We start from the raw sequence: 144179 nt of genomic DNA, 5'->3' as shown, positions 1-144179 counted from the left end.
CACAGAGCAGGGGGCCGTAACGTATCCCTAATTTTAACAATTTGAAACAATAAAATTAAAAAATTAAAACATTTACAGCCATTAAAAACAATGTACTTAAAACAAATTGCATATCCCATATTGTTCAGAGTGAACAGTGGGGGACAGAGCCAAATACCTTAATTGTATTTGAGATAACTATTAAGTAGAATGATGGCAGAAAGGATTTCCTATCCATAGTGAAATGGAGCTGGAGATCTAATGACACAACAAACATGATTATGGGACAATTCTACAAGGAAATAGTTTCCATTATTTATGTCATGGTTTGGCAAAGGGCGGATTCGAGCCGTGGTGACCATCGTAGAGCTCTACACCTACACACGGCTGGCCTGCGGGTCCCAGTCATGTACCTTAACCACTACACTACAGGCCGCCCTGCAATAAAAATCTTTCATTAGAAAAATGGTTGTTCAATCACAGCTCTCCATTGAGAAAAGCTGTAGTCCCACTAAGTAAACATTTACTTATTGGGACTAAAATTTAAAAAATATATAAATACTCAATGTAACAGTGAAATTGAATTAGGCCTCTAGTTTACCAGTCATTTTAATCAGAATTGGGGGAATCATTATCTTTGTAGTCAACAGCAAGGGGGAGGGGCTCATTTGGATTCTGACTAAAACAGTGAGCCCATGTAACTAAAGGGAACACCTCAACAAAATACATTATAACACTGCTTACAGGTGAATTTGTAATTTCACCATAAGACTTGGCAAATGGTAATTGAGAAAAGTAAAGCTCTGAGGATAAACAAATATCCCCACACATGATTTCATATCATTGGAGATACCACAAAACATTTCAGAATGATTTCTATAGATAAGATGGGATAACCCATAAGTAGTTATTTAAAACTACTGCTAATTTATCATAGTCTCCATCAACTGGTATTTTCTCATATTGCTCATTTTGTTCACTATATTTGTTCACGTCGCGGCAACGCGGACTGTAAGAACTGTGATTGGTCCGCTTCATAGCATTGCATTATGCATTTCCAGCAGCTCCGGCATTAATCAGTTTCAGTCACCTGTGATGTGTCCAAAACCGAAATCAGTTGATTTGATGCCTCGTTGCCAGATTAGTAATCTGTCCTTCAAAAAAAGGCGATTTCGCAGGTGTGTTCGCAGCACGCGATTGAAACGCACTTGAAGGCAGAAAGTTGTCAGAGTGAAAGTAAAGTGATTACGTGATGCGTAAATTACAAGCAATTTAGCTGCCTAGCTCACGGAGGCTTAAAATGTTACATACGTTATTTCAGTGTGTTAAGCAATTAAAATGTTGTTTATAAAGTATAACTAAAACAAAATATCGAGCTCGTTGTGTACTTGTACTTGTGGACAAGCTCTTTTACAGTTACTTTGTGAACTCCGCCGCTGTTTTCAGTCGCCATTAATTTAACGGAAATAAGATCTATACACTTAATCACAAATGATTATGGGATATAATGACAACGAAAACTAGCGTTTTGGCGGTGTAATTGCAGGCGACGCAGTATAAGTATAAATGCTCTCAACGGCGTAGGGGCTACGCGCAGGGTACTCCATAGCCTCTGCGTAGACTCGACGCAGAAGTATAAATCAGGCTTTAGCCATACCATATCGAATGTCAGGTCACTCCACTAGTGGCCACCACTGTTAGGACTGCAAGCCTCTGAAATCAGCTGTTGCTCTTACACTGCTCAAAATAATTAAGGGAACACTTAATCATCACAGTGTAGCACCAAGTCAGTTAGACTTCAGGGATATCAATCGGTCCATTGAGGAAGCACAAGTGATTGTGAATCAATTTCACTTGCTTTGGTGCAAATGAAAGTGACAACAGGTGCAATGGAGATGCAAAAGCAAGACAACCCCCAACAAGGTGAGGCATGTGGTGGCCACAGACAATTGCTCTGTCCTTATCCTTCCTGACTGATTCTTCTGCTAGTGTCCTTGTCACGACTGGCAGCATAAGGCGGTACCTGCAGCCCAATCAGGTTGCACAGGTAGTCCAGCTACTCCAGGATGGCACATCCATACGTGCGGTCGCAAGAAGGTTTGCTGTGTCTCCCAGCACAGTCTCAAGAGCATGGAGGAGATACCAGGAGACCGGCCATTTCACAAGGAGAGCTGGAAAGGGCCGTAGAAGGGAATCAACCCAGTAGCAGGACTGGTATCTGCTCCTTTGTGTGAGAAGGAACAGGAGGAGCACTGCCAGAGCCCTACAAAATGACCTCCAGCAGGCTACTGGTGTGCATGTTTCTGACCAAACTGCCAGAAACATTACATTACATTATTGGCATTTGGCAGACACTCTTATCCAGAGCAACGTACAGTTGATTAGCAGGAGACAATCCTCCCCTGGAGCAATGCAGGGTTAAGGGCCTTGCTCAAGGGTCCAACAGCTATGCAGATCGTATTGCGGCGGCACCGGGATTCTAACCACTGACCTTGCCTGTCCCAGTCATTTACCTTAACCACTACGCTACCTTAACCACTGCGCCACTACGCTACAGACTCCATGAGGATGGCATGAGGGCCCGACGTCCTCTAGTGGGACCTGTGCTCACAGCCCAGCACCGTGCACTCGATTGGCTTTCACAAGAGACCACCAGAATTGGCAGGTCCACCATTGGACCATGTAATCTAGTTGATATAAAAATGAATAAAGTGCATGAATGTAAGCTCCATAAACGGGCTCTATCCCTTTAAACCTCTAAAACTCGACTGTGGGTAGTGACGTCATGTGAGTGCAACACCTAGAAGGCATCTGCAGAAAGCTATACAGGCTATAGCGGAAAGACAGAAGAACTAAGGGCAGTATTAGAAAATCCAGTAAGTTTATAAATGTGGTAAATATTAATTACTCTGTATGAATGATTGCATATAGAAAAAACCTTTAAGACTGTTAAGACTGTTGGTTGGCATGATATGCTAGGTACGAAACCTATGTATTTTCTTGTTACGGATAAGCTGGTTAGAGAAAGTTCTTTTAACAATGCGGATTAGGTTACGGTCCACATAACAGTGATTGAGTGTTGTTTTATTCATGTACGTGTGTGTATAAAGACTATTGGGGATGGTTATATTGCTAGCCATGTAAGAGGAGGCCATCATGCCATGTAAAAAAATGCATCGTAAGTCCACAAGCAGTCAATTGAGGGACGCAGGGGCAGGCTTAAACCTGCAGAGATTAGGCGTTTCTGTGGGTATGTCTACTCTTGCCAACTAGACGAGAGGATCGCTCCTCCTACCCATCAGGCAGGCAGGGCGGATTTCATTATCTTTTTGCCCTGGCACCATGGCATGGATTGAGGCGTGGCTCAAATGAAATTTTTGAACCCAGGACCTCCTTGCTGTGAGGAGGCAGTGCTACCCACTGCACCATCCACGCCACCCACTTTTTAAAATTAAATACAAAAATGTTTCTGTAAAATTTAATCTTTTGGAAAATGAATATTTTCTTTTATACTAACACACACACACACAAAACCATGTACATAATAAAGTCTAGGGTGCCTAATACTTCTGCACAATACTGTAAATGAAACTTCATCATTTTGCCTGTCCCAGCCCACTATGACTAAACTTTAAAATACATTAAAATCCTTACATATTATTATTATATAAACATATTATTTTGTAGGCGGCACGGATGGTGCAGTGGGTAGCACTGCCGCCTCACAGCAAGGAGGTCCTGGGTTCGAATCCCCGTCGGCCGGGGCCTCTCTGTGCGGAGTTTGCATGTTCTCCCCGTGTCTGCGTGGGTTTCCTCCGGGTACTCCGGTTTCCTCCCACAGTCCAAAGACATGCACGTTAGGCTGATTGGAGAGTCTAAATTGCCCGTAGGTATGAGTGTGTGAGTGAATGGTGTGAGTGAATGGTGTGTGTGCCCTGCGATGGACTGGCGACCTGTCCAGGGTGTATTCCTGCCTTTCGCCCAATGTATGCTGGGATAGGCTCCAGCCCCCTGCGACCCTGATCAGGATAAGCGGGTTCAGATAATGGATGGATGGATTATTTTGTAATATTGTGTGATTTCATATCTCATGCCTGAAACATGTTTTTTCATGAGTAATTCCTTAAAGATTATTTTTTGGAAATGTTGTTAATATTGGCCATGCTTCTTTTCTAGGTTTTTAGCTGGTTATTGTGTCTTGAAAAGATGAAGATTTTAAATAAGGCTGCATTACAACAAGCAGAAAAGATTCTGCTGTCACACTTACCAAAAAGCTTCATGGTAAGGTATACAAGTATCCTCAGTGGTGAAAATAGCTTTGTCTGTGATTAAATAATTAATTCTTTAAAATAATTGTATTGAGCCAATTTGAAACCAATTTATGTCAATATTTTATCATTGTACTGTGTATTCAGTCATTAAGTTCTTAATATTTAAGGATAAATGTTCCTATTTTGAGTATTGTTAACGCATGCATTCACCTGTATCATGCCACTTAATAATAATAGTAATATAGGATAAGCCATCCTAGTTAATAGTGTTTGAGCCTGCTGTATGAAGCATGCAGTCCAAACTTTTGGACTGTAGACTGTGGTTGTATAGTGTGTTGATACCCCAGTTACATATTCCATATGTAGAGGGAAGGATCCCCCGTGGTCATTAGACGGGGATATTCTTTATGACACACCGGCTTTCCCAGCCACGCCCTGATTAATGCTTTATAAAGCACCCGTATCACTGAACAGTATCACTGAACATTGAGCATAGGCCTTTGTAGATCAACTCCTCCACCTTGAATACGGCGGACAAATGCTTCCATTTCGATGGGCTGTTGCACACTGGAGTCTTAAAATACCATTGGAAGAAACAAAGGCTTAAGACAAAGCACTACTGCTGCACCATCTGGGAGGAATGACAGCAATCCATGGATTGGCAGAGCCTGTAATTCCCCATTCTCCTAGCTGATCTCATTGGCAATAGGACGGCAGTCTTGCAGGAAACCCAATTCAAGTCCGCCGACTCCATGGGCTCAAATGGAGCCTGCTGCAGTGCTCCTAGGACCTTGTCCATGTCCAAGGAGGGAACTGCGGGCCTCCTAGCATGAGTCTGGAGTCTGAGAACACCCTTAAGAAAGCACGTAATCAGGCTACCGCAGTCTTCAAAACACTACTGGTCCCCAACCCAGCAAGCTTTGATAGCTGCAACTATAGCCCCAAGGGTAACAGGAGATTTACCTGCTTCAATCTGTTCCTAAAGGAACACCAAAACCCGCTGGGCTGAGACAGAGGGTCCCGGTGGTGTGTTCCACACCAAGATGGAAACAATTGCCACCTATAGGAGTAGGCCATCCTAGTTGATAGTGCTTGAGCCTGCTGGGTGGTCTTCAACACAGACCCCGGTAACCCCAAGCTAAAAGCCCAGTCCTCTCAGGGGACAGACATAGAGTTAGAGCCCCTGGGGAAATGGGTGGAACAGAATCCCTCCTGCCTGAGACCACAGGTCTCTCCAGACCATCCAGGAAGGCCAGGTTGGAGCTACCCGGATCACTCTTACATCCTCTATCCACAGCCTCTGATGAACGGGTCTGAGAAGGCAGAATAGAGGGAAGGCATAAAGCAGTCTTGGAGGCAGTTGATGTGTTGGAAGCTAACAAATCGTGCCAGATCTTCTGCACCACCTGGGGATGAAGTCTCCAGTCCCCATGGTAACCAATCCACCAACCAAACCAATCCACAGCAATATTCAGGGGACCTGGCACATGAACTGCCTCAAAGATTTCCAGAATGGCCAGATCCGCAGCCCGTATGCTAGCTTTCATTAAGTGCGCATGGCTGCTCTGCCTCTTGATATATGCAGCAGTCACTGTGCTGTCTGTCATCACCAGTGCATGGTAGCCCTGTAAGTGTGGTAGAAAATGATGGAGAGCAAGAAAAACTCAAAAACATTCATGTGCTGAGATGCCCAGTTTCCTGCCCAATGGCTGGACATCCCCACCCCGTGTGCACTGCACCTCAGCTCTGATCTGCAGGGACCTCAGGGGGGATACTCCCAGCCCCAGGTGGCACCTTTGCACAGGGGGCATGTGCAGAAGGGTCAGTTGGATCACCCACATTGATCAACTGGCGCACCTGAGAGCTAGACCTGGATGCAGACTAGCATCCTGTTTGGGGACAACAAAGTAGCCAGAATAGAACCTCTGATTACTCCTGCCCGCAGTACTTCCCTATGCTTGGGGGCTGACAGTGTGGAAAAGGTGGCCACCATGTCAGGGATGAGGCAGAACTGTAAGAGATAACCCTGGGTCCTGATGGAAAGGACCCACGGACTCCCTCAAGTGAGGAGTGAATTGGTGATCCTAGTGAGCAGGCTGTCCATGGTCCCGCAGTTTCCCCAACACTGACTGAGAGGGGTAATATGAGCTGTCTTAACCTGATCTAAGGAGGGCAGCTGACCAGACCCGACTCTCACACCATTCTGCATATTTGCCAGCTAAGATAATATGTTTTGCCTATTATGTAGCCCTATGTTCTAAAACCAGTCTAAATCAAATAGTCATCGTGAAACCAGACTTGACATGGTCAGTTTTGGAAATGCGAGCTGATGAGAGCAGACATTCTAAAACTGCTAAGACTTTCTTCAAAACCACCCTTTCTCATCTCAAGTCGGCTGTTTGATGTAAACTGGGCTTTGTAGAGAATTAATCAGGGTGATGACAGCACAGTCAAAGCTGTCTGACAGAATATCCATGTCTAATGATCAGGGGGGATCCTTCCCTCTACATATGGAATCTGTAACAGTGTGGATACATAGTTTTGGTATGGAAAGGAACTGTGAATAAGAACATTTTTGTATTTTGTCCTTTAGGTTTATGGATATCTGTTTGGTATGAATAGAAATAGACCACATACACTAGAGTTTGTTGTGGACTGCTGGCCTAATTTTAAAACCATCATTTGTCGACCGCACCCAAAGGTGAATATGTATTGCATGCATGTGTTCCGTCACTTATTCTCTTTGTCAAGTCAATTTATTACCTTTACTCTATATGTAATCAATATGAATTCACATTACATGTGTCCATTGTCTGAGTAACTGATTCTTTTTTTCATGGCATGCACAGATTGAAAATTCCCTGCTTTATACTAAGGAATTGACTTTCTTCAGTACTGATGAGAAGGATCTTAAGAGAATGTTGATGGAAGACAACGTCTTAGACTGGAATAAATACTTCAAAATTGGGGGTACATAATTATATTCTTTTTTAACCTTTCTAGTCATTGCAACGATATTATTACTTTTATTATTAGTGGCTGCAATGGTATAATTTAATTATGGGATTGTGTTCCTTTCCTGAGGGATTGACATCCGTCATGGTACCATGTTGAAGGCCATCTCCGCTGCAAAAGGAGTCACATTGAGACAGGGTACGATTGATCATATCTTGGAATTACAAGACCCAAGTCTCCTTCCTCAACTGAAACTGAGCAGGTACATTTGGGAAAATGGGGGAACCGTCTTTGGATCTTCAAGTTTGGAAAGTTTGAGTGGAAGCCACCTTGTATTTTCCACTGGTGTTTTTGTTGAGATATTCTTCTCATTAGCACAGAGCACTCACTGTTAATGGGGGGTCAAGTCTCAGCTGAAGTTTACCTGACCATCAAAGTGAAATAGCCATAGTGGTCTTGATGTGTTTGAACAGCTCTTTGTCTGAACATGTCCTTTCCTGCAGAGATGTGGAGGCCAGGATCTCCTCCCTGAATGAATCCCATGTTGGTTTGGTGAATAAAACCTGGAAATTCGGAGGTGATGAAAAAGGTTTCTAACTAATCAAACATCTGATAAGCCACTTCCCCACATGTTGCATCACTGATGAAGAAGGCCGTCCAGTTTCCTGGCTGCTGCTGTATGATTACTGTGCCATTGGGCTGTTGTACACTGTGCCAGAGTACAGGGAGAGGGGCTATGCCGAGATCCTGACATACACCATGGCAGCAAGGCTCCATGCCCAGCGTTTCCCTATGTACTGCAGCATTGAGGAGGGGAACCAGGTCTCCTACAGGCTCGCTAAGAAAATGGGCTTCACTGAAGACCCCTCCTTCAGGGCCACCTGCTATGAGTTCAACTACTAAACCAGTATTTCTTCTTAGGAACATTACAACTGAACTCACCACCAAGGTGACTTTACTAATATACAATCAGTGAGCACTTTATTAGGTAGACCTGTACACCAGCTTGTTAGTGCAAATAAGAGCATACAGACATGGTCAAGAGGTTCAGCTGTTTCAGACCAAATGACAGAATGGGGAAGAAATTATCTCAGTGATTTTTGGTGCCAGACAGAATTTGGGCAGCTGTTCCAACATCCAGTGAGCAGCTGTTCTGTGGACAAAAACACCTTGTTATTGAGATAGGTCAGAGGAGAAGGGCTGGTCAAAACTGACAAGAAGGTGACAGAAATGCAAATTACCACACATTACACTGCATGGCATGCAACTCTGGTTCAGAGCATCTTTGAACACACAATGCTTCAAACTAACATCTAGGTGGATTGGTGACAGCAATAGAAGACCAATAAGTCTAATAAATACCTCATAAAGTGCTCACTGAGTGTACCTCTTTTATGCAGTTGTTTGCAATATAGCACTGTCTGTGCTTTATTAGTGTTTGACTTGCAGTTACTCAGCCTGTCCTTCAAAGTTAGTCAGCCTGTTCTAAATAAGTTAGTTTTTAGGATCTGAAATTCTCCAATTCTCAACCAATGAGCACAAAAATTACACTCAGCCTTAAGTAAAATAAGTTTCAGTTTTTTTGCCATTCAAACGAAAGTAAAAATAAGTGTACAGTGTTCTTCACAAAGCTCAATCAATAAAGAACCACGTTCTTTCTTTGTCATGTTCTTCACTGTCTTAAAAAGAGTGGTGATGGCTGGTAGTGACCTGTGGTCTGATTTGCAGCTTTTCTCTGCACCACACATTAGATACACTTGGCCGGCCCTTCTGACCCCTATGCTGAGTTCGATTCCAAATTGGATGCTTTCTTCCGAGTTTGAGTTATGAAATTATGAAGGGGGAGGGAACAATTGTATTCCTTTGCTCCCTTGTTGTTCCCCCCTCTCTCCCTCCAAGGGTATAAGATGCTTTCAGCAAGAAGGGATGTCTGTTGATCTATCCTCCCTTGCGTGCTTGTTGCATGTCACAAATTTAGTCAGGCAAGACGGGAAGGGAATGTTTTCGCCCGCATTTTTCCTCCCTGCCCAGCAAGGGTCTGAATCCAGGCTTCCTGGAATGGAAAATTCAATAATGCAATATTCCCTGCATGAAGAAGCGAGGAGATCAAAAAATCAGTGCACTTTCAAATTGAAGAGGCAATATTTTAGTTCAGGAGGTTTGGGAATAATTCATGAGTGCATGTTGAGGAATGGGAGGGAGGGATTATCCTGAGGTGAAGAATGAGTGATTGGAATGAGCCCCTGGACTTTCCACCACTGTTCACGGTCGGCAGAACCCCCTGTTGTGTTCTGGCACTTCTGGCACCATGTGTCACGCATGGCAGGAGACTTGAAGGACACCTGTCAGACATGGGAAGAGTAACTTGTCTTGACCCCCTCTATTGAGCACCAGCCATGGATTATGTGGAAAACATGTCTGACCTCTCCCCCTACTGATGTTGGTGATAAACTGTGTTACATGACAAAACATCTTGCTAAGCACGAAGTACAACACCCAATGCATGCTTTGCCTGCCTGCCACCCCTAGAACTCTTCTTATAGCCTATGGACCGTAGATCGGGAGTCGAAAAATCCATTCATTCATTCATTCATTCATTCATTCATTATCCTAACCAGCTTATCCTGAACAGGGTCACAGGGGGCTGGAGCCTATCCCAGCATACACTGGGCGAAAGGCAGGAATACACCCTGGACAGGTCACCAGTCCATCGCAGGGCACACAACACCATTCACTCATACACTCATACCTACAGGCAATTTAGACTGTCCAATCAGCCTAACCTGCATATCTTTGGACTGTGGGAGGAAACCGGAGTAACCAGAGGAAACCCACGCAAACACGGGGAGAACATGCAAACTCCACACAGAGAGGCCCCGGCCGATGGGGATTTGAACCCAGGACCTCCTTGCTGTGAGGCGGCAGTGCTACCCACTGCACCGTCCGTGCCGCCAGCCGAGAAATCTAGTTAAAATATTCTTTCAAATAACCAAGGAGTATTTTCCACTCTAAAGAAAATAGTTCACTTCAGTGAGCAATATCATTCTATACAATTAATAATTTAAGTGTTTTTTTATTTAGTTGTAGCAACAGTACATAGCTATGCTTGGAACCATCTGGTTTTATTTTCTTTAGTAAAACCTAAGAAATACTTGAAAAACTTATCAGTAGAATAGCGTGTTTAAAGTATTAAGTTACAGGTTTAATGGGGAATTAAAACTAATAGTAGCTAATAATAGCTAAACTAGCCAATGCCGCCAGAATGGGTGGTGCTACTGGTGCTACAGAACCACTTGGGAAAAAGTTAGTGGTGCTATCATCACCCAAAGCACCGCCTAGAATTTCAACCACAAACACAAACTCGGAAATCTAATAGTCCTTAAATAAAGCATATTACTAATCATACTAAGATAACAGCAAGTTCAACACAATCACTAAACACAAAAACAACGTAATGTAACTGGTAGACATGACAAACCGTGGTGGTTTCCCCACTTAGTTACTGTTGCTATGTTGTCTAGCTGTTGTCATGAAAAAACGGTTCTCTCATAATTTATTGAAAATGGGAGGTTGTGGTTGTTACAGCAAGAGAAGTTTCAAATAACAGCATTTGTCACTTGAAATTGCCTGAATTTGTAGAACCATATAGTAGCTATCATATCCTATTTCTGTGTTGATCAAATTGTATTGTGACTCTTTTTATTGGTGTTAAAGAGCTCCATCTACTGACTGTTTAGTGTAAATTCACAAGGTCGATTGGTTGAAAAGGTGGTTTGGAGAGAGCACGCACACAGTTATCATAGTTAGCTAGCAGGGTAAAAAAAAATGAAAAAAAATAATGATAATAATAATTATCTACTCCTAGCTTCTTTCTCGCAAACCATTATAATTTTGAATACTTGTATGATGACAACAGGTTTTTTTTTTCGCATTTGTGAATTTGAAGAGCTTATCAGGAGTTTTTCTCTGGCTGTTTAATACAAAGCAGTCCCAAAACATTAATGTCAATGAAGTAAACGATGTAATGATGACGTAGATGGGGGCGTGGTCACGCAACCACGCAGTCAGCGCCAGTAAGATTTGGGTCGTTCCAGTGCCTATGGTTTAGGTGATGTTTTATTGAAATTATGACAAGAAAATATGGACAAATTGATTTTCAAACAGATTCCTCTTATTTATGAGAAATAAGTCTGCAAATGCCGCAAAATACATATTTTTTGTACCCATTGCCCGACTTGTGATGGTCAATTACCATCTGTGTCTTCTGAATTGCCAGTTCTTTGGCTTTTCCCATGCTGATGGTTTGCAAAGGGATTTTTGCACGCTCATTACCTAATTTATGTGCTCTAGTGAAACAGGAAGTGAGAGAAAACAATATAGTTTCTTTAAACTAAGAACTAAATTAAAGTAAAATTGTATTACCAATTTCACTTTGTTTTATTTCATTTACAATAATTGTTAAGGGTGCAAATAGCTAGAGAATACTAAATAAATGAAACATGAAAGTAAATGTATTGAAATAAAAATATAGTGTTATTGTATGTTTTAACATAAAACATCGATCATTATCCATTTGTTTATTATATGCAGCCTTTTTTCTCAATTTCCTTCACCAATAATTCACTGTCTATCAGGATAACTAGAATAGATACTAAAACACGAAATAGTCATCCTTGATTCTTGACAGATATTATTTGCACCCAGTTATATAGCTATTTCATGAGTGAATGTCATCTCCAATTCCATATTTCTCCCCCTAGCGAGCCAGGTCAACTCCATTCACAATCTATGTGATAATTTGAAGTTAACATATTTACATAGCCTTCAAAGATAAACACTTGTTTGCTTTTCTCTCTAGATAGACACATAAAATAACAGCTTACAGGTGAGTACCTACAGATGAGTATAATTTACACGGTTTCCAATCGATAAGTGAACGAACAGGTGCGTGCAATGGAATGCAAAGGAATGCAGCTTTGGAGTAAAAAAAATAAATCTCAAGGACTGGTCTGACCATACCCTAAATGGACTTGCACGATGCACTCTAGAATTTTACATTCTATCATTTCATTCTGGGCCATATACCAGAATATTGCTTTGATGTTTATTTTATTTTAGCTATATTTCTTTACATTTAATTTTCACTGAGCTCATGAATTGTACCTGAATTATGCCTCATTTTAATGTGGTCAATCTGTGAACTGGCGTTAGTGTATAGAGCCGATTACGCCAAGGACACTCATTGGTGGGGAAAAAGCTTTATTCTGTAGCACTCTGGGAAGGAAGGTTCCCATTCATTTCATTGTGTACATTAGTTACCAAAGCAGCACCAGGGAATGGTAATAGCCATCTATTGGTTTCTTAGCAAAGCACATCCCACAAATTACACACATTAAGCCAAAGTGTGGCTACTATTACAAGGTATATAAGGTATTCACTGTTCAATTGAAAATACAGATAACTGTCAAAATAAACAAATAAAACACTGTAAATGAAGGGAACAATACATATGTGCTCCCACACAGGTGTAGTGTATACACACAGGTACACAACTTCTGGGTAGGCTCAGCTAGCTGCCCATTATTCTGGCTACCATGAATAGATACATTTATTTTGAAAGAGTGGTATTGTACATAAAATGAGTAAAGTGCTAAAAAAACAAAAACAGCCAGTGTTTTACTGAGCAGCTGAAAAAGTAATATGGTCAGACGAATCATCCTTTCAACCTATTCCCTACAAGCGGATGAATGGAGGTGTGCTGTACCTGACATGTATGGACTTGTGTTTGTTTTCCACAATGAAGGGTTCTGTATAATGGCTGTACAGTGGTGTGAAAAAGTGTTTGCCCCCTTCCTGATTTCTTATTTTTTTGCATGTTTGTCACACTTAAATGTTTCAAATCATCAAACAAATTTAAATATTAGTCAAAGACAACACAAGTAAACACAAAATGCAGTTTTTAAATGAAGGTTTTTATTATTAAGGGAGAAAAAAAATCCAAACCTACATTGTCCTGTGTGAAAAATTGATTGCCCCCCCTGTTAAAACATAACTTAACTGTGGTTTATCAAACCTGAGTTCAATTTCTCTAGCCACACAAACAAGAAATCACTTAAATAGGACCTGCCTGACAAAGTGAAGTGGACCAAATGATCCTCAAAAGCTAGACATCATGCCGAGATCTAAAGAAATTCAGGAACAAATGGGACAGAAAGTAATTGAGATCTCTCAGTCTGGAAAAGGTTATAAAGCCATTTCTAAAGCTTTGGGACTCCAGCGAACCACAGTGAGAGCCATTATCCACAAATGGCGAAAACATGGAACAGTGGTGAACCTTCCCAGGAGTGGCCGGCCGACCAAAATTACATTACCCCAAGAGCGCAGTGACAACTCATCCAAGAGGTCACAAAAGACCCCACAACAACATCCAAAGAGCTGCAGGCCTCACTTGCCTCAGTTAAGGTCAGTGTTCATGACTCCACCATACGAAAGAGACTGGGCAAAAATGGCCTGCATGGCAGAGTTCCAAGACAAAAACCACTGCTGAGCAAAAAGAACATTAAGGCTCGTCTCAATTTTGCCAGAAAACATCTTGATGTTCCCCAAGACTTTTGGGAAAATACTCTGTGGTCTGACGAGACAAAAGTTGAACTTTTTGGAAGGTGTGTGTCCCATTACATCTGGCGTAAAAGTAACACCGCATTTCAGAAAAAGAACATCATACCAACAGTAAAATATGGTGGTGGTAGTGTGATGGTCTGGGGCTGTTTTGCTGCTTCAGGACCTGGAAGACTTGCTGTGATAAATGGAACCATGAATTCGGCTGTCTACCAAAAAATCCTGAAGGAGAATGTCCGGCCATCTGTTCGTGAACTCAAGCTGAAACGAACTTGGGTTCTGCAGCAGGACAATGATCCAAAACACACCAGCAAGTCCACCTCTGAATGGCTGAAGAAAAACAAAATGAAGAGTTTGGAGTGGCCTAGTCAAATTCCTGACCTGAATCCTATTGAGATGCTGTGGCATGACCTTAAAAAGGCGGTTCATGCTCGAAAACCCTCCAATGTGGCTGAATTACAACAATTCTGCAAAGATGAGTGGGCCAAAATTCCTCCACAGCGCTGTTGATCTAACAGAAGGTGAGTGGGGTGGATAGTAATGCACATCCACAGCCACGGTGGTGACGCCCAGGGAAACGCAGTGAGACAGCAGCAGGGGTGCAGCGCTGTGGGAGATGTTGACGCTGTGCTGGATGGGCACGTCACAGGATTCGGCAGTCTGCAGGGTCAGGAATGTGTGAATCCCCTCGTCCTGGCTGGCCCGGATGCTGGGGCTGGAATGGGTGTAGGCGTCCTGGCATTGTCCACACTCCCCATCCGCACAATAATCTCTCTCCTGGACATTGGGATGGGACAAAGTACGAGTGATTTCTCATTTCCAATGAGACACAATTGTTTTATTTATTTAATGTTCATTTGAGTAGGGATAATGTCAAGAGACAGCATCATTACTGCCTGTTTACACTAGGTTCATGCGACTGATGTTCTGCATACAGAAATTATAGCTATGGCTAGTTTCCAACTCCCATCCCTAGTTAGGCCTTTTTATGAAAAGAAAAGAAAAATATTACTTGTTTTATGAGCCAGGATGGCAGATCAGTTTTTCCAGTGGGGAGAAAGGCTTATGGTGATTGTTGGCTTGCCCTATGCCCTGAGGGATGGGAAATGAGTGATAAACTTGCACCACTGGTAGCTTTTTTGTGTGTTATCACCGTTTGCTCCCATCTGTTGGTGTCACAGGTACCCCAATAGGGGTGATGAGTAATTCCCACTTGTGTCCTTGGGGAAAATCCATCTACCCCGACTTCACGAGAAGCAGTTGTCTGATGGAGGCACACATCGTATATGGTAGACCATCAAAAATAAAATGCAACGCAAAGTATTTGTTCCTGTATGACATTAAAATAGAACATACTCTCATATAGTAAAGCCTGTTCTATTTTTTTATTAGCTTCACTTTAAGCTCTATGGGAATTGGATTTTACCCAATCTCGAGACTGAAAAATGATCTATGCAACGCCATCTTGATGGCCAATCAGGGCAAAGATGCGCTTTAGCGACCAAATTTACATACGGTGGCTATATAAGCGACATCGCAGGCCGTCATTCTTTCTTCTCTAATTTTCAGCGCAAGGTTAGCAACCTAGCTGGAGACTTACGTTTCTACCACGCCGAAGTTCTTCGTCTGCGAGCAGAAACGCGCCGCTGTGAGGAAGGAGCTTTTTTTCCCGACTCAAAGGCCCTCGCTAGACGACGTCGAGCTCGAAGATTCGCCATGAAGCAGTGCCAAGGGTGCGACGCAGCCGTGGAGGGTACGGACCCTCACACTTCTTGCGTTATGTGTCTCGGCGAGACCCATGCTCTCGCGGCCTTAACTAAGGTGACCTGCACCGCCTGCGCTGCACTCGGGGCGCAGGAGCTACTGCGCCGGGGAAGCATGCACCGCAAAGACGCCAGTTGGGCTGACTTCCCGGAGCCTTTTGCCATGCACTCTCAGGAGGACAGACCGAACCTGCGCGATGGCAGGGTTCCGTCTGACACGGCCCATCTGGAAGAGGCGCTCCTAACCCTCGCTAACAGCTCTGGGGACGAGGACGACGACCTCCTTCTCCACTCTAGTGATCAGGAGATGCTTCCAGACGACAATTTGGAGCCTTCCGGCTCTGTCGCTATCCCAACGGCGACGGGTGAGTTGGAGCACCACCCCTCCCTGTTGAAAGACTTTCCGGTCGTGATGAAAGCGGCGGCGACCAGAGCGGAGCTCCCCTGGCCCCCTCCTCCTGCAGCGCCTGTAAACCAGCTGAACTCCCTGAAGCGGACAAGGTCCCCCTCCTTGATGCCCCAGTCTCTCTCGACGGTCTCTTCGGTCCAGCGGTGACCGAAGCGATAGCGAGGTTTAAGCGACTGGATGAGGAGAGACCCACTCTGCAGAAGCACCTGCCTCTTGCTTCAGATGCGAGACGCCAGGATCGCTGTTCGTGGTCTAAGACTCGCCGCACTCCTGTGTCGTCAGCCCGGCGCTCAACTGAGGAGCAGCCCGGTGGCCGTAGAGACGCTACCACTATTGCTAGCGGCAAGGCTTGGACGAAGCCGTTTAACCCTGCTGCACCCAGGGCTCACCCGCCTCAATCGAAAGCCCAGAAGCGTTCCTGAATCTCCGCGGGAGAGTGTCATAGAGGCGATCCGGTCGAGTGGACCGGACACCCCTCCTGTATCACTGACTTTACTAGCACCTACTCGGGAGCGAGTTTCGCCCTTACAGTCACAAAGCACACTCCCCCTATTGTTACACAAACATTTCCCTTGCCCTCTGCCTCAAAGCTGGCATCAGCGCTTGGTGATTTCCCAGTCAAAAGGGGCCTTTTTCCCCGACATTCAGGCAGTATTGGAGTCCTCGCCGGCTCAGAATCGAAGCCGGCCAGGACACTACGTCGGCCTATCACAGATAAACACCAGGTCGCTGGCTTGAATTCGACCCCGCCGCCACTTAAGAGCAGGGCTTCTGCAAATTCAGAAGCCCGTGGTACAGTCTGCACTGCTTTCAACCAGGTCCGCGTTCAACCTTTGTGCTTGGACTCGGAAGTGCAAGCTGACGCCATGGCTCAGTACTGTAATCAGAGCGGGCTACGCGTTACAGTTCGCTGTCCCCCCTCCTCCTTTTGTAGGAGTAAGGGAAACGAATATGCCCCTGCATCTAAACAGCGCACTTTCCCAAGAGATAGAGACTCTCTTGGCAAAAAGCGCGATCCGCCTAGTCCCCAAACACGACGAAATGCGAGGGTTTTATTCCCTTTATTTCCTCGTTCCAAAGAAAGACGGCGGTGTGAGACCAATACTGGACCTGCGAGCTCTGAACCGTCATTTGGTGAAACGACGTTTTCAGATGCTAAGCGCGTAATGAGCTCAATCAGCCAAAGGGACTGGTTCACGCTTGTAGATTTAAAAGACGCTTACTTCCATGTGAACATTGTACAGCGCCATTGGCAGTACCTTCGTTTCGCTTTTCTGGGAAAAGCGTACAAATTTACCAAACTCCCATTCGGTCTGTCCCTGGCACCCCGCACCTTCGAAATGGTGGCGCAGGCTGCTATCGCCCCGTTGCGACAACAGGGCATACGTATTTTAACGTATCTGGACGACTGGCTTGTGTTAGCCCCTTCCAGGGAGTTGGCTGCGAAACACACAGAGATGCTGATAACCCACAAGGATTGGGTTTCACCATCAATCGCGACAAGAGTGTTTTCACCCCGAGCCAGTGTGTTCAGTACCTAGGGCTCCGGCTGAACTCATTGTCAATGACGGCGCGTCTCTCTCTAGAGAGAATTGCTTCCCTGAGAGACCACGCTTGCCGACTTCTCCCAGGTCGCTGCATCAGTGGAATCACGATTATGCGCCTGTTGGGTTTAATGGCGGCAGCAATTGCCGTGGTTCTGTTGGGATTGCTACGCATGAGACCGGTGCAATTCTGGCTCAAGCGAATGCATTTCGATCCAATGAGAGACCGCGTAAAGCTGTTTCGCATTCTGCAGTCGGTTGTGAGAGCACTCTCGCACTGGCGAAATGGGCGAATGCTGAGTGTCGGTGTACCAATGGGCGCTATCTCCACTCATGTCCCTGTATACACAGACGCCTCCACCAAGGGGTGGGGGGCGGTCTGCAATGGAATGATGGCGAGCGGGTTGTGGAACCCTCCTCTGCCTCCTATCAATGTGCTGGAGATCACAGCAGTATGGCTTGCATTACAACGTTTCGAACCCCTTCTTCGGGGCAGACACGTTCTAATCAGAAGCGACAACAAAGCGACAGTCGCTTACCTAAACCGACAGGGCGGCACCAAATGTCCACATCTACACCGGCTGGCGGTGAGGATCTGGACTTGGGCATACCCACGAGTTCGCTCCTTACGGGCGCTCTATGTCCCGGGGCAGCTGAACTGCGGCGCAGACCTCTTGTCTCGGGGCGGTCCCTCCCCCCTAGAGTGGTGTCTTCACCCACTCGTGGTAGCGGAGGTGTGGTCACGCTTTGGGAAAGCGAGAGTGGATTTATTCGCCTCCCGACAGAATGCGCATTGCCCATTATGGTTTGCGATGACAGCAACCGGCTCGCCCCCACTGGGAGTGGACACGCGAGCCCATCGCTGGCCCAAGGGCCTCCTCTACGCCTTCCCTCCCTTTGGTCTGGTACCGCAGGTACTAGCCAAAGCGAGAGAGGAGAGGAAACCCCTGATTTTGATCGCGCCAGATTGGCCGCACAAACAGTGGATGGCCGATGTAGCCCTGCTGCTGACCGGCGTCCCGTGGCGACTTCCCCAGCGCTGGGACCTCCTGTCACAGGGGGCGGGGACCATTTTTCATCCCCACCCAAGCAGGCTGCGCCTCACGGGTTGGCCCCTGTTAGGAGCAGGCTCATGAACATGGGATTGAGCGAGGCAGCTGTAAATACTATATCTCAACTACAACTCGAACGCTCTCAGGACCCCCCGGTGTGCCCTGTGTCCGTAGTGCTCAACTTTGTGCAGAGCCTATTTGATAAGGGGTTATCTTTGTCCACGTTAAGGGGGTATGTCTTCGCAATTTCTGCGTGCCATACTGGCTATAGTGGCTCTACGGTGGCTGCCCACCCCCTGGTAAAGCGTTTTATCCAGGGCGTCCGGCGTCTGAAACCCGTGGCCCCACCCCGTGTTCCGCAGTGGGACTTAACGGTGGTACTAAAAGCCTTGTGTAGCCCTCCTTTCAAACCGCTGGAGAGCGTTGAGTGGAGAGCTTTGTCCCTTAAGGTGGCGCTGCTTACTGCGCTAGTTTCTGCTAAGCGGGTAAGCGATTTATGCGCCTTGTCTGTGCACCCGGACTGTCTCTCCTTTTCAGGATCTGACAGAGTTGTGCTGAGACCGAACCCTGCGTTTACCCCGAAGGTTATCACCACGTCCTTCCGCTCACGGGTATTGGACCTGGTGGCTTTCAAGCCCCCTCCTTATGACGATGAGGAGGATGCTATGCTGCATAAACTTTGCCCAGTGCGTGCTCTGTCGATATACGTACGACATTCGCAGCCTATTCGACAAGCAGATCAGCTGTTTGTCTGTTATGGTGCTGCTGCTAAGGGAAAACCTGTTACGGCACAGAGATTTTCCCATTGGCTTACTGACGCAATCAACTGGGCGTATGAGTGTATGGGCTTGCCCCCTCTGTCGGAGGTTCGCGCCCACTCTACTCGAGGCATGGCAGCTTCTCAGGCACTTTTTAAAGGGGTCAGTGTGCAGGACATTTGTACAGCGGCGTCATGGAGTTCGCCATGCGCCTTTGTATGTTTCTATCTGCTGGATGCATCGACACCGTCGGTTGCGCATGCAGTCCTGAGCTCAGCGTCCAGTCGGACGTAGCTGCTGCTCAAACACATTATGTGCGACGCCTCTATGCGGTGGCTAGAGGCGTGCATGTTTATATTGACCATCTCCCGGCTTGGGTATTCGGTAGCTGGTTTACATGAACCGAGCGCTGGGGATGGTTGTGGCTCCTCGGTTTATACAGTCCCCCTTTTTTCATGCATGAAAAAGGGCTGGCTATTGAGGGGAGCCCCTCTTGATTGGCTATCACTGCCATTGCCTGTTGTTTTGCATCAGGGGGCTGATGTTGACGACAGGGCGTGGGCTATAGGGTTCCCATAGAGCTTAAAGTGAAGCTAATAAAGAAATAGAACTTCCGGGTACAGCGGTACCCATTGTTCTATGAGTTATTAGCGAGCTTTAAGCTTCACAGGCCCTGTCTCTTTCCTTCGCTGAAACTTTGTCTCGAAGAAAGAATGACGGCCTGCGATGTCGCTTATATAGCCACCGTATGTAAATTTGGTCGCTAAAGCGCATCTTTGCCCTGATTGGCCATCAAGATGGCATTGCGTAGATCGTTTTTCAGTCTCGAGATTGGATAAAATCCAATTCCCATAGAGCTTAAAGCTCGCTAATAACTCATAGAACAATGGGTACCGCTGTGCCCGGAAGTTTTGCATGCAAATGTATGTGAAACAATGTTTCCAGTGTTATTAGTTCGCTGGTTAGCGCAAATCATCTCTCAAAGTTATCTTTTCTGCACAAAAGTAAAATGTAAAAAAAATACTGTGGTGGCCCGACCAGGGATCGGTACACCACTGAGGTAGAACGGCCCGTGCGCCGGCGTCAAGAGCTGGGGAAGCTGATTGACTCTGAATATTGTCCTATCAAAGAGAACGGCACCTTGGACAGAGACCGGGAGGAGAATCAGCACCATGGCCAGCGACCCCCGGGGCTAGACGGGTGCGGCCTCATGCCGCACGTGAATAAACATTTTAATTGAACAGGCACAGCTGAACCGAGTTCGGGAAGGAGAAGCGGCGTCTTCAAAAGGAGACCACAAACGCAACACGAGGCTCATGGCGGAGGAGGAGAGATCCGGAGCCAGAGTATACGCATAGGTGGACTAAACCTAGACGGGATTGACGAACTGCGAGAGAGCCCATGCCCATGCCCATGCCCATGCCCATGCCCATGCCCATGCCCATGCCCATGCCCATGGAGGAAACCCCCCCCCCGCGGACGAACCCTCAAAGTCCCGGATTCACGTGAGCAGACCATTCCCACAATACGCTCACTAACCTCTCGCTCTCTAAGCCTAGACGGGATAAAAGGTGGACGACTAGGCGAGGAGGGAAGGCTTCAGAGGCCAGGACACCGCCGGGACGGAACGACCTAAAGGCGGATAAAAGACGGACGAACGTGGCTACGTGAATGCCGGTTTCTTTTGTGTTTTCCAATATCGGAGTTCCTAATTTTTTGGACACTTTTTTTCCGTTTTTCCTTTGTTCTTTTTTCAAAAGAAAGCACTTGTCAGTGCTGGACTTGTGAAGTGCCCTGCCGACACGTGGGGAAAATAAAAATAAGTATTTTCACCCATTTTACGCTCTCTCGCTCTCTCTTAACCAGCGGGTCACTACAATACCTAAACACGTGTGCAACCATTCGGAAAAAATATACCATTTAAGCCAAACTTGTTCAGATTAGCCACCAATGTAGCTAGACTGGAGCACAGTTAAGGAGTTAACGAGTGGTATATTTCTGTATAGTGCAGTGCAGAATGTGGACAGTTCATGTGGTTATACACTTGCCACGTAAACACCACCAGTTTTTCAGGGTCAGCCATGTTTTCTGTTTACATTTGGTGTTGTGCACCTGGAATGCTGGGAGGTGGGAAGTTGGGAAATTCCATGCTCCGACAGTGAACGGAATGATCGCATTTGGTCATACACACACAGGTGTGTGCCTTTGCATACTATGTCCAATCAATTCAATTTGCCACAGTTGGACTCCAATCAAATTAATTAAGACATCTCAGCGATAATTAAAGCAAACGGGATGCACCTGACCACAACATGGAATGCCACAGCAAAGGGTTTTAATACTTATATAAATGAGAGAAAATATCCATCCATCCATTATCTGAACCCGCTTATCCTGATCAGGGTTGCAGGGGGGCTGGAGCCTATCCCAGCATACGTTGGGCGAAAGGCAGGAATACACCCTGGACAGGTCGCCAGTCTATCGCAGGGCACACACACCATTCACTCACACACTCATACCTATGGGCAATTTAGACTCTCCTATCAGCCTAACGTGCATGTCTTTGGACTGTGGGAGGAAACCGGAGCACCCGGAGGAAACCCACACAGACACGGGGAGAACATGCAAACTTCGCACAGAGAGGCCTCGGCCGACAGGGATTCGAACCCAGGACCTCCTTGCTGTGAGGCGGCAGTGCTACCCACTGCACCATCCGTGCTGCCCCAATGAGAGAAAATGTTTTGATTTTTAATCCATTTGCAAAAAATTCACTTTGTCATTTTGAGTTATTGAGTGTAGATTGATGGGCAAAAATGGCTATTTTATCCATTTCAAATTAAACCTACATCACAATAAAGTGTGCAAAAAGTGAACGGGTCTGCATACTTTCTGAAGCCACTGAAGGCCAAACAATAGGCTTACCAAAACAAACTGTTTGGAACATCATTGAGCACTGGTGTATCTTCGGGATCTTGCTGTGGGATGAAGCACCATCCAATGAGTTTGGAGGCATTTAAACTTAAGGAACTTGAGCAGAATTCAATTCATTGTGGTTTTTTCAGATGAGGCCATAACTCTGATACAAGTCAATCTTGATTTCATCTGAACACAAGACCTTTTTCCAGAACTTTTTTGCATCTTGCAATGTATCCTCTGTAGTTCTGTTTGTGAAGTCTTCTGTGGACAGTAGTCACTAAGACATCCACAACTGCCCCCAGAAGAATGTTTCTGATCAGTTGGTCAGGTGATTGGGAGTTTTGCTTCATTATGGTGAGAATACTATGTCCATCACCGTAGAAATCTTCCTTGACCTCTCTGCAGATCACCAGTACTCTCTGTCTTCTTAATGATGTTTGGTTTGTGTTTTCCATTTCAGTTCTCATTTGTCTTCCCCTGTTATGTCTGCTTTTGAATGTTTACCAGCCGAGTCACTCACCCTGTCTGCGTGTCCCACTATTCGGGTGTTTACGGTATTTTCGGGTTTTCAAGAAATTCCTGCTTTTTCTTGGTAGTTAAATGTTGTAAAGCATGATTCTTACTAACTACTACTAATCTAGGTTTTGTACAGTACTAATCCGATTAATACACTTACTGTCTGTCTGACTAACTAACTAACTAACTAACTAACAATCACTTTTACTGGGTAGTTTAGAAATATTCATGTAACTAAGTCACAAACGCAATCTCTTAGTATTTCTGCACTGTTCTGTAACTCCGCCTCCCTATGCTATCCCAAATTACTCATTTCGTTTCAGCGAAGTGTTCGCACCCGTCTCTAACTATAACTATGCAAATGTCTACTCCCTAACCCGGAGCCGTATGTTTTACATGTTGGTTACGTGCATCCAGTCCGCGTTTTCGTCTCCCCTCTATAATTATGTTACTACCCCATTATGTTTCCCCACCTGTTGTCTATTTGTTTAGCCCACCTTTTCCCCAGCCCCGCCTAGATTGTTACCTTCCCTCATGTATTTAAACCTCAGTCTCTGCATTGTTCCTTGTCAGAACGTTGATCAGTCTTAGTGCCGAATACTTCGTAAGCCTAATTCTTGATATTCTTGATAGACACCCCTTTGCCTTTTGATTTCCGAGCCTGCCTTGCCTTTTTGTTTTGTTTGCCTTTCTACTTTTCTGGTTTTTGACATTCTGCTTTGTTTTCTGATTTCTATTTTTGCCTTCGCCCTTCTGTACTTTAGCCTTTAGATTTTCTGGATTTTTGACCCCCTCGCCTGTTTTTGACTATTCTTTTGCCTTTTGTGGGAACACCCCAGCTTTGCGCCCCTCTCCAGGACATCATTCACATTACCATCGCCGCTTCTGCAAGGACAGCAGTCTTTTGGATCCAGCAATGCGTATGGACTCAGTAAGACTAAACAAGCATTTGCAGGCATAGCCAGTGTTAGCTTAGTCTTAACTAATATTGTGAATCTGTATTTTTCCATTTGTCTTTGTGTTACCGTCGAATTCATTCTGTTAGCCGTACATGTATGTGAATTGATTCGCCTTCTTTCGCGCATATATAGACTAAACTATGCAAGTAGGCACAGCTAACAGTAATACTCTTTTATACACCCAGAACTCTAGCTTACCCAAGCTAACTACTCCCACCACACACACATTCCTAATATACCTTACCCTACTAACTTCCCTTAGTTTAACCCCATATCTGTTCTGTGTTTGTACGTTTGTTTAATTAATATATTTTATTAAACCCGGTGTATGTTTTGACGTCACAGACATTAGAGCCGAGTTAAAGCAGTCTTTCAAAGAACTTCCAACCTTCAGGTTATCGGTATGTTTTAATCCTTGATATTGGCGCCCCGGTTTCGTAGAATAAAATCCGTACATTATTTGGCGGCCTGTGTGAGACCCTACAACTACTAGAAAAGAATGCAGTGAGTCTATGTCCCCTAAAATTATACCAACCAACATGGCTCATGGAATAAATTGTATTAGTTACAACACTGTTCTGAATTTCATGACATACAGTGGCGTGACAACCCATGCACATAAAACAACATAACCTACTACAAATTCTGGAAAAAAACATTCAGATCTATGGAGAAAAAAAAGATCCTATCCAGACTGAATCCACTGACCTGTGAGTCTTTTTTTGGTTCAGGATCTGGCCTGGCTCTGGTTGTTTGGTCCAGGGTTGGCTGGTCCTGCTTGGTTGAGGTGTCAGAGGAGGGTTGATAGATGGTAAGAGGACTGTGGTTCTTGTACTGGGGTGCTGCTCAGTTACAACAACCACATCATTTTCAAATGCCCTGGACGAGAGTGAATACACTGATTGCCATCTGAGCGTGTGTATGAATGGGTGAACGAGAAGCATCAATTGTACAGGGCTTTGGATAAAGGCGCTATATGAATGCCAATCATTTACAAACAAATTGTATGTAAATATATATGTAACATTTGTATTTTATTACACAAACATTAAAAATAAAAGTAACTTAATAGAATCACAATATTCTTGTTGCATTCACATTGTTCAGTATGGAAACAGAAATGCTCATCTGTAGAAAGAGCCCTTTTACTTTCCCTTCCTGAAACATCATCTTCATGACAGAATTAAATATGGCTTGATTGAAATGTATGTGTGGTTTTGAAACTTTCTTGTTGTCATTTTGATAGATTTAAGAGTGGCAAGTCTCCCCTGCATGGCAAATAAAATAAAACTAATGTGGGTTCAGAAATAGTTATGCGACAGTGATTTAGACAAGTTCCAGCAGAAATATTAAGATCAGAGCAGAGGAATTCAAAATGCTGGTGTTAATGGCAAAGTGAATATTGTTAGAGTGAGATGGGAAATTAGCCCTTGGGAATCCAGGCCTTTCTCCCTCTTTTTCAGTGGATGTTTGATACTTAGTATATGTAGGCCTATAAGGCACTATCAAGTGTTGCATATGTTTTTGTTCAGTACAAACTTGCCAGTTCTGTTATTTTGTCATTGATACCTGATAGCATACTGTATGAATAGCAAATGGACACAAATGCAAAGAAAAGTGAAAAACAGAAATTTAATATATTTACCAAAAATGCAGCACTGGCTTTGAAAAGCAGTCAGCAAAAAAACCCTGTATTGTATTTCAGTATGAGCTTTTCACAAAGCCAGAGAGGGCCTGCACACCTTGGTAGAGTTTTTTTGCAGGTGCAGCTTTTTTTGAGGTTAAACTTTTGAAAAAGTAAGGAAAAAGCGCAACACTGCTACTTTAGAGTCACCACTTTATTGGCAGATGTGCTGACGTTTCGGCACGAGGCCTTCATCAGAGTAACTTTGCCAGAAAATGGAGAGCTTCATTTATAGACATACAATAGGTAACACCCAATAGGGAGTCCCAACCAATGATTCAATCATTGATGTGAAAAGACATTAGGACATAAGGGCAATACATACATTGTTGAAAAAAGTCTTTACATCAATCACAAATTTACATCTCCAACTGTTAAGTTTGATGGACATGGTTATTTTTTTTTCTCAGTGTTTGAATAGAAAAAAGTATACAGATTTGCAGTCATGGAAAAATAAAACACATTGGTTCATGTGCAGCCAGTGGGACTTTAGGACCCAGGGGCGAATAGTAAGGGCTTAAATGACGAGGTGTGCATAGGGGCAGGATTCTTGCGTCATCAGTCAGCTGCTTAGCAAGGGGAGCGGAGTGGAAAGTGCGGTAAGTTGGAATTGTTTGGCATGCTGTTATACTAGGCCAGCATTAGCTGCCTTATAATAGAGTACGACGCTTATAAGTATGTGGGTTCTTGTAGATCACCGACGGACGAAGACAATCCGAGCATTGGCGTTCCGTGTGTTAAAGGGTGTGCATGTGCAGTCACCGGTAACTGAAGTACGGTGGAATTTTGTTGGGTTTAACGAGGGTAGGTACGCTTCCCATAAAGTGTGTGGTTTTTATGTGAGCCTTGGGATGGGCCGCAATGTGATTTTGCTATAGTTGGTTTCGTGGAATTTGCAGGTAAATAGAACGATTCTTAAATCTCCGCTAGTGATTCCCTCTTAATCGCAGTAAGGGGTGTATAATAAACAAAGCATTGAAGCGGTGCCCTGCTGTGCGCGCTGAGAATATTTATCTTGAATGTCTTTCAACAGATCGTGTTGGTGTTAAGAATGTTTGCCTAATTGCTACTGGTTGCGCGTCGTTTTTGCCATTTTGTTTGGACAGCTAGCCACTGTTTTCCCACATGTGAAGTTTGTATATGTTTATTTATTTATATCATGTCTATGAAAATAAGCTCTTTTAATCATTGATGGTTTTACTATTGACACAACTTGTTGTGTTTGGGCAGTGTGAAATACCAAGGGTGGCTGTACTATTGTAATCAACCATTATATGGGGGCAGTGTGCAATATCAAGTCTGGGACAAGGGGAGGTGCCAGTGGGCAGGTGTAATTTGGACAATTGTCTATCTAACTGATTCTTGGCACTTCATGCACTTTACTTGTTACTACATTACTTGTTCTAAATCTTAATTGGGCTTTGCTTGGGTTCTCATATTTAGTGGGCAGGGCTCGATGCTCAATGTGTTACGGGGACCACCCGTGTGGTGTGATTACGATTGGTGTGCATTGACCAAGCCTTTTATGGTTAACATGGTGTCACCTTGGTTGCGGTGCTTGGGGTGTTGAGTCACTGGGGAGCCCTGTACTTATTGTGGATCAAAAGTGGGTTGCCTGTCAATATTGAGCACTGGGGTGCTGCCCAACATTATTTATTGGTATCTTTCATATAAACTTGTGTTTATGCATGTACCCCTAATACACTGCTGTAAGTAAAGGTTGGTCCTCTACCCAACAAATATTTTAATTACTCTGAACGAATGTTATAAATAAGGTATTACTGTATTGCTTTTGATACATCAGCCTCCAATCGTTTCATTCATTTGAATAACACTAGCGTGGGGAGGGATATTTACTGTAGAGTATCAGTGGGTTCTCCCGTCCCCGCCAAATAGATGGGAGTGGCGTAATTATAACACATGGTGGTATAATGGAACTGGGTTATTGTAGCTAATGGCCACATACTTCGTAAAGTCTAGGGTGCCTAATACTTCTGCACAATACTGTAAATGAAACTTCATCATTTTGCCTGTCCCAGCCCACTATGACTAAACTTTAAATTACATTAGAATCCTTACAAAAACATATTATTTTGTAATATTGTGTGATTTCATAACTCATACCTGAAACATGTTTTTCCATGAGTAATTCCTTAAAGATTATTTTTTGGAAATGTTGTTAATATAGGCCATGCTTCTTTTCTAGGTTTTTAGCTGGATATCGTGTCTTGAAAAGATGAAGATTTTAAATAAGGCTGTATTACAACAAGCAGAAAAGGTTCTGCAGTCACACTTACCGAAAAGCTTCATGGTGAGGTATACATTTTTACATAATAGTAATATAGGATAAGCCATCCTAGTTAATAGTGTTTGAGCCTGCTGTATGAAGCATGCAGTCCAAACTTTTGGACTGTAGACTGTGGTTGTATAGTGTGTTGATACCCCAGTTACATATTCCATATGTAGAGGGAAGGATCCCCCCCGGTCATTAGACAGGGATATTCTTTATGACACACCGGCTGTCCCAGCCACGCCCTGATTAATGCTTTATAAAGCACCCGTATCACTGTATCACAGTATCACTGAACATTGAGCATAGGCCTTTGTAGATCAATTCCTCCACCTTGAATACGGTGGACAAATGCTTCCATTTCGATGGGCTGTTGCACACTGGAGTCTTAAAATACCATTGGAAGAAACAAAGGCTTAAGACAAAGCACTACCGCTGCACCATCTGGGAGGAATGACAGCAATCCATGGATTGGCGGAGCCTGTAATTCCCCATTCTCCTAGCTGATCTCATTGGCAATAGGACGGCAGTCTTGCAGGAAACCCAATTCAAGTCTGCCGACTCCATGGGCTCAAATGGAGCCTGCTGCAGTGCTCCTAGGACCTTGTCCAAGTCCATGGAGGGAACTGCGAGCCTCCTAGCATGAGCCTGGAGTCTGAGAACACCCTTAAGAAAGCACGTAATCAGGCTGCTGCAGTCTTCGAAACACTACTGGTCCCCAACCCAGCAAGCTTTGATAGCTGCAACTATAGCCCCAAGGGTAACAGGAGATTTACCTGCTTCAAGCTGTTCCTAAAGGAACACCAAAACCCGCTGGGCTGAGACAGAGGGTCCCGGTGGTGTGTTCCACACCAAGATGGAAACACTTGCCACCTATAGGAGTAGGCCATCCTAGTTGATAGTGCTTGAGCCTGCTGGGTGGTCTTCAACACAGACCCCGGTAACCCCAAGCTAAAAGCCCAGTCCTCTCAGGGGCCAGACATGGAGTTAGAGCCCCTGGGGAAATGGGTGGAACAGAATCCCTCCTGCCTGAGGCCACAGGTCTCTCCAGACCGGAATATACCACAGGATCCCATCCAGGAAGGCCAGGTTGGAGCTACCAGGATCACTCTTGCATCCTGTATCCACAGCCTCTGATGAACGGGTCTGAGAAGGCAGAATAGAGGGAAGGCATGAAGCAGTCTTGGAGGCAGTTGATGTGTTGAAAGCTAACAAGTCGTGCCAGATCTTCTGCACCACCTGGGGATGAAGTCTCCGGTCCCCATGGTAACCAATCCACCAACCAAACCAATCCACAGCAATATTCAGGGGACCTGGCACATGAACTGCCTCAAAGATTTCCAGAATGGCCAGATCCACAGCCCGTATGCTAGCTTTCATTAAGTGCGCATGGCTGCTCTGCCTCTTGATATATGCAGCAGTCACTGTGCTGTCTGTCATGACCAGTGCATGGTAGCCCTGTAAGTGTGGCAGAAAATGATGGAGAGCAAGAAAAACTCAAAAACATTTATGTGCTGAGATGCCCAATGGCTGGACACCCCCACCCCGTGTGCACTGCACCTCAGCTCTGATCTGCAGGGACTTCAGGGGGGATACTCCCAGCCCCAGGTGGCACCTTTGCACAGGGGGCATGTGCAGAAGGGTGAGTTGGATCACCTGGACCAAATGGATGTCCTTGAGATCCACTTTGGTGAACCAGTAGCCCACATTGATCAACTGGCGCACCTGAGAGCTAGACCTGGATGCAGACTAGCATCCTGTTTTGGGACAACAAAGTAGCCAGAATAGAACCTCTGATTACTCCTGCCCGTAGTACTTCCCTATGCTTGGGGGCTGACCGTGTGGAAAAGGTAGCCACCATGTCAGGGATGAGGCAGAACTGTAAGAGATAACCCTGGGTCCTGATGGAAAGGACCCAGGGACTCCCTCAAGTGAGGAGTGAATTGGTGATCCTAGTGAGCAGGCTGTCCATGGTCCTGCAGTTTCCCCAACACTGACAGAGGGGTAATATGAGCTGTCTTAACCTGATCTAAGGAGGGCAGCTGACCAGACCCGACTCTCACACCATTCTGCATATTTGCCAGCTAAGATAATGTTTTATGTTATGTAGCCCTATGTTCTAAAACCAGTCTAAATCAAATGGTCATCATGAAACCAGACTTGACATGGTCAGTTTTGGAAATGCTAGGTGATGAGAGCAGACATTCTAAAACTGCAAAGACTTTCTTCAAAACCGCCCTTTCTCGTCTCAAGTCGGCTGTTTGATGTAAACTGGGCTTTATAGAGCATTAATCAGGGTGCTGACAGCACAGTCAAAGGTGTCTGAAAGAATATCCTTGTCTAATGATCAGGGGGGATCCTTCCCTCTACATATGGAATCTGTAACAGTGTGGATAGATAGTTTTGGTATGGAAAGGAACTGTGAATAAGAACATTTTTGTATTTTGTCCTTTAGGTTTATGGATATCTGTTTGGTATGAATAGAAATAGACCACATACACTAGAGTTTGTTGTGGACTGCTGGCCTAATTTTAAAACCATCATTTGTCGACCGCACCCAAAGGTGAATATGTATTGCATGCATGTGTTCCGTCACTTATTCTCTTTGTCAAGTCAATTCATTACCTTTACACAATATGTAATCAATATGAATTCACATTACATGTGTCCATTGTCTGAGTAACTGATTATTTTTTTTAATGGCATGAACAGATAGAAAATTCCCTGCTTTATACTAAGGAATTGACTTTCTTCAGTACTGATGAGAAGGATCTTAAGAGAATGTTGATGGAAGACAACGTCTTAGACTGGAATAAATACTTCAAAATTGGGGGTACATGATTATATTCTTTTTTAACCTTTCTAGTCATTGCAACGATATTATTACTTTTATTATTAGTGGCTGCAATGGTATCATTTAATTATGGGATTGTGTTCCTTTCCTGAGGGATTGACATCCGTCATGGCACCATGTTGAAGGCCATCTCCGCTGCAAAAGGAGTCACATTGAGACAGGGTACGATTGATCATATCTTGGAATTACAAGACCCAAGTCTCCTTCCTCAACTGAAACTGAGCAGGTACATTTGGGAAAATGGGGGGAACCGTCTTTGGATCTTCAAGTTTGGAAAGTTTGAGTGGAAGCCACCTTGTATTTTCCACTGGTGTTTTTATTGAGATATTCATGGAACTGAGTGTCTTCTCATTAGCACAGAGCACTCCCTGTTAATGGGGGGTCAAGTCTCAGCTGAAGTTTACTTGACCATCAAAGTGAAATAGCCATAGTGGTCTTGATGTGTTTGAACAGCTCTGTCTGAACATGTTCTTTCCCGCAGAGATGTGGAGGCCAGGATCTCCTCCCTGAATGAATCCCATGTCGGTTTGGTGAATAAAACCTGGAAATTCGGAGGTGATGAAAAAGGTTTCCAACTAATCAAACATCTGATAAGCCACTTCCCCACATGTTGCATCACTGATGAAGAAGGCCGTCCAGTTTCCTGGCTGCTGCTGTGTGATTACTGTGCCACTGGGCTGTTGTACACTGTGCCAGAGTACAGGGAGAGGGGCTATGCCAAGATCCTGATGAGCACCATGGCAGCAAGGCTCCATGCCCAGGGTTTCCCTATGTACTGCAACATCGAGGAGGGGAACCAGGTCTCCTACAGGCTTGTTAAGAAAATGGGCTTGACTGAAGACCCCTCTTTCAGGGCCACCTGCTATGAGTTCAACTACTAAACCAGTATTTCTTCTTAGGAACATTACAACTGAACTCAACGCCAAGGTGACTTTACTAATATACAATCAGTGAGCACTTTATTAGGTAGACCTGTACACCAGCTTGTTGGTGCAAATAAGAGCATACAGACATGGTCAAGAGGTTCAGCTGTTTCAGACTGTCATTGGTTCAGACCAAATGACAGAATGGGGAAGAAATTATCTCAGTGACTTTGACAGTGGAATGATTTTTGGTGCCAGACAGAGTTTGGGCAGCTGTTCCAACATCCAGTGAGCAGCTGTTCTGCGGACAAAAACATCTTGTTAATGAGATAGGTCAGAGGAGAAGGGCTAGTCAAAACTGACAAGAAGGTGACAGAAATGCAAATGACCACACATTACAACTGCATGGCATGCAACTCTGGTTCAGAGCATCTTTGAACACACAATGCTTCAAACTAACATCTAGGTGGATTGGTGACAGCAATAGAAGACCAATAAGTCTAATAAATACCTCATAAAGTGCTCACTGAGTGTACCTCTTTTATGTAGTTGTTTGCAATAGAGCGCTGTCTGTGATTTATTAGTGCTTGACTCGCGGTTACTCAGCCTGTCCTTCAAAGTTACTCAGCCTGTCCTTCAACAATTTGAAGGTTACTTCAAATTGTTGAATTCTAAATAAGTTAGAGTTTAGGATCTGAAATTCCCCAATTCTCAACCAATGAGCACAAAAATTACACTCAGCCTTAAGTAAAATAAGTTTCAATTTTTTTGGCATTCAAACTAAAGTAAAAATAAGTGTACAGTGTTCTTCACAAAGCTCAATCAATAAAGAACCATGTTCTTTCTTTGTCATGTTCTTCACTGTCTTAAAAAGAGTGGTGATGGCTGGTAGTGACCTGTGGTCTGATTTGCAGCTTTTCTCTGCACCACACATTAGACACACTTGGCCGGCCCTTCGGACTCCTATGCTGGGTTCGATTCCAAATTGGATGCTTTCTTCCGAGTTTGAGTTCTGAAATTATGAAAGGGGAGGGAACGATTGTATTCCTTTGCTCCCTTGTTGTTCCTCCCTCCCTCCCTCCAAGGGTATGAGATGCTTTCAGCAAGAAGGGATGTCTGTTGATCTATCCTCCCTTGCGTGCTTGTTGCATGTCACAAATTTAGTCAGGAAAAGACGGGCAAGACGGGAAGGGAATGTTTTTGCCCTCATTTTTCCTCCCTGCCCAGCAAGGGTCTGAATCCAGGCTTCCTGGAATGGAAAATTCAATCATGCAATATTCCCTGCATGAAGAAGCGAGGAGATCAAAAAAACAGTGCACTTTCAAATTGAAGAGGCAATATTTTTTGTAGGAGTTCAGGAGGTTTGGGAATAATTCATGAGTGCATGTTGAGGAATGGGAGGGGGGATTATCCCGAGGTGAAGAATGAGTGATTGGAATGAGCCCCTGGACTTTCCACCACTGTTCACAGTCGGCAGAACCCCCTGTTGTGTTCTGGCACTTCTGGCACCATGTGTCACGCATGGCAGGAGACTTGAAGGACACCTGTCAGACACGGGAAGAGTAACTTGAGTAACCCCCTCTATTGAGCACCAGCCATGGATTATGTGGATAACATGTCTGACCTCTCCCCCTACTGATGTTTGTGATAAACTGTGTTACATGACAAAACATCTTGCTAAGCACGAAGTGCAACACCCAATGCATGCTTGCCAAAGTATGCTACCTGACTGCCAATGAGGTTAGCCTGAAAAAGTAGTCTGAAGACACACCCCTAGAACTCTTCTTATAGCCTATGGGCCGTAGATCGGTAGTCAAAAAATCCATTCATTCATTCATTCATTCATTCATTCATTCATTCATTCATTATCCTAACCCGCTTATCCTGAACAGGGTCACAGGGGGCTGGAGCCTATCCCAGTATATATTGGGCGAAAGGCAGGAATACACCCAGGTCGCCTGTCCATCGTAGGGCACACACACCATTCACTCACACATTCATACCTACAGGCAATTTAGACTGTCCAATCAGCCTAACCTGCATGTCTTTGGACTGTGGGAGGAAACCCACGCAAACACGGGGAGAACATGCAAACTCCACACAGAGAGGCCCCGGCCGATGGGGATTTGAACCCAGGACCTCCTTGCTGTGAGGCGGCAGTGCTACTCACTGCACCGTCCATGCCGCCAGCTGAGAAATCTAGTTAAAATATTCTTTCAAATAACCAAGGAGTATTTTCCACTCTAAAGAAAATTGTTCAGTTCAGTGAGCAATACCATTCTATACAATGAATAATTTAAGTGTTTTTTTATTTAGTTTGAGCAACAGTACATGGCTATGCTTGGAACCATCTGGTTTTATTTTGTTGAGTAAAACCCGAGAAATACTTGAAAAACGTATTCAGTAGAATAGCGTGTTTAAAGTATTAAGTTACAGGTTTAATGAGGAATTAAAACTAGCCCATAATAGCTAAACTAGCCAATGCCGCCAGAATGGGTGGTGCTACTGGTGCTACAGAACCACTTGGGAAAAAGTTAGTGGTGCTATCATCACCCAAAGCACCGCCTAGAATTTCAACCACAAACACAAACTCGAAAATCTAATAGTCCTTAAATAAAGCATATTACTAATCATACTAAGATAACAGCAAGTTCAACACAATCACTAAACACAAAAACAACGTAATGTAACTGATAGACATGACAAACCGTGGTGGTTTCCCCTCTTAGTTACTGTTGCTATGTTGTCTAGCTGTTGTCATGAAAAAACGGTTCTCTCATAATTTATTGAAAATTGGAGGTTGTGGTTGTTACAGCAAGAGAAGTTTCAAATAACTTGAAATTGCCTGAATTTGTACAACCATATAGTAGCTATCATATCCTATTTCTGTGTTGATCATATTGTGACTCTTTTTATTGGTGTTAAAGAGCTCCATCTACTGACTGTTTAGTGTAAATTCACAAGGTCGATTGGTTGAAAGGTTGGTTTGGAGAGAGCACGCAAACCGATATCATAGTTAGCTAGCAGGGTAAAAAAAATAATAATAATAATGAAAATAATGATCTACTCCTAGCTTCTTTCTCGCAAACCATTATAATTTTGAAGACTTGTATGATGACAACAGGTTTTTTTAATCGCATTTGTGAATTTGAAGAGCTTATGAGTTTTTCTCTGGCTGTTTAATACAAAGCAGTCCCAAAACATTAATGTCAAGGAAGTAAACGATGTAATGACGTCAATCCATGATGACGTAGATGGGGGCGTGGTCACTCAACCACGCAGTCAGCGCCAGTAAGATTTGGGTCGTTCCGGCGCCTATGGTTTAGGTGATGTTTTATTGAAATTATGACAAGAAAATGTGGACAAATTGATTTTCAAACAGATTATTTATGAGGAATATGTCTGCAAATGCCGCAAAATACATATTTTTAGTACCCATTGCCCGACTTGTGATGGTCAATTACCATCTGTGTCTTCGGCAAAGGGATTTTTCACACTCATTACCAAATTCATATACTCTAGTGATATAGGAAGTGAGAGAAAACAATATAGTTTCTTTAAACTAAGATGAACTAAATGAAAGTAAAATTGTATTACCAATTTCACTTTGTTTTATTTTATTTACAATAATTGTTCAGGGTGCAAATAACTAGAGAATACTAAATAAATGAAACCTGAAAGTAAATGTATTGAAATAAAAATATAGTGTTATTGTGTGAAACATAGATCATTATCCATTTGTTTATTATATGCAGCCTTTTTTCTCAAATTCCTTCGCCAATAATTCACTGTCTATAAGGATAACTAGAATAGATACTAAAACACTGACCGAAATAGTCATCCTTGATTCTTGACAGATATTATTTGCACCCAGTTATATAGCTATTTCATGAGTGAATGTCATCTCCAATTCCATATTTCTCCCCCTAGCGAGCCAGGTGAACTGCATTCACAATCTATGTGATCATTTAACATATTTACATAGCCTTCAAAGATAAACACTTGTTTGCTTTTCTCTCTAGATAGATATAGGAAGTAACAGCTTACAGGTGAGTACCTACAGATGAGTATAATTTACACGGTTTCCAATCGATAAGTGAACGAACAGGTGCTTGCAATGGAATGCAAAGGAATGCAGCTTTGGAGTAAAAAAAAAAAAAAAAAAAAAATGGGACTGGTCTGACCATACCCTAAATGGACTTGCATGCTGCACTATAGAATTTTACATTCTATCATTTTATTCTGGGCCATATGCCAGAATATTGCTTTGATGTTTATTTTATTTTAGCTATATTTCTTTACATTTAATTTTCACTGAGCTCATGAATTATGCCTCATTTTAATGTGGTCAATCTGTGAACTGGCGTTAGTGTATAGAGCCGATTACGCCAAGGACACTCATTGGTGGGGAAAAAGCTTTATTCTGTAGCACTCTGGGAAGGAAGCTTCCCATTCATTTCATTGTGTACATTAGTTACCAAAGCAGCACCAGGGAATGGTAATAGCCACCTATTGGTTTCTTAGCAAAGCACATCCCACAAATTACACACATTAAGCCAAAGTGTGGCTACTATTACAAGGTATATAAGGTATTCACTGTTCAATTGAAAATACAGATAACTGTCAAAATAAACAAAACACTGTAAATGAAGGGAACAAAACATATGTGCTCCCACACAGGTGTAGTGTATACACACAGGTACACAACTTCTGGGTAGGCTCAGCTAGCTGCGCTTGAATTCTGGCTACCATGAATAGATACATTTATTTTGAAAGAGTGGTATTGTACATAAAATGAGTAAAGAGCTAAAAAAACAAACCCAGCCAGTGTTTTACTGAGCCGCTGAAAGAGTAATATGGTCAGACGAATCATCCTTTCAACCTATTCCCTACAAGCGGACGAATGGAGGTGTGCTGTATAATGGCTGTACAGTGGTGTGAAAAAGTGTTTGCCCCCTTCCTGACCTTTTTTTTTTTTTTTTTTTTTCATGTTTGTCACACTTCAATGTTTCAGATCATCAAACAAATTTAAATATTAGTCAAACACAAAATGCAGTTTTTAAATGAAGGTTTTTATTATTAAGGGAGAAAATCCAAACCTACATGGCCCTGTGTGAAAAAGTGATTGCCCCCCCTGTTAAAACATCACTTAACTGTGGTTTATCAAACCTGAGTTCAATTTCTCTAGCCACACCTGTTCTCAATCAAGAAATCACTTAAATAGGACCTGCCTGACAAAGTGAAGTAGACCAAATGATCCTCAAAAGCTAGACATCATGCCGCGATCTAAAGAAATTCAGGAACAAATGAGAAAGAAAGTAATTGAGATCTATCACTCTGGAAAAGGTTATAAAGCCATTTCTAAAGCTTTGGGACTCCAGCGAACCACAGTGAGAGCCATTATCCACAAATGGCTTCCCAGGAGTGGCCGGCCGACCAAAATTACCCCAAGAGCGCAGCGACGACTCATCCAAGAGGTCACAAAAGACAACAACATCCAAAGAACTGCAGGCCTCACTTGCCTCAGTTAAGGTCAGTGTTCATGACTCCACCATAAGAAAGAGACTGGGCCAAAATGGCCTGCATGGCAGAATTCCAAGACGAAAACGACTGCTGAGCAAAAAGAACATTAAGGCTCGTCTCAATTTTGCCAGAAAACATCTTGATGTTCCCCAAGACTTTTGAACTCTGTGGTCTGACGAGACAAAAGTTGAACTTATTGGAAGGTGTGTGTCCCATTACATCTGGCGTAAAAGTAACACCGCATTTCAGAAAAAGAACATCATGCCAACAGTAAAATATGGTGGTGGTAGTGTGATGGTCTGGGGTGCTGCTTCAGGACCTGGAAGACTTGCTGTGATAAATGGAACCATGAATTCTGCTGTCTACCAAAAAATCCTGAAGGAGAATGTCCGGCCATCTGTTTGTGACCTCAAGCTGAAACAAACTTGGGTTCTGAAGCAGGACAATGATCCAAAACACACGAGCAGGTCCACCTCTGAATGGCTGAAGAAAAACAAAATGAAGACTTTGGAGTGGCCTAGTCAAAGTCCCGACCTGAATCCTATTGAGATGCTGTGGCATGACCTTAAAAAGGAGGTTCATGCTCGAAAACCCTCCAATGTGGCTGAATTACAACAATTCTGCAAAGATGAGTGGGCCAAAATTCCTCCACAGCGCTGTAAGAGACTCATTGCAAGTTATCGCAAACGCTTGATTGCAGTTGTTGCTGCTAAGGGTGGCCCAACCAGTTATTGGGTTTAGGGGGCAATCACTTTTTCAAACAGGGCCATGTCGGTTTGGATTTTTTTTCTCCCTTAATAATAAAAACCTTCATTTAAAAACTGCATTTTGTGTTTACTTGTGTTGTGTTTGACTAATATTTAAATTTGTTTGATGATCTGAAACATTTAAGTGTGACAAACATGCAAAAAAATAAGAAATCAGGAAGGGGGCAAACACTTTTTCACACCACTGTATATGATCTAACAGACTGTATTCATGCTTTAGGCAGAAAAAAAAAGTTTATTCAGAGTGTTTTTTCTTCCTGTTTTCTTCTTCATTATTCCCCCATGTATTCCTCTCCTGCACTCTGTACTGGTCCTTCTTCAATGTGCGGCGTTTATTTACAAACACGTCCTCTGCACTGAAATAAAGATGAATAGGAGAGCAATGCATCATTGGGCTTATACATTTATTGGACAGTTTATTAGTGTTTATTCAGTTTGTGACACCTGAAACTCACCATAATGCATTTTAGGAGCCGCCTGGTCATATCCCTGTCTCTGAGGCAGTGGTGAGCCATCACCGAGCTCCAGAGCAGCAGAAGTGAAAGTGGAAGAAGCTGAGTGGGGTGGATAGTAATGCACATCCACAGCCACGGTGGTGACGCCCAGGGAAACGCAGTGAGACAGCAGCAGGGGTGCAGCGCTGTGGGAGATGTTGACGCTGTGCTGGATGGGCACGTCACAGGATTCGGCAGTCTGCAGGGTCAGGAATGTGTGAATCCCCTCGTCCTGGCTGGCCCGGATGCTGGGGCTGGAATGGGTGTAGGCGTCCTGGCATTGTCCACACTCCCCATCCGCACAATAATCTCCGTCCTGGACATTGGGATGGGACAAAGTACGAGTGATTTCTCATTTCCAATGAGACACAATTGTTTTATTTATTTAATGTTCATTCGAGTAGGGATAATGTCAAGAGACAGCATCATTATTGCCTGTTTACACTAGGTTCATGCGACTGATGTTCTGCATACAAAAATTATAGCTATGGCTAGTTTCCAACTCCCGTCCCTAGTTAGGCTTTTTTATGAAAAGAAAAGAAAAATATGAATTGTTTTATGAGCCATGATGGCAGATCAGTTTTATCAGTGGGGAGAAAGGCTTATGGTGATTGTTGGCTTGCCCTATGCCCTGAGGGATGGGAAATGAGTGATGAACTTGCAGCACTGGTAGCTTTTTTGTGTGTTATCACCGTTTGCGCCCATCTGTTCTTATCACGGGTACCCCAATAGGGGTGATGAGTAATTCCTACTTGTGTCCTTGGGGCAAATCCATCTACCCCGACTTCACAAGAAGCAGTTGTCTGAAGCCACACAACAATGGCAGCACCCATGGAGGCACACATCGTATATGGTAAACCATCAAAAATAAAATGCAACGCAAAGTTTTTGTTCCTGCATGACATTAAAATAGAACATACTATCATATAGTAAAGCCTGTTTTGCATGCAAATTTATGTGAAACAATGTTTCCAGTGTTATTAGTTAGCTGGTTAGCGCAAATCATCTCTCAAAGTTATCTTTTCTGCACAAAAGTAAAATAAAATAAAAATACCTAAACACGTGTGCAACCATTCGGAAATTACCATTTAAGCCAAATTTGTTCAGATTGCACAGTTAAGGAGTGTCGAGGACCCGGCCCTAGGCCCGCCAGATGAGAGATTGACAGAAGATGGGTTAGGCAGGAATGCATTGTTAACCCCTCGCACACGCCAATGGGGTAGGAGTAAAAGCTCCCGTAAGAGGAGAAGTATATGGTACAAGATAAATGTACAACCGTATATGGATACTGAGGAGTCTGAAGTCAGAGGACTTAGATTCAGGGTTTTAGAGAGCAAGGCTAAAGGCCTGACTGAGGCCATGCGTAGAATGTGTTCTAGCATGTCCATGGAAGATGCAGAACAAGCTGAACGGGAAATTGGTGACCCAGGGAGTTTGGCATTCAAGGAAACGGTAGATGTGATAACATACTTGGTTGACACATGTGGGCTTGCTCCTACAGGGGAGGAGCACAAGGCCTGGTTAAAGCAACAGGATGAGAAAAACAATGAAGATAATTGGGAGATCAAAGAATATGAGGAGATGGAAAAATGTAGGAGAGATAAGGAAAATGGAAAGAAGATTAAGAGGCTTCAAGGGCCTTCCTGATAATAGCACAAATAATTTATCGGATAGATTCAAAGGACTGACTATAGAAGAGTTGGAGGATGATTTACACTCAGCTATTAGCTGGATGTCCTTTGTAGATCCCTTAAGGCGCCACAAAAAGGGGCACCTGAAGAGTGTATTGAGATGGTGGCAGGCATTAACTTCTGGCTTGCATGAGATCAAGGTGTGGAGGAAGTCAAGGAGAGACTATGAAATTGAAACAGACACCAGTGATGAATAGGTTCCTTAAAAGAATACAAAAAAGCTAGTGTTTTTCCACTCATATATTAAGATGGTGGAAATTCCCAAACCGGAGGGGCACGTGAGATAAAATATTGGGGAAATTTCTTTTGAGGTATGAGAAAATGACAGTGGGAAAAACAGAAATGATGAATATGGTCATTAAAAAACAAGTTACATAAGAGATAAATGTCTTCCCGCTTGAAATATTGGGGACATTTCTTATCAAAAAGGTACACTTTTGTATGCAAAAAAGATATATAAGGAATAAGCTTTTAGACCTTAGGATGGGATCTTAGAATTTGGCTTCAGAAGATATCTACGAGCTGTTGAAGAAAGAGCCACGCAGAACAACTATAACCCAGCTGGAGGGGTAATTATAATCTATATTACTTGTAGAAGTAGGAAAAGTAATACATTATAAGTTTCCTTTTATTTTAATGTCTTTTATTTCTCATTAAGGTACTATATAAGGTAGAAAAGTTATTATAGTTAGATAAATATAATATTCTAGGAATAGTTTCTTTTAAACGTCCAGAAGGGGGAGCTATAGGATAAGGCTAAGGCCAAAGAGGATGGGTATTTGAGGGGTGTACCTTGACTTTTAAACATCATGGTGGAAAGGTAAATTAGAAAGAGCTAAAGGGGTATATGTAACTTGCATGTGATCAGCAAACTGAAAAGATGATATTTACACTGTAATCTGTATAACTCTATTCTTTTGATTGATTATAATAAAGTATATCTTACTATAATCATATGTGATAAAGATTCTTTAGAGGAATACATTGAATACAGGACATCGAATACCAGATTTTCATCACACCCTTCACTTCGAGACTGGGCTGGAAGTTCAGTAGAACTTACCAGGGCTCCAGGACTTTCGGAGTACTTGAGTTCATCCCCGAGACACAATGAGGTTCATTGTGAGGTACTGCTTGTGGGAACGTGAGGTCTGAGCTCGGCAAGGGGTCCGTGGCTCACGACAGGAGTTAACGAGTGGTATATTTCTGTATCGTGCAGTGCAGAATGTGGACAGTTCATGTGGTTATACACTTGCCACATAAACACCACCAGTTTTTCAGGGTCAGCCATGTTTTCTGTTTACATTTGGTGTTGTGCACCTGGAATGCTGGGAGGTGGGAAGTTGGGAAATTCCATGCTCCGACAGTGAACGGAATGATCGCATTTGGTCATACACACACAGGTGTGTGCCTTTGCATACTATGTCCAATCAATTCAATTTGCCACAGTTGGACTCCTATCAAATTAATTAAGACATCTCAGCGATAATTAAAGCAAATGGGATGCACCTGACCACAACATGGAATGCCACAGCAAAGGGTTTTAATACTTATGTAAATGAGAGAGAAAATGTTTTGATTTTTAATACATTCGCAAGAAATTCACTTTGTCATTTTGCGTTATTGAGTGTAGATTGATGGGCAAAAATGGCTATTTTATCCATTTCAAATTAAACCTACGTCACAATAAAGTGTGGAAAAAGTGAACGGGTCTGCATACTTTCTGAAGCCACTGAAGGCCAAACAATAGGCTTACCAAAACAAACTGTTTGGAACATCATTGAGCACTGGTGTATCTTTGGGATCTTGCTGTGGGATGAAGCACCATCCAATGAGTTTGGAGGCATTTGAACTTAAGGAACTTGAGCAGAATTACTTCTTCTGCTTTCACAGATGAGGCCATAACTCTGAAACAAGTCAATCTTGATTTCATCTGAACACAAGACCTTTTTCCAGAACTTTTTTGCATCTTGCAATGTATCCTCTGTAGTTCTGTTTGTGAAGTCTTCTGTGGACAGTAGTCACTAAGACATCCACAACTGCCCCCAGAAGAATGTTTCTGATCAGTTGGACAGGTGATTGGGAGTTTTGCTTCATTATGGTGAGAATACTTTGTCCATCACCGTATAAATCTTCCTTGGCCTCTCTGCAGATCACCAGTACTGTCTTCTTAATGATGTTCCTAACAATTTATTTTGGTAAGCATTCTGCCTCATAAAGACTTCCTTCACTGTCATTAGCACAACTCTGCTCCTCATGTTGACAAATACCAATAACAGACTCCAAAGGCAGTCGAGTCACTCCCCTTTCTGCGTGTCCCACTATTCGGGTGTTTACAGTATTTTTGGGTTTTCAAGAAATTCCTGCTTTTTCTTGGTAGTTAAATGTTGTAAAGCACAATTCTTACTAACTACTACTAATCTAGGTTTTGTACAGTACTAATCTGATTAATACACTTACTGTCTGTCTAACTAACTAACTAACTATCTAACTAACTAACAATCACTTTTACTGGGTAGTTTAGAAATATTCACGTAACTAAGTCACTAACGCAATCTCTTAGTATTTCTGCACTGTTCTGTAACTCCGCCTCCCTATGCTATCCCTGATTACTCGTTTAGTTTCAGCGAAGTGTTCACACCTGTCTCTAACTATCACTACGTCTTCAAGCTATGCAAATATCTACTCCCTAACCCGGAGCCGTATGTTTTACATGTTAGTTACGTGCATCCAGTCCGCGTTTTCGTCTCCCCTCTATGATTATGTTACTACCCCATTATGTTTCCCTACCTGTTGTCTATTTGTTTAGCCCACCTTTTCCCCAGCCCCGCCTAGATTGTTACCTTCCCTCATGTATTTAAACCTCAGTCTCTGCATTGTTCTTTGTCAGAACGTTGATCAGTCTTAGTGTCGAATACGTCGTAAGCCTAATTCTTAAGATTCTTTTCCATTTGTCTTTGTGTTACCATTGAATTCATTCTGTTAGCCGTATATGTATGTGAATTGATTCGCCGTCTTTCGCGCATATATAGACTAAACTACGCAAGTAGGCGCTCTTCTCACAGCTAACAGTAATACTCTTTAATACACCCAGAACTCTAGTTTACCCAAGCTAGCTACTCCCACCACACACACATTCCTAATATACCTTACCCTACTAACTTCCCTTAGTTTAACCCCATATCTGTTCTGTGTTTGTACGTTTGTTTAATTAATATATTTTATTAAACCCGGTGTATGTTTTGACGTCACATAGACATTAGAGCCGAGTTAAAGCAGTCTTTCAAAGAACTTCCAACCTTCAGGTTATCGGTATGTTTTAATCATTGATATTGGTTATTTTATAATTAATTAAAATACTACATTTGTGGTTAGATATTTCTGATTTTGTGAGACTGATTACTTTTTGCTGTTATACTGCAACATAACATTAATTGGCGTCCCGGTTTCGTAGAGTAAAATCCGTACATTATTTGGCGGCCTGTGTGAGGACCCTACAACTACTAGAAAAGAATGCAGTGAGTCTATGTCCCCTAAAATTATACCAACCAACATGGCTCATGGAATAAATTGTATTAGTTACAACACTGTTCTGAATTTCATGACATACAGTGGCGTGACAACCCATGCACATAAAACAACATAACCTACTACAAATGCTGGAAAAAAACATTCAGAAAGAGAAAAAAAAGATCCTCTCCAGACTGAATCCACTGACCTGTGAGTCTTTTTTTGGTTCAGGATCTGGCCTGGCTATGGTCGTTTGGTCCAGGGTTGGCTGGTCCTGCTTGGTTCAGGTGTCAGAGGAGGGCTCCATCACCATGGTTACAGAGTTGATAGATGGTAAGAGGACTGTGGTTCTTGTACTGGGGTGTTGCTCAATTACAGCAACCACATCATTTTCAAATGCCCTGGACAAGAGTGAATGCACTGATTGCCATCTGAGCGTGTGTATGAATGGGTGAAGGAGAAGCATCAATTGTACAGGGCTTTGGATAAAGGCGCTATATAAATGCCAATCGTCCATCCATCCATTATCTGAACCCGCTTATCCTGAACAGGGTTGCGGGGGGGCTGGAGCCTATCCCAGCATACATTGGGCGAAAGGCAGGAATACACCCTGGACAGGTCGCCAGTCCATCGCAGGGCACACATACCATTCACTCACACACTCATACCTACGGGCAATTTAGACTGTCCAATCAGCCTAACCTGCATGTCTTTGGACTGTGGGAGGAAATTGGAGTACCCGATGGAAACCCACGCAGACACGGGGAGAACATGCAAACTCCGCACAGAGAGGCCCCGGCCGACGGGGATTCGAAACCAGGACCTCCTTGCTGTGAGGCGGCAGTGCTACCCACTGCACCATCCGTGCCGCCTAAATGCCAATCATTTACAAACAAATTGTAAGTAAATATATATGTAACATTTGTATTTTATTACACAAACATTAAAAATAAAAGTAACTTAATAGAATCACAATATTCTTGTTGCATTCACAGAATGCAATAAAAGAGCCCTTTTACATTCCCTTCCTGAAACATCATCTTCATGACAGAATTAAATATGGCTTGATTGAAATGTATGTGTGGTTTTGAAACTTTTTTGTTGTCATTTTGATAGATTTAAGAGTGGCAAGTCTCCGCTGCATGGCAAATAAAATAAAATGAATGTAGGTTCAGAAATAGTGTATATATCACTGAGTGATTTAGACAAGTTTCAGCAGAAATATTAAGATCAGAAATATTAAGATTAAGATCAGAGCAGAGGAATTCAAAATGCTGGTGTTAATGGTCAAAGTGAATATTGTTAGAGTGAGATGGAAAATTAGCCCTTGGGAATCCAGCCCTTTCTCCCTCTTTTTCAGTGGATGTTTGATACTTGGTATATGTAGGCCTATAAGGCACTATCAAGTGTTGCATATGTTTTTGTTCAGTACAAACTTGCCAGTTCTGTTATTTTGTCATTGATACCTGATAGCATACTGTATGAATAGCAAATGGACACAGATGCAAAGAAAAGTGAAAAACAGAAATGTAATATATTTACCCAAAAAACAGCACTGGCTTTGAAAAGCAATCAGCAAAAAAACCCTGCATTGTATTTCAGTATGAGCTTTTCACAAAGCCAGAGAGGGCCTGCACACCTTGGTAGAGTTTTTTGCTGGTGCAGCTTTTTTTGAGGTTAAACTTTTGAAAAAGCACAACACTGCTCCTTTAGAGTCACCACTTTATTGGCAGATGTGCTGACTTTTGGCACGAGGCCTTCATCAGAGTAACTTTGCCAGAAAATGGAGAGCTTCATTTATAGACATACAATAGGTAACACCCAATAGGGAGTCCCAACCAATGATTCAATCATTGATGTGAAAAGATTAGGACATAAGGGCAATACATACATTGTTGAAAAAAGTATTTACATCAATCACAAATTTACATCTCCAACTGTTAAGTTTGATGGACATGGTTATTTTTTTTTCTCAGTGTTTGAATAGAAAAAAGTATACAGATTTGCAGTCATGGAAAAATAGAACACATTGGTACATGTGCAGCCAGTGGGACTTTAGGACCCAGGGGCGAATAGTAAGGGCTTAAATGACGAGGTGTGCATAGGGACAGGATTCTTGCGTCATCAGTCAGCTGCTTAGCAAGGGGAGCGGAGTGGAAAGTGCGGTAAGTTGGAATTGTTTGGCATGCTGTTATACTAGGCCAGCATTAGCTGCCTTATAATAGAGTACGACGCTTATAAGTATGTGGGTTCTTGTAGATCACCGACGGACGAAGACAATCCGAGCATTGGCGTTCCGTGTGTTAAAGGGTGTGCATGTGCAGTCACCGGTAACTGAAGTACGGTGGAATTTTGTTGGGTTTAACGAGGGTAGGTACGCTTCCCATAAAGTGTGTGGTTTTGATGTGAGCCTTGGGATGGGCCGCAATGTGATTTTGCTATGGTTGGTTTCGTGGAATTTGCAGGTAAATAGAAGGATTCTTAAATCTCCGCTAGTGATTCCCTCTTAATCGCAGTAAGGGGTGTATAATAAACAAAGCATTGAAGCGGTGCCCTGCTGTGCGCGCTGAGAATATTCATATTTGATGTCTTTCAACAGATCATGTTGGTGTTAAGAATGTTTGCCTAATTGCTACTGGTTGCGCGTCGTTTTTGCCATTTTGTTTGGACAGCTAGCCACTGTTTTCCCACATGTGAAGTTTGTATATGTTTATTTATTTATATCATGTCTATGAAAATAAGCTCTTTTAATCATTGATGTTTTACTATTGACACAACTTGTTGTGTTTGGGCAGTGTGAAATACCAAGGGTGGCTGTACTATTGTAATCAACCATTATATGGGGGCAGTGTGCAATATCAAGTCTGGGACAAGGGGAGGTGCCAGTGGGCAGGTGTAATTTGGACAATTGTCTATCTAACTGATTCTTGGCACTTCATGCACTTTACTTGTTACTACATTACTTGTTCTAAATCTTAATTGGGCTTTGCTTGGTTTCTCATATTTAGTGGGCAGGGCTCGATGCTCAATGTGTTACGGGGGCCACCTGTGTGGTGTGATTACGATTGGTGTGCATTGACCAAGCCTTTTATGGTTAACATGGTGTCACCTTGGTTGCGGTGCTTGGGGTGTTGAGTCACTGGGGAGCCCTGTACTTATTGTGGATCAAAAGTGGGTTCCCTGTCAATATTGAGCACTGGGGTGCTGCCCAACATTATTTATTGGTATCTTTCATATAAACTTGTGTTTATGCATGTACCCCTAATACACTGCTGTGAGTAAAGGTTGGTCCTCTACCCAACAAATATTTTAATTACTCTGAACAAATGTTATAAATAAGGTATTACTGTATTGCTTTTGATACATCAGCCTCCAATCGTTTCATTCATTTGAATAACACTAGCGTGGGGAGGGATCTTTACTGTAGAGTATCAGTGGGTTCTCCCATCCCCGCCAAATAGATGGGAGTGGCGTAATCATAACAGATGGTGGTATAATGGAACTGGGTTTTTGTAGCTAACGGCCACATTTGGCGTAATCGGCAGGGTCGTGATTGTTGGTTGATGTGCATTAGCTTTGGGAAGAATTGAGAGTTTGTCTTGGGAAAACAGTGGCTGACTGGAACTGGGATTGAGGTAGTCTTACCTCCTGGGAACGCAGCCCAGGGCGAGCAAGTTGGTGCCAGGTCCCCAGCTCAAAAATAAAATAAAATAAATATGGAGGAACAATTGCGGTTATTGAACAAACAAGTTAAACCAGCTACAGGCTGACAATGAGCGGCTTCGCCAGGGAACGGGTGGGGCTGGTGGTTCAGGACAAGGGGCTTCTAATGTGTCAGGTGGTGGTACTGTCACCGAACGTATTCTTTATGCTCCTCGGGAGCGTAAAGTTTGGTCACTTTTGCTTTGTTTGTTAATTTGTTGTTTAATTAAAAAAAAAAAAAAAAAAAAAAAAAAAAAAAATAGGCCCTGGTCCTTATCTTTGTTGTACGGGTAGCAATTGAAATTGTACTTCCCTCTAGGGTCTTTCTGCGCACTTAGCCCTGGTTATGGGTATGCACTTCGTTGTACGTCGCTCTGGATAAGAGCGTCTGCCAAATGCCAATAATGTAATGTAAAGCCCCACGCTTTTCAGGAAGCTCATCTCGTGATTCTCTCAGTGTAGAAGAGTGGGTGGAGGAAATTAAACATGTTTTAAGGGCAAGGCCAATGACTGAGGCAGAGGGGGCCTTGTTTGTGTATGACCTATTCGATGGTGAGGCAAAAGCGGAGGTGAAGTTCCGTGCTGTGGAAGAGCGCAGTACATCTACAAATATTTTTAAAATCCTTCAAGATAATTTTGGTTGCTCACAGTCCTATATAGAAGCCCAAAAACTGTTCTTTCAGCGCAGACAGCTCGATGGCGAGACACTTAGAGAGCTCTTGCATTCTCTCCTGGCCCTCCTAGAGGTAGTAAGGCGGAAATACCCTCGAGGTATCTCTGAACCAGATCTAGTGATCAGAGATCAGTTTATTGAGGGTGTAAGAGACGATATGCTGTGCCGAGAATTAAAGCGTCTTGTAAGGCTTGAGTCTAATATTTCTTTTTTGAAAATCCGCAGTGAGGCAGTACGTTGGATCGATGAAGGTGAACGCCCCAGCCAGAGCCGGGCAAGAGCGTACTCTTGTGACACACACATCCAGGCAGCTGAGTGTGGGGTAGAAGACAATGCTGTTGTCATCGAACCTAGTGATGAGTTAACACTCTTTTAGTTCAGTTTTCGTAAGCAACAGGCGCAATTGGATGCCATATTGAAACATTTAGTAACCTTGCACCCATCAGCTGCTCCTCAGTGGCAGTAATTACCACCCTAAGTGTTACCCGTTCGATGTAGACGGTAAGCCTATTTGTTTGCGGTGTAATCAGGTCGGGCATATTGCCAGATTTTGTTCAAGCGAAGGGAGTGGCTCCTCTTGATCACAGGGCAGGAGAGGCTCCGCCGACCAAACTCGTGCTGAGATGGCGGCTACCACACTTACAATGCCAGCGGGAAACTAGCGCCCTCCGGTACTGGGAGCCAGGTACCAGGAGGGGGCTGCGTAGACTCGCATCAAAACTCGTTTTTGGTTTGTACATCCGTGTTGCGTCCCACACTGGTTGGTCCGTGTCCTGTTGTTGGGATACGCATAGGGGGCGTAGTGGTCCCATCTCTCCTAGATACAGGATCCATGGTGACACCTATCATGGAAACTTTCTTTAAAAAACATTTTCAGTCCCCGGGTCGGGAGCAAGTACAGTCTTGTAGTTGGTTACAGCTGGAGGCCGCTAACAGCCTAGATATCCCGTATACGGGATATGTGGAATTAGATGTGGAGGTTCTTGGTAGTGTTGCCACGTATAGCAGTTTTGGTAGTAAAAGACCCAGCGGGGCTAAGGGCCCGCCAGCGCAGAGAATCGGTTCCAGGATTATTGGGCATGAATGTCATCAGCAGTTATGACAAACTCTTTAGACAGCATGGTGCCGCATTGTTCCACTCCGCTCCTGTTCAAATGGCAGGTCAGGCATGGCAGCACGTGTTGTCAGCCTATCAGACTTTTGATCATGTCTCCGCCTCTGGAGCTCTGGGTAAAGTTACCGCATCGTCTGGGCCCCCCGTTTGTCTCCCAGCGGGGTCGCTTAAATTCGTGGCTGCAGCATGCCGCCAAGGCCTTACCCCAATGGTCTCCTTTGCCCTTCTTGAGCCTGCGGGACCTGAGGGACATCACTTACCCTCAGGCCTGCTTGTGTCAAGCGCACTACTTCCAGTAGGAAATGGTAACCTCTGGGTCCCGGTGGTTAATGTGGGAGCACAAGATGTTTGGTTGAAACCCAAAACTATCTTGGGTGACCTACATTTGACTGATGTACAACCGACTAGCCGACCTGTAAGTTTTGAAGAACAAGAGCATGAGTCCGGTCAGGTAGCCGTTATACATGCTATGGAGGCAACACCGGTCTTGGTGCCCGGGCTGGCTGAAGTCACATGGCCTAAGTTGACCACCACTCAGGAGCAAGAGGCTAGGTGTTTATTGGAAAAGTACCACGCCGTCTTTAGCCAGGATGAAGGAGATATCGGGTGTACCCACCTGATTGAACATCAGATCCCACTCTTGGATGAGGCGCCGGTACGTCAGAGGTATCGTCGCCTCCCTCCCTCCCAGTATGATGTAGTTAAGACTCATATACAGCGACTGTTAGAACAGGGGGTGGTACGTACTAGTTGTAGTCCATACTCCTCGCCTATTGTGGTTGTTCAGAAGAAGGATGGTACCATACGCCTTTGTGTGGACTATCGGCAGCTTAACGCTAAAACCCGACGTGATGCTTTCCCACTACCAAGAATTGAAGAGTCGCTGGATGCACTCTCTGGGGCTTCATTATTTTCCACATTAGATGTTGTCAGTGGATATAACCAGGTACCAGTAGCTGAATGTGACAAAGCAAAAACGGCGTTTTGCACCCCATTTGGCCTCTTCGAATTCAATCGAATGCCATTTGGGTTGTGCAATGCGCCGGGGAAGTTCCAACGCTTAATGGAGAGGATTTTAGGCGACCAAAGTTTCCATTCATTGTTTCTCTATCTAGATGATGTGATTGTCTTTTCTACTTAATTTCAAGAGCACCTACTGCGGCTGGAGTTGGTTTTTGACCGACTATGACAACATGGGCTGAAGTTAAAGCTCTAAGTGCTATTTCTTTCAGTCCGAATTGATATATTTCGGGCATGTGATTTCGGCTAAGGGTGTCACTACGGACCCAGATAAAATAAGCGCCGTTAGGGATTGGAAGACCCTGACCACATTCCGGCAACTCGGGTCATTCTTAGGCTTTGCCACTTATCGTCGTTTTGTGGAGGGGTTCACGAATTATGCGGCACCCCCCCACAAACTAGTGTCAAAGTTACAGCCTGGACGTAAGAGATCACAATCGCGACCCAGCGGCGCTTTGCAGAGCCATTGGGACTGGAGCTGCGACCAAGCATTCAAAACAATAAAGGATAAGCTAGTTAGTTAGTGCACCCGTCTTGGGTTATGCCAATTTCTCCAAGCCTTTTGTGTTGGAGGTTGATGCCAGCAGCTTGGGTTTGGGGGCAGTGCTATCCCAGGACCAGGGGGGGCAACGCTGTCCGATCGCTTATGCAAGTCGCGGGTTGCGACCAACCAAAAAGAACATGTCCAATTATAGTGCAATGAAATTGGAGTTGCTTGCCCTTAAATAGGCTGTCACAGAAAAGTTTCGGGAATATCTTCTTGGTGCCCCATTTACCATATACACCGACAATAATCCTCTCTGTTATCTTCAAACAGCGAAGCTCGGGGCTGTAGAACAGCGTTGGGCATCACAGTTGGCTTTGTTTCATTTTAAAATTGTGTATAGGCCAGGGTTCACCAACAACAGATGCAGATGCAGATGCCCTATCAAGACTGCCAGAGGATCTTACCCCTTGCTCTATGGAAGACGTAGCAACTGGAATTACTGTTCCAGTGGAGACCCAAAGCCACTCTGTGGGGCTTGGTGGGTCATGGCTGGCCACCTCCTCGGTTATCAAGGCCGTTCGCGGTCGGTAAAAGACTTACAAAATCTGCAGACCTTAGACCCGGTTATTAGTGCCTTTAGAAGTTACTGGCAAACGGGTTTACCTCCTACAGGGACTGCGCGAGCACAGGAACCACCCGCTGTCGTGGAGCTAGTCCGACAGTGGGCCCGGATCCGGGAGAGAGACGGGGTACTGTATCGGGGCACCCATGAGCCGGCTGGACGGGAGCCAGTCTTGCAGCTTCTGGTACCGCAGGTCCTTCAGACCGAAGTACTGACGAGTCTTCACATAACCACGGGCATCAGGGGGTAGAACGCACCTACCTGATCCGACAGCGTGGCTTTTGGCCGTTTATGCGGAGAGACATTGAGCAGTGGTGTAAAAACTGTGACCGGTGTGTAACCGCGAAAGCAGTACAACCGAAAATCAGGACTTTTATGGGAAGCGTACAGGCTTCCAGGCCTTTGGAAATCCTTTGGAAATCCTTGCATTGCACACTTGAGCGGTCGAGTGATGAATCGGAAAACCTATTAGTGATCACGGATGTATTTTCCAGATGTCCACAGGCGTTTCCTACACCAGACCAGAAATCAGGAACCGTAGTGAAAGTGCTGACAGAAGTGGTTTTATAATTATGGCGGTCCGCAACACATCCACACTGATCAAGGTAAACAGTTTGAGGGAGAACTTCTTAAACGCCTGTGCCAGTTGTATGGGGTTGAAAAGTCTTGCACAAGCCCCTATCACCCAGCGGGTAACGGGCAGTGCGAGAGGTTCAATAGGACCCTACACGACTTGTTGCCTGCAGAAAAGAAGAGGCGGTGGCCAGTCCACCTACCGCATGTACTGTTTGCGTACAATACCACGGTTCACCAGTCTACAGGGCATTCTCCATATGAGCTAATGTTTGGTCGTAAGCCCCACCTACCAATTGACTCCCTCCTCGGTGTGGAGGAAGACGAGCCAGTGGAGGGGGGGGGTAAGTGATTGGGTCAATGAGCATCAAAAGCACTTGACCTCAGTCTATAAGGACGCTCGGGAACATTTAGAAGCGGCAGCCATCCGTTGGGGGAAAGGCAATCCAAGCTCGGATTCTATTCTGGTGCCTGGTACTTTAGTGTATAGGAAGAACCGTCCCCCAGGTAGACGCAAGATCCAAGATATTTGGGACTCCGTTCCCTATGTGGTGATTCAGTGTCTGGCTGACGTGGGGACCTTCAAAAATCAAGCCACGGGACCAGGCAGGCCCAGAGAAAAACATTCACCGAACTGAATTAAGACCCCTCCCACGTCTGGTGGAACCCCTTACTTTGCCTGATGTTGCCCCCTTGGTAGTGGATAGCACTCTCCCTGATGAGCCAGTCACACAGAGGTATGACGAAGAGCAATCTGGCGATTTGGTAATAATAAGGCAAGAGACACTACTGCAAAGTGTGATTCAGTCACCAGTGACCCAGGACAATAGCTTCTCACCCCCCACTGCGGCACAGGAGGTGGTGGGCTCGGAGGCAGTTCGGCGAAATATCTCGTGTAACAGCAGGCTACCATCCTAACCCTTTCAACCTACCCCGATCAGTGGTATAGTAGCAGGTGTAGGCGGAGAAGGCTATAGTCTAAAACAGCCTTTGACACTACAGTGTTCAATGTCTCATCCACAGGGGTTGCTCAGTTCTTGGAGTATGAGCACTGTCACCGGGACGGTGACATTTGAAAAGGGGGATAGATGTAGTCAGTGGGACTTTAGGACCCAGGGGCGAATAGTAAGGGCTTAAATGACGAGGTGTGCATAGGAGCAGAATTCTTGCATCATCAGTCCGCTGCTTAGCAAGGGGAGCGGAGTGGAAAGTGCGGTAAGTTGGAATTGTTGGCATGCTGTTATACTAGGCCAGCATTAGCTGCCTTATAAGCGTCGTACTCTATAAGTATGTGGGTTCTTGTAGATCACCGACGGATGAAGACAATCCGGGTATTGGCGTTCCGTGTGTTAAAGGGTGTGCGTGTGCAGTCACCGGTAACTGAAGTACGGAGGCATTTTGTTGGGTTTAACGAGGGTAGGTATGCTTCCCATAAAGTGTGTGGTTTTGATGTGAGCCTTGGGATGGGCCGCAATGTGATTTTGCTGTGGTCTGTTTCGTGGAATTTGCAGGTAAATGGAACGATTCTTAAATCTCCGCTAGTGATTCCCTCTTAATTGCAGTAAGGGGTGTATAATAAACAAAGCATTGAAGCGGTGCCCTGCTGTGCGCGCTGAGAATATTCATATTTGATGTCTTTCAACAGATCGTGTTGGTGTTAAGAATGTTTGCCTAATTGCTGCTGCGTGCGGGGGGGCGGATGGCTTAACAGAACTGACGTTAGACCAGGTTCTGCGTGCTTCGGCGTCTGCATGCCCCAGTTGTATACCAGGGGTTTGGGAGCCTGCTTGTGAATGAACCCCGCCACTCGTCGTTTTTGCCATTTTGTTTGGACAGCTAGCCACTGTTTTCCCTCGTGAAGTTTGTATATGTTTATTTATTTATATCATGTCTATGAAAATAAGCTCTTTTAATCATTGATGTTTTACTATTGACGCAACTTGTTGTGTTTGGGCAGTGTGCAATACCAAGGGTGGGCTGTACTATTGTAATCAACCATTATATGGGGGCAGTGTGCAATATCAAGGCTGGGACAAGGGGAGGTGCCAGTGGGCAGGTGTAATTTGGACAATTGTCTATCTAACTGATTATCTTGGCACTTCATGCACTTTACTTGTTACTACATTACTTGTTCTAAATCTTAATTGGGCTTTGCTTGGGTTCTCATATTTAGTGGGCAGGGCTCGATGCTCAATGTGTTACGGGGACCACCCGTGTGGTGTGATTACGATTGGTGTGCATTGACCAAGCCTTTTATGGTTAACATGGTGTCACCTTGGTTGCGGTGCTTGGGGTGTTGAGTCACTGGGGAGCCCTGTACTTATTGTGGATCAAAAGTGGGTTGCCTGTCAATATTGAGCACTGGGGTGCTGCCCAACATTATTTATTGGTATCTTTCATATAAACTTGTGTTTATGCATGTACCCCTAATACACTGCTGTGAGTAAAGGTTGGTCCTCTACCCAACAAATATTTTAATTACTCTGAACGAATGTTATAAATAAGGTATTACTTTATTGCTTTTGATACATCAGCCTCCAATCGTTTCATTCATTTGAATAACACTAGCATGGGGAGGGATCTTTACTGTAGAGTGTCAGTGGGTTCTCCCATCCCCGCCAAATAGATGGGAGTGGCGTAATGATAACATATAGTGGTATAATGGAACTGAGTTATTGTAGCTAATGGCCACATACTTCGTAAAGTCTAGGGTGCCTAATACTTCTGCACAATACTGTAAATGAAACTTCATCATTTTGCCTGTCCCAGCCCACTATGACTAAACTTTAAATTACATTAAAATCCTTACAAAAACATATTATTTTGTAATATTGTGTGATTTCATAACTCATACCTGAAACATGTTTTTCCATGAGCAATTCCTTAAAGATTATTTTTTGGAAATGTTGTTAATATAGGCCATGCTTCTTTTCTAGGTTTTTAGCTGGATATCGTGTCTTGAAAAGATGAAGATTTTAAATAAGGCTGTATTACAACAAGCAGAAAAGGTTCTGCAGTCACACTTACCAGAAAGCTTCATGGTGAGGTATACATTTTTACATAATAGTAATATAGGATAAGCCATCCTAGTTGATAGTGTTTGAGCCTGCTGTATGAAGCATGCAGTCCAAACTTTTGGACTGTAGACTGTGGTTGTATAGTGTGTTGATACCCCAGTTACATATTCCATATGTAGAGGGAAGGATCCCCCCTGGTCATTAGACAGGGATATTCTTTGACACACCGGCTGTCCCAGCCACGCCCTGATTAATGCTTTATAAAGCACCCCTATCACTGAACAGTGAGCTCAAATGGAGCCTGCTGCAGTGCTCCTAGGACCTTGTCCAAGTCCATGGAGGGAACTGCGGGCCTCCTAGCATGAGCCTGGAGTCTGAGAACACCCTTAAGAAAGCACGTAATCAGGCTGCTGCAGTCTTCGAAACACTACTGGTCCCCAACCCAGCAAGCTTTGATAGCTGAAACTATAGCCCCAAGGGTAGCAGGAGATTTACCTGCTTCAAGCTGTTCCTAAAGTAACACCAAAACCCGCTGGGCTGAGACAGAGGGTCCCGGTGGTGTGTTCCACACCAAGATGGAAACACTTGCCACCTATATGAGTAGGCCATCCTAGTTGATAGTGCTTGAGCCTGCTGGGTGGTCTTAAACACAGACCCCGGTAACCCCAAGCTAAAAGCCCAGTCCTCTCAGGGGCCAGACATAGGGTTAGAGCCCCTGGGGAAATGGGTGGAACAGAATCCCTCCTGCCTGAGGCTACAGGTCTCTCCAGACCGGAATATACCACAGGATCGCATCCAGGAAGGCCAAGTTGGAGCTACCGGGATCACTCTTACATCCTCTATCCACAGCCTCTGATGAACGGGTCTGAGAAGGCAGAATAGAGGGAAGGCATAAAGCAGTCTTGGAGGCAGTTGATGTGTTGGAAGCTAACAAATCGTGCCAGATCTTCTGCACCACCTGGGGATGAAGTCTCCAGTCCCCATGGTAACCAATCCACCAACCAAACCAATCCACAGCAATATTCAGGGGACCTGGCACATGAACTGCCTCAAAGATTTCCAGAATGGCCAGATCCGCAGCCCGTATGCTAGCTTTCATTAAGTGCGCATGGCTGCTCTGCCTCTTGATATATGCAGCAGTCACTGTGCTGTCTGTCATCACCAGTGCATGGTAGCCCTGTAAGTGTGGCAGAAAATTATGGAGAGCAAGAAAAACTCAAAAACCTTCATGTGCTGAGATGCCCAGTTTCCTGCCCAATGGCTGGACATCCCCACCCCTTGTGCACTGCACCTCAGCTCTGATCTGCAGGGACCTCAGGGGGATACTCCAAGCCCCAGGTGGCACCTTTGCACAGGGGGCATGTGCAGAAGGGTCAGTTGGATCACCTGGACCAAATGGATGTCCTTGAGATCCACTTTGGTGAACCAGTAGCCCACATTGATCAGCTGGCTCACCTAAGAGCTAGACCTGGATGCAGACTACCATCCTGTTTGGGGACAAGAAAGTAGCCAGAATAGAACCTCTGATTACTCCTGCCCGCAGTACTTCCCTATGCTTGGGGGCTGACACTGGAAAAGGTAGCCACCATGTCAGGGATGAGGCAGAACTGTAAGAGATAACCCTGGGTCCTTTCCATCAGGACCCAGGGACTCCCTCAAGTGAGGAGTGAATTGGTGATCCTAGTGAGCAGGCTGTCCATGGTCCTGCAGTTTCCCCAACACTGACTGAGAGGGGTAATATGAGCTGTCTTAACCTGATCTAAGGAGGGCAGCTGACCAGACCCGACTCTCGCACCATTCTGCATATTTGCCAGCTAAGATAATGTTTTGTCTATTATGTAGCCCTATGTTCTAAAACCAGTCTAAATCAAATAGTCATCATGAAACCAGACTTGACATGGTCAGTTTTGGAAATGCTAGGTGATGACAGCAGACATTCTAAAACTGCAAAGACTTTCTTCAAGACCGCCCTTTCTCGTCTCAAGTCGGCTGTTTGATGTAAACTGGGCTTTGTAGAGCATTAATCAGGGCGATGACAGCACAGTCAAAGCTGTCTGAAAGAATATCCATGTCTAATGATCAGGGAGGATCCTTCCCTCTACATGTGGAATCTGTAACAGTGTGGATAGATAGTTTTGGTATGGAAAGGAACTGTGACTGAACATTTTTGTATTTTGTCCTTTTAGGTTTATGGATATCTGTTTGGTATGAATAGAAATAGACCACATACACTAGAGTTTGTTGTGGACTGCTGGCCTAATTTTAAAACCATCATTTGTCGACCGCACCCAAAGGTGAATATGTATTGCATGCATGTGTTCCGTCACTTATTCTCTTTGTCAAGTCAATTTATTACCTTTACTCAATATGTAATCAATATGAATTCACATTACATGTGTCCATTGTCTGAGTAACTGATTATTTTTTTCATGGCATGCACAGATTGAAAATTCCCTGCTTTATACTAAGGAATTGACTTTCTTCAGTACTGATGAGAAGGATCTTAAGAGAATGTTGATGGAAGACAATGTCTTAGACTGGAATAAATACTTCAAAATTGGGGGTACATAATTATATTCTTTTTTAACCTTTCTAGTCATTGCAACGATATTATTGGTGGCTGCAATGGTATAATTTAATTATAGGATTGTGTTCCTTTCCTGAGGGATTGACATCCGTCATGGAACCATGTTGAAGGCTATCTCCGCTGCAAAAGGAGTCACATTGAGACAGGGTCCGATTGCTCATATCTTGGAATTACAAGACCCAAGTCTCCTTCGTCAACTGAAACTGAGCAGGTACATTTGGGAAAATGGGGGAACCGTCTTTGGATCTTCAAGTTTGGAAAGTTTGAGTGGAAGCCACCTTGTATTTTCCACTGGTGTTTTTGTTGAGATATTCATGAAACTGAGTGTCTTCTCATTAGCACAGAGCACTCCCTGTTAATGGGGGGTCAAGTCTCAGCTGAAGTTTACTTGACCATCAAAGTGAAATAGCCATAGTGGTCTTGATGTGTTTGAACAGCTCTTTCTGAACATGTCTTTTCCCGCAGAGATGTGGAGGCCAGGATCTCCTCCCTGAATGAATCCCATGTCGGTTTGGTGAATAAAACCTGGAAATTCGGAGGTGATGAAAAAGGTTTCCAACTAATCAAACATCTGATAAGCCACTTCCCCACATGTTGCATCACTGATGAAGAAGGACGTCCAGTTTCCTGGCTGCTGCTGTATGATTACTGTGCCACTGGGCTGATGTACACCGTGCCAGAGTACAGGGGGAGGGGCTATGCCAAGGTCCTGACATACACCATGGCAGCAAGGCTCCATGCCCAGGGTTTCCCTATGTACTGCAGCATTGAGGAGGGGAACCAGGTCTCCTACAGGCTCGCTAAGAAAATGGGCTTGACTGAAGTCCCCTCCTTCAGGGCCACCTACTATGAGTTCAACTACTAAACCAGTATTTCTTCTTAGGAACATTACAACTGAACTCACCACCAAGGTGACTTTACTAATATACAATCAGTGAGCACTTTATTAGGTAGACCTGTACACCAGCTTGTTAGTGCAAATAAGAGCATACAGACATGGTCAAGAGGTTCAGCTGTTTCAGACTGTCATTGGTTCAGACCAAATGACAGAATGGGGAAGAAATTATCTCAGTGACTTTGACAGTGGAATGATTTTTGGTGCCAGACAGAGTTTGGGCAGCTGTTCCAACATCCAGTGAGCAGCTGTTCTGCGGACAAAAACACCTTGTTAATGAGATGTCAGAGGAGAAGGGCTGGTCAAAACTGACAAGAAGGTGACAGAAATGCAAATGACCACAAATTACAACTGCATGGCATGCAACTCTGGTTCAGAGCATCTTTGAACACACAATGCTTCAAACTAACATCTAGGTGGATTGGTGACAGCAATAGAAGACCAATAAGTCTAATAAATACCTCAAAGTGCTCACTGAGTGTACCTCTTTTATGTAGTTGTTTGCAATATAGCACTGTCTGTGATTTATTAGTGCTTGACTCGCGGTTACTCAGCCTGTCCTTCAAAGTTACTCAGCCTGTCCTTCAACAATTTGAAGGTTACTTCAAATTGTTGAATTCTAAATAAGTTAGAGTTTAGGATCTGAAATTCCCCAATTCTTAGCTAATGAGCACAAAAATTACACTCAGCCTTAAGTAAAATAAGTTTCAGTTTTTTTGGCATTCAAACTAAAGTAAAAATAAGTGTACAGTGTTCTTCACAAAGCTCAATCAATAAAGAACCACGTTCTTTCTTTGTCATGTTCTTCACTGTCTTAAAAAGAGTGGTGATGGCTGGTAGTGACCTGTGGTCTGATTTGCAGCTTTTCTCTGCACCACACATTAGACACACTTGGCCGGCCCTTCAGACCCCTATGCTGGGTTCGAGGTGAAGAATGAGTGATTGGAGTGAGCCCCTGGACTTTCCACCACTGTTCACAGTCGGCAGAACCCCCTGTTGTGTTCTGGCACTTCTGGCACCATGTGTCACGCATGGCAGGAGACTTGAAGGACACCTGTCAGACATGGGAAGAGTAACTTGTCTTGACCCCCTCTATTGAGCACCAGCCATGAATTATGTGGATAACATGTATGACCTCTCCCCCTACTGATGTTGGTGATAAACTGTGTTACATGACAAAAGATCTTGCTAAGCACGAAGTACAACACCCAATGCATGCTTTGCCTGCCTGCCAATGTATGCTACATGGCTGCCAATGAGGTTAGCCTGAAAAAGTAGTTTGAAGACGCACCCCTAGAACTCTTCTTATAGCCTATGGACCGTAGATCGGTAGTCGAAAAATCCATTCATTCATTCATTCATTCATTCATTATCCTAACCCGCTTATCCTAAGCAGGGTCACAGGGGCTGGAGCCTATCCCAGCATACATCGGGCGAAAAGGCAGGAATACACCCTGGACAGGTCGCCAGTCCATCGCAGGGCACACACACCATTCACTCACACATTCATACCTACAGGCAATTTAGAATGTCCAATCAGCCTAACCTGCATGTCTTTGGACTGTGGGAGGAAACCGGAGTAACCAGAGGAAACCCACACAAACACGGGGAGAACATGCAAACTCCACACAGAGAGGCCCCGGCCGATGGGGATTTGAACCCAGGACCTCCTTGCTGTGAGGCGGCAGTGCTACTCACTGCACCGTCCGTGCCGCCAGCCGAGAAATCTAGTTAAAATATTCTTTCAAATAACCAAGGAGTTTTTTCCACTCTAAAGAAAATTGTTCAGTTCAGTGAGCAATACCATTCTATACAATTAATAATTTAAGTGTTTTTTTATTTAGTTTGAGCAACAGTACATAGCTATGCTTGGAACCATCTGGTTTTATTTTCTTTAGTAAAACCCGAGAAATACTTGAAAAACTTATTCAGTAGAATTGCGTGTTTAAAGTATTAAGTTACAGGTTTAATGGGGAATTAAAACTAGCCCATAATAGCTAAACTAGCCAATGCCGCCAGAATGGGTGGTGCTACTGGTGCTACAGAACCACTTGGGAAAAAGTTAGTGGTGCTATCATCACCCAAAGCACCGCCTAGAATTTCCACCACAAACACAAACTCTGAAATCTAATAGTCCTTAAATAAAGCACATTACTAATCATACTAAGATAACAGCAAGTTCAACACAATCACTAAACACAAAAACAACGTAATGTAACTGATAGACATGACAAACCGTGGTGGTTTCCCCACTTAGTTACTGTTGCTATGTTGTCTAGCTGTTGTCATGAAAAAACGGTTCTCTCATCATTTATTGAAAATTGGAGGTTGTGGTTGTTACAGCAAGTTTCAAATAACAGCATTTGTCACTTGAAATTGCCTGAATTTGTATAACCATATAGTAGCTATCATATCCTATTTCTGTGTTGATCATATTGTATTGTGACTCTTTTTATTGGTGTTAAAGAGCTCCATCTACTGACTGTTTAGTGTAAATTCACAAGGTCGATTGGTTGAAAGGTTGGTGTGGAGAGAGCAGGCACACAGATATTATAGTTAGCTAGCAGGGTAAAAAAAATAAAATTATCTACTCCTAGCTTCTTTCTCACAAACCATTGTCGTGAGCCACGGACCCCTTGCCGAGCTCAGACCTCACGTTCCCACGAGCAGTACCTCACCATGAGGTGTCTCGGGGACGAACTCAAGTACTCCGAACGTCCTGGAGCCCTGGTAAGTTCTACTGAACTTCCAGCCCAGTCTCGAAGTGAAGGGTGTGATGCAAATCTGGTAATCGATGTCCTGTATTCAATGTATTTCCTCTAAAGACTCTTTGTCACATATGATTATAGTAAGATATACTTTATTATAATCAATCAAAAGAATAGAGTTATACAGATTACAGTGTACATATCATCTTTTGCAGTTTGCTAATCACATATACCCCTCTTAGCTCTTTCTAAATTACCTTTCCACCACGATGTTTAAAAATCAAGGTACACCCTTCCTATATCCATCCTCTTTGGCCTTAGCCTTATCCTATAGCTCCCCCTTCTTGACGTTTAAAAAGAAACTATTCCTATAATATTATATTTATCTAAATATGATAATTTCTCTACATTTTTCTACTTTATATAGTACCCTAATGAGAAATAAAAGATATATAAAAGTAAACTTATAATATGTTACTTTTCCTACTTCTACAAGTAATATAGATTATAATTACCACTCCAGCTTGGTTATAGTTGTTCTGCGTGGCTCTTTCTTCACCAGCTCGTAGATATCTTCTGAAGCCGAATTCTGGGATCCTGCTCTAAGGTCTAAAAGCTTATTCCTTATATATCTTTTTTGCATACAAAAGTGTACCTTTTTTGATAAGAAATGCCGCCATTATGTCAAGCGGGAAGACATTTATCTTTTATATAACCTGTTTTTTAATGATCATATTAATTATTTCTGTGTTTCCAATTGTCATTTTCTCATACCTCAAAAGAACTGTCCCCAATATTTTATTTCATGGGCCCCTCTGGTTTGGGAATTTCCACCATCTTAATATACGAGTGGAAAAACACTAGCCCTTATGTTGTTTTTAATGAACCTATTCATCACTGGTGTCTGTGTCAGTTTCATAATCTCTCCTTGACTTCCTCCAAACTTTGATCTCATGCAAGCCAGACGTTAAAGCCTGCCACCATCTCAACACACTCTTCAGGTGCCCCTTTTTGTGGCGCCTTAAGGGATCTACAAAGGTCATCCAGCTAATAGCTGAGTGTAATTCATCATTTAACTCCTCTATAGTCAGTCCTTTAAATCTATTCGATAAATTATTTGTGTTATCCTCAGAGAGGCCCGTGAAGCCTCTTAATTTTCTTTCGGTATTGACGTCCATGCCATTTTCCTTATCTCTTTTACATTTTTCAATCTCCTCCTGCTCTTTGATTTCCCAATTATTTTCATTGTCTTTCTCATCCTGTTTTTTTAACCAGGCCTCGTGCTCCTCCCCTGTAGGAGCCAGCCCACACGTGTCAACCAAGTATGTTATCACATCTATCGTCTCCTTGAATGCAAAACTCCCTGGGTCCCCAATTTTCCGTTCTGCGTGTTCAGCCCCTTCCATGGTCATGCTAGAACACATTCTACGCATGGCCTCAGTCAGGCCTTTAGCCTTGCTCTCTAAAACCCTGAATCTAAGTCCTCTGACTTCAGACTCCTCAGTATCCATATACGGTTGTACATTTATCTTGTACCATATACTTTTCCTCTTACGGGAGCTTTTACTCCTACCCCATTGGCGTGTGCGAGGGGTTAACAATGCATTCCTGCTTAACCCATCTTCTGTCAATCTCTCATCAGGAGGGCCTAGGGCCGGGTCCTCGACACCATTATAATTTTGAAGACTTGTATGATGACAACAGGTTTTTTTTTTTTATCACATTTGTGAATTTGAAGAGCTTATCATGAGTTTTTCTCTGGCTGTTTAATACAAAGCAGTCCCAAAACATTAATGTCAATGAAGTAAACGATGTAATGACGTCTATCCATGATGACGTAGATGGGGGCGTGGTCACGCAACAACGCAGTCAGCGCCAGTAAGATTTGGGTGATGGTTTAGGTGATGTTTTATTGAAATATGACAAATTGGACAAATTGATTTTCAAACAGATTCCTCTTATTTATGAGAAAGAAGTTTGCAAATGCTGCAAAATACATATTTTTTGTACCCATTGCCCGACTTGTGATGGTCAATTACCATCTGTGTCTTCTGAATTGCCAGTTCTTTGGCTTTTCCCACGCTGATGGTTTGCAAAGGGATTTTTCACGCTCATTACCTCATTTATGAACTCTAGTGATACAGGAAGTGAGAGAAAACAATATAGTTTCTTTAAACTAAGATTACATTACATTACATTATTGGCATTTGGCAGACGCTCTTATCCAGAGCGACGTACAGTTGATTAGACTAAGCAGGAGACAATCCTCCCCTGAAGCAATGCAGGGTTAAGAGCCTTGCTCAAGGGCCCAACGGCTGTGCGGATCTTATTGTGGCTACACCGGGATTAGAACCACCGACCTTGCGTGTCCCAGTCATTTACCTTAACCATTACGCTACAGGCCTACAAGATGAACTAAATGAAAGTAAAATTGTATTACCAATTTCACTTTGTTTTATTTTATTTACAATAATTGTTAAGGGTGCAAATAACTAGAGAATACTAAATAAATGAAACATGAAAGTAAATGTATTGAAATAAAAATATAGTGTTATTGTATGTTTTAACATAAAACATAGATCATTATCCATTTGTTTATTATATGCAGCCTTTTTTCTCAATTTCCTTCGCCAATAATTCACTGTCTATAAGGATAACTTGAATAGATACTAAAACACTTGCTCCCGAAATAGTCATCCTTGATTCTTGACAGATATTATTTGCACCCAGTTATATAGCTATTTCATGAGTGAATGTCATCTCCAATTCCATATTTCTCCCCCTAGCTAGCCAGGTCAACTCCATTCACAATCTATGTGATCATTTGAAGTTAACATATTTACATAGCCTTCAAAGTTAAACACTTGTTTGCTTTTCTCTCTAGATAGATACATAAAGTAACAGCTTACAGGTGAGTACCTACAGATGAGTATAATTTACACGGTTTCCAATCGATTGCACTCTAGAATTTTACATTCTATCATTTTATTCTGGGCCATATGCCAGAATATTGCTTTGATGTTTATTTTATTTTAGCTATATTTCTTTACATTTAATTTTCACTGAGCTCATGAATTATACCTGAATTATGCCTCATTTTAATGTGGTCAATCTGTGAACTGGCGTTAGTGTATAGAGCCGATTACGCCAAGGACACTCATTGGTGGGGAAAAAGCTTTATTCTGTAGCACTCTGGGAAGGAAGCTTCCCATTCATTTCATTGTGTACATTAGTTACCAAAGCAGCACCAGGGAATGGTAATAGCCACCTATTGGTTTCTTAGCAAAGCACATCCCACAAATTACACACATTAAGCCAAAGTGTGGCTACTATTACAAGGTATATAAGATATTCACTGTTCAATGGAAAATACAGATAACTGTCAAAATAAACAAATAAAACACTGTAAATGAAGGGAACAATACATATGTGCTCCCACACAGGTGTAGTGTATACACACAGGTACACAACTTCTGGGTAGGCTCAGCTAGCTGCGCATGAATTCTGGCTACCATGAATAGATACATTTATTTTGAAAGAGTGGTATTGTACATAAAATGAGTAAAGAGCTAAAAAAACAAAACCAGCCAGTGTTTTACTGAGCCGCTGAAAAAGTAATATGGTCAGACGAATCATCCTTTCAACCTATTCCCTACAAGCGGACGAATGGAGGTGTGCTGTATAATGGCTGTACAGTGGTGTGAAAAAGTGTTTGCCCCCTTCCTAATCTTTTTTTTTTTTTTTTTTTTTTTTTTCTCTCTCTAGCCACACCTGTTCTCAATCAAGAAATCACTTAAATAGGACCTGCCTGACAAAGTGAAGTAGACCAAATGATCCTCAAAAGCTAGACATCATGCCGAGATCTAAAGAAATTCAGGAACAAATGAGAAAGAAAGTAATTGAGACATGGCTCAGGCAGTAAGAGCAGTTGTCTGGCAGTCGGAGGGTTGCCGGTTCGATTCCCCGCCCGGGCTGTGTCGAAGTGTCCCTGAGCAAGACACCTAACCCCCAAATGCTCCTGACGAGCTGGTCGGGGCCTTGCATGGCAGCCAATCGCCGTCGGTGTGTGAGTGTGTGTATGAATGGGTGAATGGAGAAGCATCAATTGTACAGCGCTTTGGATAAAGGCGCTATATAAATGCCTGCCATTTACCATTTACCATCTATCACTCTGGAAAAGGTTATAAAGCCATTTCTAAAGCTTTGGGACTCCAGCGAACCACAGTGAGAGCCATTATCCACAAATGGCTTCCCAGGAGTGGCCGGCCGACCAAAATTACCCCAAGAGCGCAGCGACGACTCATCCAAGAGGTCACAAAAGACAACAACATCCAAAGAACTGCAGGCCTCACTTGCCTCAGTTAAGGTCAGTGTTCATGACTCCACCATAAGAAAGAGACTGGGCCAAAATGGCCTGCATGGCAGAATTCCAAGAGCTACAGCAAACACTTTTTCACACCACTGTATATGATCTAACAGACTGTATTCATGCTTTAGGCAGAAAAAAAAAGTTTATTCAGAGTGTTTTTTCTTCCTGTTTTCTTCTTCATTATTCCCCCATGTATTCCTCTCCTGCACTCTGTACTGGTCCTTCTTCAATGTGCGGCGTTTATTTACAAACACGTCCTCTGCACTGAAATAAAGATGAATAGGAGAGCAATGCATCATTGGGCTTATACATTTATTGGACAGTTTATTAGTGTTTATTCAGTTTGTGACACCTGAAACTCACCATAATGCATTTTAGGAGCCGCCTGGTCATATCCCTGTCTCTGAGGCAGTGGTGAGCCATCACCGAGCTCCAGAGCAGCAGAAGTGAAAGTGGAAGAAGCTGAGTGGGGTGGATAGTAATGCACATCCACAGCCACGGTGGTGACGCCCAGGGAAACGCAGTGAGACAGCAGCAGGGGTGCAGCGCTGTGGGAGATGTTGACGCTGTGCTGGATGGGCACGTCACAGGATTCGGCAGTCTGCAGGGTCAGGAATGTGTGAATCCCCTCGTCCTGGCTGGCCCGGATGCTGGGGCTGGAATGGGTGTAGGCGTCCTGGCATTGTCCACACTCCCCATCCGCACAATAATCTCCGTCCTGGACATTGGGATGGGACAAAGTACGAGTGATTTCTCATTTCCAATGAGACACAATTGTTTTATTTATTTAATGTTCATTCGAGTAGGGATAATGTCAAGAGACAGCATCATTATTGCCTGTTTACACTAGGTTCATGCGACTGATGTTCTGCATACAGAAATTATAGCTATGGCTAGTTTCCAACTCCTGTCCCTAGTTAGGCCTTTTTATGAAAAGAAAAGAAAAATATTAATTGTTTTATGAGCCAGGATGGCAGATCAGTTTTTTCAGTGGGAAGAAAGGCTTATGGTGATTGTTGGCTTGCCCTATGCCCTGAGGGATGGGAAATGAGTGATAAACTTGCAGCACTGGTAGCTTTTTTGTGTGTTATCACCGTTTGCTCCCATCTGTTGTTGTCACAGGTACCCCAATAGGGGTGATGAGTAATTCCTACTTGTGTCCTTGGGGCATATCCATCTACCCCGACTTCACGTGAAGCAGTTGTCTGAAGCCACACAACAATGGCAGCACACATCGTATATGGTAAACCATCAAAAATAAAATGCAACGCAAAGTTTTTGTTCCTGCATGACATTAAAATAGAACATACTCTTATATAGTAAAGCCTGTTTTGCATGCAAAGTGTTATTAGTTAGCTGGTTAGCGCAAATCATCTCTCAAAGTTATCTTTTCTGCACAAAAGTTATTCGGGAAAATGTAAAAAAGATACCTAAACACGTGTGCAACCATTCGGAAATTACCATTTAAGCCAAACTTGTTCAGATTAGCCACCAATGTAACTGGAGCACAGTTAAGGAGTTAATATTTATATATAATAATATATAATATAAGTGGTATATTTCCGTATAGTGCAGTGCAGAATGTGGACAGTTCATGTGGTTATACACTTGCCACATAAACACCACCAGTTTTTCAGGGTCAGCCATGTTTTCTGTTTACATTTGGTGTTGTGCACCTGGAATGCTGGGAGGTGGGAAGTTGGGAAATTCCATGCTCCGACAGTGAACGGAATGATCGCATTTGGTCATACACACACAGGTGTGTGCCTTTCCATACTATGTCCAATCAATTCAATTTGCCACAGTTGGACTCCAATCAAATTAATCAAGACATCTCAGCGATAATTAAAGCAAACGGGATGCACCTGACCACAACATGGAATGCCACAGCAAAGGGTTTTAATACTTATGTCAATGAGAGATTTTAATTTTTGATTTTTAATACATTTGCAAAATACATTTTGCATCTTGCAATGTATCCTCTGTAGTTCTGTTTGTGAAGTCTTCTGTGGACAGTAGTCACTAAGACATCCACAACTGCCCCCAGAAGAGAGTTTCTGATCAGTTGGACAGGTGATTGGGAGTTTTGCTTCATTATGGTGAGAATACTTTGTCCATCACTGTAGAAGTCTTCCTTGGCCTCTCTGCAGATCACCAGTACTCTCTATCTTCTTAATGATGTTCCTAACAATTTATTTTGGTAAACATTCTGCCTCATAAAGACTTCCTTCACTGTCATTAGCACAACTCTGCTCCTCATGTTGACAAATACCAATAACAGACTCCAAAGGCAATTACCTTTGGTTCCCGACAATGGGTGGACTATGGTTGTGTTTTCATACTGAATATTTCTTCATTCTGAATAATTTTTTCAGATTGAAGATTCCAAATGAATCATACATGAACTGATTAAGGTGTGTGTTTACATGCCAAGCATTCAATCAGAATAAAACATTTTGACATGTGCAGCTATACATCTCTTGCTCATCTCCAAATATGCATTGTGAATTAGGTACAATAATTGGATTTCTGCTGTAACTTTTCAAGCGTCAGCTGAATATAATGATCTTACAACTAAACAAGAGAAGGAAAGCACCAGATCAGCTTTACCACAATCTCCAATAAGTTTGTTTGTAAGAAGAAAGCAGTCTAGACTACTCTCTAGACTACTCCCTAAGCCTTTAGACTACCCCTTTTAAGCCGAATTGAATTTCAATCAAAAAATCGGTTCCATGAAAACTGGGCTTATGTATAAAAATGGTATTGTTATTCCTACATGGAACACCCAATATGGATCTAAATACTTTCAAATTAAAGGTGACAGTCTGCACTAACCTCAAACATTGTTCATTGTTTCATTTCAAGTCCAATGTGCTGGAGTACAGAGCAACCACTCTCCAAATACTTATGGACTGCACTGTAGCTTGCTTAGTTTTGGTGCGTGGGCACAGTGGTTTAGGCTGGTGTAGTGTGGATCTGATGCCGGTAATCAACACCATAGTTTGTCAGTGCTTGTTTACAGGCTAACTTAGTGGCCAATAGCGAATGGAAACTGGTGTACGCGGAACACTACATCGGTTTGTCCCTGCAAAGCACAGCAACAAACTTTTCCACCCGGAAAAAGGACCAGCGAACATCTTTTCAGCAACTGAACGGACCAGACGACAACGCACGGCTAAGACGGGAACGCCCCAGTTTTGCGCACCTCTCATTCACAGCACCATCACGGCTCCTACAAGGATAGCACGTCTTTTGGATCCAGCAATACGTATGGACTCAGTAAGACTAAACAAGCATTTGCAGGCATAGCCAGTGTTAGCTTAGTCTTAACTAATATTGTGAATCTGTATTTTTCCATTTGTCTTTTTGGTACCGTTGAATGCTGTTAGCCGTATATGCTGTTAGCCGTATATGTATGTGAATTGATTCGCCGTCTTTCGCGCATATATAGACTAAACTATGCAAGTAGGCGCTCTTCTCACAGCTAACAGTAATACTCTTTTATACACCTAGAACTCTGGCTTACCCAAGCTAACTACTCCCACCACACACACATTCCTATTTAACCTTACCCTACTGACTTCCCTTAGTTTAACCCCATATCTGTTCCGTGTTTGTACGTTTGTTTATTAATATATTTTATTAAACCCGGTGTAAGTTTTGACGTCACATAGACATTAGAGCCGAGTTAAAGCAGTCTTTCAAAGAACTTCCAACCTTCAGGTTATCGGTATGTTTTAATCATTGATATTGGTTATTTTATTACGATTAATTAAAATACTACATTTGTGGTTAGATATTTCTGATTTTATGAGACTGATTACTTTTTGCTGTTATACTGCAACATAACATTAATTGGCGTCCCGGTTTCGTAGAGAGTAAAATCCCTATGTTATTTGGCGGCCTGTGTGAGGACCCTACAACTACTAGAAAAGAATGCAGTGAGTCTATGTCCCCTAAAATTATACCAACCAACTTGGCTCATGGAATAAATTGTATTAGTTACAACACTGTTCCGAATTTCATGACATACAGTGGCGTGACAACCCATGCACATAAAACAACATAACCTACTACAAATTCTGGAAAAAACATTCAGATCTATGGAGAAAAAAAGATCCTCTCCAGACCAAATCCACTGACCTGTGAGTCTTTTTTTGGTTCAGGATCTGGCCCGGCTATGGTTGTTTGGTCCAGGGTTGGCTGGTCCTGCTTGGTTGAGGTGTCAGAGGAGGGCTCCATCACCATGGTTACAGAGTTGATAGATGGTAGGAGGACTGTGGTTCTTGTACTGGGGTGTTGCTCAGTTACAGCAACCACATCATTTTCAAATGCCCTGGACAAGAGTGGATACATACAATGATTTGAGAGAAATTAAGTCTATTCTATTAGTTAATGTCTATTCCTCATCTCATCCTCACAAAGTCAAGAGACAGATGGTAATTGACCTTCACAAGTCTGATAATGTGTACACATGGGTACACAAACAAAGGGCTTTGGCTCAGGTGGTAAGAGCGGTCGTCTGGCAGTTGGAGGGTCGAAGTGTCCCTGAGCAAGACACCTAACCGCCGAATGCTCCTGACGAGCTGGTCGGCACCTTGCATGGCAGCCAATCGCCGTCGGAGTGTGAGTGAGTGTATGAATTGGTGAATAAGAAGCATCAATTGTACAGCGCTTTGGATAAAGGTGCCAACCAATGCCAACCATTTACCATTTACCATTTACATGGGTACACAAAGGGCTTTGGCTCAGGTGGTAAGAGCGCTCGTCTGGCAGTCGGAGGGTTGCCGGTTCGATCCTGCCCGGGGTGTGCTGAAGTGTCCCTGAGCAAGACACCTAACCCATAAATGCTCCCGACGAGCTGGTTGGTGCCTTGCATGGCAACCAATCGCCACTGATTGCTATCTGAGCGTGTGTATGAATGGATGAATGAGAAGCATCAATTGTACGGGGCTTTGGATAAAGGCGCTATATAAAAGGCACGCATTTACAAACAAATTGTATGTAAATATATAATATATATGTAACATTTGTATTTTATTACACAAACATTAAAAATAAAAGTAACTTTATAGAATCGCAATATTCTTGTTGCATTCACTATGTTCAATGTGGAAACAGAAATGCTCATCTGTAGAAAGAGCCTTTTTACTTTCACTTCCTGAAACATCATCTTCATGACAGAATGAAATATGGCTTGATTGAAATGTATGTGTGGTTTTGTCTCCGCTACATGACAAAAATTAAATAAAACTAATGTAGATTCAGAAATAGTATATATATCACTGAGTGATTTAGACAAGTTTCAGCAGAAATATTAAGATCAGAGGAATTCAAAATGCTGGTGTTAATGGCAAAGTGAATATTGTTAGAGTGAGATGGAAAATTAGCCCTTGGGAATCCAGGCCTTTCTCCCTCTTTTTCAGTGCATGTTTGATACTTAGTATATGTAGGCCTATAAGGCACTATCAAGTGTTGCATATGTTTTTGTTCAGTACAAACTTGCCTGTTATTTTGTCATTGATACCTGATAGCATACTGATTGAATAGCAAATGGACACAAATGCAAAGAAAAGGGAAAAACAGAAATCTTAATTTTAATATATTTACCAAAAATGCAGCACTGGCTTTGAAAAGCAATCAGCAAAAAAAAAACCTGTATCGTATTTCAGTATGAGCGTTTTTGACAGAACATGCAATGAAATACAATGCAAAATATGTGTTTTGTTTTTATTCATGGTGTGATAAATGTACATCACTATATAAAAGCAAATGTGTCTTACATTTCACTATGCATCACTGTAGCAATTGCATTTAATTAACAAAATCACTGAGAATCTTGCGTAGAAAAGTGAAATGGGATGAGTGTAATACTTTTTTCAATGTTGAAATGTTGCCAGTGGCACTGAATATCATGCAGAAAGAGGCAGCCATTCTGCACACGCCTGCCCAATGCTTTTGAGCATGGGAAAGGGGGAAAATTGACAGAAGAAAAATATAAAAATTTGAAGATTACTAATCCTAACAAAAACAATCAGGGTCATATGCTCCTTATGAATAATAATAATAATAATAATAATAATAATAATAATAATAATAATAATGACCTGTTTTCATATGTCCTTCTTGTCTCAGGATGGGCAGTGTGTCCACGCAAGTTCCTCTGTGCTGTGAAAGGAAATATTCCGATTCATCAAAAAGAAGCAGTCCCTTGCTTTAGTCTGCATTTACATGGAACAGGGGAGAGGCCAGAATGGCCAGAGTGCAAATACAGTTTTGCTGACTCACCTGCTCGTCCAACAGGCGCTGGCTCATTCTTCTGAACGAGAGAGTAGAATGCCATGGTAATGAAAATGAAGATGAGGGATATGCCCACTCCCACCACAATTGGAATGTCGTGTTTCTCCAGTGCAGGTAACCATGACCCTGGCTTCACACTGCAAGAAAAGAGGGTAACTGTTTTTCAGAGGGAATTTTACCATTCATTTTCCAGGTTGCTCATTAACACTTCTGCATGAAGATGGCCTCAACTTCCAATATTGTTCACAGAAGAAGAAGTTGAGGTCCCCCCAAGGTGTATTGTCACGGCACATAAAATAAGGAACCGTTGTTGCTAAAACAGCGCTATCGTGAAATAAATAGAACCGTTAGTTCGATTTCTTTCTCTGATAAAAAGAATTGAATGGAAATAAGCGCACTCTCGCCGTAGGTTTAAGCGTTTAAACAGAATTCCTTAGTATTTTGTATAAGAATGGCTTTGTCATGCGGCAATATTAGGCCTATTTCTTGTATATGTCACTGTGAATGTATCCAATCTCCTGGAATGCACACTACCTATCATTGTTCCATTCACAAAGCCTAGGTTAAAAGAAAGGACAATTAAAAATAAAATAAAAGATTTATCACGGACATCTGCATTATTATAGCCCAGTTTCCACCCCTTTTTTTCACCACAGATCTATACCCAATCAAATTACCTCTTTTCACTCAAAAGCATATTGTCCACCAATATACTGTCAGTTTCCCTGCTCCACCACTGCAATAGAGGATAACGATATGAAGATACTAATCAGAGGTTTCTCCCAAGACGTTCTTCTGCAGGAGGTGCAGATTTGGGCTGTCATGTTTTTCAAAAATTGAGGTCACAGGAATCTCATATACAAGAGAAATTCAATCTCATTTTCTTTCTTTCTGTCAGAATGTCAATAAAAACATTTATTATTTTGGGCCAATGAGATTGCATTCCTTCCTTTTTTCAGGGTGGAATTTTAAATCACTATGGTAACAGGCTGGTATAAATGGGCTAACGACTCATTTTGAAAATACGTTTTTAATAAATTAATTGAAGCGGTTTTGTTGGAATTATGGGGAAACAACAGCACCATCGAATGGTCATATGAAAAACATAGGGTATGACCATTGAACTCTAGGTATGACCAATATTTTAGCTACAGGGCAAGTTTTCTTGCAGTGTCAAGTGTGTGACATGCTTTATATATAGTGACATATAGTTGATTTGTTATCCATTTGGGCAAAATTTATTCGGCCTGTTACAGTCTGACGGTCTATTCATGACATGCCCCCTCAATATATACGATGTGCAGCTTAGACAGGAAAAACAAAAAAATCGTAAGTTTTGTGTTTCTTGGCTTGAATGAAAGCGCTGGCTACCAACAGCAAGCATAGCTAAGAATGTGCTTGTCTGCTTCAGAAGCAGTGCTTGTTTGCTTTTTGGAGTGGACACGGCATGGACTCAGCAAGGCAATATAGATTTGAAATATTTATTTGAGAAAATTTGGAAGCAGGAATTGGAAACTCATATTGGAGATGGTGTCAATCTGTCAATGCTGGGTAAAGCTAACATAGTCTGTCAGCTTGACGAAGGTAGCTAATCGTTTTCCGTTCTGGTTCCTCAGTGGTGGAATGACTTGCCTACCACTGTCAGAACAGCAGAATCCCTCCCCCTATTTCGACGCAGACTCAAAACCCACCTTTTCAAACTCTACCTTAGTCCTCCCTCCTGATTTCCCCTGCCCCTCCTTTCTGATATCCCTATCCTTGTCTAACCCCCGCCCCCCCCCCCCCCCCCCCCAAAAAAAATAAAAATAAAAAAATAAAATAAAAGCACTTCTGATGACAACTATGTTTAGAACAGCATTTCCTGTGTATTTTGTTAGTTTCTGGATGTGATGCTCTGACTTATGGTAGAACCTATGCACGTGGATTAAAAGCGTCTGCCAAATGACTAATGTAAATGTAATGTAAATGTAAATGTAACCAGGGCCGGCGCATTTTTTGTAAGCTAGCTAACACAGAAAACAAAACCACCAAAAATTAAACGGTCATTGAAATTGAAATACAGACACTGTACACTCAAAAAGACAGGCAGAGAGAGAGAGAGATTGAGTGAAACAGAGCAGAGGGAGAGAGAGAGAGAGAGAGAGCAGAGACTGAGTGAAACAGAGAAGAGACTGAGCAAAACAGAGCAGAGAGAGAGAGAGAGACTGAGTGAAACAGCAGAGGGAGAGAGAGAGACTGAGTGAAACAGAGCAGAGGGAGAGAGAGAGAGAGTCTGAGTGAAATAGAGCAGAGGGAGAGAGAGCTGAGACTGAGCGAAACAGAGCAGAGGGAGAGACTGAGTGAAACAGAGCAGAGGGAGAGAGAGAGAGACTGAGCGAAGCAGAGCAGAGGGAGAGAGAGACTGAGCGAAACAGAGCACAGGGAGAGAGAGAGCAGAGACTGAGCGAAACAGCAGAGGGAGAGAGAGAGAGACTGAGTGAAACAGCAGAGGGAGAGAGAGAGCTGAGACTGAGTGAAACAGAGCAGAGGGAGAGAGAGAGACTGAGTGAAACAGAGCAGAGAGAGCGAGAGAGTCTGAGTGAAACAGAGCAGAGAGAGAGAGAGCTGAGACTGAGTGAAACAGAGCAGAGGGAGAGAGAGACTGAGCGAAACAGCAGAGGGAGAGAGAGAGAGACTGAGCGAAACAGAGCAGAGAGAGCAGAGACTGAGCAAAACAGATCAAAGACTGAGTGAAACAGAGCAGAGGGAGAGAGACTGAGTGAAACAGAGCAGAGGGAGAGAGAGACTGAGCGAAACGGCAGAGAGAGAGAGAGAGAGAGCAGAGACTGAGCGAAACAGAGCAGAGAGAGAGAGAGAGAAGAGACTGAACGAAACAGAACAGAGGGAGAGAGAGACTGAGTGAAACAGAGCAGAGGGAGAGAGAGACTGAGCGAAACAGCAGAGAGAGAGAGACTGAGCGAAACAGAGCAGAGGGAGAGAGCAGAGACTGAGTGAAACAGAGCACAGGGGGAGAAAGAGAGAGCAGAGACTGAGCGAAACAGAGCAGAGGGAGAGAGAGACTGAGCGAAACAGAGCAGAGGGAGAGAGAGACTGAGCGAAACAGAGCAGAGGGAGAGAGAGACTGAGCGAAACAGAGCAGAGGGAGAGAGATCAGAGACTGAGTGAAACAGAGCAGAGGGAGAGAGAGAGAGACTGAGTGAAACAGACCACAGGGAGAGAGAGAGAGACTGAGCGAAACAGAACAGAGGGAGAGACAGAGAGAGAGAGACTGAGCAAAACAGAGCAGAGGGAGAGAGAGAGAGAGACTGAGTGAAACAGAGCAGAGGGAGAGAGAGAGAGACTGAGCGAAACAGCAGAGGGAGAGAGAGAGAGCAGAGACAGCGAAACAGAGCAGAGGGAGAGAGAGAGAGAGAGAGACTGAGTGAAACAGCAGAGGGAGAGAGAGAGACTGAGTGAAACAGCAGAGGGAGAGAGAGAGAGCAGAGACAGCGAAACAGAGCAGAGGGAGAGAGAGAGAGAGAGACTGAGTGAAACAGCAGAGGGAGAGAGAGAGACTGAGTGAAACAGAGCAGAGGGAGAGAGAGAGAGTCTGAGTGAAATAGAGCAGAGGGAGAGAGAGCTGAGACTGAGCGAAACAGAGCAGAGGGAGAGACTGAGTGAAACAGAGCAGAGGGAGAGAGAGAGAGACTGAGCGAAGCAGAGCAGAGGGAGAGAGAGACTGAGCGAAACAGAGCACAGGGAGAGAGAGAGCAGAGACTGAGCGAAACAGCAGAGGGAGAGAGAGAGAGACTGAGTGAAACAGCAGAGGGAGAGAGAGAGCTGAGACTGAGTGAAACAGAGCAGAGGGAGAGAGAGAGACTGAGTGAAACAGAGCAGAGAGAGCGAGAGAGTCTGAGTGAAACAGAGCAGAGAGAGAGAGAGCTGAGACTGAGTGAAACAGAGCAGAGGGAGAGAGAGACTGAGCGAAACAGCAGAGGGAGAGAGAGAGAGACTGAGCGAAACAGAGCAGAGAGAGCAGAGACTGAGCAAAACAGATCAAAGACTGAGTGAAACAGAGCAGAGGGAGAGAGACTGAGTGAAACAGAGCAGAGGGAGAGAGAGACTGAGCGAAACGGCAGATAGAGAGAGAGAGAGAGCAGAGACTGAGCGAAACAGAGCAGAGAGAGAGAGAGAAGAGACTGAACGAAACAGAACAGAGGGAGAGAGAGACTGAGTGAAACAGAGCAGAGGGAGAGAGAGACTGAGCGAAACAGCAGAGAGAGAGAGACTGAGCGAAACAGAGCAGAGGGAGAGAGAGCAGAGACTGAGTGAAACAGAGCACAGGGGGAGAAAGAGAGAGCAGAGACTGAGCGAAACAGAGCAGAGGGAGAGAGAGACTGAGCGAAACAGAGCAGAGGGAGAGAGAGACTGAGCGAAACAGAGCAGAGGGAGAGAGAGACTGAGCGAAACAGCAGAGAGAGAGAGAGCGACTGAGTGAAACAGAGCAGAGGGAGAGAGATCAGAGACTGAGTGAAACAGAGCAGAGGGAGAGAGAGAGAGACTGAGTGAAACAGACCACAGGGAGAGAAAGAGAGAGAGACTGAGCGAAACAGAACAGAGGGAGAGAGAGAGAGAGAGCCTGAGCAAAACAGAGCAGAGGGAGAGAGAGAGAGAGACTGAGTGAAACAGAGCAGAGGGAGAGAGAGAGAGAGAGAGACTGAGCGAAACAGCAGAGGGAGAGAGAGAGAGCAGAGACTCAGCGAAACAGAGCAGAGGGAGAGAGAGAGAGAGAGAGAGAGCAGAGACTCAGCGAAACAGAGCAGAGAGAGAGTGCAGAGACTGAGGTGCAGCTAGCAGCGGAAAAGACAGTAGCACAGCTAGCAAACGCTGGTGCGGGCGAACTTGGCAAAGAGAGAGTGAGAGAGTGAGAAAACAGGTGGGTCGGCTGCTGACCTGCCTTTAATAGTAAGCCCCTGCATTATCGCCCAACCAAATCTCTTTCTGTCAGAATAGAGCTTGTTAAAAGAGGCCCAATGCAACTGATGAACAATATTTTCCCACAAAATAAAGACTCCCCTCCTTGGAGATTTCGTTAGGAGAACTTTTTCATGTTCTGCTTGACTGTATGTTCACTGCTAATGGAAAATAACTGGCTGATAAAATATCAAAAGGCAACATTTGTGGCTGTGCAAACTGATGAGATGACAGACTTGGCATGCGTTAGCCAGTGTGTAATTGTGCTTAGTTACTACTATAGCAAGGCTTGGTTTAGTTGTATTGCTCTAACAGAGTAGGGGCCTATATTGTAGCTGTACTCCATTGATAGGTATTAGACTTTTAGTTTTTAGTCCTCCCATCCAGTATCACCACCAGCCGCCACTGGTCAGATGTCATCTACAACCCAGGCTACAGAATTTATAGGCATCAACAAGTCCACCACTGTACTTCTGGTTTTGTTTTTTTTTTTACCAAACTAATTGCTCTCCAGGCAGCACGGATGGTGCAGTGGGTAGCCCTGCCGCCTCACAGCAAGGAGGTCTTGGGTTCGAATCCCGGTCAGCCGGGGCCTCTCTGTGTGGAGTTTGTATGTTCTCCCCGTGTTTGCATGAGTTTCCTCTGGGTACTCCGGTTTCCTCCCACAGTCCAAAGACATGCAGGTTAGGCTGATTGGAGAGTCTAAATTGCCCTTAGGTATGAGTGTGTGAGTGAATGGTGTGTGTGCCCTGCGATGGACTGGCGACCTGTCCAGTGTATTCCTGCCTTTCGCCCAATGTATGCTGGGATAGGCTCCAGCCCCCCTGCGACCCTGTTCAGGATAAGCGGGTTCAGATAATGAATGAATTAATGAATAATTGCTCTCCACTTTCATTCTTTTGACAATTGCACAAACCTCTCTACAAACTCTACAAACCTCTGGCTGTATCGTGACTGACCTGTTGGTGCCGTCACCGTTCGTCATGGGAGACTGTGATGTCTTCTTCTTGGGGCAGTCAGTTAGTTGCATTTCATGGTTTTCAGCTGGGACTGTGGGCTGGTTCCCATTCTGCTCCTTGGGAGTTGAGAAGGAGACCCAGCCTTCCTCTGACAATGAAGGACTGTGGGGTGGAGAGGCATGACCAGGAGGTTGGGAGTAGAGACCAGGAGGTTGGGAGTAGAGACCAGGAGGTTGGGAGTAGAGACCAGGCGGTTGGGAGTAGAGACCAGGAGGTTGGGAGTAAAGACCTGGCGGTTGGGAGTAAAGACCAGGTGGTTGGGAGTAGAGAGCAGGAGGCTGGGACTGTGGTTCAGGAGACAGTGCTTCAGATTGATAGTGGAATGTTTGTGTGTCAACAGACAGGAATTCATTGTGATCAGGGGGTGAAAAGTGAAAACTAGAAGGTGAGGAGTTAAGGTCAGGGGACAGAGAATAAGAGCCGATGACCTGTTGCGTTGTAGATATTTCCGTGTTGGCCCCTGGCACTACCTCGTCCAAGCCGCTTTGAAGTGCCATGATTTGGGTATGGTGTGGAACATGAAATGCCTCGGTACCAGCAAGCCTGTCTGTCTTGAGCACTAGTCCTTCTAAATTTGTCAAACTGTCACCGAGTCCAGATGGGGTCCAATCGGCATTTAGCGAGGGGAAGAGGAAGGGTCCGGACTCCATTACAAGCAGCATGTTCTGGGCTGCAGAAAGCACAGATCAGACAACGGTTTTACCTGTTATATGTAAGTTCTGGTCTTCCAGTACCTACAGTATATTCTGTTTCCATTAAGATTCCAATTATACAGCATCGTCTTATCTATACAGAGGAATGTATCACTAAGAGAAGATAATAAAAAAAGCAACAACAACAACAATAATTATCATAATCATAATCATACTCACAATAATAATAATTAATAAATAGCTAAACATTGCTTACAAAAAGACAACAAAAACAAAACAATAAATCAATAAAATTGGTCAAAATAAAGTTAAAAATGCATACACAATCCGATAAGTCAAACAATAATGAAAACAGAGGGTAACCTCAACAACAAATACACAAAAGCCTAGCTTAAATGTGCATTTAAAGCTGAAACTTAAAATAACTTAAAGTCAAAATAAATGCCTCTCCACATCCCCACCTGGGAGGGGCATGAACCCCTCCGCCCCCAATTTCCCTCTGGGGTTTCTCTCCATACAAAGCATGCAATGATACTGGCTTGTGCAAGGAATAATACAAATTGAACGTGGTTGACCTCAAACTCAATTGTCTTCAGTGTATAACAAAAACAAAAGGAATTGACCTTGCTGTTCCAACACTTTTGGACGGGACTGTAACTAACATTTCCAATTTAATAGATAGATAATGACTAAATTTCAATTCCACACTTGAGTAGCTGCATATGACAGTAAATGGATTTTGTTGTTAATTTTCGCTGACATACGTACCAGTGTTCTCCTTCCCGAGGGGAGCCTGCAAAGGCAGGGTTATACTGCCTGGCACAGAGGAGTATCCGGGGAGTGCTATGTGTACAAAGTAAACAGCAGAAAGTCGTTTTTTTTTTTGTTTCATTTCATCATAAAAGAGATACACTAGTTTTAGAAAAATTGACACGTACATGTGGTCTCTGGAAAGTATGTGCCCTTGATGGATGATTCTATCCAATGGAAGTCCTGCTGATTTATTCCATCACCTTTATGCCCAGCCTTGTTGTTTGTGACCTGTAATGCAGAGAAAAAAACAAGAATGTCCATGGTTATTTTAATTTTATTATAATCATACAGATTTATTGTTTTACATTTTTACTTCTATTTAAACTAGAGCAGTGAGAAGTGGCCTGATTTAAATGATTGGTTAACAGAGACATTGATTGATGTAAATATTCTCACAAAATGGATCACCACTGGTAAACATGGAAAAGTATTGTCTTAGTGCAGGGATGTAGTGGTAAATAGGAAGGTAGGTATCTCATCTTAACTGAAAAATTTAGAAAAGGCATTTTTTCCTAACATTCCTTATATTATTATGTTACCCGATACTGTACTGGCTTTTAAACTGTGTAATTGTTATCCTATTCATACTGCCTTGTATCAATCTGTCTAGTGTCTTTAACATCTGTGTCTTTACAGAAATAGCATGAATAATCTCAAGTGAATCACTTGAGATTCACTTGAGATTATTGTGGGCCTGTGTGATAGTTGTCTATATATGGCATAATCATTCAGTTAATAGACAGTTAGTTATTAATAGCCCATACATTTGCAGATTGAGCTGGAAGAACACAGCTTGAATGGAATAAACTGAGTGGCAATGAATAGAGAAATGCTTAGCTTACGGTTGATGAACCAGATGTCAACATTAGTTCTCATTTCAAGCATTTTGGGAATGTGTTTTTCATTTCAGCTGTTCTCAATAAAGTATTCTTGAAGTGGACATGTTACTGGAGTATCGTATGCATTATTCCTTCACAGATTGGCCTAAGGAAAACAACCAGGACTGGAAATTCAGAGTGGTTGGAAAAATTATGGGAAAAAACTAATTTGTTTATCTTCCACAATCCTAGGTATTCCGGTTTGTTTTTTTCATTGCGAATACAGACTCTCGCCACCTCCTGGTATGGAGAGTTATTTGCACACAGGCTCACGACATATGTCAATGTCGGCTGACAGCTATAGTCTTTGCAATGTGTTTGAGTGCAAAGCGATTTGACAGTCAGCCTTGGTTGCCACTAGTTCTTTGAGGGCTTGGTGTGTCCAGGGAAAAGTCATTGGAGACATGCCCATGAGCTTGGATCGGGTTGAATATGGCTCGGCTCAAATGTGCCAATGAAAAAATGGAACAATTGCGGCATCACACAATCACATAAATTTGATTACAGAACGTGAAATGATGACTTATTATAGTAACAGTTGTAACAGCCTGCAACACAGCTGTTGTTAAAACTTAGCAAATATAACACTAAACCGTGAGAATTGCTTGTGGATTAAATAAAACACTTTCTAAAACTTAAGACCTTCAAGACAAAACCTACCCTGCACAAAATAAATTATTTTATCTTTCCGCAATACAACAAACTGGGCAACACATTACCAGAGACTTTAATGTTAAAGGATGGCAGTGCAAACTTACCTGATTCTGCTCAATAAGGTTAATCCAGCGACACTGAAGCAGATTTATTTAGCACACCTAGTAACTGGCTAGTTAAACAGGCCAATAAGCTACCTAGAATTACACCCGGAAGTAAACATTGAATTATTGATATTATTTCACTGCCGAGTCAGAATGCCATGAGGCATGTTGCCTTGCACACAAATTTCAGACCTTTGCTCTCTGAAATCAAAGATCCATGTTTCCTAAAATTACCTGAAAAATATTATATTATATTATATATATTTCCTTGGGTAGTTCACATTCTTTCATGGTCGAGCATGCCCTTGTTTTATTTGTTTTTTTGGGGGTTTTTTTGTGTAGAAATATGAGCTGTTTTAGTTGCCAAAGATTAGATTATCTGTGAAGCAAACACATTTTGAATTTTGACTTTTTATGATGCTTACTGAACTAATTTATAACAAAAAGGCACATAAAATTGTATAAAACACTGACTATCAACTTTAATTTTTGTACTCACCATAGGCACTTCCCCAGCTGTAAAACCTGGATCAGCTTCAGCTTTAAACAATAAAAGAGATCATTACATTTGATATGCAAGAGGAACTATATGTGTTTGATAAATAGGTGTATTTGTTCCTGTATGTAAGCACATTCATCCACATGAGTCCCTTCATTTTAGGGGATCAAAAATAATTAGACACCCATTAGAGGTGGCACACATAAAGTAACAGTAACACATTTAGTAAGCAGTACTTTACTGCAGTATTTTACACCTCATAAGACCCATAATATAATTTAGTTCCCAAATTTTCCTTTGGAGTCTGCCGAAAAGAAAACAGCTTGGAAAAAACGATGTATTTTTGTTGATATTGTCATCAACTTTGAAAGGAGATTTGTCCAATGTTGTGGCTGTTTTGTTTCTAATGGCATCAGCCACAGCCACAATATTCGGTATCCATTCGAAAAAAGAAAATCTTTTCAGTGAGAATAGAAGGTTCCACTTCTGTAAACTTTGCTTACAAGAGGCAGAATTACAAATATTTAGAGTCATTCTGACTCCTCAATAACAAACCCCAAAGGGGTTACCTTTCAGGTGAGACCAGGAATATACCTGTAGTCAAAAGGGAAGGTTATGTACATTGCACCCTTCTGCAGTTCCCTAGTCAAATTAAATTTGTTTTGAGGCCACCATGGCCAGAATATCGTCTCATGCCGCATCTTTGGCCATTGCATGAAAACCATGGAGGATTTGTAACTGCCGCACAGTCACATAGATTACATTACATTACATTACAAGGCATTTAGCAGACGCTCTTATCCAGAGCGACGTACAACGAAGTGCAGATCAAACACAAGTACAAGTGCGAAGAGGACCTGAGAGGACAGTACAGTTCCGAGTCCTAGTGTAACCATACAGATATAATCGGAACCCTTGAAGAATACATCAACTTCCAAACTAGCATACCACTGTTGGCAGCTAGAATACCCTGAGTACAACAATACAATAGCTAATACAAAAAACAACAATATCTATACAACTATGTAAGTGCCATTACAGTCTATGGCATATATAAGAATAATCATGGTGGTGAGTTAGGGAGGGAAAGGTATAGCCTGAAGAGATGATACCATAGATACTTTGAAAAGTAATTGTACCTTACCTTCCATTTGACAATAAAATATTTCTGAAGCAGCAATTATTAAACCAGTGACAGAATTGCTATTACTGCAAGGAGTGCTGGTTCCTATCATTAATCCATTTAATACAATATTGCCCCTTCACAAACCTGGCAAGACAGATAGCTGGCGTTCTGTGCCGGATTGCGTGCTATTAACATTGTTCCTGTTTCACCTATCGTTACAAATACCAATGCGATATTGTACAGTTGAACTGCTAATTCTGAATGGTACGCAGTGATTGACCTCTGTTCTGCATTATTCTCTATTCCATTACATACTGATAGTCAATATCTCTTTGCTTTTACATACCATAGCTTGCAATATACTTGGACCAGGCCACCTCAGGGTTATACAGAGAGCTGTATGTCATGATGTAGCCTTGCCCTCTTTGCAAAGCTGTGAAACTGACTTTTGAGTTATCTTGCAAAAAAGGTCACTGTAAGCACCTTTTCTGCTGATAAATTATAGCCATGTCTGCCTGCAGTGCAGTGCCTGGGTCATGTGTTTTCAAAAGGACAATGGTGCCTTGTGCCCTCCTGAGTGAATTATATTCTGAACTGTCCACCCCCACAACTAAGACTGAAATGCTGTCATTTGCACACATACCACACTCCACACTCTGACTCTGCTATTATATGGACTCTGTAAATGCACAAAACTCTGGGTTAGCTGATAAACACAGCGCTCCGTTCCGCTCCGTAGATTATTACACCTGTTGTAAGGGTGATGTCTACATTGAAAAATCAACAGCCATAGTTTTAGATCTCTGCTATATATCTGCTATATAGCGACTATAATCTCATGCCATTACTTATCAAAGCTGATGATATTTGTGTAAATAATTGTGTAAACATTGTTTCTCAGTGTACATCGCCCTGGCCGGATTTACACCGGATTTACAACACACCCAACTAGCAAATTCGGATATATTCGCATATATTTCTCATTTAGAAGCAAGTGGTGCATTATCTCTTCAAGATATGAACATTTTGGCAAACTAGGTTCCTGAAAGCAGGAAAGTTTGTAATGTTTATATATCAAGCTCCAAAGGGTATACATGGATAAAGTAAGTATATATGAGAGGGAACCTATCACCATCATATATTTCTCATTTTGTCAGGTTCTGTATCATTGTCTGTTTCCTATATCTGTTTTTAAGTCGTTAGCATTTTTGTTTATTTTTACAGGTTATTTATTTCACCTGTGTCCACTGCCTTTGTATTTCCCCCAAGTTTTCTGTTCCTGAAAGTGGGAAAGTTTGAAATGTTCATTCTGGTAGAAATAGTTAGGCCTATATAAGCCTATAATCAGTAAGAGGATGCAAGAAGATGGAAGAACTTGAAATGATCTAAAACAGAAAGTAAACATAGCGTAATCGCCATGGCAACGATGAGAACAGAAAACATTCAATTCATTGAGTAGATCGGTCAAAAAAAGATACATGCAACAAATCAGATGGCATATTTGATTGCAACATCACACCAACATACCATAATTTACACTGCAAAATTCCATATGTCCTTAAACGTTATCAACAGGTTTTTAGAAAAACAGCCCAGTCAAAAGAATGCATTGTAATTTCCTACTAATACCTATAATTCTAATTTTAGAGCACTGAATGAATTAATGGTTCAACTTTCCCAAGTTTGTTTTTATAAACCTCAAAATTAGCCACTCCTAATTTAGCTGTGATCATTTGAGTGTCTGCACCCACCCCTGGGGATAACAATTTAAAATCTTGAACATTTGAAAGTTTAAATCCCAGTGGGTCATGTGACGGAGACAAACTAGTGGACATACCGATACTGAACCAATAAATAAAGGCAGTCAGTAATGCATGAGAATGCAGCCATGCATGCATGCTGCATAATTGAGCTTCAATAAAGCAGGTTCTGGATAAACAACACATGTATATATGAGTCCTACTGAAACAGACATTGAATTTGATATTCAACTTCAGTTACAAAGATAATAACAATTCCATCTAGCTTTGTCATTTTTACAGATAGCATGTGTTTCCTTCCATCACTCCTGAATGAGGCTATATGAGTATGAATTTACCTGCCATGCGTAGTAAGGCTCTCCCCTGGGCGCGACCGACAACATTGGAGGCTTCACATGTGTACAAGCCCTCATCATATCTTTTCACTGAAGAAAGGTACAAGGTGGCGTTCTTCACCCTTAGGACAGAAAAGTTATTTTTATTCATACATTTGCTCAATTTCCTGTGAGATGGTGAATTGTGTACATTTGAGATTTGGCACACATCACAAATGTGTGAAATAAAGAGACCCAGAAATATGATCTTCATTAGCCACATGCGGGTGCTATAATTATCCATACTCAATCCATACTCAAAGCTCAATTGAAGGCTTAAACAAATGTGACAAAGGCTTGATTGAAGGCTGAAAATAATAATACAAATAATAGTTCATTTTTAGTGTGTGTGTCTCAGTATCCATATTCTGCAAGAAAATGTTTGTTCCCAATTTGGAGTGCAAGTACATACTGCAAGAATTGTTCCTGGGGAGGAAGGGGAGGGGTTGGGTGGGGTGAATCTTGTTTGAGTTAAATTTTATCCACAGAACTATCCACTACTTTTCAATGCTCCATGTCATACTATCCACCGCCAATATTCTCTGCCGGGTCATATTGGACCTGTAACACCACAGATGTAACAATTTTTTCAGAGACCTTCAGAATTGAATACCAGTGGTATTCTTGTACTCATATAGCTGTTTTTGAGGATATCATGAAGCCTTGTTCCAACACAAACAAGAGCAAAATAACTACCTTGCGGTTGTACCAAATACCAAAATCATTGAGCATTGAGTTGTAGACTGGATTGAATGACCATCAATGACTTGGACTTGAGCTGGATTGGTTGAGTGTTTTCTCAACATTTATGCGGGATGCACCTCTCTTGTATTATTTTTTATTTTTAATAGTTCTACTAATAGCTCTTAATATCAGTGAACACCGGCCAGGGATTTTTCAATCATGGCAACTGCAGCTGCAAGAACGACTCCGAAAGTAATTATTTACGGCTATGGACAATTTGAAGTTTTTAAAGAGGATCAGTTTCATTACAATAGATTTCTTTGGTGAATGCCTTTCTGAGGACAGCCATGGGGTGCTCCGAGCATGACACACAGCGTACTGAACCAACAAGAAACATACTGAGCAAAGGCTTCGGTTAGAGCAAGGGCAGTATTTCACAAAGCTGGCTAACTGAGTAAGCCTCACTTCTATGTGAGTAAACCCCGGAACTTTACTTCAGGCCATGTGCCAGATTTGAAAGGTTTCCAGGTTTTACTCTGCACAGGTGTCAGGCCAGTGGTTCTAAAACAGAGGTCTCCAACCCTGATCCTGGAGAGCTACTGGGTCTGCTGCTTTTCGTTGTTACTCTGCACTTAATGAATCAATTACAGCAGTTGTTTACACACTTAACTCACCTCACCTGGTTACCTGGGTCTCAACAGGGTGCAGATTTTACCATGAAATCAAAAACCAGCAGACCCAGTGGCTCTTGAAGACCAGGGTTGGAGACCACTGTTCTGGTGGTGGAATTCAACAATTACACAGAAAGGCTGGGGGTTCCAAGGAGAGGTTTGAGAACCACTAGGCTAGCCAGCTAGGTATGGTAAAATGAACAAATTACCATACATGTGCATCTCAAAATATTGTGGAAAAGTATGTATATTTATGCACTCAATACTTGATTGGGGCTCCTTTTGCATGAATTACTGCATAAATGCGGTGTGGCATGGAGGCAATCAGCCTTTGGCACTGCTGAGGTGTTATGGAAGGTTGCTTTGATAGTGGCCTTCAGCTTGTCTGTATTGTGGGGTCTGGTGTCTCTCATCTTCCTCTTCTCTATGGGATTCAGGTCAGGCGAGTTGGCTGGCCAATCAAGCACAGTAATACCATGGTCAGAAAACCAGTTACTAGTAGTTTTGGCACTGTGGGCAGGTGCCATGTCCTGCTGGAAAAGGAAATCAGCATCTCCATAAAGCTTGTTTACAACAGGGCGGCCTGTAGTGTAGTGGTTAAGGTAAATAACTGGGACACGCAAGGTCGGTGGTTCAATCCCTGGTGTAGCCACAATAAGATCCACACAGCCGTTTGGCCCTTGAGCAAGGCCCTTAACCCTGCATTGCTCCAGGGGAGGATTGTCTCCTGCTTAGTCTAATCAACTGTATGTCGCTTTGGATAAGAGTATGTATGCAAATGTAATATGCTTGTCACCAGACCGAAGCATGAAGTGCTGTAAAATCTCCTGGTAGATGGCTGCGTTGACTCTGGACTTGATAAAACACCGTGGACCAACACCAGCACCCCAAATCATCACTACATGTGATACAAAATACAAAATTTACTTTCATCTGAAAAGAGGACTTTGGACCACTGAGAAACGGTCCAGTTCTTTTTTCCTTAGCTCAGGTAACATGCTTCTGACGTTCTTTCGGTTGTAATATCACAGATATTGTTCAAAATGGATAGCAATGCTAGAATGTATAAACAGGATTATATTGAATAGGTTGGGTTTCCTCAGGCATAATATCAATGTCTAACGATGCAGAGAAGTGTCCAAACCGAGATAATAGCTGATTGGAGGACTGCTGGTTTGGAAGATGAAACCAAACGGGAAGGTAAATGATGGTCAAAGCTGCTACATAGCTACGTTTTAAATACTGAATGCTAGGCTACATAAATTAAATTAAATTCAACTTATTTTTGTTGTATAGCGTGTGGAGCTTTAGAACAGCTGTATCTTGCCAGGCATTTGTTTTTTAAATATATTTTTATTTTTTATTTTGAGGATGCAATGTATATAATAGCCTATTTGTTAGTACAGGCTTTGATATTGAATTCCAGATGCAGAAGGATGACGTGTCAAAGATGAAAATTTTTTGATATTTAAAATATTTAATTTCATTATTTTTGAAAGCATCTTTGCTTCACAGGATTGTTTTTAATGTGCACAAAAGACTTTTCCAAGATACTGCATGTACACTGTATGTTACATGGAGGGCTGCAGTGTCTGCTGGTGTTTGTAGTTTCATTTCAATCAGCAGCCAATTAAGGCCTTGAGAACAAGGTGTGTGGACTCTTTAGCCTCTGCACCCACACTAAGACATGGAAAAGCCATACTCACCCTATGGTAACTTTTCCGCCTGTGAGCACAGACCAGCCTTGTTTTGACCACGTAATGGAAGGCAATGGGTTTCCGGACACCTGGCACTGGAACCGCACCTCAGACCCCAGAGGAGCTGTCACCATTGCAGGCCATATCTCCAGAGACGGGGGACCTTCGAGGACACATCGGAAACAGCTCATTAATTCCAGATGACCCAAAGTGAGGCATCACAGTCAAATAACGATGTCTGTTTCTTACCCCGTTTCTTACCAAGCACATTCAGATAAACCTTCCTGGAGGACACAGCTCTGAACGGGTGGATATTGGAAGCCCGACAGAAGTAGATTCCTTTATCTTTGTCCTGGACTCTAGGAGACATAAAAATCACATATTCCTGAATAATTTGTTGCTTTAACACCATTAGTAACACCGGACTGTTGGGTTTGGGCTACTGAGTGGGTTTTTTGCATTCATTCCCTTTTGCCCATGAAATGAATATGGTCACAGCATACACCACTTGAAAGCATTAAAACTCATGTTTGTATCTGTACTGAACTATTTTTAGATGCCTTTTCTTTAGCAACAGTAAGGACAACAGTTCCTTATTTTGCAATTTTGTAAAACAAGCGTGGGGGGGGGATCTTCTTGGCATTTCCGAAATCCACAGAAAACACAAATACTGGTTAATTTGCTATTCTTCTCACAGCAAGGGTCCAGAGAACCAAATCCATAATAGTTTCTAATTCCAAAAATGCACGAGGAGAATCATTGATAGAATGTCCATTGTTTACTTGAAGTTTATCTGGAGGAACTATAATTTCTGTCACTTTTTTACTGTTGCATAATGGTACAAAATTACTTGCTCATAGGAATGCTATTATCTATGTTTTGTATAGGCTCTCTGGAACACGATCAGCCTACCTATGAGGTTCTCTGACCAGTACTGTTAAAGCAGTCACTACATATAGACAATGCCCCTCGCCGTATGCAAGCAACTACAGTACAACTGGCTAGGGGTATGATGACTCAGTAGTATTTTAGCCAATGAAATTAAACAGATATTTCTTGCCTGCGTAACAAAGCATACCTTCTTCAGTACGCACACAGAGCCCTTGCGAGCAAAAACCCTTCTTGAGAAATACTAAACCTAAAAAGGTTGATGTTTTACAAAAACTTTATTTTGCAACGTCTAAATAGAAGACTGCCTTTGGGAGGCCTTGGACAAAATCTCTCCTTTGAGTGAATATTTCAGTGAAATATTTTACAGAGAAAACACCTTGGACACTAGAGTACATTTTCAGTCACTTGACCCAATTTCATATCGTTGAGCATGGAATTATATTCTCAAAATATTGTATTATTTAATATGCTTAAAAAAAGGTGCAGGCCTGTTTTTGAATAATAAATGGTATGTGAAATGGTGGGATGTTTAACTTGTGGGTGTTGGGCATTTGATAGAATCAATGGACCAGAATTTATTAGTATAGTAGGACCTCAGATGGATGCGGGACCTCAGGGGTGTCAAACTCCAGTCCTGGAGGGCCACAGTGTCTGCTGGTATTTGTGGTTTCATTTCAATCAGCAGCCAGTGAAGGCCTTGAGAACAAGGTGTGTGGACTCATTAGCCAATGAAAGACTTTGATCTAAATCTAAATCGCAATTGCAAGCCTCAAACGCATGTCACAAGCGCGTCCATGTAGGCAATCAGTAAATTGGCTATCATTCTCATCCGCTTGTTTCCTTTTCTATCAAAGTTTTTGATTTGTGCACAGCATAAGCGCACCTCAGCAAAGTGGGCTGGCCATGGATGTCAGACACCGAAAAAGGTTATCCAAAGGGTGGAAAACTAATCTTGCTTCAGATAAAAAAAATATCTAACTAAAATGTAAATAACTAAGCAGGGATGTAGAGAAGCTCAGTTTTAGCCTGAAATTCTACCGAGAACTCTGCGACACTCCGAGTTCCCTGTTTCACCCAGGTTAACCGGGCCGCCGCCTCTTTGCCGGTGACGTCATGGTCAAATAATTGTGTCATCTCTGCTGGGAGTGATTCATAAGGGGAGCCTGTGCCAGGATCAGTGGATCCGCCCAGGTCAGAGCCGTCCCGGTCAACAACGATAAAATAAAGGCAACACGGCAATCCTCAGTGGAAAAGCGTGAGGGTTGTGATTTAAAAAATGAGAGAGGAACCCCCTACCTTTACCCGCCTCTCCACCATACCGCACGGCAACTGCAGCTTAGGCTCCCTGACCACAGGTGTAATTGGTTGGTAAATGGGTAAGACCGGTTGGGGGGGAGTGAGCGGTTGAGGGGTGTCAGGGGATGGTGTTTGTGCATGTGAGGAACGGAACTCGCCCGCCAATTGCCGAAAACTATCGGCGAGCCCCAACAGCACATCCTGCTGCCAACCTAATCTGGCCAATATTTCATCCTGGCGCTGGAAAACCAGAGTCTGCTGCTCGGCAGTAGCAGTCTGCTGTGCATGCAACGCCTGTTCCTGCCTAACCAGTGCAGCCTGCTGAGCAGCTACCACTGCTTCAAGTGGGGAATCCCCTATCTCGACTACTCGCCACTAAACCCCGGGAGGAAAACAACTTGGAGACAGCTCCGATTAAATAAAGAAAATAGCCCCAAAAAACAGCTAAGGAAAATAAAGCAACCCTTCAAAACCAGGGCGAATAACACAACCAAAATGAGGGCTAAAAGGCGAGCCCTGTAACCCCGGACCAGGGATCCCAAAATAAAAGTACAACCTAGTATAAAAGACTAGGTAAACAAAATAAACAACCTTAAGTCACAGCTCTGGAAAACGCACAAACCAAAATACATACCGGGGACAACGTCCCTCACCCACAGGCTCACACGAGCCGAAAACAAAAGAGAAAAACAAAAGAACCTACAGGAAGGCGTACAGTGTACACCAAAGCGTCAACCAATAGTCAGCGCATGCTTTAAATACCTTCCGGAGGTAAGGCTCCCTTGGCACTAACGAGGTGAAAATAATAAAGCCCCCTGGTGGTCACGACCGATACTACCTCCCAACCCTGACATATATCCCCATTTCAATATCAAAATTTTTCAGTCAGCAAAACCTCTCTCCCAATTGATTTTCGAAGCTCGAAGCTTGAGTGTATTGTATCAATCTTTTTCTTTCAGATGCATTTCTGTACATTCCTGTGTGAAGAAAGACAGATAGAGGGGAGGGTAAGATGCTCGATAAGAACACTGACACTTAGTGAATTCATGCGGTCAAACTAAGTCCAGGATATAATAACTCATACAGCTAGATTTTAGTTGTCTAGCGAATGTATCACTAGTAACCGCATGTAAACACATATACTATGTGATATACGGCTGCCAGCAGGGGCCGTGGGGAAAGTGGGCACTTACTCTGCTAGAGAAACAGGATAAAAAAGGGGATTTGTTTGGGAAGAGCTCAGTCTGCCTTGTACGTATTTTTGGTCTGTCTGTCTTTGGAATGCATGAGAAGCTGTTGGTATGTAATTGTTCTGCGCAGACCAGCTCGGGTTCTTGTATGTTACTCTTGACTGAGACATATACAATAAACCCATTTGCATCAGATTCCAGTTGTATCTATTTTAAAAAGAAGCTTTAAACATGTGTATGCAGAACCTCAGGCCCCGACTGGGCTAATTTTTTATTCGACACTATACCTATGAGGGAAAACCGCAGTGGAGACGGAAAACTTTAATCCAATTGTGGATTTTATTTGTGTGTTTTTTGTTTTGTTTTTTTTACCAAGGGAAAGTGCAAAAAGTGAAAGACAGCAGACACAGACATGGCAGACGATTTGCCAGTGTTACTTGCGTTAATAGACAAATTATATTCTCAATCAGAAGCCACACCTTGCATACTCAAACCGCACCTTGCATACTGAAATTAGTTGAAGGGGCACACTGGGTAACTAATTGTAAAATCAAGTTTTTTCTAAACACTAGTTTCTTTACTGTGCAATGTATTCAGGATGTTTCGGCAACGTTGTACAGGAACCCTCCCCTTGTTCGGATCAGCACGATGGCGCTGTCTCATTTGAAATGGTAAAGTCGGCTATTTAATAATACTGGCCTATCATGCAACAGTATGAAGTTTGTTATTACTATGGTATGCATTAAGCATCAGCGACATTAGAGAAATCAATTGCATTTCAATATCGACTTATATCAGTCTAAACATTTCAATCTATTCCTATATGGGAATTAAATGGGTGGAGATAAATCTATTACCAGATTTTGAGCTTTGGTCCAGATCATTTCTGACATCAAAAACAACCTGACCAAATGACCAATACATGTTTCAGTTCAAAATAAAGTGCTTCAGAGGACAGATTAAAAATTGTCATGATCTGTGTTTTTCAGTATCTGTATTCTAAATCGCTAGCTCTTCGTTGTCTCTTCTCTGTTCAATCATTATTATTAATTCCTTTCGCCTGTCTTCACTTCCTAATTATTGTGCACACCTGATTATCATTTCCCCCTCATTATGTCTATTTAAACCTGTCTGGTTTGTTAGTTCTTTGCCAGATTATAACATGCTCCTGCCCTTCTCTCCAGCATGTTCTGTCTGATCTGCCTTTGTACTGACCGGATTTCATTCTGTTTTTTTGGCTATCTCTCAATGCATCATACCTCTAAGTGGATAGGCTACAGCAGTAGAAGTCTAAAACAATAAGTCTAAGAAGTACCTAGTAAAGTGCTTTGTGAATGTAAGTAGCCTACTGAGATGGAAATCCTCAATAGACGAAGTAAATGTAGACTGTACATGGGAGTTATATTCAACAGCACTTCTGGTTTCATTGGAGTGCTGTTTTATCACCAATATTGTTAAAATAAGTGTGATAATAAATCTTAATAAAAGGGTCTGGATAAACCAGGCGTGGTGTTGTTTACACATACCTGTGGAAGAGAAGGTCCCCTTAGCTACAGCAGGGTCTGGATAAACCAGGTGTGGTGTTGTTTACACATACCTGTGGAAGAGAAGGTCCCCAATAGGCTGCAGGGTAATGTGAGGCGTTGGATTCATGAGACGGTTATTCTTGAACCAGGAAACATGAGCAGGGGGCCTGCTGTCAGGGGGTCTGCTGTCGGGGGGCCTGCTGTCTGGGGGTCTGCATGTCAGAGTTACAGAATCCTCCCTCCTGACAGTTAGATTGCTGGGCTGCTGAATGAAGTTCCACTCCATCACTATGAGAGAGAGGAAATGTTAATAAACAGATATCAGTATTCTGTGTTTTTAGGTAATGAATGCAGTTTTCGTTTTATTGTTTTTGCTAATTAGCTAGGCATGTTGATATTTATTAAACAGGTAATTGAGCAGCTGAGTAGAAGAATGCTGTCACAGCTATATAGCATCAGTGAACTCTGAGGACCAGGGCTGTGGGAGAGATGAAGAGCCATGACTCTTCCGTGTCCTATTCTCATCTCCTGAACAGCAGAATCACCTGCCATCTTCCCTCCCAGCACTCTATTCTAATGTATTAAAGGCCCATTCAGTAATTTCCAAAGAATGTTCAGTTGCTTTTCAGCAAAAACTATGTGGATGGCAAACTGGGGAACAACTTGGCTTAGCCCACTGAACTCTATGATACCGAGCCTTTGTTACTGTTGCAGTTCATACAAGGCTACTGTAGCATTGTGAAGATCTGAGTCAGGTAGGCTTGGTTTATTTGGCTAAATGTTACCTAACTGAGTTTTTTCCATGCTGACGAGCTGAGAAAAGGACTCCAAAATGTCCGTTATTAAAAACAAAGAATGAAATGCGCGAGATAGAAGATGCACACACAAGTCAGTCAGACATTTATTTTTTTGTTTTTATGGGGACAATAATTCAATATTGTTGTACCATAGCTTAGTTTTTTGCTAGTTATAACCCTTCAGCATTGTATTAGCAATTGAAATGACTGAGTGGGCCTTTAACTTTTGGATCATTATAGCATGCTTTATAGCTTAATATGGATGTTACCTGTATGGCCATACAGTCAGGTCCAGAATTATTGGCACCCTTGATAAAAAAAAAGTTGCATATAATAAACAATATATATAATAGTCTATATGTCATGTTCTAACATATGGGAAAGCTACACCGATCAGCCACAACATTAAAACCACCTGCTTAAACCAGTTTCATCATGATTTGAAAAATGCTTTAAACTGTATATGCTTGTCTATAAACACTTAATATTTGATTATATAATATGTCTACTTATACAAGCAGATAATCATGTGTGAATTACATTCAAAAGTTTAGTTTTTAAATGAAAATGGAAATCTTGTAAGCTCATTTAGGGGGAAGGGGGTTAATTGTTTTGTTATTTAAATATCTTGGTATGTACTGGTGTTCACATCTATCTTAACAAGTGCACCAGGACCTGTAGATTTTTTTATATTGAAAAAAAGAAAGACCCACCATTTAAAAATGTATGGGAAATATTAAAGTTAAGTTTCACCACATGCAGTACCATGTTATTCCAACGGAGGGAAGTGGGGTGAAACTGATGTAGGATTAGATGCCATGAATTTTTAAATATGGCAGGTGGTCTTTATTTTTTTTTTTATGAAAGATTCTACAGGTCCTGGAGCATCTGTTAAGATAGACATCATCATGAACACCAGTACGTATCAAGATATTTAAATAACAAAACAATGCAATTCACTTATGATTATCTACTTATACATATACCATACAATATATATAAATACAAATATACAATATTAAGTGTTCATAGACAGGTTTATACAGTTTAAAGCATTTATAATCATGAAAAAACAGGTTTAAGCAGGTGGTTTTAATGTTGAGGCTGATTGGTGTATAACCTTTTATTTCAATACATGTATGCTCATGTTTCAGTGTTTTTTATTGAGTAATCTCTTTTTTCCTCAAAACCATAGGTGTCACAATTATTAGCACTCCTTACAATTATTGTAAATTAAATCAAACAAAGTTAAATTGGCAATAACATTTCTCTTAATTTAGTTAATCTCTGTATGAAGGAACTATATTGTGTCATTCCATGACTTCATGTTTGTACACGAGTATAAAAACGATGTAACAATCATGCAAAATCCCTTTGTCATCCATCACGGTGGGAAAAGCCAAAGAACTGCCAATTAAAAAGATGGTCCTTACTGAGCACAATAAACAAAAACAAGCCCTCTGAAGTTTGCCAAACATAATGAGAATTACGAGTGGAAGAGAGTCTAGTGGTCAGATGAGACCAAAATTGAACTTTTTAGCCATACACACCATCAACATGTTTGGTTCCAAAAGAGGAATGCATTCCAAATAAAGTTATAGGAAAAGATTTGCAGCTGTCATCTTTGCCAGCGGTGGTTGCACAAATTATTAAGCCAATAATTGTGATACCTCTTTTTTGCAGAAATATTTGAAAAATTTAAGAATTTGGTTGAATCCATTGAATCATAAATAAAGCAGACTACTTTGCACATTAGAAACTAAAGTTGCCAATACTGTATTCTTTTTTTGTTTATAGTGTTTTTGTAGATATTATGCATCAAGGGTGCCAATACTTCTGAAGCTGACTGTACTTAAATGCACAGATCTTGATACGATTGTTGTTGTGTTTGCTTTTTGAAATAATAATATTGTTGAAACAAATAAACAACAATAAATAGAGGATAAAGTCTGGACTGTCAGCTTTAATTTGTGGGTATTTACATGCATATTGGGTGATCTGTGAAGGACTTTATATTAACCCCTTCACTCAGATTCCCAACCAGTGTTGCCAGATTGGACTCACCCAGTTGGGCGTCTTTTGTCGCCACCTGACGGTGTCTTGCGCTCTCCATAAAGTAAATGGTTTCCTATTAGCCAAATCGTTATTGGGCGGTTCTTTGTTGTAATGGCCGGGTTTTCAGACGTGATTGGGTGGAAACCTGCCAGTCCAATCTGGTAACACTGTCTCCAACCTGGATACCCTTGCCCATGTTTGCAGTGCTCTACTTTGAGGCTTTATAACTACTGATTTTTTTGCACCACAGACTTGAACATGGTTTAAAGGCAGACTATGCAGAATTTCTCAGCTATGAGCTGAGAAATGGTGGTCTAATATGATTCATAAACATTAGCTTTAAGTTTAAGTTTTGTTTTCCACACAGACCATTTAGCAAGCTATTAACGTGGCAGCTATCTAACGTTACTGAAAGCTGGCTAGCTATTTTACTGCTTAGCCACCAACGCCAATCTCTCGCTAACCCAGCTCACCACTGTAGCAGCCAATCTTCTCCTCTTGCCCTCCTCCTTCTAATGGATCATAGAGTGTATGAGTTCAGTGTATTGGACACATGCTTTTCAGACACAGCACAGACATAAAAAGGCCATGCCCAGAGTTTTTAGAAAAACAAATACAAATAGACAATCAAAGTATTGGGCAGAAGTGAACAAAGACACAGGTTACCAGCGTATCATAGTAATGACTGAGCATGTTTGTTTTGTAATATTTTCAAGGTGTAAATTCTGCATAGTATGCCTTTAAATCAAGCAAGACACTTTTACAAGTTTAATGTTTTCCTATAATTTAGGAATGGGCCATGTAGGTATTAACCTACATGGCCCTGTGTGAAAAAGTGATTGCCCCCTAAACCTAATAACTGGTTGGGCCACCTTTAGCAGCAACAACTGCAATCAAGCATTTGTGATTACTTGCAATGAGTCTTACAGCGCTGTGGAGGAATTTTGGCCCACTCATCTTTGCAGAATTGTTGTAATTCAGCCACATTGGAGGGTTTTCGAGCATGAACCGCCTTTTTAAGGTCATGCCACAGCATCTCAATAGGATTCAGGTCAGGAGACTAGACTCCAAAGTCTTTGTTTTTCTTCAGCCATTCAGAGGTGGACTTGCTGGTGTGTTTTGGATTATTGTCCTGCTGCAGAACCCAAGTTCGTTTCAGCTTGAGGTCACGAACAGATGGCCGGACATTCTCCTTCAGGATCTTTTGGTAGACAGCAGAATTCATGGTTCCATTTATCACGGCAAGTCTTCCAGGTCCTGAAGCAGCAAAACAGCCCCAGACCATCACACTACCACCACCATATTTTACAGTTGGTATGATGTTCTTTTTCTGAAATGCGGTGTTACTTTTACGCCAGATGTAATGGGACACACACCTTCCAAAAAGTTCAACTTTTGTCTCGACAGACCACAGAGTATTTTCCAAAAAGTCTTGGGGAACATCAAGATGTTTTCTGGCAAAATTGAGACAAGCCTTAATGTTCTTTTTGCTCAGCAGTGGTTTTTGTCTTGGAACTCCATTTTTGCCCAGTCTCTTTGTTATGGTGGAGTCATGAACACTGACCTTAACTGAGGCAAGTGAGGCCTGCAGTTCTTTGGATGTTGTTGTGGGGTCTTTTGTGACCTCTTGGATGAGTCGTCGCTGCGCTCTTGGGGTAATTTTGGTCGGCCGGCCACTCATGGGAAGGTTCACCACTGTTCCATGTTTTCGCCATTTGTGGATAATGGCTCTCACTGTGGTTCGCTGGAGTCCCAAAGCTTTAGTAATGGCTTTATAACCTTTTCCAGACTGATAGATCTCAATTAATTACTTTCTTTCTCATTTGTTCCTGAATTTCTTTAGATCTCGGCATGATGTCTAGCTTTTGAGGATCATTTGGTGTACTTCACTTTGTCAGGCAGGTCCTATTTAAGTGATTTCTTGATTGAGAACAGGTGTGGCAGTAATCAGGCTTGGGTGTGGCTAGAGAAATTGAACTCAGGTTTGATAAACCACAGTTAAGTTATGTTTTAACAGGGGGGGCAATCACTTTTTCACGCAGGGCCATGTAGGTTTGTAGGTTTTTTCTCCCTTAATAATAAAAACCTTCATTTAAAAACTGCATTTTGTGTTTACTTGTGCTGTCTTTGACTAATATTTTAATTTGTTTGATGATCTGAAACATTTAAGTGTGACAAACATGCAAAAAAATAAGAAATCAGGAAGCAGGCAAACACTTTTTCACACCACTGTATATATATATATATTTTTAGATAAAACATTTTTTACAGTGTGTTCATTGTTGCACTAAGGCACTTGTTGTACTGATGATAGACAGTAGCTCAGATTTTTTCGGTCTATAGACTGTTATTCTCAGCAGGGGCGACTTATATTTTGAAATTGCAGCATTATACTCAAAAGTGCTAAAAACGTCAAAAGAGATGCTCTTGCTATCCAAAGCACAATTTATTATTGATACTGTCCCCCTACCCTTTTTCCCCCTTCTTGTAGAATAAAAGGAGACGTAATTTGGGGGGCGTGTTTTGATTAAAAACCACAGGAGCATCCGAATAAAGCGTTTCAGTTAAAAACGAACAGTCCCACGTGGCCTTCCGTCATAAGATCCTAAACTAAAAACAACTTATTGATAAGGGACCTAACATTTAAAAGTGACATGTTCAGTTGTGAAGTGTATATTTCAGATGAAGAAAGCTGCCTTGAATTGGTTAGTGGGATGAAATGTACCCAATGTGCCGTATGATCATTTCTTGCTTGGGGAGTTGAAATAGTGTTGGAAATAGGATTTTCTCCATGCATCTTCTATGCCTATGCCTGTGTCGGTGCCTTTTTTGCAGCATGATTACGTCTGCTCTGAATTACGTAATTACGTCGACCCTCGTCAATTACGGGGTGACATGGCTCAGGCAGTAAGAGCAGTCGTCTAGCAGTCGGAGGGTTGCCGGTTTGATACCCAGTGTCGAAGTGTCCTTGTCCCTAACCCCCAAATGCTCCTGACGAGCTGGTCAAGCTTAGCCTCTTCCTTTTCTTTTCTCCCCTACTTACTAGTGGCTTTCCCACAGTCCGTGGGTTCACGGTCGCTCCTGGTCCTCCGCCCCCCACTCCCTCACAAAAATATATGATTTTTATGATTTACAACATTGCACACTGTAATGTTACGTCCCCCCTTGCTTTAGATTGTGGTCTAATTGTGCTCCCCATGGTCCTTGGGAGAGGTTGGGCCGTAACAGTAGCCATTTTGAATAGATTTGGAGACATTAAGGGACACCAGGGTACCCTGCTTTCATTTTGCTTCATACATCTTTATTAATTCTGCACATCACCTGCAGAGTTTGCACACTTGTGATAAAAGAATTTATAATTCAGGAAATGTATACATTTGTCTCTTACCTGTTTGTGACTCTTAGCAGTTAATTGCACAATAAAGGAGAACAGCTTCATGTTTGCACTTTCACCTATATTGTTTTGTATTTCTAGCACTTTACACCTAAGTTGCTAAGTGGTATAATATTGCCTGTGTATTGCTGCTTGCAGCTTTATTTTATTTTGCCTTTGATTATTTTACTGTAAGACATGAAGGCTTATTATATGGCCAGCAGCTATATCAACACGCACTCTGCTCCTGCTGAATAGCTGAAGCTAAGCAGGTGTGGGCTTGGTTAGCACTTGATTGAGAGATCTGGGACAACTAAATTGCTGCTGGAAGTGTTAGTTGGCCAGTCAGGGGCAATCTTCCCTCTGGTTGAGTAAACCTCAATGCCCCAGCGCAGTGATGGGGACAATGTGCTGTAGGAGACGCTGTCTTCCGGATGATGTTAAACCGAGGTTCTGACTCACTGGTCATTAAAGATCCCATGACCCCCATCGCAAAGAGTAGGGGGTTCCCCAACCAGGCTCCCTCAACCTGCCACCTACTCATCCCCTCATTTAATTGGCAGAAAGGTGATTGAACCCCACCCTCCTCCTCCTCCTGTCGTAATCGTGATATAGTACAGAAAGGTTGTTGTAACAGTTACTAGGCTACCACTCATTAAGTCCAGCCGTTGTTATCTGGATGTTATTTTATTTTTTGCTGACCTGGCTTCCACAAAAAATTTGGCTACAAAACCTTTCTGATGATGACTAAACCCCCACCATTGATGTTTACAGACCAACTTCTTGTTTTTATACAATTCCTCACAAGTTTAGTTTTCAACAAGGGTGGTTTATTTTAGGCTGATTAGCTCTGATTAGCTCTGTTGAATTGGTCAACATCTTTTGGCTACAAGGTCAAAAGTAAAAAGTGTATAAAAGTGTCAGCTAAATATAATAATAATAATAATAATAATAATAATAATAATAATAATAATAATAATATTAATTATTATTATTATTATTATTATTATTAGTAGTAGTAGTAGTAGTAGTAGTAGTAGTAGTATTATTATTATTATTATTTATTTAATTTATTTATTTATTTATTTATTTATTTATTTATTTATTTATTTATTTATTATTATTATTATTATTATTATTATTATTATTATTATTATTATTATTATTATTATTATCTCCTTCTCCAAAATGACAAAAGGAATAAACCACACACAATTTACTGGGCTGCCAATATTTACATTATATTACATTAATGGCATTTGGCAGACGTTCTTATCCAGAGCGACCTACAGTTGATTAGACAAAGCAGGAAGCAGGAAACAATACTCCTCTGGAGCAATGCAGGGTTAAGGGCCTTGCTCAAGGGCCCAACGGCTGCGCGGCTCTTATCGAACCACCAACCTTGCAGGTCCCAGTCATGTACCTTAACTTGTCATGGAGCATGCAGCATTAAAGTGTAGGAACACTATGTACAGGAACAAAAGTCAGTAATTTAAACAAAATTACTTAAACTTCACCACCAAGGCCATTGCCAGTAAGATTAAAAATTAAGTCTTGGTGTAATTAAGGTGTGCCAAGATGACAAGCCAGTAGTTTTATGTACGCATGGCATTTCACATAAATGCTTGTAACTTTGCTTGTAAAGTTTGCTGAAACTGCACGGGTGTATATAGATGACCTCATCGCAGTAGCATGGTCACAGTATATCGTCAGAGAGCTCCTAACATTGAAAAACCTGTATCAAGGCTTGCTATGGCAAAGGCTTGAAAGGTAGCACTAAAAAGAAGAGGCAGAACATGTCCTTGGAAACTGCTACTACATATTTGGTAATATATTTTATTTATTTTACTACCAAATTATAAGAACTAAAAAGATAAACATTTAATAAAATTATACTGGAATATTTGGATTATATTGGAATATGAAACATGCAAAAAATGTAATATGCAACACACATATATTCTAGTAAGTAATATTAGCTTAAGTTTATTAAAAAGACTACATCATCACTGGATAAAAAGCACAGACACTATATGGATGTACTGTATATGCAGCCCCAGTGCAAAAAATAGGTGGGAGTATAGTATAATGGTTAGGAAACTGGGTTTGCAACTCGAAACATATTGGTTTAATTTGCAGGTGGGGCATTACCCTTGTACCTGTTAACAAGCTACTTGCTTCAGTAAATATCCAATTTTATAATTGTTTGTATGGAAAAAAAAGCCATGCAAGTTGTTCTGGATAGCAATGCCAAAAATATTCATTATACATCTTTATTGCAAATCATACATTGCTCTCATGTGGAAGTTAACAGGATTTTTAATTTGAAATGAAAAGATGAATCAATTTATATTTATTTCAATTAATATACATTAAACATAATGAATCAAAATGTTATGCCTTTGTGCCATGTTCAATAGATTGCACAGTTCACAAAGGAATCATTCAGCTTTGAGAAAAACTGCAATGTGAAGCTTGTTGCTTAGTAACAAATGGAGCTCTCAGAGGTTTTTTCCATAAAAAAATACTCTTTGTCACATTAAACAAAAGATGGAGATATTAGCATAATAGCAATTTGAAAATGAAGGCCCTTTTCCTGAAAAGATTTGGCTAATTAAATGTAAAATAACACTGATATTTTCTTTAAAAATGAATTGCACTATATCAGTTGTAAAAATAAATGTAAATTGTCACTGATAAAAAGATAAAAGAGGAGCTGAACCTAAAGCATTGGAAAATAGTGGTATTTTTGTGTATTTAGGCAGGAAGGTGTTCTGCAGGTTTTTTTTTAATATATATATATATATACTCACCATGTACTGCCATTGCTGAGCAAATGTAGAGATGAAATGAAAGAATTATGACCCAAAAGTGACACAGCATCTGAAAAAAGGATACACAGTGAGGCTTTTCCATCTGCTGCTGGTGTGCAGGGGCCATCCATAACAGTCTGCAACCAGTTTTCTGAAAAAGAAAGTAATTACATCATTACATTTTCAACTTCATATAATGCATATGGTGAAATTTCGTTACATTTGGAATATTTCACTGTTCATAACCAGTGATTACATAAAAATGAGCAAAACATCCCTGTCTCATGAACTCTTAATCTGATTTAAACATTTTTTGTACAAGGCTGGAAAAAGTCAAAAGATATTTTAAACAGCTTTTTCCTTTAAACAAGAAATGCATTAGCATTGTAGCATTTCATGTTGCTCAGACTGCTACAATTAAACATACTAGTTTGTATTTATTATGTTTCTCTGTCTTGCATTTAAGGCATCCATGCATCACGGTCATCGCTAGAGGAGTGAAAACTGATGATTGGGGGGGGGGGGGGGGGTACACACTGGAGAGCACCCACAAAAATTCCAGTAGAATTAATTCCGTTTGTTCTATAGGTTTGACATTTCAGACTAACAATTTGCCCCCAAATTATGCAAAACAGAATTTAAAATGCGAGCTAAATTGCAGAATTCCACAGTTCATACACTATATACACAATTCCATTAACATTTTATCAGCCTGTTCTATCTCTGATTGCCTGACTTAATTCAGCTAAGTGTCTGCACCTGTTCTCTAACTATCACTGAATTCCTTAAATCTGTGCGATTGTCTACTCCCTAATCCAGAGGCGTTTGTATTAGATGTGTGTCTAAGTGAATCCAGTCCCGCATCTTCGTTCCTCCCTCATTATTGTATGACTGTGTCTCACCTGATGTCTATTTGTTAGACTACCCTCACTCCCATGCCCCGCCTAGGTCGTCTCATTCCCCTGTGTATATAAGCCCCAGTCTGAGTGGTTGTCAGAACGTTGATCATAATTTCTGTGCTGATTTTGTGTATGCCTGTAATTTCTTTGATTCCTGAAACTTCTAACTTCGAGTTTGCTTATTCCCTTCTGTTTTGGTTGCCAGTGAATTATTCCTCTGTACCTCTGCCATTCTGATCTCCTGGATTCTGACCTGTGCACTGTTTTTGTGACTTCCCTTTTGCTTCTCAATTTGGCACTGTGTCTATTGGATTACCTGGCTTTGACCCTTGGACTGAATAAAAACAATGTTTTTTTCGGAATACTGTGACCTGCATTTGGGTTTCTGGCCATGAGCGTAACCGTTAAACCTTAATGTAGCCTGCAGTTTGATTTGTATAGCCTACTGTTTGCCTACATACATAGCCTATAGCCAAATGCAGGAGAAAGTGTGCAATTAAATCCATGAGCCTCTATCCTTTTACCCCTCTTGTAACGTACTTGTCCCAAGGCAACTGTTGCTACAAGTGCATATTATTTTAATAATTTCCCAGTTCTCCTTTAGATCTATTTACTTAATGACTACTGTTCTTTCCCAGTATCTTTCTTATTGTATTTCTACCCGAGATACATTCAAATGCAAAGAGTTTTACTATCACTTGTAGGACAACCTGAAAATAAGATATCCAGATTCTGTTGATGTTGATAGGTCATGGACATCAGGAAGTAATGGCATGCAACGGATATGCAACCAAGTTTAAAAAATAACAATTTAATCTAGGATGATGTTAATTTGTCCAATTATTTTTGAACTCCTAGGATTGGGGGGGGGGACTATGTATAAAAAGGGTTGCAATTACTACACTGTTCACCTGATTTAGATGTAAATACCCTCAAATTAAAGCTAAAAGTCTCCACTATGAGATCATATTATTTACTTATTTACCTCCAACTCCAATATTCTGTGATAGATGGCTGCACTAACAATAACTGTGTCAATGTCCAAATATTTATGGACCTGACTGTACATATTCTGTGTGATAACTGTCATTTCACAAATGACAAGTGAAGTTCAGGATCAGTTTAGCAATTTATTTTAGGCTACAATGGTTAAAGTTGGAAATCTGATCTGCATCAGATAAGAATTGTAGAACAAGTAATTACTTGTTCTTCACCCAACCACCACCAGGTAGCATATGTGAGCACTGTAATCCACTGTGGACTGAAATACTTGCAGATTCCGACAGTAGGGAGACATCAATGCCAATTTTCATCATGAGGAGCTTGTATTATCATTATAGAGTCTGTTCCCGGAAGTAAATACCAAGCAAAGCACCAAAATACTCGCCCGAGGGAAACAGACATTTGAATCAAGGTTATGGTTTGTTTCCATTTATGCACAACTCAGATAAAAACATTTTAAACATCGATTTGGTGGTAAGGGGTGCAATTTATGTCTCTTTTTCTCAGAATATGGAAAACCCTGGTGGAGAATCCAGCTATGAGGTCATGTCTGCGCCCTTTTTACCATCTGTGTTTCCCTGTTCTCTGTTTTCTGTCTAATTCCTAGCGTTTTTCGCCTCTTATTACCCTCTGCATTACCTGCTTTCTGTAGTCTGTCTGTCTTCCCATTCAAATCACTCATTTGTTTTACCTGTTCTCCACTTAGTGTCTCCGCCTCCCACTCCTTATATGTTATTTCCTTCCTGTCATTCTGTCATGTCTCTCACCTGTTTCTTGTTATCTGTTAATCAGTGTTCTATTTAAACCTGTCCTTTTCAGTTAACATTAGCTCATCAGTATAAACATGAACTTAACTTTCAGAAAACAAATGTTTGTTAAACATGCAAGTAAGTTAGCTGTTGATTCTGAAGCCGGACAGGGATGTAACGTTACAAGCGATATATTAGGGGTGATCTGAATACTTGGATGAGATGAGTACCCGTTATGACTCATAACATTTTTCTGAACATGAGTGCTGTATGAGCAATTGGATCTTTATCCGTGATGATCGGAGAATTGGTGTATTTTATTGATTTATTTGTTTTCATTGGCTTCAGTAGCTGTACATCAGTAAGGAATGTGTCACAGGATTTTAACAAGCTCTTAATTTTTCTGATTTAGATCATTCGAAAATGAGTCGACATCAACTAAATTATCAATGTGACATTGACATGTTCATTTTAATTTAATACAATGTCTTTCCAAGTCATAGGCTACCACCCGCCATATTGAAAAATGCATGGTATCTATTCCTACATAAGTTTCACCACCATGCATTACCATGTAATTTCAACGGGGGGTGAAACTGACGTACAAGAAGAGGGAGGTCGGGGGAGGGTGACAGGCAGTGAGAAGTGGAAACACCTTTTTTCAGAATAAAAATTGTTGGCAAAATACTTTTTTTTACTTGTTATAAGACCCATACTATCATTTAGTTTCCATATGTCCTTTTGGAGTGTCCAAATGTCCTTTTTGGAAAACTGCTGAGACATAGCTTAGAAAAAAACAATGCAAAATGCACATTTGTGGTGATATTGTCACCCAATTTGAAAGGGGATTTGTCCAGTGTTTTGGTTGTGGATCCATTGTATTACTAAGTGTGCCAGGTACTGCCACAATATTCTGTATTTGAAAATTATAATTATAATTATCTTTTTTTTTTTGCCATCCGATCATGACTTCGCTTTTCTGTTTGCTTTTCTCTAGAGATCCACTTTTGTGTTTTAAGGTATTTTAATTTGCTTTGCTGTAGTTACATTACATTCATTCAGTCATTTGGAAGTTATCCAGAACGACGTACAATAAAGTGCAGTTCCCTCGTCTTTGTTATTTTCCTAGCTATCGTGACATCAATGCGCCGCATCACCGCAAAACTAGTTACGTTTATTTTCATGATTCTGCATCATCAGAAAAATAGATAGATTTAACTCAAGAAATAAGGAAGTAATTGAATAGAATCAGAAACAGCTGAGAAGCCAATCAAAATGACTTTTGGTCCCCTAAAATGATGGTACAGGCTATGTATAAAAATGGATGAATCAGATGGCAGGGATGTAAATGCCATAAAAAGGTGACAATATGCATTTTAATCTAATAGTCTTTGCATCATTTCAAACCCAATGTGCAGAGCCAAAAGAACAGAATTTCCCACTGTCCAAATACTTATGGACTGCACTGTCCATACATACAGTGGCTTCAGAAAGTATTCATTTTGCCCATCAATCTACACTCAATAACCCATAAAAAGTGAAAACATGTTTTTTGAAATTTTTGCACATTTATTAAAAACTGAAACCTCTAATAAATATTCAGACCCTTAATTTGCAATTACAGCTTTGAGTCATCTTGGGTAAGTCTCTACAAGCTTTGCACACCTGAATTTGGGTAGTTTATTCCATTCTTCCTGGCAGATCCTCTCAAGCTCTGTCAGATTGGATGGCAAGTATCTGTGAAAAGTCATATTCTGGTCTCTCCACAGATGTTCCATGGGGTTTAAGTCTGGGATTTGGCAGGGCCACTCAAGGACAATTAGATTTGTCCCAAGGTCCTGCCAGGGATTATGTCTCCAGCTCCTGGTTTGTAGCCTTGATAGACGCAGGAGTCCTTCAGAGTGCTATCGAATGGGTTTCTCGGTGACAGATAGAATTTGGGTACCTTCCAGAGAGAAGTGGAACCAGTCAGTCACCCTCCCTCTCTTCAGTACCAGTAGCCTGCTTGAAGTACATCCTAACCAAAGTGATGGCAGGTCCTAGAGGTTCCATCTGCATCTGCACAGACATTGTTGTTACTGTCAAGTCGTCCATTAAGGCTCTGATGGGGGGGGGGCTACCCTTCCCGTCCTCCAGGTAACCCTCAGGATCCTCCAGATAACCCTCAGGATCCTCCAGGCTCTGTGCGGCAGCCTGGGACACTCCCTGTACACCTTGTAGGCCATTCCACTCGGCCCAGGGGCTGGCTGGCTGGTGGCCTTCACAATCTCCCGAGCCTGATAATGATAATGGCAGCTCCTGATGAAAAAGGGGACTGCTGCCCCCTACTGTCGGAAACCTGCAAGTATTTCAGACCGCTGTGGCTTAGAGTGCTTATATTTGCCACCTGGTGGACATTGTGAGAACAACAAGCACTGTGGAAGCACAAGTTACTGTGGAAAAACCAAACAATATACGCCAATTTGTTGCCACCCAGCAGAACTCCTGAGCGCCAAATGAAACACAAGACCACTGTATGTTTTCTGACTCCAAATGCAATCAGCACAAAGGCTAGACACTCATGCATTGCTCTTTTATGTGTGAGAAGGAAACACTTAGGTAACACCTGTTAGTCATCTGTGAACTTGCTTTTGCAGAGGGGAAAATGAGGCAACTCAACACAAAAAGAGCTGTTTCTGTAAAATGGTGAAGCATATACACATACATGCAATTGAAGCTGATTGCCTATTCATCTCTAATACAAATGGTGTTAGTATAAATTATAACTAATAGTTATTTTTCCTGTTACCATACTTTTAGCAGGCATTGTATATGGAGCGGAGGCTTTTGAACTACCGATCTAATGCTCACCAGGAAATGTTTTTTATATGTATGTTATTTTGATGCATTTTTGGTTGCAGTATTTTCTAGTTTAGTTTGTTTTGTATCAAAATACATTTTGATGTATTTTTGCCCATGATCCTGATCGCAAGTTATGGTGTAAAGTCCACACTAAACGTTATGTTGTAACTAGTTCGTTTAAAACTAAAGTTGTGTCTTTGTTTGGTTATACAATTCATACTTAGGCTACATCTTAGCTAAATTGACTGTTAGCCAAATCATTGTCACATACAGTGATATTTCTGTATTCAGACCAATCATGCACGACTAAAAAACTTTGCTATTTGTGTCTTGTGCCCTAATATCAAGTAATACGATGGCTAAATTATTCTATCTCAACAGCTGCAAACAGCCTGTAGGCTACGACCACCACCTATTGTAGCTGGTGACTTGTAATGGGCTTTTAGTGGATGTATTTGGACTGCCTTAACAGTGATGCATTGCTCTCCAACAAATGACTTGGTATGAAATACCAATTTTATTGTAACCTCTTATCATTTGTTCCTGTACTCAGAGAGAAGGCCGGTTATTGTCTGGATCTCCACTTGCTGAAAATGAAAGCAGAAGTGCACTCAGTCTCAGATTAAAGGGGTATTCTATTGCGGATAATGTGCTTCAAGTTTATACCTTGCTGAATTTCTCCTTTCAACAACTTTCTCTATCTTTCTAATTGATGCGCTATGTCAACAGTTGTTTGAGGTATGACTTTGCACCTAGTAGGGAGTAGGTGTAAAACAACATCCATGTTCTTCATTAACCTTCTCAGTCTCCAGATTTAAATCCCGCCAAAAATCTGTGGTCTAAATGGAAGAGGGGATTCCATAAAAGCAAATCCACGGATATGAATGATTCCGAAAGGTTCTGCATGGAGCAGTGATCAGAAATGTCTCATCATCGAGGGGTGGTTTTCAGTGTCCAGTACCTTCCATTTGGGCATTTCTGTTTTTCTAGTATCGTTTTTGCTGATTACTGTGCCTCATTGCATGAAGCAATCAATTATACAATTATAGAGATTTACTAATTATACAAGATCAAGTTGGATTTGAATGGAAATTTAAACTGGAACACAATGTGGAATAGAAATATATATACTGAACTTATAGACCAAGGTACATTTGTACATTTTACATGTAAAAATCAACATCAATCTCAAATCAGATTCCTATTTTGGTGCATTTTGTTGGTGCATCTATACCAGCCATTTCTGTGGGTTGCAGCACACACTTCAGTCCCATCAGCTGGGTCAGTCTATGTAGATGTATACCTTTCACTTCCCTTCAGTACTGGTCACATGAAAAACACAGGGAAGCTTTGTACTAGACTGCCCTGCAAAAAGAACCTGGTTTGATCACATTTCCTTTTATTCATAATATAATGAGCAAATGTAAATACTTCCCTCTGATGTCAGCTCATGCAGAACAAATGTCTTGTTAACCCAGAGCTGAAATGTTTTTCTGATTATTTACAAGCAAAGAACAGACAAAAAATAAATAATGTCCATATACTGGGTAGTTCTAAGCTTAATACAGGCAATACAATGAATCAAGCTGTGAATTATACTCAAATTTAAGAAATATTAAAATATTAGAAAAAGCAAAAAAAAAACTGGCAGCTGTGATTGTCAGAACTTATGGTGCCAACATTCGAGACATTGTGTTTTGGAATTTGGTTCACAGCAGATTTCAAATTCAAACTAAAATTTGTTTACAGTAAATTACATTAAACAGATATATATTCTGCATTTATTCGTCAGCGATACACGACAGCTAAATCAAAGCTCCCCCTGCCCAGTCTCATCTGCAACCAGTGTGACTCACTGGACAATAGCTTCTGTCTGGAAGTTTACCAAAAATTCACATTCCTAGCAACAAAATAAAGTAACACAACCGCCCAACGGTATTCCAACACAGTGGTGAAAACCACTTCTCACTGAATAGCGAAACAGACAAGAGGAATAGAACATCCTGCTACTGTCAAAACCTGTGACTGAATATCAAATGCTAATTCCTAATCCACCCTTCGGCCATTGGACACTTCAAAGGACCAGCCCAAAGTGGTCTGCAGAGAAGTAACAGTGCAAGAACTGGGGTCATCCATTTGAGGTGTAAATATGTGTATATGTGTGTGTGTGTGTGTGTATGTGTGTGTGTGTGCATGCGTGTGTGTGTTTGCATCTGTCTCAATTGGGGTAGCAAACCTCCCGCTGGTATTATCATTATAGAGCTGAATCGGGGGAAACAGACATTTGAATATATGTTTTGTTTCTATTTATACACAACTCAGATAAAAAGTCTTAAACATGGATTTCTTTGTAAAGGGCATAATTTCTGCCACCTTTTCTCAGTTTCAAAACATAGCCGGTCAAACCATGTTGGGTATGGAGCTGGGGGGTGTACTTACGAGGTTGGCGAGCTAACATAAGCGCTAACCCCAGGTTTTCTGTACTACAAAGCTTTTCTGTACTACAGAGTTACTTTAAATCGGAAAATATCACCGGGACAACGTATGCTGCACAGCTAACCTGGTCCAGGCCAGGTTATGTTCAGGCCAGAGCCATAGAAAGGGAGAGTTGTGTCAATGGAGGGTCAAAAAACTAGGCGATCACCTGGTTCATGTAGGCTTCAAATAGTTCCAAACAAAGCCTGGCGGGTCATTGAATGCATGTATTCCTATTAGCAACATAAAGATAAAACGGCTATATATGGTGACTAGTAAACAATATGTATGCATGAATTTACTGTGTGTACATTGCTCACTGTGTTCTGAACAGAACAAGGGGAAGCGGCCACTTCCACCGGAAGTTCAATGATAGTTTTTCTCCTGAGGAATGTGGTTTAAACATTAAACTTCACAGGCAACTATAAGACATTCAGAACTATTTAGTGTTTAACCAATCAATCTAACAGTGCACATCTGGGCAACAAGAAACACCTGTCATTCACATGTTCCAATACTTTTTCTCACCAAAAACTTGACTGGTCTGATAAGGTGATGCTCTAACTTGTTTAATACATTTAGTTAAGAAATATCAGAAAATAAAAGCTGAAATTCAGATCTATCATCCTATGTACATCTTTTGACCTCAAACCCAATTGTCTTCAGTGTATGGCAACAAAAAAAAAAGGAATTGACCTTGCTGTTCCAGTACCGGGACTGTACATTTGGTTTTATGAAAATATTGATAAAGAGGCCCAATGAGTTTGGAGGGAAAATGCTTTCGTATAATTCAGAATTAATCCTATTAGCAGTTACATTTGCAACAAAGGCAAGTGAGCCAGCTATACATGTCCAAACTATAGCAACCCCAACACCATCTTTCACAGATGAAGGGGGTGCTTTGGTTCTTGGGCACTTCCTTTTCACCTCCACACTTTGCTCTTGCCATCACTACAAGTCAATCTGTCCACAAGATGGTTTTCCAGAACTCTGCAGGCTCTTTTAGCTACTTTATAGCAAACTGTAACCTGGCCATCTTGTTTTGGCAGCTAACTAGTGGTTTGCATATTGCAATGTAGCCTCTCTTGTCAATTTCAAATCCAATGTGCTGGAGGACAAGACCAAAAGAGCCGAAATTTTCCCACCGTCAAAATACTTACATACTGCATACTGTATATTAAGATTACGATTAAGATGAGAGAGAATTCATGCCTAATTTTAGTCTCCAGTAAGTGATATTAGCATGTGTAGTTTTATTCCCTCAGCTGCTGCAGTGAGCAGCACACAGGGAGTGAGCAGCATGCAGGCAGTGAGCAGCACGCAGGGAGTGTGTAGGCGCAGGCAGTGAGCAGCACGCAGGGAGTGTGTAGGCACAGGGAGTGTGTAGGCACAGGGAGTGAGCAGCACACAGGGCGTGTGTAGGCACAGGGAGTGTGTAGGCACAGGGAGTGAGCAGCACACAGGGCGTGTGTAGGCACAGGGAGTGTGTAGGCACAGGGAGTGAGCAGCACGCAGGGAGTGTGTAGGCACAGGGAGTGTGTAGGCACAGGGAGTGAGCAGCACACAGGGCGTGTGTAGGCACAGGGAGTGTGTAGGCACAGGGAGTGAGCAGCACACAGGGCGTGTGTGGGCACAGGGAGTGAGCAGCACGCAGGGAGTGTGTAGGCACAGGGAGTGAGCAGCACACAGGGAGTGTGTAGGCACAGGGAGTGAGCAGCACACAGGGAGTGAGCAGCACACAGGGAGTGTGTAGGCACAGGGAGTGTGTAGGCACAGGGAGTGAGCAGCACACAGGGAGTGTGTAGGCACAGGGAGTGAGCAGCACACAGGGAGTGAGCAGCACACAGGGCGTGTGTAGGCACAGGGAGTGAGCAGCACACAGGGAGTGTGTAGGCACAGGGAATGAGCAGCACGCAGGGAGTGTGTAGGCACAGGGAGTGAGCAGCACACAGGGAGTGAGCAGCACACAGGGCGTGTGTAGGCACAGGGAGTGAGCAGCACACAGGGAGTGTGTAGGCACAGGGAGTGAGCAGCACGCAGGGAGTGTGTAGGCACAGGGAGTGAGCAGCACACAGGGAGTGTGTAGGCACAGGGAGTGAGCAGCACGCAGGGAGTGTGTAGGCACAGGGAGTGTGTAGGCACAGGGAGTGAGCAGCACACAGGGAGTGTGTAGGCACAGGGAGTGAGCAGCACACAGGGAGTGAGCAGCACACAGGGAGTGTGTAGGCACAGGGAGTGAGCAGCACGCAGGGAGTGTGTAGGCACAGGGAGTGAGCAAAGCGGATTAGGTCAGGGACCTCAACCACAGGTTCAGCAATCATTCACATGCATTCCCCTTGTCATTTGTTTTGGCAAATTTAATGCTTTGCCAAATTTTGTAATCTTAAAAAAAATTAAGAAAATTAAAAATCACTAAACGCATGCTCATTGCGAGCCGCGACGTCGGCGGTTTGAATCCGACCGTCTGACATTTGTTGCATGTCTTTCCCTCTCTCACTCCCATTCTTCTTGTCTCTCTATACTATACTGTCCAATAAAAGCTGAAAAAGGCCAAAAATATAAAAATAAATAAATTAGGCTTCAACAAGTTCATTTCTATTCAAAGCATTTGCAGAAGGGATCTCTTTGCAGAAGTTATCTTAGTCCTGGTAACTGACTTAAAATCTGAAATCACTGATGTCATATACGGTTGGAAAGATTATGCTGTTTTTTACTGAATAAAAGAGTTTCCACACAATAAAGAATGGATTAACGGGTGGTACAAAGCCGTGAGTCTCTGTAAATTTTGGGAGCAAAATCGAGTCAAATCCCTGTTCACCAATCAGTGCACATATTGATACAAACAATGGATGTGACCAATCAGGGCATGTATCCCAACCAGCCAATCAGTGCACATGATTATTAATTGCCAATTAGTCAGCCAGTCAGTGCACATATTGCTACCACAAATGGACGTGACCAATCAGGGCATGTATCCCTACCAAAAATGGGTAGGGATACATGCCAGTCATTGCTTTTGGGAAGCAAAGGAGATACCCTCCCTCACAGATGCAGTCCCACTGGTCCTTTGATGGAATTATATTTACTTTGGAATTTTCCCTGAAAACATATTCAGTGATGGTTGTGTTCTTATTTGTTGAAAAACCCAATGTGACAACTTACCCGATTACCCCTGTCTGAGGGCAAGTTGTCACAAGTGCACACCCTCTACTTAACTGTCGATAACTTTGTAATTAGATATCATAAAGGTATGTAGATGTAATGAATGCAAAGGTCTGACATTTATTCCACTGTGAGTATTTTGCCTAAGAAATATAAGAAAGAGTAAAAAGTGTGACAATATGCCCCACTCTCCCCTAATTCAGACACATGCATTTGCAAATTACCATGTGAATATGATATCAGAGGAAATAAATGTGAATAAAAATGTATATGTTTGTATATCTGACCTTATAAATTATCGTTCTAAAAATGATAGTTACAATCATTCTTGCAGTGTGTATAATGTATAATTTCTAGGAATATCCAGCTATCTGCAAACAATCTGACCACTTTGCAGCAGCTGCTATATTGGTGTTTTATGGTATGAGTACAGTTATAAACAGTTTACTCTTTTCTCTTTGCCAAAGTGGCCCTGCCCTTAGAATTTTATAGGTTGTACATTACTTAACCTGCTGCTGAGCAGGTTTATTTGATTAAATAAATTGCTCAAGTTGTAAGGTAGGTAATATTAACAAGTATACTGTTTACAGAGCTGGCTAAAAGGAACAGTATGATCATTAAACATTTTGGCACTTGCCTAGCATTTTGGACCTGACACATCCAGCTGGATGCTGCTGATCTAGTGGATGCACTGACAGAAGCATCTGCCCAGAGCTGAGGGGTATGCGCTACTTCTGTATAGAAAATGGCTCAGCAACTGTGCTTCTTTTCTATCTCACTCAGGCAATCACATGTCAACAATCCAAAAATCTCAGTATCTTATTTTTCAAATTAATAATGTGTTTCATTGTCTAGAGGTCATCTGTGAAACATAAAGAAGCATTAATAAGCGTTAATTTCCCTCCACAGAGTCCTTGGTTAACCTGTCACCACATTCAAACAGATCATGATTGTATTACCATTTAAAAAGCTCTGCACTATTTTTTCATTTTGAGGAATCATTAGCCAATCACCTTCGACCATGTTTTCTTAAGATGCTTTAAATAAAAATAACAACACAAAATATACCACAAAACCTGTCTCTTTCATACACAAGGTATAAATTCAAAGGAATAAATGACACCGCAAAAAACAAAAGAAACAAATTAAGCAGTCTACTGAAAATATAGTCTGCTGTATTCTCGGTACCATCACAAACCTCTCTGGTTGATGCAGTATCCTTTGAAGTGATTCTTCTCTGATTAATACAGTTCTCCCCGTGGCTGAGCACAATTGTGTCCAGTTCATTCAAGATGTGGTGTTCAGGAGAGGAGGGGAGGGTAATATAATCCCAATCCCACAATGCATAGCACCGCCCAGTCATCAAAACCAAAGAACTCAAGTGAAATCATATCCTCATTTATTAACTATACTGTATAGATAGATACTGGTAAAACATACTTTGCCTCACGTAGATCAATGCAAAGCATGTCAGCAGTGTGAATTTAAATATTTAGTTAAATCATTTTAATTCAACTGTGTTCTGTGGCACTGAATGCAGGCAACGAGTATGATTAAAATATAACAATTTGCCGCACAACTGGCTAACTTTTATGTGCTGTGGCAAGATGTGAAGTACAGTCCATTGAGTGGCCGACTCGCAAGGCACATAGGAATCTTCCAGTGCAGTCCACTATGAACCCTTATTGCTTTTGCTGTGCTTGGTTCCCCGGTCCTGACCTCGGCCCAGGTCAATGGTTGGAATTTATATAGCGCCTTTATCCAAAGCGTTGTACAATTGATGCTTCTCATTCACCCATTCATACACACACTCACACACCAACGGCGATTGGCTGCCATGCAAGGCGCCAACCAGCTCGTCAGGGGCATTTGGGGGTTAGGTGTCTTGCTCAGGGACACTTCAACACAGCCCGGGCGGGGGATCGAACCGGCAACCCTCCGACTGCCAGACTGTTCTTACTGCCTGAGCCATGTCGCCCACTGAGGTGGAAGGAGTGCACCACTAGAACATCTGCAGGGGCTATAGTAATGTGAAATCTAGAACAGAGAGGCTGAACACTCAGAGGTGGTCAAAACTACTAAACTAAATACTGAAGGTTTCCAAATGTATTACACATGTTGACACAAGGGAATGCAAAGCACAAAGGGCCTAATTTATATAAGGATGAGCACAAGTGCAAACCTTTACTAATTAATACAGATGAAGACAACAACAAGACTCTACAAGGACTATGGTGCCCTCTGGTGATCAGCAGAGGAAGCAGCAGCTGATTACCCCGCAGGACCCCCCCCCCTCCAGGAACGGATCCTGATGGTCTCTCCGGATAATCAGTGATGGTGGTTGAATTCCCGGATAAGGCCAGCATCAAGGATATGTTGAACTCGAGCGCTCTTGCAAACTATATCCCTCCCAGCAGTTAATGCTGCGTGTGTGTGCATGGCACGGGGCAGCAGCAGGCAACACCTGAGAATATCCAGAGAAGCTTGAAGGGCGCGATTTAATGAGGAGCCAGCTTGCAGGATTCAACCCATAGTGGAAGGTCTATAGTAGAGAGCCAGACACTCTATAGAGGAAGATCTGAGACTGAGAGTGCATGGGGGTTGGACCCAAAATGCACTACTCAGACAAACAAAAGGTGTGATAAAGTCCCGTCAGTGTTATGTTCCTGTGTTCTGTGTGTTAGTTTATCATTGTTTATTATCATCATTCTTGTAATTTATTATTTTTCATATTCATGTCTGGTGTTCTGTTTATATTCATTAGTCTTTGCGCTCGTCTTCCCCTGTGATGTCTGAGTCTGAATGTTTTCTAGCCCAGTCACTCCCTTGTCTGTGTGCCCCACTATTCGGGTGTTTACGGTAGTTCCGGGGTTCATTTTTCCTTCCAATCTTACATTCCTTACTTCCTGCTTTCTCTCCATTTCATGTTTGTACATAGCACTAATATACTAATCCCAACTAACATAGAATTTGTACAGTACTAATTATACTAACACACTAATATGTTTGTCAAACTAACAAACTAACATTCACTAGTTTTGGGTATTTGTAATTTAAATCACTTAACTAACTTACTAATGCATCTCCAGTTTCAATTCTGTTCTGTAACTCCACCTCCCTATTCTATCACTGATTACTTGCTTAGTTTCAGCGAAGTATTCGCACCTGTCTCTCTGTATCTCTGCATCTCCTGATTCTCTGCAAATTGTCTACTCCCTAGTCCGGAGCCGTTTGTATTACATGTGTGTCTTTGTGATTTCAGTCCGCGTTTTTGTTTCCCCCCTCGTTATTGTCCCATTGCCATTTCATGTGTCTCACCTGATGTTTATTTGTTAGACCGCCCTCACTCCCATGCCCCACCTAGTTTGTCTCATTCCCCTGTGTATTTATACCTGTCCTTTTCAGTCGCACGGTGCTAGTTCGTCTTGTCCTGTTCTGTTCCCGAGCCCTTGTATTCCGTCCCCCAGTTCTAGCCTCCTTGTTTTCCTTGCCCTTGCCCTTGTTCCTGAGTCCTTGCCCTAGTTTATTTGGTTTTCTGGTTTTGACCCCTGCCTGCTTCCCTGGACTCTTCTTTGCTTTTAGGATTTTTGTACCTCTGCCTTTTTGGACGGACCCCCTGGTTTTGACCTTGGCATGTTTTTCGACTCTGCTCTGTCTGCCCCTTTTGATATTAGAACCTGTCATTTTTCTGCGCCCCTGTCTGCTACTGGTTCCTCTGTTCCCCCCGGCATAACAGTCAGGGCTTTAATAAGGGATTGTCCAATGAGCGTAGTCAAAAACAAGCAAAGTTCATACACAGTGAATCCAGCCAAAACCGAGGGAGGAGGCAGTCTCAAGATCAGTACACCATGTGTCCCTCTCCGGCCCCTGCTCTGCCTACACTCCAGCATCCAGCTCAGTCTCAGGCTCCAGCCCCCGCCCTTGCGCCGTCTTGGACTCCAGGTCCCTCCAGGTCCAGCGCACTGCAACCTCGGTGTTACCTGAAGCCCTGTGCTCTCCTGAAGCTCCGTGCTCTCCTGAAGCTCTGTGCTCTCCTAAAGGCCTGTGCTCTCCTAAAGGCCTGTTCTCCCTTGAAGACCCAGGGCTGTCTGATGCCCTGCGGCTGTCTGAAGCACTACATTCACCTGCAGCCCCGCAGTTGCTTTAAACCCCAGTTCTCCAGCCCTTCCCAGCCACCTCCGTCCCTCCGGCACCTCCGAGGCATTCCAGTTCCTCTGCCGCCTCCCAAGGACCCTTGCCCTCTCCTGTGTGGCCCCAGTTTCCCTCACCACTCTTGCTGCACTGATCATTGCTGTTCCCCTGTGCTTTGTATTTTCCATTTTGTGTCTCATGTCCCTGTTCTCTTGCCATAGTCCTTTCTGCTCTGCCTGTTTATTCAGTCATTCATTCATTTCCCGTCTTCACATTCCACTCCTTGTATGCATTTCCTTCCTGTCTCTTGTCATTCATTTCACCTGTTTCTCATTGTGTGCTTGTTAGTATTCTATTTAAGCCTGTCCTTTTCAGTTATCGTCGCTAGTTCGTTGTATCCCGTTACTTGCATTATTCTGTTCTTAGTCTGTTTGGATGTCCTGTTTTGGATGACCTCCGCCTGGACTTTTTGTACTTTCACCTGTTTGGACTGCCGTTACCAAACTACTTATTTAGGATTCAGTCTCTTGGACTCTGCCTGGTACTGCTGCCCTGCTATTGGACTGACTACCTGGTTTTTGGACTTTGCCTGATGCTATCTCTGCATTTGGTTCCTCTGTCCCGCACCCCTGGCATGATGGGGACATGGTTGCCTCAGTTATGTTCCAAATGTATGGAGTGGGAGGAACAATCACAGAAGTTAAATGCATGGCTGTGATAATTCAATTTGTAGCCAATGACACAGCCAAAGCAATACAAAGTGATACCACTGAATTGGTGGTGGCCAGAACTGTCATTTTGCAGAAGCATGCAGCCCTGGATTATATTCTGGCATCTCCAGGTGGCACATACGCTGTGGTTGGGAAAGAATATTGTACTTATATTCCTGATAATGAAGATGAATGATTCTGTTGAACATATTGATAATGTTGAACATCCTGACATGTTGTTTGGTGAATCTTCGCACTTACTGAGCGAATTGGGCTATTAGGATAGTCAATAAATGGGTGAAATGCAAATGCAACCTTAAAGCTGTTGATAAAGTATTCTTACAACTTATTTTAAGGTTTTTTTTTTGTAATTGACAGATGTATCATCTTCATCATCACCCCAGCTTAACCAGCACCATAAATTGTTTCAAGAAATAAAGATCAAATTAAATATATGAAGCTATTCTCATTATTAATGTGGGCCGATTTATGTTTCATATGTGACTAGTCTTGGTCATCAACAACACCATCATCTTGCAAAGAGAGAAATAACATTTTTTATAACCGTAGGCTATAAGTTGCAATATCAAAATAACAATGTTGTCAAAATAATAATATGGTGGAATCAGCATAATAGCATCTTAATTTAAGAGCAATATGCCAGCCTTATTTTCCTAGTATTTATCACGATTCATCAGCATGAACAATGGACACAAATTTTCAGGCAACATTATTATTAGTAAGATTGGCAGTGATAATATCAAAATAACAATATCATCAAAACAATAGGCTATGACACTGAAGGTGGATTCACGTGCAGTAATCCTCGGTCTCTTGGGCTGAGAAACGATTCTGTGCAAGGAACTCTCCGCTCACCCCAGCATAGTTCAGATGGGTTAATCGCAGCCGCATACTCATTCATGAGCGGGTGTGCCCGCGTAGCAGGCGTGTACATTGTGACGTAAAACCATGCTTGGAATGAAATACATTTTTTTTTTAATAAAAGCAATGAAAGGCTGCATAGTGATAATTTGCGGATGATCTTGAGCCTTGTAAGTTTGTGTTTGTACAACAATTTAATGCTTAATTTGCTTAAATTAAGTTGTTGATTTTGCCGTCTATGATAAAATCCACTAGCATAGCTCTAAGCAGTGTACCGGAACTGCCATTCAGCGGGACTTCCGCTTTACCTCCCTATGAGACCACCCTAGAAAAGACAAAAGTCCCGCCCAGCACTGAAACACTATTCAATCAGTAGTAAGCACAGAACTGTGGAGCCACAGTCGGCCACAGTACTGCATTCCAGACAACTCGGAATTCAAGTTTTTCTGACATCCAACTAGAAAAAGTGAAGTAGAACGTCACTCAAAGTCAGAATTCCTATTTGTGAACTCCCAGCAAATCCATCGACTGTATGTGGCCTTCTAGACCGTTTTCCTTCCAGTTATATTGCAATTAAATGTTTTCATCATGCGGATCTCCAACGGACAATATGACCATAGTTGGGCAAAATAAATAATATTTAAAAAATATTCGGTGTGGTATGACAAAAGGATTGAAAAAATTATAAGTGATTTTTCTTTTTAATATAATGCTCAGAATGGACTTCAATATATGAGTGTAAGTATTTTTATTTTGCTGTAAAAATGAATGGAAATTGGGGAAAGGGGAAATTGCCTTTTTGATATTGCCAATTATAGATATCAGCAGAGGGCGCTATTATTTCCGGGACAGGGCTTGAGAACCGAAAACTGGCCCCTTGGCTTGGACACATATTACATTCATATCAGTTTATAGATTTGTAATGTGCATACTTAAATTAAATTAAAAAACGTTATCAATGTAGCTGAAAAGTATTTGGACAGTACAAGTGTATAAAGTTACTAAAGCGTAACGCATGTAAAATCACCACAATGGTAAATAACTAGCTCGGAACTACTTATCACAGTCTATCGTTCACGGCGGACTTTAAAAATATGCACATGGCACTATTTGTTCCCCCTTCACGCCACATGTGACAAACCAAACGTTGTGTGGCAGAAGGTTACCCGTGTTCATGGACATAGTTCTTAACTAGTTACGAAAGTATTCAAAAGCGGTATTTATTTTAGATGAGTATGGAAGCAGCTGAAGATGACCCTCAGTTAGGCCTTTCTTCTGAAGAGGAAGATTGTGAATTATCCGACGGAGAGGTGAGAAAGTGTTCTGCGAGACCCTAACGTAACACATTTTGTTAAGTGAGATTGTCTAAAGTAATATAATGGTCGCTAAGTTACCATAGACGAGCTAATTAACGCCCTGTGTTATCTTCGCAGTTTGCTGTATTTAGTAAAAATATAAAACAATTGATAATTCTTTGCATGCGCCACTTGGTGGCTCGCTAACAGTGGTACTAGCTAAGTTGTTGCTAGCGAGATTGCCTGTTTCTTGGTTAAATAGTAACGTTAAGCACCACATAGCAGCAATATATATCAGTTCAGTTGAAATTGTTCTTAGTACTACTTAAGTGTAAAAAATGAACACTGTTCTAGCCCTAAATCACGTTGGAAGATTCGGCTATTATGATGCGTACGTCACAGGGAACACTAACTGCTCTTGATATTAGCTATTTAAGTTGACAGTATGACAGAAATGGACTTCATTTAAATATTTTATTCTGAATCAAACGCATTTGTGAATGGCCCGAACGACTGATGAGCCTTCGAATAATCGATCATCCTGATACGGCAACATTATAGGCGTTCAGGTTTGAGGCATTGCAAGGTACATGGTTCGGAGTCAGTGGAATTCTTCCCAAAGCCATCTTCTAGCGCCAAATTGACTGAAGGTACCCTGACTCTTGGGGAATTCGCTTTTTACCTATGTTAGCCAGAATCACTTGAGAAGGTTAATGCTTTACGAATCCCTTCCATGTGCGTCCAGTACAAGCATACTGCATGCTCATCGTGTTGGCTCTCTAAATGTCTACAGTTGCACTCCCCCAGACTTGTTTTCCCATGCAAATGTTTCCAGGAAGAGCAACTGTTGTCGCTAAGGCAATGGCATCTTAAAATAGATGATACAGGTATAGTGTGATGTTTCACACGTTTTGCGCTGAGAAAAAAAGGTGTGAATGGGGAAAAAACCCACTCCGGCCCAAATACAGACCGGTGAGATTTACGGGCTCAGGGTGACATGGCTCAGGCAGTAAGAGCAGTCGTCTGGCAGTCGGAGGGTTGCCGGTTCGATCCCCCGCCCGGGCTGTGTCGAAGTGTCCCTAAGCAAGACACCTAACCCCCAAATGCTCCTGATGAGCTGGTCGGCGCCTTGCATGGCAGTCAATCGCCGTTGGTGTGTGAGTGTGTGTATGCATGGATGAATGATGTGTATGAATGGATGAATGAGAAGCATCAATTGTACAGCGCTTTGGATAAAGGCGCTATATAATTGCCAACCTTTTATGGGATTAATACAATTATGTTTTTAAACGCTTTGAATCATAAAATCGGACCACTTCCATGTGGCTGGTGTATTTGATTTTCAAAAATATCTGGTCCTTACCCTTTAACCATTCTCATTTTGATTCATTTGCCATTGTTCCCATACAAACAATGCTAATATTTTCATTGTTAATGTACAAATCTCTACATCTGATAATTCTTTGTTTTTAGCTTCAAGTGGCCTTTGCTAAAGGTTGGCTGAAGCCTGGCTTAAATGTAGCTCAACCGGAACCAAAGGCTACAGTCAACAAAACGGTAGGTGGAATTTGAGTATCTCAGAAACTGCTGATCTCCTGGGATTTTCACTAATGGACTAGTCTCTAGAGTTTGCAAAGAATGGTGCATAAAAAAAAAAAAAAAATCCATTGAGCAGTAGTTCTGCAGACAGAAACACCTTGTTAATGAGGCATCACAGAAGAACAGCCAGACTGGTCAAAGCTGGCAGGAAGGTGACTAACGCAAATAACATTTACATTTACATTTTAGTCATTTGGCAGACGCTTTTAATCCAAAGCGACTTACAAGTCCACACATAACCACCACATTATATAGGCCATATGGTTTAATTATACATGTTCCTATGATACATTTATTTCTAGTACTGCAATTATGTTAATTTATTATTAGGAACATTAGAGATGGCTTATTGATCAGAATGTTGGCTGGTCTAATGAACATATGCAAACAAAAAGGTTCTGCAAATGCACTACATAACACTCCTTCTCCATACAAAGTAATCTTTTTGCTAACAACGTCTTTTTGAAAGATTATATAACATCAAAAATATATTCCCAATTGCCTACATTTTGAAAGATATGTTATGTATCTTGTGTAAAAAAAAACAAAAAAAAAACACCAACCTTCTCAGAATATTTTGCTTCAAATTCATTAGTTTAAATTTCAACCGCCTTTGAAAATGTCAAAACATGTCTAACCAAAATGCTCTTTTAAAACAAAAATAAGCTAGCTAAACCACGGGATGGAAATCAATGTTAAAAGTGGCATCTTCGCTCAAATGCAAGTTTTTGAAATTTCAACTGATTTGATGTGCAGCCATGAAATGGCTGCTATTGTCTGAGGGGAAACTTTTGTTTTTTCCATTTGATATATTATTAATCGTCATTTAATTATCCGGGCCAAATTAACATGCCCCGTAGGGCTGCCTTTTGGGAACCGCTGGTCTAGAAATAGCATCTGATTATGACTGCAAACCAATCAGGCCAATCCTCCTTTGTTGATTAAATGTACAGTGGATTTTCAAATCTGAATTTGAGCCCATTCATATCATCCCATATACAGTACTGTGCAAAAGTATTTCTGAAGGCAGAAGAAGTCTACACACACACACACACACACACACACACACACACACACACACACACACACACACAAAAAAGCATGTTTAACATGTTAAAGGTTAGTGACTTTGCTGCATCGGAATTTTAAATTTAGTGAACTTGAGAAACTTGAGGCACTGCCGCCTCACAGCAAGGAGGTCCTGGGTTCAAATCCCCGTCGGCCGGGGCCTCTCTGTGTGGAGTTTGCATGTTCTCCCCGTGTCTGCGTGGGTTTCCTCCGGGTACTCCGGTTTCCTCCCACAGTCCAAAGACATGCAGGTTAGGCTGATTGGAGAGTCTAAATTGCCCATAGGTATGAGTGTGTGAATGAATGGTGTGTGTGCCCTGCGATGGACTGGCGACCTGTCCTGGGTGTATTCCTGCCTTTCGCCCAATGTATGCTGGGATAGGCTCCAGCCCCCCTGCGACCCTGTTCAGGATAAGCGGGTTAAGATGATGGATGGATGGATGGATGTTTGTGTGTGTGTGTGTGTGTGTATTTATAATTTTGCATAATTTCAAACCCGTACCTATATAGAGTTGGGTTTGATCCCCATCCATAATTGGAACACTGGCTTTAAAACGGTCTGCAGTCAAATGACAGACAGACATTTACTCTTGTCGTAGCCACAGTTTGTACATATTTATTTTTCTGCACCTTTCTGCATCCATCCTTGTTGGCAGGAGGCAATGAAACAGTGCCTGTTGGAGTTCCAGAGGGATTTGCCCTGGGTTGAAAGGCTGGACCTGACCAACAGCCCAGCAACTGACATTGTTGCCAAAGCCGAGGGAACGCTGACTGCACAAAACACTGAAGATATCAATGCAGAGGATGACTTCCAGAGGGAAATGTATTTGTGAGTATCTGCTGGTATAACGATTGGATGCATGGTACTTGTGCGGATTTTATTTAAAGGTGCAATAGGTAATTTCGCACTTCTAACGGTCAAGAGAGGAATTGCAGCAACAAGCGCCCTCAAACCGCAACACTGTTGAAACGCCATTGGCTGTGGCAATTGGAACCAATTTTCAACCAATAAGCTTGAATAACTGTACAGCTAATAACTGTACATGTTTTGGTCCCGGCCTGTCAACTGCATATTTTGAAACCCAAATTTAAGGACTATAAACACAGGCAAAGTCAACATGTCAGCCAGCCTTTTTCAGTGATAGGAAGGGATTTACAATTGTCTTGTAACAATAGTTTAACACAAAGTCTTACCTATTGTACATTTTAAAAATATGTCTATATGCATACAGTACTGTGCAGAAGTCTTAGGCACCTTTGAGTGTGTTGGTATAAAAGATCACATTTGAGATTTCCAAATATTAATTTTCAAAAAGACATTTTTGATTTACATACAAACATATTACAATGAGCAGTTGCCAAATTTCTACATAAAAACTTGATCAAGGCTGTCTGATCAGAAGCAAGAGCCAAACGAAGTCTGCAGAAGAACTGTGGCAAGTTCTCCAACATGCTTGAAACAAGCTCCCTGCTGACTGTCTTAGCCAACACTGTCCTGCAGTTCTATATCTCAGAAGTGATGCAGTTTTAACATCAAAGTGTTCACAAAAAATACTGATTTGATGAAGTTTTTTAACTATTCTGCCATATTACTAAAATTTATAGTATGTTTATTTAGGACCTGTCATTGAATAATTTTTTTATCATATGCAGGTGCCTAAGACTTTTGTACAGTTTTGTGTGTCTGTCTGTCTGTCTGTCTGTATACACGTATATTATATACATTTAAAAAAATTATTGTCATAATTTGTTTGCGTATTTGCAGCTACCGCCAAGCACAAGCAGCTGTCCTTGAAGCTTTGCCACGGTTAAAGAAACTGAAGATTTCCACTAAACGGCCAGAAGATTACTTTGCAGAAATGGCCAAGACTGATCAGCAAATGCAAAAGGTTTTATTTAACTTTTCATATTCCCATATTCCCATATTCAGTGTCATTAATCTAACTCTGGTACTGTATGAAGATGACAAGAACCTGAAAATCTAATGGTGTTGGGCAGTAAGTGAACGATCAAGTATTTTTGAACAAATTTGGATCATCCCTCTAAATGTAAATTTGTATGCTGTTTTATTGTATTATTCAGTCATTTAAATGTATTTTAAAACTTATTTTTCTAAGCCTAAATTTCTCACTAAAAGTTCACCCAAACTGTCTGGGTGTGGTAATGAGAACTGATTGACAAACATACTCCCACTTTCCACACATGGTTTTTTTTGTTACCATAGCTACCTCCATGATACATGCTCATCTTCATCTTGGGACACTGAATTTTCACTAGCTAGCTAACGTAGTATATCAACTTTTCGACGCTGACTCATCCAATAATAATTTTTGCTTGCTAGCTAGCCCGGTTCAGATAAACACAACTATAACATCCTTATGAAATCCAAATAGCCAGCTAGCTAAATTAATATAACCAGAAATGGTCTATATCCTTAAAAGGCACTCTAATTCAAGTGAAAATTGCCTGGCCAGCAAACTATGGGTCACGAGTTATAGGGAAGGGATAAGGAGAGTGGTTATCCTCATGTGACGCATACGAGGAGAACATTGTCAACCGGTTGAACATAGGATATTTAAAATGCTTACTTCTCCAAAACTAAAGAATATATTTACATATATAATACATATTTAATACTTTCATTGCGTTTCTTCAATGCCCTCTTGTGCAAATTACTACTTTAACACATTCCTTGTTGTCATTGTGTGTTTTGGGTTCAAATTGGTTTTGGAGTAATACGTTTCCTGCATTTCATAGATCAGAAAAAAGCTGATTATGAAGCAGACGGCGATGGAAAGGTCGGAGAAGGCAAAGGCCCTCAGAGAGCAGAGGAAGTATGGCAAGAAGGTGAGCCATTTCACTAGTACAGTTCACTAATTCAGAATATGTTGAGTTACAGCACTAAGTGTCTGTCGATGTTTGATCATAGGTTCAAATTGAGGTCCTCCAAAAAAGACAGAAGGAGAAGAAGGCGATGATGTCGGCTGTGAAGAAATATCAGAAAGGTATGTAGGTGTGTGGGCGATGTGATCTGATCTCAATTCAATTTTGGGAATGCATACTGTTAACAGGTTTCATAAATCGTAAGTATGTTTGGTTTTTTGTGTATCGGAGTCACTGAATTGTTGCACATGGGGAGAAAACCATGGGTTTTAAGAAATGTGAAATATGGTGTTGGTTTGAGGCTGAACTAGGGATGTAAATGGTTTTTTGGTTAATCTGTTGCTTCCTTGAAATTTCAAAATTGGATAATACAATTAAGAATAGTAATTTCCAAACAATTAAATTTTTCTTGGAATTTCTATGTTAAAACCGCATGCAAAAATGACATTGCACCTCCTGAACGCACAAGCATATATACCAGCTCATCCGTGGCATGCACGGCATGTAAAACTCTGACTTTATGGTTGTCAGCTAGCTGGCTCGTTTGCGATTCTGTGTAGTCACACACGGCTAAATGGAATGTTTAATATTACTCCGCATTTGTAGTTATCAGTTATCTACTTTGTAACCAAAATTAACATCATCTCGCCCCTATTAGCCTACCAAAGTAAAGCAAAATTAGTCGTTTTAAAGTGCCCTTTGACCTTCTTGGGGCAAGTTATTGAACCCGTAGACACGACCGTCAGGAACACCGTGGTACAGAGGCTGTCTGATTCGGGGCTGCAAGCGAGGGATGTCTGTCAGATGGCGGATGGCCACAGGTCTGAGGGCTGTCTCCAGAGCTATTACCTGCCGTCGTAATAGGACAGCAGAAAGTGCTGGAGCAACATCCTGAGATAGAAATACCAGCAAGACCACAAAACCCTGGCAAGGCAAATGACTCGTGACGACGCAATCAGTTATTTCAATAACTGCATGTTATCTGGCAGTGTCCAGAGAAATGTCTACAACAAAGACAAATTACTTGTGTGTCAGTGTCGTTAGGTGAAACGTAAACTAGCAAGCTAGCTAACTAACGTGCATTGGGGAAGCATTATTGCAATAGCATTGCTAAACTAGCATTAATGCAGTGGGGAAACATTATTGATCATCACTAACGTTAGCAACACCATTGCTTAGCTAGTGAAGCAGGGATATGTTATTGCTCGTAACTTAATCATAGTTGTTGGGTTTGGACATTGCGTACAGGGCGGCCTGTAGCGTTGTGGTTAAGGTAAAGGACTGGGACACGCATGGTTGGTGGTTCTAATCCCGGTGTAGCCACAAAGCCGTTGGGCCCTTGAGCAAGGCCCTTTACCCTGCATTGCTCTTTACCCTGCATTGCTCCAGGGGAGGATTGTCTCCTGCTTAGTCTCATCAACTGTACGTCGCTCTGGATAAGAGCGTCTGCCAAATGCCAATAATGTAATGTAATGTAATGGACATCGGTGCAATTTCTGATCTATTTCTATGGCTCTTTTGGATCCATATTTTGCAATCCAAAAATCGCATCCTTTTTCTATACAGAGTCCTTCTATTTTAGGGGGCAAAAAGTAATTGGACATTTGGATTCTTTGCTGTGTCGGGTGTATTCAATCCCTTCCTTAGTGCAGGTATCAGAAAGCTTTCAGTATCTTGTCTTCATTCTAGGCTTTTCATTGCCTTTGGAGACTTTGATTGCCTTTGTCAACATAAGGCCTAGTGTTGTGCCAATGACAGTCAGAGACATAAATACCAGATGCATCGGCCCAATAATTTGCATACCAAAACAAATTGTTTAGAGCATCATTAAGAAGAGAGCACTGGTATGTTTGGGATTATTGCCTTGCTGTGGGATGAAGCACCGTCCACTGTATTTGGAGGTATTCATTTGAACTTGAGCAGATAAGATGCTTCTGTACACTTCAGGATTCATTCTGCCGCTGCTGTCAGCAGTTACATTATCAGTGAAGGCAAGTGAGCAATCGCCTGTGGCAGCCATACATGCCCAAACTATAGCACCCCCTCTACCACATTTCACCAGTGAAGAGGTTGCTTCCACACCATTGGGAGGAAACATTGTTCGACCTGGAGACCGTAGCACCACAAAGCAAACAATATTTTTGGGTTGAATGTCCCCCTGGATTCTGGAATGCAGCGTGAATTGGCCGAGTTGTGACATAGCCTACTCGCTCTTGTATAATAAATAGGGCTGTCGGAAAACTTTCAGCAGCTGTTGTTTGTCCCTCTTTGTGGTTTGACCACTGTCGGTAGGTGCCGGTTCACTGCTGACTGGGGGCACCCCACACGCCTTGCCTTTTTGGTGTTGCTCTGACCCAGTTGTCTGGCCATGACTATTTGGCCCTTGTCACTCGGGTCTTTAGGTCTGCCCATTTCTTCCACATCCAACATGTTGACTATGGGAACCAATTTACGGCTTACCGTCTAATATATCCCGGACCATGGCATTTGCCATTGTTTTGGGATGATCAACGTTATTCTCTTCACCTGTGAGTAGTCATAATGTTTTGGCTCCTCGGTTGTATGTGCCTGTCCATAAATGTATTCAGTTTTGAAACATGGTACCATATGAGCACCTCGGATCACTTTAAGACGCTTAAAAAAATCTCAAATTGCATGATCTGACGGCAGTGTTACCGTTTATCTGATGGTGGATTAATTCTATGTCCTTTTTCTCTACAGGAATGACTGACAAACTGGACTTCCTGGATGGAGATCAGGGAAAGGGCAAGGGCAAGAATGAAGCCAGAACGCCAAAGGCAGCAACGAACAAGAAAGGGTATGCCAGTTCTCAATGATGGACATTAATTTAGATTGAATGCAATTTCTCAACTCCACATACTGTATTACGCTGCATGCTGGCCAGGATTTAAAAAATAATAGTAATAAATTTTCATTCTTTTCGTAGTCCCAATGCGAAGCGAAAGTTCAAGGATCAGAAGTTTGGTTTCGGTGGAAAGAAAAGTGGATCCAAATGGAATACTAAGGAGAGTCACAACGACGTGTCGGGATTCAAAGCCAAGGTGGCTCATGGGAGAGGGAAAAAATTTGGAGGAAAGCAGAAACCAAATGTAAGATCACATTTACATTTTAAGCCTTAACTCTTGTTTAACCCTTCTCTACCCTGATGATAGTCTCTTCATTGAATACCCTAAATCAGTATTTTAATTGAGAAACAACCTGTTACTCATCAACAAATCGGAGCATAAATGTTTTCCGACTTCACAGTCAAGTAAACAGGCACACCCCCTGCTCAGTCTCTTCTGCAACTAGCATAACCAATTGGACAATGCATCTATATGGGAGATAGGGACTCAGATGCACACAAACACACCACCAAATTGTATTGTTATAGCAACAAGAACAGGATTATAACTTATTTTCAATAACCTTTAGGCGTGCCAATTTTGACGTCTGTGGTTTTCAGAAAGTTTTCCTCTATGTTTTCCACATAACAGATTATCTGCCCTATGGGTAAATGGTAAATGGCTGGCATTTATATAGCACCTTTATCCAAAGCTCTGTACAATCGATGCTTCTCATTCACCCATTCATACACACACTCACACACCAACGACAATTGGCTGCCATGCAAGGCACCGACCATCTCATCAGGAGCATTTCTGGGACACTGACACACCCAGGGTGGGATTTGAACCAGCAACCCTCCGACTGCCAGACAACTGCTCTTACCAGCTGAGCCATGTATTCCCCGTATTTGTGTGTATATGTTATATATATGTTATATCGGTCGGTTTTTTAACTGTGTCTCTGTATTTGCAGAAACGCCCAGGCAAAGACACCCGCAGAAAGATGAAGAGCCGTTCAAGATAGGCAGCCCTGTCAACAAGTTTAATTATTTTATTTTTTTTGATAATTGTTTTTATTCATCGGTCTGCATTTTCTCTTCTGAGAGTCCAGCCTTTGCAGCTACATACATTAACAGCACGTTTAGTTTAGATGGCTGGGCTGGAGTATTAGGTGTGGACTGCGTCAGAGACTCTGCAGGTGATTGATATGCCTGAGCGTGCTTGGAACAATCCCTTGTGTTTCGATAAAATCTTTTCTTGTAAACGCCCCCCTTTTTTTAAATGCCATGGTTCATTTCGCGGTACACTCTAATGGAAAGAAAATGGAGGACATGTATTTCAAAGGACAGACGGTTCAGTGGTTCCAGTGCTTGCTTCACTCAAATGTATTTGATCTGTGTAAATTTTACAAATGTATGCATTTCATTTTGTACATGCACAGCTAAAGTGATGAAAAGAAGTTTTATTAAATAATTGTAGAGCTAACATTGTCAACATTGACCCCTGGTTTTACAGCACAGTGTTTGTTCACATAGCTCCATGTGTCATTAACAAGCGATGGGATCCATATGGAATGCTGATCATGTCAGCACTGACAGGCTAACAACAAAAAAGGTATTCAGCAATATTTAAATTCTCAAACATTTGGAAATGTGTGACAATTTCATGGGCTCAAAAAAGGTCAAAAGGTTCATTGTCAATTTGGTCAAGATTGAGGTTCTATTCAGTGTTTGGTTTTTTTTCAATTTTCAATTAATCTGGATCTGGATTATCCAGATAAGGGAATGCCTCCAAGTTTTCTTAAATCAACACCCACACCTGATATGTATATCAATTATTGATCAGTCCCCACAGGATTTAGCTTTTTTCTTTACTTTGTTATATTCCCGAATTAAAATGACAAAAAGAGTCAGATAAATCAGTTTGTCTTGTCTCCGAAGGCATTAAATATTTAAAAGCACAAGCCTGTTTTATAGATGATGAATCTTGATTAATTGCTGGGATAAGATCCCTTTTTACATTCCCATTCTATATCCATTATACCTCTATGCCGACTCGGCCAGTGGAGGATGTTCCCATCAGAGTTTTTCATTGCCACTGCGTCTTTCTACTTGCAAATTCCCACAGATTGCAATGGTGGAAAACTACACTTCCTGCTTACAATTTCACAAGGGGCCAGAAATAATTATTACATGACCAAATGTCTCCCGCTAAAGATTTCCAGCCGCTTATAATGACACATCAATGTTAATTTATCCTAAAATAATTTATCCTAAAATCAAAACCAACATAATTCAGTGAAAAGTGCACATGAAAATGCAGAATTTCGTCTAAGTACTTTATCCTAAAATGACCAAATTCTACAATGTGGGTGGAAAAAAGAAAAAAAAAAAGGTTTACTTCTGCAAAAGATTGATGTTGCAGTCCTATCCAGTACAATATGAAATTGTGGTTCTCTGGCATAATGTTATGTCACTGACAAATTATCATTTGTACTGATTTAAAATACAATAAAAGCGCATTGCAAAATGCGACCGCGTAATGACACAGTAATGTCAGACTCGTGTGCTGCCTGTTGCACAGCCTGGTGTGATGAAGGCCACCCTTCCCTGTCCTTGCCCTTTTAGTGTGCTTGTCATCTATATAAGGAACAGTCTGGTTTCATCCAGGTATTAACCTAATCCAGTTGGCCCTAGTTATCTTAAGTGATCAAGGAGGCTAGGAAAGACAGTTAAGTACCTCAAACCTTGGAAGACGAGATCCTCTAACCATCTGAGAAGTAATTCTTTTTTCATAGCGTCCTGGAGGGCTGAAGTGACGGGCAGTCCCTGTGATTTTTGGCATCATTCCATTTTGTGCAGTTCTATTTGACCGACTCCGCTGCTTTGTAATATGTGTAGCTTTTTTGCTGAAATGGTGAGGGAGAGGGAGTGAACTGGATCAGGCCATTTGCTACATGAGAATTTGCTGTGACACGGTAAGTTCTTCTGCCTCATACCTAGCCTGTTTTACAGAGTTGGCCGATTTCATTCTTAAAAGGAATATTAGTAAAATACAAGTAAAGCGGGGAAGTGGAATTTGAGAATTATACGTGATGCGTGAAACGTGATAATGTGCAACATAAAAGCTGCACGGAAACGGTATTTGCTCATTTAGTCAGGGCAGTGTGTAGATGAGACTCAAGAAAGAATCAATATAAAAAAAGAAATAAATGCATTGCTCTAAGTTAGGGGTTTCCAATCAGGTGGTGGCATGTGGTTACACTTCCTGAAATACTGCCATTTAGTGTTAAAAAAAAGTCATTATGTTTATGGAAGAATTTGGTTTCAATTAACAATGGAGAAATTGTTTTCTCCATGGAATGTTCAGTGGACCTACAGTTGTGTTCAAATAAATAGCAGTGCGTTAAAAACATTAAAGCATTAAAATCAAAGCATTAACAAATTTTATCAAGTATGTGTTATTCTTTTACAGGAATCCAAGAGAAGGAATATTAATCTGTTTTAAAAAAAAAATGGCAGTGTCGACATTTTTCTCTTCAAACTCAAACATTACTGTATAAGCTGGAGAAATTTTTCAAGATTTAACTTACTATTACTGAACTAATATTTAATTGCATAACCATTGTTTTTGATAACTGCTGCGCATCTGTGTTGCATCGAGTCAACCCACTTCTGGTACCTAGAAACAGGTATTTCAGCCCAGGATGAACAAACTACATTCCACAGTTCCTGTGAATTTTTGTGTTTTGCTTCAGAAACTGCATTTTTAATGTCGGGGGATTGAGCTGGCCACTGCATTACCTCTATCCTTTTTGTCTGGTACCAAGATGTTGCTTGCTTACTCGTGTGTTTGGGGTCGTTGTCTTGTTGAAACACCCATTTCAGGGGAAATTCCTCTTCGGCATATGTCAACATAATCTCTTCAAGTATTTTGATGTATTCAAACTGATCCATGACCCCTGGTATACAAACCAGACACTGTAGCATGAAAACCATCCCCATTTTTGCGCCACCATGCTTCACTGTCTTCACAGGGTATTGTAGCTTGAATTCAGTACTCGCCCAGGGGTCATCTGACATAATGTCGACGACCACTAGACCTGAAAAGAACTATTTTATTCTCACAGACCACGGAATATTACACTATTTATCAATCAATGTGTTCCTTGGCAATTTGGAACCAATTCTGCACATGCCCTTTTTTCAACAATGGTGACAACACACTGTGGCAACATGGATAATTGATTGAACAGGTTGTATCTTATCACAGGATATGCCATTTGAAAGCGATGAGGCTTGAGGCAAAACATCACCAGGCCTTATCACTGCAATGGTCCAGAGAACCAGTAGTTTAAATTCCAAAAACTTGGCCCATTGTTTGTTTGACATTTCTCCGGAGGGATTATCATTGTATGCAACAGCAAAATAGACAAGAAGTATGTGTATGTAGGAATGCTATTATCGATGGATCTGTGGACCAAGATGAACCCACTCATAAGGTTGTCTGACCACTGTCTGCCAAGCTGGCCTTCAATATTGGCAATGAGACCCCGTGTGCAGGCAACTGCAGTATAACTACGGAGTGTACAGCCAGGTAGTGGCATGCTGTTTTTTTGTAGACTGAAGAACATTTTACCTAGGCTACTGAATTTGTGAACGGTGTATAGTTAGTTAGGCTTGTATACAGACTGCAGAAAACAGACTACAGAAATCGCTCTTTGGGAATATTTCTGAGAATGATGGTGAAAACGGTGATTTGATCCCATTTTATATAAGTGAGCATGAATTAATGTTTATTATTAGGGGGGGGGGGGGAGACAATTTGTCGCTTTTACCTTTTGCTGCTAAGCTACAGAAAACCTAATCCTCTTTACAAACCCTTTTCAAGGCAAATACTTTAATTGGATCACCTTGAGTATGACACTATTGGGTATATTCAAACCTCGATAAACCTCAGTCTGTAGTTCCAATTTGCCTTAGAAACAAATTATACAATTTGATAACAACACAAATGGAATTTGATATACCGCAATATGGTATCAGAAATACAAACAACTTGAGTTCAATTGTAATGATGATGTTCATATTGCCATGTCACATGAAACCAAAAACATCCACATTGTTCAAATACATTGCTAAATACATTTTGGCATCCATCTTTGAAGAATTAATGGGAATGCAGACCACGTGTATGCACTGAGGGGTAACTGGAAGACCAATCACAGACGAAACTGGAATCACCGCAGATTAGGTCAGCATTCCTGTTTCCTGTCCTGACACTTGCTCTTCTCACACTAGGTCTCAGATCTCATTACTGTGACGTGGGAAGCTTGGACATGTGACCATTTTGTGGCCTACTTTCTAAATTCCAAACTGTTTCCATGACAGAGGGGGGAGCAAAGGGCCATGGGATGTGGCGTCACAAGATCAAGCGAGTTGCGGATGAAACCTTACAGGAGAGGTACTCCGTTTTTTTTTGGGGGGCTTTTTTGGTATGAAATAATTAAATGAAATGTTGTGAAATACAACGCAACATTTTTCATGATGCTTTTCATACTGTTGTGTATAATTTCTGCATATTTAAAGGTACAATAGGTAAGATATTTGTGTTAAAACATTGTTACAAATCATTGAAAAAGACTCACTGACATGTTGACTCACCCTCTGCATTTATTTATGTATAAGATCAGCACATTCACAGAAAAGGGAGAGGGATAAACAGTGTTGTGGTTTGAAGGTGGTTGTTGCTGCAATTCCTCTCTTGACCGTTTGAAATCTGAAATGACCTATTGTACCTTTAAACTATTAAAGTGATGTTGATGCGACAGCAAGTCACTTAAGTATATTAGGTGTATTGAAATGTGATATTTATATGAAATGATGTAACAGAATGTTTTTGTTATTTACATGCAAACATCAGGGAGTATGTCAGGCACAGGTATTGTCTGATTGTTTGAAGTTCCATCTCTTATGCTCTTCTCAGTGCACAGCCATTGTTTATGTAAAGACTTTGCCATTTTTGTCAAAAATATTGTGCCCATAACAAATATCGGTCTAATGTTAATATGAAAGTGATTTTAATCTATTTAACCAATTTGACACAAATGAAATAATTGAAAAATCATATCTCAATGGAATATGTTGGGAATCATCTCTTCAAACATTTCACACAAATCTAATAAACTATACAACTACAATATTTTTGAAAGTGGAAGTGCATATGCTATTTGTTAAGATTAGGCTGCTTTTTCTTAATTTCTATTCAAGATCGATTCATGCATTGGGGGAATAAACTAACCTGATTTATTTGTCCTTCTCTCCTCAATGAGTTGCAGCTGCTACAGGTGAGCCCACAGTATATCCTCCTTTTGTTCTCCATTATTGTCTGAATATACAGTGGTGTGAAAAAGTGTTTGCCCCCTTCCTGATTTCTTATTTTTTTGCATGTTTGTCACACTTAAATGTTTCAGATCATCAAACAAATTTAAATATTCGTCAAAGACAACACAAGTAAACACAAAATGCAGTTTTTAAATGAAGGTTTTTATTATTAAGGGAGAAAATAAAATCCAAACCTACATGGCCGTGTGTGAAAAAGTGATTGCCCCCCCTGTTAAAACATAACTTAACTGTGGTTTATCAAACCTGAGTTCAATTTCTCTAGCCACACCCAGGCCTGATTACTGCCACACCTGTTCTCAATCAAGAAATCACTTAAATAGGACCTGCCTGACAAAGTGAAGTAGACCAAATGATCCTCAAAAGCTAGACACCATGCCGAGATCTAAAGAAATTCAGGAACAAATGAGAAAGAAAATAATTGAGATCTATCAGTCTGGAAAAGGTTATAAAGCCATTTCTAAAGCTTTGGGACTCCAGTGAACCACAGTGAGAGCCATTATCCACAAATGGCGAAAACATGGAACAGTGGTAAACCTTCCCAGCAGTGACCAAAATTACCCCAAGAGCGCAGCGACAAGTCATCCAAGAGGTCACAAAAGACCCCACAACAACATCCAAAGAACTGCAGGCCTCACTTGCCTCAGTTAAGGTCAGTGTTCATGACTCCACCATAAGAAAGAGACTGGGCAAAAATGGCCTGCATGGCAGAGTTCCAAGACAAAAACCACTGCTGAGCAAAAAGAACATCAAGGCTCGTCTCAATTTTGCCAGAAAACATCTTGATGTTCCCCAAGACTTTTGGGAAAATACTCTGTGGTCTGACGAGACAAAAGTTGAACTTTTTGGAAGGTGTGTGTCCCATTACATCTGGCATAAAAGTAACACCGCATTTCAGAAAAAGAACATCATACCAACTGTAAAATATGGTGGTGGTAGTGTGATGGTCTGGGGCTGTTTTGCTGTTTCAGGACCTGGAAGACTTGCTGTGATAAATGGAACCATGAATTCTGCTGTCTACCAAAAAATCCTGAAGGAGAATGTCCGGCCATCTGTTCGTGACCTCAAGCTGAATCAAACTTGGGTTCTGCAGCAGGACAGTGATCCAAAACACACCAGCAAGTCCACTCTGAATGGCTGAAGAAAAACAAAATGAAGACTTTGGAGTGGCCTAGTCAAAGTCCTGACCTGAATCCTATTGAGATGCTGTGGCATGACCTTAAAAAGGTGGTTCATGCTCGAAAACCCTCCAAAGTGGCTGAATTACAACAATTCTGCAAAGATGAGTGGGCCAAAATTCCTCCACAGGGCTATAAGAGACTCATTGCAGGTTATCGCAAACGCTTGATTGCAGTTGTTGCTGCTAAGGGTGGCCCAACCAGTTATTAGGTTTAGGGGGCAATCACTTTTTCACACAGGGCCATGTAGGTTTGGATTTTTTTTCTCCCTTAATAATAAAAACCTTCATTTAAAAACTGTTTACTTGTGTTGTCTTTGACGAATATTTAAATTTGTTTGATGATCTGAAACATTTAAGTGTGACAAACATGCAAAAAAATAAGAAATCAGGAAGGGGGCAAACACTTTTTCATACCACTGTAAGTTCATTCCTGATGATGCATGTGTCCCTCGATTATCCCTGTTGTTTTTAAATGACATCCAATACAATATGTCCCAATACAAGATGCAGTCCATGTTTTGGGAATATTGTCCCTTTGAGGACCACACTACACAAAGTAACACACTGATGACAAATTCTGGCTAATCCAGCATCTCCTACCAGACAAAAAGCTAGATGTATACAGTGGATGATTTTTTTCTCCCTCCAGCAATGCGAGCTGCTGTATTAATTCAGCGGTGGTACCGTCGATATGTTGCCCGTATGGAAATGAGACGGAGATGTACTTGGAATATTTTCCAGTCTGTTGAGTATGCAGGGGAGCAAGACCAGATCAAGGTGAGTCTCAGATTCGACTGTTTCATAATAAGTAGAATGGTCACATTTGGGAAAAAACGTATGTTGCGTATGAATTTATTACACCTAGCAGGCTTTATTTTGAAAGTACAAAGGCTACAGTTCCTATCCATGGCCATGTGTCACAAACCTCAGCGGGGGACAACAAACTAAATTACTTGTACTTCTTAATTTTCTACATAATGTCATAGGTTCCTATGTGATTAGCCTGTTTTAGTGTAACAGATTATAGCAAGTTTGCTAACATTTCTCTATTGCTAAAAATGGTAATCTGTAAAACCCTGTAAGGCCTCCCAAAATCTTATAGAAGGCCCAATGCAAGCCAACAAACTAAAATACAAAAAAACATTTTATGTTTTTATAGTTTAGCACTGAATATCTCTATTTCTTAGTCAAGTACCAACCCAGTACTACTTTATATTTGTATAACTTGATGTCAAATTGTGTACAAAAAAGATATCAACAGGCATTCACATGAGTTTTCCCTAAACTACACCTAGTGTCCTCAAATCTTAAATGGAAAATGTTAAGAAATAAACCTTTATATGCTTTTTATTCATGTTTTTATAAAGCATGCCCAAAGTGTCCAAAAATCTCTCCAAAAACGATTACTCAACATAATGCTTTCTAACAAATCTGTATCACATTTAAAATAGAACTTTATTTCAAAATTATGTTAACCAGAGCCATTGCCCTGCTTCGTTCCTTGCCCTTGCCACACACCTCCACCACCCCAGCTGCATCCTGCTTGATTAACCCCCCTTCCTAGGGGAGGAAATTGGCGCAAGCATTTCCAGATCCTTGGCCAATGGCTTACCCGGAAGCGGAATGGCTGGAGGGCCAGATACCCCCAGGTATCCTGCAGTTGCTGTCCTTCATCTGGTGGAGCCACCGGATTGGGGCATGATCCGAATGGAGGATGTGTTTTCTCAGGATGTAGTATCGGAGAGTCTATACTCTATTTGAAGCATTGGTCTGCAGGAGAAAAGGTTTAGAGAAGCCAGGGCTAATCAAGAGAGGACTGCCACATAAGCAGTCCTCTTCTGCTTATGTTTTAAACCTCAGACACACCACCTGGCACTGCTCAGTCCACTGGACCAGATCTGAGGCTCCCTTTCAAGTGAGGTCCATCAGGGGTCTAGCGAGACTAGAAAAATCCTGGATGATCTGGCGATAGTCATTTGCTAGCCCCAGGAATTACCTCACTTGTTTTTTAGACTTGGGTTGGGGACTCAAAATAGCTATGGTTTTATCAACCAGCAGACTGACCCGTCCCAAATTTATCAAGTGAGCCTAACTAGCGGTTCCGTTAGAAGGGTTCCCAGGGTCGCCAAAGCTACTATTAGCAAGAAAAGAAATTTAAAGCAATGACTTGAATAAGATAAGGAAATTAATAACGAGAACACTATGACAGGAATAAAGATACTTACAGCGATATATACAATCGTATGAAGTAAAAAACGAAGACAAACGAGTACTAGTCATCGGCAACGTTCGTGAATGGTAGCTGAAAATACAGCCAGATATGGCACTGTGTGTGATGTTGTTATTGTGCGCAACGAGTTAGCTGTAGCAATTTTTTTTTTTTTGCTTTTTACATTTACAAATTTTCTTTTTTTTACTATAGAAATTACATGAAAAATGAAATTTCTTTCATATACAAACAAACGACAAAATGTCATCATTTATTTTAAAGGATTTTTTTTTCTGGAAGTCTTACAAAAATGTTTTGCTCTGGAAGTCTTACAAACCATAGATATTTCCGAAGGGAATAACACAACTGGCACAACTTCTGGAGCCTATGTTCGGGGTCAATTGGACCCCAAGCATAAAAGCGGTCATAAACTCTTAACATAATAGGAGAGTTAAAACAAAACTCATAACAAAACGGGTTATATTGCATTATATTTCTTATTTATTTAAAACAAAGCAAACACAACATTTTAGATTCAATATAACATCTTGTTCCTGTGTTCGATCTGCACGTTGGACGTCGCTCTGGATCGAGCGTCTGCTAAGTGCTTTTGCTTTGTAATGTAATGTCTTTATTTGTGTCTTTATATTGCCTGTCATTAATGCAGCACCAAATTGCTCCATGCATTGCAATAAATAACAGAACTGAACTGATATTTCACTGCATGTTCTATAAAAAAGAGAAACATCGATCACTGAAACACTGAAAACTCTCCCACTTCAGCACATGGCGAGTCATGAAATTGCCGAAGGGCTCAGGTGCCTCTAAATCCATGAGGAAAAATACCACTCTTCCAGCACAACAGCTCACAACAAGCCAAGGGCAGCCTAGACAATAAAGCCCGTAAAATCTGGTTTGAAATTCATGACATTTTGCCTGAAGGCTAAATGAAACAAAATTAGCTGTCAAACAGAAGAGACGTTTGCAGAAATCTAAATACCATTTTCACTTTTTCTGATACAGTTGTACAATTTCCTGGGCTACCTTGTGGATAACTTCACACCAGCTAGCTGTGAAAGTAAGGCCTTCTCCTTGATACTTAATATTACTGTCCTCATTAGTCTATGCCATGTTGGGAAGTAATTTTTGGAACATTCACCTCTCAGGAAACCTGATCTCCCACATCTTCAGGGAAAATGAAGTTTGTCGTGACATGGAGTGGGAAAGGTACTTCTGCTACAAGACCATTGAGGTGCCAGAAATCTACTCAGGACCTCACCTTACCTTTCCTCTCACTGTAGCTCAAGCAGACTCCTTGGTGGAGGCCTTCAAAAACAAAAAAGTAGGTGCCCCCAAAATGATATTAACAATATATTGTTGTCTTGTCTATAGTGTTATAGAATGTTTTTCCTTTGTCATCAGTTTAATGCTCGCTATGGATCTTGTCAAGTCAAGTTTATCTGTATAGCACATATTCATACAACTGAATGCAATTCCATGTGCTTTACAGAATAGTGGGAAAAAAAGGGTTGATTTCACAATGCTTAACCAAAAATGTTAAAATCTATTTAAAAAGACAAATGAATGAGGAGAGAATAAAAGAAAAAATATATAAGACAGTTTAAAATCTATTTAAAACAATCTGAAAATAACAGACAATGAATAAAAAATATCCAAACAGACAATAAAGGGGAAATAAATAAATGGATAAACTTGTAATGGATAAATTTAGACAATGCATGCTCTCCCTTAAATCCCTTTCTTGTTCCTGTCTGTTTTTCCTAGTAGCAGCTCCATTCTCGATATGTTCTCCAACTTCTGCTAGAAGCGTGGAAATTGTTGCGGACCCTGCCAAATATCAACCGGATTTCTACCTGTAACAGCAAAGAGATAACCATATGCGGTGAGATCAGTGCTTTTCTTAATGATGCCAGAAAATCTGCAATGTTGTTCCATCCATTTATACTGATGAATAAACACAGAATTATTGGCACCCGTGATAGATATGCACAAAAAAAGCTGTAAACTAAAAATAGAATACAGGTATTAACATACACTTTCTTTTCCCATCATTCAATGGAATCAACCAAAGTCTTACATTTTTCAGATAATAATACAAAAATGGTTAGACAATTATTGGCACAATTATTGATACTGGCAAAGGTGAAAGTGAGTCTTTTCCTTCTATTTGTGATTAGGCTAGATAATACTTGGGCAGTTTTTTTTTTACCATTCTTCCATGCAGAACCTTTCAGAATGATTGATATCCTTAGGATACCCCCCTCTTCAGTTCAGACCACAGGTTTTTCATGGGATTCTGGCCGTTTCAGAACATGGCTGTTGTAATGCGGGGTGGCCTGTAGTGTAGCGGTTAAGTTAAATGACTAGGACATGCAAGTTTGGTGGTTCTAATCCCAGTGTAGCCACAATAAGGTCCACATAGCCATTGGGCCCTTGAGCAAGGCCCTTAACCCTGCATTGCTCCAGGAGATGATTGTCTCCTGCTTAGTCTAATCAACTGTATGTCACTCTGCATAAGAGCGTCTGCCAAAATGCAAAAAAATTGCTGAACCGTTTCTGCATGGATTTTTATGTATGCATGGAGTCATTGGCCTGCGGGAAAATCTACTTACAACCAACTCTCAGCTTCCTATCAGAGGCAACCAGATTTTATAACTTTGTTAAATTAATTGTGCCATTGATTTTAAATAGCGCCCCAGGACCACTGGCAGCAAAACTTCGGCAAAACATCAATGACCCATTGTCATATTTGCCAGTAGCCATGAGGTGCTTCTCCTTGTATGCATTACATTTTGCCGACAAACAAAGTGATGGTGTGTATGGGTATGGCTAAAACATTCAAATTTGGTTTCATCTGACAATAGCATTGTTTTTCAGTCGTAGTTCCATTGAGGTTTGGCAAACTCACGATGCTTGGCTTTGTTTATTGTGCTCAGTAAAGGCTTTATGCCACCCCTCCAAACTGTTTTATTTGTTTTTTAGACTTGGTGACCCCATGACACAACCATTCACTGCAATTCATTCAACTGCGTTTCTTGGGTTTGCAACCATCCCATATGCTTTATACCTTTTTAATATTGCCGTTACAGTGCTAAGTGGAATGTTTAACCGTTTATGTTTTGTACATATTACCCTACTTGTGATGGTCAATTACCATCTGTGTCTTCTGAATTGACAGTTTGTTGGCTTTTCCCATACTGATGGTTGATGACGCAATATAGGTATTTTAGATTAAGCATATAACAATACAATTTCACTTGGTTTGATTTTATTTACAATCACTGTTTGGGGTGCCAATCATTTTTTTCAGAAAAAAATAGATTACTGAATAAAAAACATGGGTGGCACAGATGGCGCAGTGGGTAGCACTGCCGCCTCACAGCAAGGAGGTCCTGGGTTCGAATCCCCGTCGGCTGGGGCCTCTCTGTGCGGAGTTTGCATGTTCTCCCTGTGTTTGCGTGGGTTTCCTCCGGGTACTCCGGTTTCCTCCCACAGTCTAAAGACATGCACGTTAGGCTGATTAGAGAGTCTAAATTTCCCATAGGTATGAGTGTGTGAGTGAATGGTGTGTGTGCCCTGAGATGGACTGGCGACCTGTCCAGGGTGTATTCCTGCCTTTTGCCCAATGTATGCTGGGATAGGCTCCAGCCCCCCTATTCAGGATAAGCGGGTTAAGATAATGGATGGATGGATAAAAAACATTGAAACATGAGAGTAAGTGTATTGAAATAAAAGTAATACATATAGTTTTCCCGTATGTTTGAACATAAAATATAAATAAATATCCTTGTTGTTTATTATATACAGCCTTTTTCCTCCATTTTTATTAAGGATGCCAATTATTCTGGAGCCCACTGTAATGTTGTCTTAGAAATGATCAGAATGAACTGGTTCAATATACTTCACAGCTTAAAATATTTAAATATAAAAAATTGTCCATCTTCTCAGGTGATTTACATGGGCAACTGGAAGACCTGCTGTTAATATTTTATAAGGTGGGTAATATAAGTGAAATCATACCTGATATGAAGAATATGTGGCATATATGGAAAACATTGATGTGGCCCTGTGTTAATGCTTTAGAATGGCATGCCGTCGATGGAAAGGCCGTATGTTTTCAACGGGGACTTTGTGGATCGAGGGCCAGACTCCATTGAGATTCTTCTCATCCTGTTTTCATTCCTACTGGTGTATCCCAATGATGTTCATCTAAACAGAGGAAACCACGAGGACCACATTGTTAACCTTAGGTAGCATGCCATAAAATACTTGGAATGCATTCAAATGTTTTATATTTTCAATAAGGCAATAGTTTCATTTCAAACTGTCTTTTTTTCTCTAGGTATGGCTTCACCAAGGAAGTGCTGGGGAAGTATAAGGTAGGTCTAAATTCTTACATTTGCTGTTCTTTATAGGAGAAGTTATATTTTTTATATGATGTCGTTCAGAATTATTTGTAATTTCAATACAATAATATATCATATTTTGCTTATACACTGTGAGAACTTTAATAGGTATTTATTAGACATATTTTTGTAGACTTATTGGTGTTCTGCTGCTGTAGCCTATCCACAGTACAGTATAAACTTAAATAAGAAGCAATCTTGCTCTGCTTTCTTGTTTAACTCTAGAGGCTTTTTGACCAGGGGTGCCTACATTTGTATGACTGTATATGATCTAAGTAAAGCTGCACTCTCAACAAAAAATATTTAGGAGAAACACTTCTTGTAAATGGCAGGCATTTATATAGCGCCTTTATCCAAAGCACTGTACAATTGATGCTTCTCCATTCACCCATTCATACACACACTCACACACTGACGGTGATTGGCTGCCATGCAAGGCCCCGACCAGCTCGTCAGGAGCATTTGGGGGTTAGGTGTCTTGCTCAGGGACACTTCGACACAGCCCAGGCGGGGGATCGAACCGGCAACCCTCCGACTGCCAGACGACTGCTCTTACTGTCTGAGCCATGTTGTAGTATGTACTGCATGTGTGTCACTTGATGACTTAAAGCTAATTTAGCCACAAAATGTCTAGTCCCACCCCCAATTCCCATAGAGAATCACCTCATTAAAATGCGAACCATGATTTTGATGGGTCGCAGACATCAGGAAGTCTTGGCATGCAAAGGATATGCAAACAATACAAATACAAAACATGACTCTTTTATTTGTCAAACTTTGAAATGGGGGGCTACATATATAAAGTGCTGTTAATTACTACATGGTGGAACCAAAATGTATAAAAAATACCCTTTAATAAAAGCTGTGACCATATGTGAATCGTTTGATTACAAACACAGAACATAAAATATGAAATCAGGAAAAAACTGAAAAAGACTTGCGCATAAAATGCTTGTATGAACTTATTACATTAATTAACCTCATCACACTGTCTTTTTCTGTTTTTTCCTGATTTAATATTTTATGTTCTGTATTTTGGAGTTACATGAAGTACATTTTTCCTTTTTGGCAAAATATCCATGTTTGCCCCTATAGCAGGATTGTAAAGCCATCAGCTTGTTAGCTGGCAACTTCATCATATATAGAACTGGGCAAATAAAAATAATTAAATCCTTAAGGTGAACAATACCCTTAAAGGGAGGGTAACTTCCTCTGCAGCCACTTGACCCACGTGATGTGGGTCAACCTTTTGTGTATTCTGTTTATTCTTACAACAGAGTTGCTTATTGCCAACTTATTGCTATAATGAGCATTTATGCAGACATATTTGCTCCTGGTTCTACTGACAGTATTTTCCTATAAAGATTTTCCCTTTAGAATTGTTCACGTCACTTCTAATGGTGGCATTGTTAATTATTGGGAGGATTTATATATTAATAACATAGTGAGTCAGTGCATTGAGTGTATTGTGGGTTTACAAATGTGCTGATAATTATGTTAATATTACAAAAACAATGAATCTCAATTGGTCTCACCATTCAATGAAAGCATGTATCCAAGTACATAACATTTTTTGTTTTGAATGTGCTACTACCCCTCAGCTTCATGGGAAAAGAATTCTAAAACTAATACAAAAGATCTTCAGCTGGTTGCCACTGGCAACAGTCATTGACCAGAAAGTGCTGATCCTGCACGGAGGGCTCTCTGACAGCACTGACCTCAGTATTATCTCCAGGGTTCACAGACACAGAGTAAGTTCACCATTTTCATTTTATTCCACAAGAAATCTTACCTGTAAATGGGGTCTAAGTGGAAACATAGGTTAATGATGTTCCTGCATTTGGTCTCTCAGTATACTTCAGTACTGAGGCCTCCCAAGAAGAGGTGGCCGCATTCTGACAGGCGATTGTCTATTGACTCTGATCGAGAGGAAGACCTATGGGCCCCCAAGGACAGGTGGAACTCCCCCACCTCAAACTACCCCTCACGGGACAGCTTCCAGCGACGCTCCCTCCAAGACTTCTCCGATAGGCTAAAACGCTCACAAGAGGTAGACCTGGAGGAGCTGCACCGGAAAGCTAAATTCACCCGCTCCTACACCGATCTCC

The 144179-nt window shown here is 41.9% G+C and overlaps 6 protein-coding genes and 1 pseudogene across 10 annotated transcripts in view; 5 read left to right on the top strand and 2 right to left on the bottom strand.

The window, feature by feature from the left end:
* The first annotated feature begins 2819 nt into the window (after positions 1-2819).
* Positions 2820-8866, top strand: LOC133141275 (glycine N-acyltransferase-like protein 3; annotated as a pseudogene).
* A 17120-nt stretch (positions 8867-25986) lies between these two features.
* On the top strand, positions 25987-32278 carry LOC133141139 (glycine N-acyltransferase-like protein 3). Of its 3 annotated transcripts, XM_061261555.1 has the most exons (7): positions 25989-26023; positions 26118-26228; positions 27631-27735; positions 30170-30277; positions 30427-30547; positions 30662-30794; positions 31050-32278. In XM_061261555.1, exons 3-7 carry the CDS (start codon positions 27661-27663, stop codon positions 31447-31449), a joined length of 837 nt encoding a protein of 278 aa, XP_061117539.1. In that variant the 5' UTR covers positions 25989-26023; positions 26118-26228; positions 27631-27660; the 3' UTR covers positions 31450-32278. The 3 variants fall into 3 exon arrangements, with proteins under 3 accessions (XP_061117538.1, XP_061117539.1, XP_061117541.1); XM_061261554.1 differs by lacking the exon at positions 26118-26228 and having other exon boundaries at positions 25987-26023; XM_061261557.1 differs by lacking the exons at positions 25989-26023; positions 26118-26228 and having other exon boundaries at positions 27631-27740.
* Positions 32279-45539: 13261 nt separating this feature from the next.
* On the top strand, positions 45540-58901 carry LOC133141120 (glycine N-acyltransferase-like protein 3). Of its 3 annotated transcripts, XM_061261525.1 has the most exons (6): positions 45545-45581; positions 54544-54648; positions 56811-56918; positions 57067-57187; positions 57290-57422; positions 57677-58901. In XM_061261525.1, the coding sequence occupies exons 2-6, from the start codon at positions 54574-54576 to the stop codon at positions 58074-58076; spliced, it is 837 nt and encodes a 278-aa protein (XP_061117509.1). In that variant the 5' UTR covers positions 45545-45581; positions 54544-54573; the 3' UTR covers positions 58077-58901. The 3 variants fall into 3 exon arrangements, 1 of the variants encoding a protein (XP_061117509.1); XR_009710051.1 differs by lacking the exons at positions 57290-57422; positions 57677-58901 and adding an exon at positions 45676-45786 and having other exon boundaries at positions 45540-45581; positions 57067-57188; XR_009710050.1 differs by lacking the exons at positions 45545-45581; positions 57290-57422; positions 57677-58901 and adding an exon at positions 52789-52822 and having other exon boundaries at positions 57067-57188.
* A 6409-nt stretch (positions 58902-65310) lies between these two features.
* Positions 65311-77488, bottom strand: LOC133140058 (uncharacterized). Its single transcript, XM_061259600.1, has 6 exons — positions 77396-77488; positions 71472-71620; positions 71291-71351; positions 69327-69519; positions 65547-65901; positions 65311-65447 (listed from the first exon to the last, which is right to left on the bottom strand). Exons 1-6 carry the CDS (start codon positions 77464-77466, stop codon positions 65428-65430), a joined length of 849 nt encoding a protein of 282 aa, XP_061115584.1. The 5' UTR covers positions 77467-77488; the 3' UTR covers positions 65311-65427.
* A 7325-nt stretch (positions 77489-84813) lies between these two features.
* On the bottom strand, positions 84814-113714 carry LOC133140502 (protogenin A-like). The gene is made up of 6 exons (XM_061260503.1): positions 113636-113714; positions 101310-101460; positions 92343-92559; positions 87630-87727; positions 87378-87531; positions 84814-84877 (listed from the first exon to the last, which is right to left on the bottom strand). Exons 2-6 carry the CDS (start codon positions 101434-101436, stop codon positions 84814-84816), a joined length of 660 nt encoding a protein of 219 aa, XP_061116487.1. The 5' UTR covers positions 101437-101460; positions 113636-113714.
* A 5527-nt stretch (positions 113715-119241) lies between these two features.
* ebna1bp2 (EBNA1 binding protein 2) lies at positions 119242-129339 on the top strand. Its single transcript, XM_061260557.1, has 9 exons — positions 119242-119470; positions 120929-121012; positions 122779-122951; positions 123888-124011; positions 124880-124969; positions 125052-125127; positions 127727-127823; positions 127953-128115; positions 128828-129339. The coding sequence occupies exons 1-9, from the start codon at positions 119390-119392 to the stop codon at positions 128876-128878; spliced, it is 939 nt and encodes a 312-aa protein (XP_061116541.1). The 5' UTR covers positions 119242-119389; the 3' UTR covers positions 128879-129339.
* A 6747-nt stretch (positions 129340-136086) lies between these two features.
* The window catches only part of ppef2a (protein phosphatase with EF-hand domain 2a), a 16805-nt gene continuing 8712 nt past the window's right edge, over positions 136087-144179 (top strand). Inside the window, 9 exon segments of the mRNA XM_061260501.1 lie at positions 136087-136212; positions 138668-138722; positions 138811-138986; positions 139430-139547; positions 141614-141660; positions 141749-141915; positions 142008-142044; positions 143673-143822; positions 143924-144179. The exon segment at positions 143924-144179 is cut by the window's right edge and continues 74 nt beyond it. Coding sequence (XP_061116485.1) covers positions 136087-136212; positions 138668-138722; positions 138811-138986; positions 139430-139547; positions 141614-141660; positions 141749-141915; positions 142008-142044; positions 143673-143822; positions 143924-144179 — 1132 coding nt within the window.

The sequence above is a fragment of the Conger conger genome, chromosome 11 (assembly GCF_963514075.1).
Source record: "Conger conger chromosome 11, fConCon1.1, whole genome shotgun sequence".
Classification (NCBI taxonomy): domain Eukaryota; kingdom Metazoa; phylum Chordata; class Actinopteri; order Anguilliformes; family Congridae; genus Conger; species Conger conger.
Note: the sequence above shows the minus strand (reverse complement) of the source record. Positions and strands in the feature narration are given on the sequence as shown.

Coding starts and splice junctions, on each gene's coding strand:
- LOC133141139 (XM_061261554.1), top strand. CDS start 27,661: ATGAAGATTTTAAATAAGGCTGTATTACAACAAGCAGAAAAGGTTCTG. Junction 27,736..30,169: donor ACTTACCGAAAAGCTTCATG/GTGAGGTATACA, acceptor TTTGTCCTTTAG/GTTTATGGATATCTGTTTGG. Junction 30,278..30,426: donor TTTGTCGACCGCACCCAAAG/GTGAATATGTAT, acceptor TGGCATGAACAG/ATAGAAAATTCCCTGCTTTA.
- LOC133141120 (XM_061261525.1), top strand. CDS start 54,574: ATGAAGATTTTAAATAAGGCTGTATTACAACAAGCAGAAAAGGTTCTG. Junction 56,919..57,066: donor TTTGTCGACCGCACCCAAAG/GTGAATATGTAT, acceptor TGGCATGCACAG/ATTGAAAATTCCCTGCTTTA. Junction 57,188..57,289: donor TAAATACTTCAAAATTGGGG/GTACATAATTAT, acceptor TCCTTTCCTGAG/GGATTGACATCCGTCATGGA.
- LOC133140058 (XM_061259600.1), bottom strand. CDS start 77,466: ATGCAACTAACTGACTGCCCCAAGAAGAAGACATCACAGTCTCCCATG. Junction 71,352..71,471: donor AGCGCCTGTTGGACGAGCAG/GTGAGTCAGCAA, acceptor TTCCTTTCACAG/CACAGAGGAACTTGCGTGGA. Junction 65,902..69,326: donor AACCAAAAAAAGACTCACAG/GTCAGTGGATTT, acceptor CCCAATGTCCAG/GACGGAGATTATTGTGCGGA.
- LOC133140502 (XM_061260503.1), bottom strand. CDS start 101,436: ATGGCCCCTGCACACCAGCAGCAGATGGAAAAGCCTCACTGTGTATCC. Junction 92,560..101,309: donor CTCAGCAATGGCAGTACATG/GTGAGTATATAT, acceptor TCTCTCTCATAG/TGATGGAGTGGAACTTCATT. Junction 87,728..92,342: donor GGGGACCTTCTCTTCCACAG/GTATGTGTAAAC, acceptor TATGTCTCCTAG/AGTCCAGGACAAAGATAAAG.
- ebna1bp2 (XM_061260557.1), top strand. CDS start 119,390: ATGAGTATGGAAGCAGCTGAAGATGACCCTCAGTTAGGCCTTTCTTCT. Junction 119,471..120,928: donor GTGAATTATCCGACGGAGAG/GTGAGAAAGTGT, acceptor CTTTGTTTTTAG/CTTCAAGTGGCCTTTGCTAA. Junction 125,128..127,726: donor TGTGAAGAAATATCAGAAAG/GTATGTAGGTGT, acceptor TTTTCTCTACAG/GAATGACTGACAAACTGGAC.